General features: G+C 36.3%; 1 protein-coding gene across 1 annotated transcript; it reads left to right on the top strand.

The window, feature by feature from the left end:
- Positions 1 to 125663: 125663 nt before the first annotated feature.
- On the top strand, positions 125664 to 126359 carry LOC108966483 (protein sisterless A). Its single transcript, XM_018929413.1, has one exon. It carries the CDS (start codon positions 125708 to 125710, stop codon positions 126287 to 126289), a length of 582 nt encoding a protein of 193 aa, XP_018784958.1. The 5' UTR covers positions 125664 to 125707; the 3' UTR covers positions 126290 to 126359.
- The last annotated feature ends 17820 nt before the right edge of the window (positions 126360 to 144179 follow it).

Below are 144179 nucleotides of genomic sequence, written 5' to 3'. Positions count from 1 at the left end.
CTAAAATATCGCTATGAAGTCTTACTGTGACACCAGCTCCGTTTCTTAGATGCCAGAGTTCAAGTTTAATTTTTCAAAGTAAGCCACGTACATGCAACAAGGAAGCGTCAGAGCAGATATACTAAATTTTTAGACCCCATATCTAAACAACTGAACCATCCGTCAAATGAAACTATAATCTCTATCTTCCATTTCGTAATTAAAAAACTGGGTGAAGTCCTGAAAATTCTAATTCTCATGTCAAAAATGCTGCTTGAATGCTAAAAAGTAAATACTTTTGCATCGCATTGTGACTTAACACTCCCGAAAACGGGAATACAATTCTCATCAGAACAGGGCAACAGAAGTTTGTTTTGGCGCAGTTTTTTTGGCATAAAATCGGCAAATTGCCAGGGTCCTGAAAAATTATAAAATCTATGAATGGGCCTTACTTTGGGTAATACCATTAAACATTCAAAGTTCAAATCAAAACAAGTTTTAGATCCAATACATTTTATAAAATATAATTATATTCCAGAGACCTCCGTTTACCATTTGCTGAGGCTACATAATGCCAAAATCTACCAATTAGATAACCAACTCGTGTATTTTTCTAAGTATTGTTTACACATCCCCGATTAATTGTTCGATAGCTGACACCTAAGCTACAAAAAATATTGTTATGAGCAAAAAGTAAAAGTTGGACTTACTGGTCAAGTCTTGCAACCTGCCAACTCACAATTTCATCGTAGATTTTGAAGTTTTTAATGTTATACATACTCAGAACGTTTTGACATACGAACACAGTTTGTGTTGTTTATAATTACTTAAAATATTCGCCTCGCCCAAAAATAAAATTAAATCGCGAACATTTTCGCTCGACATTTTTCGCAAATCACATCACATTTTTTTGGAACTTAATTCAATTTTGGCGATGAAGTTCCATCAAGGTCCAGTGTTTATCGATGGTATAGTGAATCCATTCGAGACAGTAGTTCACTCTAAGACGTATTTCCAGAAGGTCGTACAAAGTTCTTGTTCCGGAAACTATTGATGTTGAGCGCTAATCGATATGCAAGATCGTCATGTGGACTATTGTGGGATAGAGATTAAGCGTGAGTAAAGGGATTTAAAAAGTATTTATTCATTAATTATGAAATAACGAAATTCTTTATTTCTTAAGTACCTACTTTCTTTTACTATTTTAGATGTAATGGTCTTCATTACTATTCTAAATTCCGTGTTCGTTAGAAAATCTATAAATAAATCAGAATAAGGCTTGGAAATGTTCAGTTGATCTATGTGAATCACTTTGCCTAAAAGACTATGGGTCTAAAAACTGTTTTAAGCCACCAATTTTTAAGGGGAAATTGAAAAAATATGTATAATCGGTTGTATATAGAAAATCAAAACGTACCAACGAGTTCGAAAAAATGGCTCTAACCCCTTGAATATTCCCTCGACTGTACATATATGAACATACAAGTATATATTGTACACTGAATTTCAAATTTTTTTTTCCCATTTACAAACTCTGATTGAAGCGAGTGCTAGATAGCTAGATTATAAGTATATTATATCCTGCATAAGATATTGGCTTACTCTACCCTACTGTGCTGATTTATTAGAATGAAAAAGGAACTGTATTTCCATCATAAAAACACATTAACTCATACCTCCGCAATCGCAAAATTTCTAATTACATTGGAAATACTACATTTTAAAATATAAACCTAGCTCTTACGTCTAATATAATTATGTGAATATAAGGTATTTTCAATATGCTTTACCATAAACTCGAAAAAAATGTTTTTAATCCTTAACTGCTGTCATCATGGATTAACAGCAAACTGGTATCTGCATGCATATAAAACACTGGAAACTAATATGAAATTTGTTCATATAATAATATATTGTTACAATTAATTTAAAAAAAAAAACGAATAAATATAAAAAAAATTTTGTTAATTTTATTTACAACCTTAACACCGAAAACAAAATTTATTGACCAAATAATAAATATTTTACGTATTTAACGGTTGCCTTTAGAAAGCTGTTCTTACATATATCCTTAGGTGACGTGGGATCTCAATTGGAATATGATGCGTAAAACATGTGTTTTTATTTTTGGTTTTAGCTTGTATTTGGTCTTGTGTTTCGAAAGCATATCCTGATTCAACCGCTTCGTAACATGCACAAAAAATTGCGTTAGCTTTGGCTCCAATGAAATTTTATTACCAAAAAATATGGCAGCTGATAAGATGTGGTCTTCCAATTAGAACAATTTCGTCGGATATTGTATTGTTGCCTTGGACAAGAATTCATGCAAAATTTGTTGACGATAGCTTGTCTAATAAAAAGAGCCTTACAAGAACTTTATTTGGTTCCTTCAGTTTGTATCCCAGCAACATACTATATATGCAATAGTCCTTCGGTATCGGCGGTTAGGAAAAATGAGCAGCCTATTAAAAAGTGAGAGATTGGCTCGCGTATATATGTAACTACATGCAGATGCTTAGGAAGGCAGATGAACGGACAAACAGACATGTCCAAATCGACTCAGCTCGTCAATTTGATCAATTCAATTTATAGTTTATAAAGTCTCCAACATTTAGCTATGGAGGTTACAAACTTCTTGGCAATTTAGGGTTGCGAAAACTATAACGATTTGAAACCTCAAAGTAGAAATATACCGAAAGTACATAGAATAACAGTTTTTCCGGTCAACATATGAGATGACCCGAATGACTGACAATACAATTTTAGCTTGTCGACATACATAGGTGTTCGTTGCCATGAGAATCGGAGGTACTCCTCCCGCTCTTCGTCAGTAAGTCAACTAAAGGATGATTTATTGAATAAATATTTTATTAAATTTTCATTATTACAACTCAATAGAACTCATAAGTTTAATAACATACGCATAGACTTAAGATCTTATTAAGAATAAGTATTATGTAACCTCTCATTTATGAGGGCTTTCATTCGAGCAAAATGTAACATTTACTGCTGAAATGTGGCAATGCATTCAATCCAAATGGCTATTTAAAATGCACAAAATCTGATTATAACACTACATACTTCCTACATAACTATAAATCCGAACATATTGTTAAATATATGCTTTAACTAGTTGGCCACTTAATGCAAACATTTGCACAATATGCAATCTGTAGTTCACTACCAACATTTAAGCAGCACTACGCAACAACAATTAGACACTAAGTTAAATTTGTTGTTGCAGCTGACAAAACTATGGCAATTTATGTGCCACCTGAGAGAATTTATGAAGCTAAGCAAGGTGAGTTATTTTATCGGCTGATACGCATGAGCACAAACAAAACATATATACATACATTTATATAACTAGGTATATCGAGGAATACACGGATGTATAATGTTATACATAAATGAACTTTGTAGCGGAATTCTAGCAAATTAGTAGGAACTAGGAACTTGCAAACGAAGCGGGTACATACCTAATAGGAAATTGTTTTCGGTTTAAGTTTCCAAAAGGTGACTATTTAACAAGTAAAGAAGGGATCTGATGCATTTTTGATGATCTGATGCCCTCGCAATTTAAAATAAGTTTGGAGTTACAACGTATCGTTATCAGAAAAAGATGCCTTTTGAACGCCAGTAAGAAAACTCGCAGATTGACCTTTATATAAGATGATCCATTTCGATGATCCCTACTGTTCTAAAACTTCGAATTTAATGAGGAATGTTTATTATAATTAAAAAAATTAATATTTGACATTAATTTTTGAAAATTATCTTTTTCAAATGTTACGTCTCAGATGGCCCATCTAAAAAGTTCAATTTTCGATTATTTTTAGACTTTACACATTATCTGCGCACCGAAGTATCCTCTCAATACATCTATTGATTGATGCGATGTGTGAGAAGTGGCGCCATCTTGTTGAAACCAATTTTCGTCGAGATCATGAACTTTTTGGGCATCAAATAGACGGTTATCATGGCGTGATAACGTGCGACAATGACCGGTATGTTTTTACCGGCATCATTTTTGAAGAAATATGGACTGATGATTTCACCCGCTTACAATGAACTGGCAGCTTTTGAAGCTCTTCAGGTTGCTATTTGTCCTAAATGTGAGAATTTTTCTAGATTCCATACCCATTGAACTAGTAATGGGCCTCATCACTGAACCAAATTTTTCACTGATGTTTGATTTGTATAATGTAAAGTGCGTGAGTCAAATGGAACTTACTTAAAAGTTTATTATATGGGAAATAGACGTGGCTGTCAACAGATTTCGCCTATTTTAGTTTCGAAAAATTATGTCCAAGCATAGTATCATTATTATACCTGCTCCTATGAAGTTCTTTCCCACCATTTTGGTTTGAAATTGAATGTTCAGTGAATTATAACGCCTTTAGGAGATTTCAACCGTTATATGGGGCGTGGTTATCATCTGATTTTATGTGTTTTCACATTATTTATAGAAGAGCAAGCGACTTATTTTCAGCAAGTTTGACTGCTGTAGCTTCTGCGTTTAGGACGAAATGTGCATTAAACCATTTAAATGTCTTAAATTGAGCGGGGTAGTGGTTCTATTACGCCAATATGCCATACCAACCTCCCTGGGGGACGAAAATAAGAAAGCTGCTTCAAGATATTTTAGATTTTACTCAAGTTTTAGAGAAAGAGCTAGTTTCCTTTTAGTAGCCAAAAACTCTGTTCGCTAAATCCGATTGGATAAAATTTCAGCTGCTTACAAAGCTGACTTAACTATGTCCAGATTACGACATTTTTTATGACCTGCAGAATGTTTAATAAAGTAATTAATACAAAATACGCAATTTATCAAAGTTATGACTGATCTGGAAAGTAAATCGTGGAGGGCTCATCTGTTGATAGTAAAAATTGTATGTAAATTGTATGTACTCTGTGCCTAAAAAATAAGGTGACATTGTATTTATTTTGCAAATTCTTTATTTATTCTTCCAAATCAATTTCATTCCCTTCAAAGTAATCCCCTCTTCGAAACACAAGTTGTAGTCACTTTCCGGGATGGCCTTCATAACGGTGTAAAACGGTGTCCCCGGAACGGGCGCCAGATCAGGTGAATACGGTGGTTGCGGAACGATATGGGTTGAGTTTTTTTCGAAATGATCACGAATTACGAGAGCAGTATGGGATGATGCATTATCATGGTGTAAAAACCAAGAATTGCCTTTCCACAATTCTGGCCTTTTTAGGCGGATAGCGTTACGCAAACGACGCATAACATTCGAATAATATTCCTTGTTGACTGTTTGACCGGTTGAAAGGAATTCATGCACAACACCACGATAATCGAAGAAAACAGGAAACATGACCTTGATTTTTGAGCGACTTTGGCGCAATTTTTTTGGTCTCGGCTCTCGTTTGGCAAGATATTCGCTCGATTGGTCGGTTGTTTCACACACTTCAATGTTTTCGGTACCAGTCGAGATTTGACGCGCTTGAGGCCCAAAACATCATTCAAAATGGTATTGGCTGAGCTTTTTGACATTCCAACTTCATCAGCAAGGTCTCTAATTGTTAATCGACGGTTTTTCAGCATTAAATCTTTGATTTGTTGAACGTGAGCTGCGTCGGTTGAGGTTGATGGTCACCCTGGACGCTCTTTGTCCAGCACTTGTAAACATTTTTTTAGACATAGCCTCATCACCAAAGGCTTTCTGCACCATCCTCAATATAACCGCAGCAGAAATTAATTCCGTAAACAAAATTTAATGCAAATTCTTTACTCAACAAATTTCGACATCGCAAAAATCGAAAAACTCACTTTTAGCAGCTCACAAAACGACACGTATCTCAAACACTAATTAATATTTTGACATGAAATTTGACATAAATGTGACTGACAGTACTACCTACCTAAAAAAATAATTCTCCAAATCCTTCGACGCGCAGTTTAAATTCAAATTTCACCTATTTAGAAGTAAAGGTGAGTATCAAATTAGGCATTTTCGGATAGTTTTAGAATTATAAAAAAATGAGAGTCATTCCATCAGAATGTCAAAGTGTTGGTGTAAAGGTATCCAGGTTTATCGGTCTAATGTCTATTCCAACAAAACCACTTTAGACCGGTGCTATGCTTTTCATATTTTCTTAATGTTATTTATGGCCACACTACAACAAATATGTCTATTATAAATACAAGTGTAAAAAAAAATACACAAAATTAATATACCTAACTGTGTTTCAGCTCTTTACCGATCTAATTCACAAATAAGTGCGTGTTCTCACATCTCCTTTTTACTATATTGAGAGCCTCTTATCAACTTGTCGCATTAAAATTTGCTACAACGCCCTTCTTACTGAATGCAAGGATTTAAGGGTGGTCAGAATAGTTAAGTTACCTACACATTGTTGCAAATAGTCGTGCCACATATAGTACATGCACACAAAAATAAGCAAATATGCAGTTCCGTTATTTGAAAGCTGCTTAGTCCGGCTGTCCTATCAAGCAAAGTTTACTAAAATTTGTCATAAGTAAAATTTTGCTCGGTGAAATAAAAATAAACACACATACATACTACACACATACAAATATTTTTGAAACAAGCTTATGTTATTTTAGAAGAGCTTAAAAATAATTTTACAGTTATTTAAAATAATCGTATGTGTGAATTATCATAAATATTTATGAGTTGCTAAACAGAATGGTTTGAAAAAGGTGTAACAAGTTCTTTTCTTTATGGTTGAGAAATCAATTGTTTTAATTAAAAAGCTTGGAAATAGAGACAACTTATGTTAGAAGAGCCAACATATAACCCCATAGAGCAAGGATAGTAAAGCGCAAAAAAAGACACTTCACACTCTAATATGTCAAGTGTTACGACAAACAAGAGGGTCTTTCAAAAAATTTACAAAATATATTATATAAGGGCTAATAAGTATAAAAGAAATTCCTAATCGATTTTCACTACCTTCCTTTGAGGCGAATTTTCTACCAGCAAAATCCTTCGTCGTTGATTAGAACAGATAGTAACCACTTAGCGCAGGTCCGGTCAAAGAAGTTGATGCATACGAACTTCTCACGTGTCGCTACCGATGGCTATAACCTAATGTTACCCTCATTAAAAATAATTCCTCTCCTATTGGCCAACGCTGATTCCTTCGGTTCAATTGTTGACAGCACATATCCTAATTTAGTTGCGAAGAATTTGCTCCTAGTGAAGCAAGTAAAAGTAGATGATTATCTGCCAATCTCATAAAAATATAGCAAAACCTTCCTGATCCTCAACCTAGCGTGGCCCCTTTTTTGTTTTTTTCCCTCAATAACCAGACGTTTAATGGGTGATCGTTTTTATTACGATTCAACAATATTTAACAGCTGGAAAATCGGTCCAAGACTATTGCAAAAAACAAAAATTTGTTTGACTAACTAGAAAGCTGGTGGTGACGACCCACGCCCGCAGAATTGGGCTGTCAAATCGAGAAGGAATCTGGGGTCCTCACGGTATGGCACACTGGAGGAGGTATCTCTAATGACGCCGCAGACTATTTCTCTTTGACCTAGAAAAAATCAAAACTGGTCTATGCTATGCTTATTGGCGCAGCAGTTTAATCTAACCTAACCCAACTAGAAAGTTTCACATTCACCAAATTTTTACTACCCATCAAAGAATTACAAAATGTCAATTCAATTGTCAAAGTCAATTTCCGGAGTAGTCTTCAATTCGAGTAATGTGAATTAATGTCTACAATTGACTCAAAACGGCTTCCTCGGAGTTTGAGTTAGCTGAATAGTCAGAAATCACACGGAGCTAATCCAAACGACGCTAACGGTAGTCGCCGCACGATATTTATTGAAAATTTGGCGAAACCTCACTAAGAATCTATGCAATATGCCAAGTCACCAAGAGTTGTCGAACTGTATTTACGGCCTCTGTTTACAAATAGTATTTCTTGTTGCCAGTTGAACCGGTCGGAAGAACTCGGACTGCACCACACCTGGATACTCAAAGAGAACTGTCAACATAACCTTGATTTTAGACTTGCTTTCACATCGGTTTTTGTTTCGTCCAATATCCAGAAACTTGGTTTCGCCTTTGCCATAATATTCGTCTGATTGATCATCCGTTTCCATGTGATTCCAAATGATTTTTCAAAATGGTCAAAATAGTTTCACTGATCCTTCCGATATTCGAATGATGAAAGTAAGTAAGTCTGACTGTTAACCGTCGATTCTCAAGCTTTAGTAGTTAATTGTAAACTAGCCCCATCGGATGCCAATAACATAATGCCTTTAGAGCAAACTGTAATTATTAAAACACCCAAATCGATATCTCATTACTATATATAGTCAAACTTCTAGAAATGAAGAAGTCATTCCTACATTTCGTGAAGTGGGATTAGAATTGAAATTAGTAGAAATGACGTCTCTGAGTAGTAAGGAATTTGCAAGGTATCTGCATCGATGGATCGTCGTTCTTAAAAGTTATACAGAATTTCTTATTCTCCTTCTTTCCCAACTATAAACATGGTAAATAATAATAACTTCCAAACTATTGAATTGAATTTTGGGTTTTTTTTTTTTTTAATCGATCATATTCTAAAGTAAGTAAGTGAGCACCCAGATTGGTTTATCGCTCTATATATAACAACGTTTTGAAGCAGAGAGTTGAAATCTCAAGCTTTCCGCTGGGTGATACTTATAAAATGAATTTCCAACGAAATGGAAACTTTCATAGATATTTTTAAATAAAATTGGGAAGACGTATTTTTTTTTTTTTTAAGATTCCCTATATTTTGCTACAAAATCGGTTAAAACCTTGTATAAAACAATAATACCACGTCCTAAAGGCTAGGCACGCACCCAAATTTTTTAATCAATGATAAGTAAATAAACAGAAGTAATGAACCAACTAGAAAATTTCACAAAAGCCTCGGGGATACAACGGTGCATACGGCCGAAAATGAATTAATATTCATTACGCATACGAGGCTTGAGCATAACCAAGAGCATATGTATACCTGTGAGTGTAAGTTGCTAAAATATTACGCAATGTATGTACGGGGTGCTTCCAAGTTAATTACTTCGAGAGCGTTTTAACCGCCCACAAATTTACACATTAACCTCTAGATTTTAAACAGTTTGTAACCTGCTGCTAGTATGCAACCTCCAACCAATATAACAGACGCATGAAAGAATCGGCTGCGGTCATAATTTAATTAAAACACGTTTCGACAGCGATACAGGCAACGGTAAAAGTGCCAACAACGAAAAAGTTCAAACCAGAAAAAGCTTAGTAAATGTTAAAAGAAAAAGTTGTATATTTAATTTCGGTCCCAGCACAAGTACCTCAATTGAATTATGAGCCGAAAAGTACCATCACGTTGAGTACGTATAGCAGAAGGTTACAGCTTCGGCATTCGGGCGCTACATGCACGAGTTTAGTTAATTGCCCTCATTATTCATTCATCTTTCATTATTATCCAATTGACAGGTTAATTAAGAATTCGTTATTACCATGCCACAAAACTAAGCGCCGCCAGCCATCAGTCAGCCGGACACACACAAATGCACCCAGGTACAAGTTGCTTGCAATCAGCCATCAGCGTTGCCTTCTTCAAAACTGTTTCCTTAACCATTTCCTCATTTATGGGCGCATGGTAACGACGTTCGTATGTCCGTCGTTTTGTTAGCAATTGCCATCGTCAATTTTTAGCAACAACACAATTACCTTAGGGGCGGAGTGGGGTACCGGAGGTACGAAGACTGCATATGACTTGTTTTTTTTTTTTCTCATAATTTCGCTTTTAACAACAAAATTATATCAATAATGCTGTGGCTGAAGTTGCTTCAAAATGACTGACAGTTTTTTTTTATAGCTTTTCGATTTTTTAGCAATCCCATGTTTGACTTCTGTTCAGGAACTCTAACTTTTTTTAGTAAAGTAAATTTTGAACTTCAAGTTAAAAAGAAATTTGAAAATACAATAATTCAATTACAATAGCTTATACTGTGATATCAACTGGAGTGTGGAACCATGTGTAAGAAGTTCACGCAAGTGAGGAAAGTTCTCTGAGCGCCATTCACTTGGGTGTGGCCTGAAACGTTCCCTTTATATATCGCTCAAATAGCTAACGACTTCAGGTCTTAGACCAATTCTCCCGGTCGGTCTCTTAATTGAGAAGGCGCTGTCCAGCTGATCGAAGTCCGCCGTCCAAGAAATGCGATGAATGAGACAGCCCAACGATTTTCTACTCGACTTGCACTACTGCTCTCTGAGAGCACTCATCAGCAACTTGATATAAGTAAACTGTGGAACGGCATTTCAAGCTCCTTACGTACAGCTGCAACCGAAACTATTGGTTTTCGGAACATCTCGTACGAAGAGGAGTGTCGTGTTGCAGCGGAAAAAAACAGGCTGCCTACCTCGCAACGTTACGATCGGCCACAACACGTGCGGGATGGGATAGATGCCGAGAGTTGAAGAGAGAAGCAAGACGCATGCGTGAGTATGAAGAGCTTAATAAGCTGGCCGAGGAAATACTTCGCCAGCCTGCTGAATTGCAAAACGGCGAGGCCAATGGATTGTTGGTCGAGCTAATCAAACACAGCGGCGAAGAACTGCTAAGGAGCATGCATCAGTTTCTTTGTAGAACATGATCGAAACCATGCCCAATTTAAGTGTGCTCTGCTCAATCCACAAACAGGGCGACCCCACAATCTGCGCCAACTACCGTGGGATAAGCCTCCTCAACATTGCATATAAGGTTCTATCGAGCATATTGTGTGAAAGCACCGTCAACAAACTGATTGGATCGTATCGGTGTGGTTTAAGGCCTGACAGATCAACAATCGACCAGATATTCACATATGCCACAAGCCTTGGAAAAGATCCGTGGAAAGGGGATCGACACCAGTTTTCGGCAATTTCCAAGCTGCTTTCGACAGCACGGAAAGGAGCTGCCTTTATGCCGCGATTTCTGAATTTGGCATCCCCGCTAAACTAATACGGCTGTGTAAACTGACGTTGAGGAACACCAAAAGCTCCGTCAGGATCGGGAAAGATCTCTCCGGGCCTTTCGATACCAAAAGAGGCTTCGGACAAGGCGACCCTTTATCGTGCGACTTCTTAAATCTACTGCTAAAGAAAATTATTGTAGTTGCGGAGTTTAATCGAACATGTACAATCTCCTATAAGAAGCGCCGTTAGTTCAGCTTTCTCCAGACTGGATAAAGAAGCGAAAACAGGTAATGTATAGTATACAATAGAAGGTATAGAGAGTTTTAGAATTTTTTTTTGGACCAAAAATAATCATTAAGATAGCATAAGTTTTGTAAAGTTTTATTACCAAATCTTCACGTGCGTGAATCATCTATTCTAAACTAAAACTTTTACACTTTAATAAATGGACATAGTAACACACACATTTCCTCATAAAACATACCAACTTTCTCATCGCCTAAAACCCTATCTCTTGATAAATCTTTTAAAATATTATTTAACAATGAAAATATCTTCTTGAATCTTAAAATTAAAAACCAAATATTGCCGTCACCAAATTTGGGAATGGAAAATTGTATAAATAAAGTTATGAACACTTTGTCATGCATCAAACAGGATTTCATATATTTGTACGTGCTAAAGAATTAGGCACGCTTATCGGCAGCCTTACCTAACTTCATTTCCTACTATTTTTCTCACTTTCACTACGTGTTCTGCCTCTGAATTCACATTTATTTACTCTAACAAGTTTCGTGACATAAAAGTTTCACCCTTTACTGGACTCAGGCAATTCGTTAGCACCTTCCATGCACACACTTAGCTACAGAGGAATATGTGTATGAATAACGCTCAAATACTTCAACTTATGTTTACATATGAAATTTATTGCAACAAATTGCCCGATTCTCACTAATTGAGTGGACATGACAAAAATTTTCAATTGCAGAGCTGAATAATTAAGAACATTAGCAATTAATTAAGAAACAACCTTCTCAGATTAATGAGCGGTTACATACCTGGAATTATATATAATTCTATATTATTACATGTTCCTGGGTGCATGTCCGCATTATTACTACTACGGGGAATTTGTTATATAATAGGTACGAATATGTATGTACGCCATTCATTATGCTCTACTCAATCTTTGCAATTTTGTAGAAGTAAGAGGTCAGCACTAATGATTGCAAGAAAATATATGAGAAGTAATAAAATATTTATTGGAAAAAAAAATTATACGATAACTATTTTCAATTCCAGGAAATGATGCTATCACAACTTTGTCACAAACTCATTTGTCTTCAGCAATAAACGAAATTCTCTTCATGCTTTAGAAGTCAATATTGAACGTGCTTATCATGACATACGACGTGATTTAGTGAAAACAACAGTACTCGAAAGTTATGTTCATCGAATTGCAAACGAAGTCGTGGAGGCTACTCTTACGATGTTATATTCAGAACTTAATTGTATCGAACGTATTTCATACTATATGAAAAACATTTTAATTTCCTTAACAAATAATGTATTTTGAAGAGGGTATATTAAATTTGTCACGAAGTTTGTAACAGCCAGAAGGAAGCGTCGGGGACACTTCAAAGTATATATATAAAAATTACCAGTATGCTGAGCTGTGTTTGCCACGTCCGTTTATCTGTCTGTCTGTATATATACGAACTAGTTTTGAAAATTTGCAAACGTCATTTTCTCTTCCAGAAGCTTATTTGTCGGAACTGCCGATATCGAATCACTATAACATAAAGCTCCATACAAACTGAATGATCGGAATTAAGTTCTTGTATGGAAAATAATAAAATAATTCAAAGATAATAATGTAATCTACCAAAAAATTGTTCAGAAGGGATTACTACAGCATATAGCTTCCATACAAACTGAACAAACAACATACTTACTAAAAGAAATGCTCCTGTGTAGAGTAATTAGCTTCGGTGCAGCCGAAGTTATATGTTTTTTTTTTTTTTTTTATCATGACATATCACTCTAATTGGAAATCTTTGTACTTTGTGAACTACTCTGCAGTGAAATTTTATATATCAGTAAACATTTGAGAGATTTAAACAAGGAACTATAGAATAATTGACTAAAATGGAGGAGATCATACTGCAGTCACGCCTAACTCCCACGTTATAAAATATGAATTCTTTCACATTTTCAGATTGGGCATACAAAAGCCTACTTCTCTAAGGTTCTCATCTGAACAGTTCTAAATCTAGGGCAATTTTTCAGCTAAGTTTCTTCAATATATCTCAATTTTTACCACAGTTATCGCTTGTACGGACGGACAGTTAGACAGATTATTGGTCACTCGCATTTCAAATTATCTTGTGCTCCATGTTATGTATATCTCAACATCTAACTTAAATTGTTTTCAATAGATACAAGCAACGATTTGCAGAACCAAACTATCAGATTCTATAGCATATTTTATAACATCCCTAAAGTGAATGAATTTCGCAGAATTGCAATGAGCAGTACTCGAAACAAGTGTAAGCCCCCACAAGGCATCAAGTACGATAGGCTAAAGCACAAAACTATATCGTCTACGGCAAGTTCATATGCACCAAAGAAAGAAAAAAGTCGAGGAGAGCTTTCAAAAAAGAATGTTGTACTAAAACAACATGAAAACCACACAACAACAAAAGCGCTACGCAAAAATAACAAACATTCGCAGGAAATTGAGTCTATATTAGTTGTAGAGTAGTGTTGCCAACCGGAGAAGAAGAAAAAAATCCTTTTCACTGAATACAACAGCCGAAGAGCTAAGGCTGGGCCGAATGAAAACAAACGCTTATAATTGCAACAAAATGAAAATCAAACAGCGCCTAAAGCTGCAACATGTTGTTGCATGTTGAAAAACTTACAGACGTTCCTGTACCAACAACTACATAGTACTGCTAGTGGAAATAACACCCACCGAAGGCAATAATTTTTAGTAGTGAAATGGAAATACAATATTGTGTTTATGGGTTGGTAGCTCACACAAGGGGAAAACTGGAGAAACAAGTGTAATTAAGATTGGAACAAACATTGAAGAATCAACTACTCCTAAACGAGGGGTAAAAAGAACGGACAGCACAATATGTTGAAACAATTGTCAGCACTGGCAGAAGTAATGAAACGTCAAATGTAGGAAATTCATATATGCCTCTATCATAACACCACTGAGGGTATATGGGTTGGAAAAGAGAGCTAGATGTCATAGTTGATTAACTGTTTATGTAACTGTACTTAAGATGAGCCCACTTGCTGACAGCTTGGGTGCATGACTTGACACTTGACATTTTCAAGAATGCATAATAGTCCACTTAAATTTTCAATGAAATGACTAAATTATTACTGTTGCAATACTGAAAATACCGATTTAATATACAATGATTTATTGAGGAAACCGCTATTAGTAGAATGGAAGCGTGTAGATTCTCCCTCATCTTGTCTTGTGTTCTACTGCTAGATAGCTAAGCTTCACGGCAGCTTGGTCAGCGCTGGGTCACCATCGGTATATGCGCTGTCGCAAAATCATTTTGCAACAAGTTCGATTGCAAGAGATGTAGTGATCTTTTTGCCCTCAGTAAAACTAGACTCCATCTCGGTTTGGGGCTTTTAACAGGCCAGTTCTTCTTTTCTTTGTCCTCACAAAGGACTACATAACTTAACCTAACCTAACCTATATTAGGACAACTTTAATGGATTTGCAGACTATGCCATTAAAAATTTTTCCGCCATCCTAAGGTTTCAAAAATTCAAAGTCAAGATGTATATTAATAGCAATTTCGGGTAACCGGATCAATTATATAATCTTTAATAAAAATCATAAGAACATCAGTATCAAAGTCAATCAAGATACACAATTATCTCACTTCAACACCAATAATATCCAGATGACTTTTTTTGTAGAACCAGGGGAGATGTGAAATCAGGTAACGAACTCTGATGGAAAGGAAACTCTTCAGAGATTGAAATATTCGATATTAAAATTAACGATCTCTAAGTGTAGGTTCCAAAAGGAGAGGGAGCTTTCGAAAGAATTTGACCTCAAAAAAGGTTTGTGACTTCAAGACTTACTTGATTTCGAGACTACTTCGAAATATCAGAGGTCCAACGAAAGTATGTAAGAGATTTAGAACCTATGTATCCTCAGCAAATCGAAATTTTCATCCGCAACTGGTTCGGGCTGGAATAACCCGATAGGATATTTTATCCGACACATTTTGAGTGTGTAATCTATTTTTTAAGAAGCTATTTACAGTAGGTACTTGGTCTTTTAACTGCCAATTTCGTAGGTCAATGCTTTTTATCACAAGTTTATAGAATTCCCGAGCAAATATTATCCAGTTAAACTAGAAAACCTCTAAACTAAACTTTGGATTCGCAAATGAGTAGCGTATGCCATTTACCCTTTTCAAATCACACAGAATAGGTTACACCAATTTGACATGACAAGCGCCGCGTCATGTTTTTCTATGTTCCCTCGCGCAGCGACAAGGAAAACTCTGCGGTAACGCATATTCTCCGGCGTGGCGTCACATTTCATTAGCATTGACAAGCGAGCGCAAAACTGCCATGCCATTTGATAAACTCAACCGCTGAAGCGACGCAGCGACAAGACACTTCAGTGGCATGTCAATGTGAGGCGACAATGGAGTCGACTTCCACGAAATACTGAGAAAATATACACACGTGTGCGTTCTCTCAAGTATACGCGAGTACATTTCTATATTTGTATGAATAGAACACGCTAGTTAACGGAATATGTGTAGAACATAGAGAGGATAGTGACGCGCAGGGAAAGTACGAACACACAGTGGAGGAGGGATGATGAAAACATGCAAGTACACAAGTTCCATGTCTAACAATGCATTTTTGCCGCCAGCTAAACTCGATTGTGCTCATTATAGCAAGAAGTGCGTGGAGCTACCCGAATGAGATGGCAGTAGATGAGAGTAAAAGTCAAGTAGGCCTATCACAACATATTGACTATGCAATGCTTGGCAGTGCTATGTTTTTGCTACGCACATACATATGTATGCATGTGATGTTGTCAATCTTCATGGTAGTTTGCCTGGCAGCTGCCTGGTTCCGGTAACACATTTCGTATGTACAACCACAATTTGTGGTCGGTGAATTTGTTGTTGTCGGTGCTGTGTCTCATAAATATACATATGTATGTATACACAGGCGTATCTGTGATAGTGGCTTGTACATCGTTAGCTATGCACATGTATGAGTAATTAAATTTAATAAGCCACATTATGAACATTAACAATGAAAATTACATTTGCTGCCACAACAACAAAACTACATGTTAATAACAGCGTTCACATTACCAATCGACCGCAAAGTTTAAGTCAGTTTATGAGCCGTCACAAAAACACCAAATCTGTTCGGTTACAAGCTGGACATGATTGGCATAATTGTCTAGACAAAAGTGGAATTTTACCGTTAGCCTCTGGTGCCTTTGTCATGCATTCCATTTACAGCGGGGAACTTAAGACCGTAGATATGGTATATGTATTATCATAAAAGTACGCATATGAATCTACAAAAGCATATATATATATGAAAGAGAAAATAATGAAAGCCAATGGACGATGAAAGACGATTTTGCATATCAAATAAACTACAAGTTTCCATACATCTCTTATTAAGAACATACGTAGATCATTTTTTTACAAACCGAAAAAAAACCGAAAAAGAATAAATAAAACAAAACACTTAAGGGTCACACGTGTCTTTTTGGTAGAAAAACTGAACATTAGTGAATCGTTTAGAAATCGAAAAACACCGCCAATATTTTTATGCGTTTAAATTAGATGCTTACCAAATATTTTGCTGAATTTGATTTGAATAAGACTGCTCACTTATGTATATCTACAATTTTATTCGTCGACTCGGCCACTACCCAAGACAATGGAAATTTGCTAAGATAACAGTGATTCCGAAACCTAATAAACCTAACTATTCATATCGTGCAGTTAGTTTACTGGCTGCCATATATAAAATATTTGAAAATATGCTCTTAGAAAATGTTACTTGTTTTAAAGATTAAAATATAAACCAGTCTGGGCTTGGAAGGCGACATGGAATACCTGGGCAATGCCATCGAAGTAATAAAATTATCACTAGTGCTTTCAAATTGGCGAAATACTGTGTAGATCTATTCGGATATTAAATAAGCATTCGATAAGTATGGTCTCCAGAGCTACTTCATAAAACAAACAAATGGCTTCCAGCGGCTGGCTATCAACTTATGAAAACATTTTCAAATTGACTGATTCTATGTCCAAGAAAAATGCGCTTTTTTCCGTGTTACATACCATATTTACAGATGACCTGATTTAGAAATAGTAACTTATGGCGATAATACAGCATTTATTGCCACAAGTTTTAACTATAATGGCACCTGACATTATTTGCAAGAACTACTTATATAGAAGAAGATAAAAGTAAATACATGGAAGTCCGTTCAAATAAGGTTTACATTAAGAACCGAAAAATGTCCCCCGTATCATTAAATGGCTCTACAATATCTGATAGTGAAACTATCAAATACATATGTAGACCTTTATTTGAACAGAAGACTTACTTAGAATAAACACATACAAAGGAAAATGAAAAAGCTCAAATGTTAAACTAAGAAAAATATACTAGCTTTTATAATCGCGATCACAACTTAGTATTTAAAGTAAAGTACGGCTCTAAAAGTGAATCCTTAAACAATTAAGGATGTATAGAATATAGTTATTGTTTTGTTAAAGACGAAATCATAAAAGCCTGTCGAAGATACCAAGATAGACTTTTTAATCACGAAAACTTACTAACTAATAAACTACACAATACTTAAGTACTAACAAACAAATACACCCACTAAACATGTTAGAAGCTAGAAATAACTCAAATTTGGTATCTTCTTAATAGATTTTAAGTACCTTTAAGAATATTTTAAAGAAACTATTCTATTTAAGAATATATTGATTAGTCTCAATGTGGCACAATAAATCCGGATATGATTCTTATATTTGTAAAATTTGCTGATTTTCTACAGAGAGATATTATAAAATACAAAATACAACAAAAATGATGCTTTAACTCAACAAAAATAAGTTGGTTCAGAAGGTTGTGTTTAATTATGAGCTTCCAAAACCGGAAGAAATCATTAACGAGGAGTGCTACCGATAGCGAATAACTCATCAAATCATGAAACGAGCGATAACCGAAAAACGTCTGGTATTCACGAGTAGACAGGAGGTTGTTTTTTGTATCATGCCTTGTTTTGCATAACTAGTCAAAATATTTTGGATGAAAACTTTGTCTCAGGCGTCCTATAGCCCAGACCTTGCGCATTCTGACCTCCATTTGTTCCGATCGATGCAGACCGCCTTCGCTGGATTACGGTTCACATCGGTATCTTGAAACTTGGCTTGATGATTTTTTTTTTTTTTTTGGTTCTTTTTTTTTGAGAAGCAATTCAAATTAGCAGAAATATCAGAGGATATACCTAAAATAATACTTTTTTTTATATTATGTTTTTCTTAACCATTGAATCATGAAAAGACTCTGTGTCTTATAACAGTTGCTAATGGCACATTCTTGTCCCAGAACACTTCTCCTGTCGTGATTATTTTAATAATGTGTTTACCGAGATATTTTAACCTCGTTCTGGAACAAGCTGGGCAATAGGAAGAAAAAGTCTATATGATTCCACTTCTCCTTCTTCCATACAGTTTTGGCAAATTGCAACCGACAAGATGCTATGACATATTATATTTAACCACACCTATTATTGAGCCTATTGGACTGTATTCATTCAGAATAATTGTGCCAAGACAGTACTAAGACTAGCTAATTCAGGTTCCAATCTGGTCCAGAATGATCTCGCAACTGCACACATTCTCAAGTTTGGACTCCATAAACGTTTTCCCAATGTTATTACATTGAGATAGGTGATTGAGGTGCCTTCATCGGCTTTGCAGTTTCCCGCGGTTCCGCAGTGAACAGGCATCTAAACAAGTCGGATAACATAGTACCCTGATGTTTTTCATAAAGAGGTAAAACAATGTTTGACTAGCCTGGAGCGCACTATCAGCGAGGTCAAGGTCACTTTTACTTCAATACTATCGGAGTGATTGCACATCCCTCTGAAGTAAATTGCCCTTCAGATCAGTACAACCACTACTACTTTGAAGGCAGTCTCCTTCACTTAAAAGACACTGCACTGATCTGGTAGCATGAAGATGGAGTTGCTGAAATGCGATCGTGAACTATGGAACTCTTTTTGAAAGTTTTTGAATATTTTTAAAAGCTAAAACGAAAGTTATATTAAAACTAAACGACTTTGATGTCTTCAAGGCGATCAACTGTAAGTCAAATAATCGAGAGTACAAGATGTAGTCATGCAAAATTATTGTAAGTTTTCAAATTTTCACTTGCGGCTGTCGGCTGTCGGCGATTAATGGTTTGAAGCCATTTGTTTTGTTTTGCTTCTAGCTTCAAGTGGAAACTGTGAGAACTGCGGGACAACAATTGTCTGGATTTGTCGGTTCTTGATATTTGACATTCTCGCCAAAATCTTCTTCTCTATGATCACAAAGCGTCGTTAGAGTCCAGTACTAGAGTCTAAAACTGGATGATATCGATACTAACATGCAATTTCCTAAAGCTAGGTGACACTCTAATCCTTACCACAACATCATAAACTAACCCACTTCGCATCCTACCTCTGCTAATATATTCGTGATCTCTTGGAAACACCGAGCATTACTCTCCCACGCTCGATTGAAAATTTCTTACAAGCTAATGATGCCTTCACTACAACACCTGACATATATTACTTATGTTGTTGTTTTTGTCCTTCTGTATGACCAACTTTTGCTTTGCCTTGCATATTAATTGCTATTACTTGCGCCACAGGGGGGACTTTGTTTGTAATATTTTCAAGAATCCTGCTGGCCAATACAACCAAGTGCGTGAATAGCTACGCAATCGAATGCATTTGTGGCATGCAGCTGAGCTATGCATTTGGTTGTTTACATAGAATGCATAAAAGCTTATGTGTTAGTGCCTTAAAGTTCTATATGGAAGTATTTATAAATCAGCAGGCGGTGCATACAGGCGAGGAGATTTCTTTATTGTCCGGAATTTTATAGCCAACACATACTAATGCTAATATGCCACACATACGCACACATCTTTGCCGTATTTGTATACATATATATATATGTGTGTTTGCGATGGTTTTGCGTCCTAACAGCATACAAATCGTTGTTACTTTGAGGGGAAGTTTTGAAATTTATGATCCTTCAATGCAACGAGAGAATTATGGTCAACACAACTGGCATTCAACTCTTTTACCGTTATTTTTTCTTCAACTGCTATCTGCCACCAATCCACCGCCAGTGGGTGGGTGCGCGTCGTGTGTGGCAAGCATTTGACCTTTGTCAGGTAGAAGTCGACTTATTGCCTCGCCGCATGCAATGACAAACTGATTGGAAATCAAGCAATAATTGCCATCGCTGTGATTGTGTGTGACAAATGTGCATGTATGTATGTGTGCATATATATTTATGTGTGTGCATTCTTCCAGCTGCGCAAAGGCTTACAAACGAAATTAAAGTCATAATTCAATGGGCGACAGTCTGTCGACCACTCGCCCGCTTGTAAGCGACACATCGATGCACCTGTGATTGTATGTGTGTATATAGACAATATACGTATATTTATTGGTGTGTGTGTGTGTGTGTGTGTGTAATTGTTCTTGTAATGGTAAATAGTTCCGCATTGAGCGGGAGTGTGTTTAATGGCCATCATCGACGTAAGCCTCACTCTCTCTTTCACTCTTCTTAGATTCCTCACTACGTTGCCTGCAAACCGTTATGCCGCCAGCTGCCAAGCCATATATACATACGTATGCGCGTGTGTTTGTTGTAGGCCAACCGGCACCAGCAATAGGCTAATCTGCCACTCGTACGACATAATGGCGCAACGTTTATGTCCTCACGTGCAGCCAACAAGAGCAGCAACTAGCAAACGTACAACAACAACAACTACGTACAACAAACCTGCTGCTTTCGCAATCAATCCCTTTTGCTCTTGCAATCTTTTTCGCAATACAAGCCTCATCCATTTGTTTCGTTCGACTGTAGGTCCACACACACCTCCTGCTACACACACACGCAGACACACGCAAGCTCGCACCCTACTAAAGCCTCTGCCAAGTCAGCGCTTTGCATTTCGCTTGCCATGTATATTTGTTGTTTGTTATAAATATGTCATCATACTCATCATTAAAACGCCCACTCGTGCGCCACACTTTTATCGGTGAAACGGTCAGCCGTCCGGCATTTCAGTTTTATCTTTATTTTCGTTTTATTTTTGCTCTTCTTTATTGTGCTGATGTTTATGCCGCTTTGTTATCTGTCATCGAGCACACAGCAATGTTTCTTTGATTCCTCGGGGAATTCAATCTTTATGTCAGTCAGTCAGTCTTGTGTGTAGACACATCAAAATTTTGCCCACATTCACACACACATATATGTATGCTGCTTGACAAACATGCAAGTACTTAGGATGATTTTACATAAAACAGACATAAAATACTAAGCATGTCCATAACTCTATGGATAAGGTTCAACTAATGGCATTTTATTGGCTTGCACTCGAAGGACACATTTTCAAAGGATATTCGTAAATAATTTTGCCATTTAGTTTGATATACATATACATAAACATATGCATATGTACGTACATATCTTTAAGATTTTATTTACCTTTGTTAGAATGATCCGATTTGGGTCAACTAAGTTTTATTTGTAAACTGGTTAAAGTTTTAAAAGACTCATAACTTCCCTCTCACAAAAATGCTCCTCATTACCTTACTGGCAAAAAATATGAGACAATACGATTTCAAAAGCTTTTCGTGAGAAAATTTTTCACCAGCAAAACCATTCAATATAAATAGTGGATGCATAAGAACGTTCCAACCAAGTTCCAGTAACTATCTATTCAAATATGTGGTCTAGTGTTGCCCCGATGGAACTCAATCCCTTTTTTTTTTTTTTTTGTTTTTTATTGCCAAAGCTGGTTGTTTCACGGCGATCGCTTATTCTAGAAAATCCAATTGTTGGGAGCGTAGGTCCCAATTTAGATTTTGGTTATGCAATAACTACACATAGCAGATGATTTAGTTTAAATCTAACCAAAAACCATAATTATAGCGGAACCTTTCAGAACGTCAATCATGGCTTGCTTCAGTGCACCAATTTTGTGGTGATTGAGGGGCGATTCGCAAATGGCATCGGTCCATGTGGTTCTTTTGTTAATTCGTGTAGCATCTCTAGATCGTACTTCTTTAGTATGCAGCCTCTTTTAACTGCTTTCAAACAGACTTTTAGGGAATGCTTATCTGTTAAGAAATCGAAATTGTGCTTACAATCACTGTCGAACTATTCACATTTACAGCCGTCTGGCTTGGTGTTTTCGCCCTTATCGAAGATAACCTGTAAAATATGGTCTATTTTTAACAGGGTTTTTCAAAACGACGCTACAAAAGCAGACCGATAGGGACAGCAAATGACGCCTTATTTTTTCCCACTCTTTTGATATGTCTCTTCACTAAGGCTTGCCATCATAGAAAGATATACAATCCAACAACGAGACGAAATTACTAAAAGGAGTAATCGTATTGTCAGATCAACAATTGAATCACGGTGCAAAATGTTACCTTGCCAGTGAAACAAAAAAGTACTCGTAGTGTCGAGAATATTATTGCCCCTAGCGCATCAATTAAGGAAGACTCAAATCAGTGTCTCACACGACGTACTCAAGCGTTGGACATCTCTGTGACGTTGTTGCGACAAACTTTGTGAAATGATCTTGGCCTATATCCTTACAAAATCAAATTGATAATAGAACTGAAGCCGCTTGACCATCAGAATCCTCTCATGTTCGCGAATTCGACTGAGCAACAACTTGAAAATTATCCAAATTTTCATTTATGTATCATCTGCAGCGATGAGACTCGTTTTTGGCTGAATGGCTTTGTAAGAAGCAAAATATGCGTTTTTGGTCAAGCAGCAATCCACACGTATTCCGCGAGCCACTATTGCATCTTGAAAAAATTACGGTTTGGTCCGATTTATCGGCCGGCGACGACATTGGACCGTACTTCTTCCACGATGATCAAGATCGGCACGTGACTATGAATGGGAATCGCTACCACTCAATGATAACCGAATATTTTTGGCCCGAATTAGATGATATGACCTTGGACAATTTGTGGTTCCAACAGGTCGGCGCCACAAGCCACACAGCGAATATAACAATCGATTTATTGAAAACCAAGCTTTGTAAACGTGTTATCATTTATGCCATTAGACTGCGCCACGTGTATGATATATGCCAATAAGCCAGCGACGATTGATGAACTTCGTATAAATATCGAACATGAAATTGCAGCAGCATCAGCCGATTTATGCTTGTAAACCGTCGAAAGTTGGGTTCAGCGTCTGGACTTCTACAAGCGGACCTGTGGTGGCCATACAAAGGAAATCGTGTTCCGTATATATAATGACATCGAATGTACTTTTACATTAATAAAGAATATCATTGATATCCTAAAATATTTTTGTTTTATTTTTAAAAAAATGTGTAGCGCTCTTATTGAAAAATATTTAAAATTTAAACAATACTGAGTTCAGAGTCCTACAAATCTCTGATACGTTTTCCAAAGTAAGTATTCTTATCATTTCAACATCGTGTAGCATAAGCTGCAACTATTCAACGTGAGATACTGCTTACTAAAGCCGCCTGGATAATGGATTTTTTTTGCTAGACTCTAAAATATGGTCAGAAAAATTCCCATACAAAACTACCGAGTAAGAAGCATAAAGAATAAAGAACGCGTCAATAATAAAATATAAATGATTGTAGACCAAAACTCCCTTTTCTCTTCTCACTAAGAATTTCAAAATACATAACTAAAATTTCATAAACTATTTAAGATACAATAATAAAATTCGCTCAAGACAAAGCCCTCAGTTATGCCTAATGACATTGTAAAAAATGCTCGAAATCGAAAGATTACCGCGTCCACTCACCATATAACGATACTGCTAAAAACAAACATTAAAATTAACATCTAATGTAGCACAAAAGGACTTTCCAGAACCCGAGTTCAAAATCATACGATAAACGTGGCAATTCCTACATTTCTGCGAAAATTTACTTCTCAAAATGTACTTGAGCGATTTTGATTTAATTAATTGATTTATATTACATACAATATCTTGACATTCCTATCCAGTTCCAGTGCAAAAATGAGCAAAATCGGAATACACAATTTGAAATTATGTGATTCTTTCACTTGTCAGTGTGATAAAACAGATAATGATAAACGTTAGAAAACTATGCGCGAGCAGAGCCTAAAGAGTCCAAAACGCAACAAAACTATACGAGTCCTCCCGATCCCGAATATGTGAATCAATCACTTTTTCATTGAGAATCAACTTGCCTAACGGATAATATTTATTAATAAGACTTGAATGATTTTAAATAAATATGCAATCTATTCTTTATATATAACACGGTGTGTAAGGGCTTTTAAATGCTATTTTTACAAACCATTCATTTCATTTAAATTTGGCGAGGTATTGGGAAGGAAGATATGCTACTGATAAAAAGGGGATAATTAAAAATGTTTTTTTTATACATAACTCAAAAATAAATCCTTAATTATTGGAACGAAATGAAGGCTTTGTACTACTCGTAGGCTTGTGCTTTCGATAAATATCAGGGTATAGCGATACAAGATATTATATTTTCTGGTAAAGAGGAATACAGAAATTTTGATACCAAATTTTCATATAATACTGGGATTTACCCCATTACAAGTCGCATAATCTTATTAGACATCACGTTCTACAATGTATACTACTTTCATTAATATTGGTTAGATTGAGATTTCTTTCATAAAATTCCACAAAGCTCAAATGAATATTATTTTATTTTAGTGTATCTATATAACGCACAATATAGGCAACATGTATGTGTATGTGTGTGTAAGTGAGTATTTGCATAGAGTATTTACACAAGAAACAGCAATTTGTGATAAAATTACATTTCCTTTGAAATTTCGCTGAAAACAATAAATGTCATAAAATATGATAACTGATGTTTACAATGAAATTGTACAAGCGCACTCGTATAACTGTATATATATGCGGTAGGATTCAACGTCATTATTTTACAGCTGCAATTCAATTGCAATGCGAGCATGCCAACCAGTGCAAATATCCAATTTCGCTTCAACAAAAGTGTCTTGCAAAAATGTCAATGAATTGGAAATAGCATATCAATTTTCGGACAAGCAAGGCAAAAAGTCGCAAATAAATCAAATGCGAATGTTAAAGGACATTAACGCAAATAGAAAATGAAATAAATTCTACCTAACGGTATTATGCAACACAACAAGCACTACATACTGCGCATGCGATAGTGTAACGGTAAATAATGAAAAGAACTTTAAAATTTATAGAATTTTTATTGCAAACGACAGAAATCTCAACCAATAAACACACATTTAGAAGGCATTCATAAACAACGATGAAATTACGACCGAAGCACAAGTGTACGAAGGCGCTGTTGCCACTGTATAGTATGTGCTTGTGTCGGGGTCACAAATCATATCAGGAATGTGGAGGCGAACAAGCAAACGAAGATTTTAATTTATTTGTTTTAATTGTGTAGCTCGGCCTTTGAAATGACAATTAGAGATTTACAGAATCGGGTGGTCTTCAAACCAACAACCGCACGATGAGCTTTTAAGCCATCGGTACTAATGTCGGCATTATGTTGTATAGCCGAGTTGGCAAAAGTCTATATAAGTTGATGTGTACAAAACGAATAAGTATGTCTATACATTTGTACTATGTATGTATATTAGGGTGAGCGAATTCATGTCTTGAATTGTTCCTACACACAGTGACTCAGAGCTTATTTCATGCAGCTGTAAACTTAAGCTTCTGGCTATTGTAGAGAGAAAACTACTTGCGATATCAAAAACATGTAGAATTTAATAAAATTATTTTTATTTTATTTGAACAGTAACTTAATTTTGATCTATTTGAGTGTTTGTGCTATAATTTTAGTAAAAGTACAATGAAAATGAAAAACACACAACTTTTTCGTGCAGTACCATTAACTTAAAAAAAAACGACTTTTACGGAACCGTTAATATTTCGTATTACCTTCTTTTTGTTCAAATGCATTTTTAATACGAGTTTCCATCGAAGTTTAAGGTCTGTCACAAAAGAAACAGAACTTTTTAAATATAACTGTTTCTGGTGGCGTCACCTATTGGTCGGCTTGTTGACATTCGCAAACATTTTAAGACAATTGGATAACTATAATCTATGTTATCGATCAAAAAGTGACAGCAGCTTTTGGTCATCGGTCGTAAAATGCATATAAATGCATATAAAGACAATGCTGATTTGTCTTTACGATTCCGAGGGCATTTTACACCGAGAGTTCTTTCCACCTGGCCAAACGATTAATGCTGTGTCTTACGTTGGTGTTATGACGCGTCTTTTGTCACGCATTCGTCGCGCTCGAGCACAATACCGTGAGGCAGGGTCCTGGCGCCGTGTCATCGGTCGACGCTTGTCACTGTTTTTTTGACAAAAAACTCCATATTAACCATTAATCACTCACCCTACTCACCTGATCTGGCACCCTGTGATCTTACCTATTTGGAAAACTTCATTTTCCCATGAAAGGACACTGGTTTCAGGACATTTCAGCTTTACAAAAGGCGACGACCGATATTCTCAAGAGCATTCCGAAAAATTACCTTAAACACTTATTTGAAATGCTAATTGACCGGGCTAAACGCTGTATCGAAGCACAAGGAAACTACTTTGAATAAAAAATATAACTTTTGAAAAATATAATTTTTTTTTTTTAACAGTCCTGTTTCTGTTCCAACAGACCTTGTATCTAGTTTTTGGTTAGTTTAACGGGGATCCTATGCCATTCTTCGACTAACGCAGTTTTTAGTTCGTTCAGATTACTAATCTGCCTTTTCCGTATCGTCAAGTCCAAAAACGCCCACAAATGTTCAATGACGCAAGGAAAATTTGCTAGGATAATTTTAAAAGGTGAAAAATTCCCATATACATATCTATATAAATAAACCGCCGTAATTGGCGCTCCAAACTTATGAGCTCTTGAGAAAAAAATACTTATGTAAAATTTCACGTAAACGTAGAAGCTATCATAGTTTTCGTATATGCGAACAGTCATGTTGATTATTATATATGTAAATACTTTATAGGGTTTTTAGGTGTTACAAACTTCATGGCAAACACAGGGTATATGTTTAGCAATGCCCTGTTGGGCAATATGACCTAACCAGCCCAGACGCTGTTTCAGTTTATCATTCCATCGACTGCGGTACTCGTCGACGAAAAAGTGGTGTGAGTCGATTCTCTTTTCACAGGTATAGTTCAAGATTTGGCGCATGGTGAATCTGGCTGGTTGTAGATTTTCCAGGCCTAAGGCCACACTGATAAGGTCCAATCAGTTTGTTGACGGTGGGCTTCAGTCTTTCATACACTACTTTCGATAAGACAACATGCGATATTAAAGAGGTTTATCCTACGTTAACTGGCACAAATTATGGAGTCACCCTTTTTGTGGTTTTCTCAGAGCACACATAGGTTCCAATCATCGGTCTTGCTTTCCGACCATATTCTACAAAGAAGCTGATGCACAAGCCTTCACATTTCTTGGCCGCCGTACTCAAATAGCTCGGCCGGTAATGCATCGTACCCCGCCGCTTCGTTATTCTTCATCCAAGTAATTGCTATTCGAACCCTATCATAATTGGGAACATCTATTCCATCGTCGTCGATTGGAAAGTCAGGCTCACCATCTCCTAATCTTTTTCTTTCGCTGCCGCTCAGCAAGATGGAGAAGTGTTCTCTCCATAACTTCAGTATGCTCTGAGCATTGGTCACCAAGTTATCACTTGCGGTCCTACAAAAGCATATGTTCAGGTCTTTAAACCTTCCGTTAGTTACCGCATATTTTCATAGAATGAAATCCATTGAAAGTGAAACATAAAATCAGAAAAACGAACGTAAAAATAATTTTCGAGAAATATGTCGTCGTGAAAAGTAAGGAAAGGGGGGTGGTGAAAATTGTAATAGCTATTATTTTTATTTTGAAAAAAGTTTCTAACATGAAATTTTTTGTAAACATTCCTTCTTATGTTCAAAGACACGTTACTATTTTGATTTAAACTGGACTAGATAGTCAATAGACTTTAGATTTATAAATGTATCTACCTTCTGTTGGCATAAAAATTATATACATTACTCAGAAAATTAAAGGACCCCATCAAAAATAATAATCTTTCATCTCCTTTATTCTCGTCGACACCACTAACGCGGTTTTAGCCGAGTTTGCAACAGCGTACCAGTCGCTCTTCTTATTCACTGTTTGGTGCCACTCTTAGATTCCAATTGTAGCCAGCTCCCTCCACCTGATCTTTTCAATGGAGTGGAGGTTGTACAGCTCATCGTTCCATCGAATTCGGTGTTCGATGTTGCCAATGCGCAATGGACTATATTTCTTCCGCAGAACCCATCTCTCGAAAACTCGTAACGTCGACTGCTCAAACGTAGACAAAGAGGATTTTACTTCTTAATTTCTCACTCACTTCGAAGAAACATCTTTTGGTAGAAATTATTCTGCGTTGGAATTCGATTCTTACATTGTTGTTGTTGTTTTAATAAAAAGTTGAAATAAAAACAACCCAGCTTTGAATCACCCTAATGTATATATATTTGTATCTGCCTGTGTGCTCTTATATTAGTAAACCAGCGGTTTTTCTGGCTCTGAAAAGGTTAAACAATACTTTATACTCGAATTTTATTTGATCATTTTTCTGATATACCGTTGCTTGCAGTTATTCAATACCGCACTGCACCTTGGCATTCTTTATATACAGACACAAAAGTACTTATACACACTTATATACATATTGTTTGGTTGTCACAAACCAACTGCTAAATGCAAATACCATTGAAATGTGATATGTTAGTTTGCTTATTTTGTTGAGATTTTCATAAAATTGTATTGTTTATGAATGCCGTTTGCCACTGAGCTTGCTTGAACACATACCGTTCATATTTACATTGCTGCTATGCGCCTGTAAGGAAATTTCTGTGTATTGGTTGGATATTTTAGCAAATTTTTGTTGTTTGTTTAAATATTTTAAAAAGTTTTATGTGGGAAATTGTATACATACGCACACACTCGCACACAACTATTTTACTTATATACCGCTGGGTTGCTGAACTAGCATTCATTAATTTTTTTTGTAAACTCTGACACAGAGTCTAAAAAAAATCCATTGTAAATTTATTTAAATATTCTACTGTTCTGTAAACTTCATAAATTAATAACTAAAGGCAAAAACTCATATCTCGGGTCCTTCTCGACCGATTTGATCCAAACTAGGTAGGCAAAATTACCCTTAATTCAGCCTACATGATAAAATATTCCAAAATGAGTTGAGGCTGATCGACTTCATAGCATAGGAAAATTAATCATGCTATCCGGTTGTCTCCGTATCGAAAAACCACCAATCAGATCGATCATTGATGCAGTCCACTATTTTTTTGCTGCGAAAGTACGCACCCGCAAGCACAAGGAAAAGTTCGATGTACAGAAGCTGCAATCATAACAAAAAGCCAAATGATTTTTATTCGAGTTTTACTCTCGGTTTCTGAGAGAACTCATCAGCAACTCGGTATAAGTTAACTGTGGGATGGCACTTCAAGCTGGAAATTAAACCATTAGTAGTCGGCTGCTTACATTGACCCCAATAAGCGAGAAGCACTTGCATTGCGGAAAAAATGCGGCAACTAAAACCAGGTTTCAAGACCGAAGCATTCCCCCAGGTGATCTAGTGACTAATGGTCATACTTAAATTATAGAGGGAGCACTTCTCCAGCCTGCTGAGTGGCTGTGTAAACTGACGTTGCGCAATACCAAAAGTTCCAAAATGTTCTGTCAGGTTCGGAAAGGACTTCTCCGAGCCGTTCGATACTAAACGAGGTTTCAAACAAGACGAATCCCAGTCGTGTGATATCTTCGATCTACTCTTGGAGAATACAATTCAGGCTGCCGATCTGAAGAAGGTACAATCTGTACAGCTGTTGCCGTATACCAATGATATTATCACTTTCTTCAACAACCGCGCTGTTAGTTCTACTTCCTCCAGACTGGATAAGGAATCAAAGCAAATGGGTCTGGTAATAAACGAGGGCAAGACGAAATATATCTAATCGTCCAACAAACAGTCGTCGCTCTGGCGACTTGGCTCCCACGTTACTTTTAACAGTCATAACTACGGAGTCGTAGAAAATTTCATCTATGTTGGAATTGAATGGTGTTACGAGTTATCGAGAGAAAATTTCTGCGGAAGATTTATGGTCATTTGCATATTGGCAACAGCGAATATTGCAGTCGATGGAACGATGAGCAGCGAATTAAGAGACAGCGGCTACTCTTCTTTCACTTTCCAGTATACAAATCATGAAACAGTACATCGGTACGAAAAGTGTATATGAAAGCATGCCATTTTATGGACATTAAAATATCCGGCTTTAAAGCATTTCACGTATACGATAACCTAATTGAGACTTCCGTAACACTATATTTTTCCTCAAGACAGTTGGAACTGTGACCCCAAAGCGATATTGGTGTATTTGAACGGCTTATATCGAATATATCCATTTTAAATTCAAGACTAGTTTTCGAGAAATTACTGCCTATAATACAGATTGTTTTTATGAGGTGACTTAACGCAGCGGCTCATGGAGTTTCGCGGGATATATCATATTTAGTAGTCATTATAAACTAGTATAGTAAGCCTTACAACCTATTTCATCGGCGTTGGCCATGATATAGAAACTAGTGAGTCATATCCTACAGAATCACCACCTATCATATTTACCTTTATGCTATGACACTTATAGTTCCCACAATTTTTTTTTTTTTTTTTTTTTTTTTTTTTTTTTTTTTTAATTTTTTTTTTTTTTTTTTTTTTTTTTTTTTTTTTTTTTTTTTTTTTCCTATACTCTGGAAAATGGCTTTAATTCTGCAGGAGTGTACTCAACTGATACAGTATATAATTTTAGAATCCAAATTGTACTTGTTAAATGAGTTGAACAATATCTATGGTATACCTACCATATATCCGTGTTATAGCGAGATATTGAAAACTGATTATGCAGTTTTGGTACCAAATGACTTTTTTTCTCGCTTTTCATCAATAAACAAAAGGTATGCGAAAGTTGAGTTATTCCACTCGGAGTAACAAAATATCACAGATAATATAATATATAATAGCAATCGTTGACTTTTTCATTTGACTTATTTTTATATATATATACATATATACCAACCACTCCAACTTATACTATATTATAATTTCGATTAATCAATTTTTATTAGAAATTCCACAATTTGTACGCAAATGAATGCACTGTTATAATCGTATAACGGCATTGTTTTAGTGACATTCCAATTTTTGTTAATCAACATAAATGAAATATCTGTCAATGGGCGAAGTAAGCGATTTACCGTAACGGTACTCAAAGGCACGCACTCGATTGAGTATTGAGTGCTTAACTACAGTGGTTGCTAGCGAAATAAGGACGTTAGAGGAACATCAAAAATGTTTGCAATGAGAGAAGAGAAATAAAGGTTAATGTGTGAAAAAAATGGATATTGATGCAGTCTAATGTTTGAACTGATTGTATCAAATTTTATATTCATGATATGTCAATTAAGTAAATTCATGACGAATACAAAATGATATATTAATGCTTTTTATTGGGTGTACAATAGTTAAATAAATTTTTAAAATGACACGTAAAAATAAAGGTTTTGTACGATGTCCACGATTGTGGCCGAAATTTTAAAAATTAAAAAAAAATTCCAAGACTTATTAATCTGTACGAAAGTCGCTATCGCGTTATGGATAGTTTTTTTTTTATTTTTGTTTTTTGTGGTTTGAACAAATAATAATAGTATCGAATTCGACCCTTTTTTAGACAGTTTCTCATAGAAAAAATATGAAGATTAAAAAAAAAGCTTCCGTAGCACGGAATAGAATGACATTAAAAATTTGGAACTAAATACTTCAAAACTCGTTCTTTGAGAGTAGAAACCGTTTTGAAAAACCCCATTGTGATAAAAACGTTTTTAAAGAATGGAGTCGCTATGTTCCCCACTCTGTTTTCTTTCTACAAGAAACGCTGTAGCGGCCGTACTAATTTGAATTTCGATTTCAGAGGATGTTTATTACATGCAACAAACGAAAAATGCAACAAAAAATGTATTTTTTTTTTTTTTCGATTATCAGTTCACACTGAGAAGTACTCTTTACACTTTTTTCCACAGCTATTCTTATAAGGCTTTGGGCAAGTTACTAGAAACATAGTCTTCAACTATATTTGTTAAAGTTGGAAAGCTGCTGCTTTATTAAGATTAACTCCTTATATAAAATATAGGTTATCATAAAGCGTTATTAAGGCCACTGCCTATTTGAAAAAGGCTACGAAAACAGTTTCAGACTTTAAGGTTACAATCAAATCTTTTCACATTTTTGAGAGAATAATATTAAGGTTCTTAACGCGGATTTGGTAGGTCACATGTAGGAATATTTCATTGAAATCTCATTTACCATTCAATTTATTAGGTTTTGATGAGATAAGAAGACTTATGTATGTACCAGATTGGTCAATATGTTTTGTCGTTCGATTAGAGAGGCAACTTATTTTCATATGTTCATAAGAATTTGGAAGGTGCAGCACCAACAAAAACTTACGAATGAATGTTATAAGTGTACATTGATTGTTCTCATATGATTAGAATAGTAGAAAGATGGGTTGCTGAATTTAAAGTTGGTCGTACAAATCTTGTAGGAGATCCACGTGCAGAACGTCCAAAAAGCGGATCAACACCAGAAATCATAGCCATAATACAGGATATGGTTTTGGAAGATCGTCAAATCGTCAAAGATCGAACAAAAATACATTCGAATGTGATTTACTCAGCAACTTTATGAGCGTTTGAAAAAGGATAAAGCGAATTTTATAGTCGATTTATTACCATGGATCTATCACCATGAACCTGAATCAAAACAAGAGGCCAAAAAGTGGAAATCAGCCAAGAAGATTATGGCATCAGTTTTTTGGGATGCGGGAGGAGTTTTATTTGTGGATTGCTTGAAAACTTGTAAAAACTTGCAAAACCATTAATGCTGAATATTATTACAACCTTTTGGACGATTTGAAGGAAGAATTTCGTGGAAATATACCTGGTTTGCAGAAGAAAAAAATTTGTATGCGTGGTAAGCGTTTTTCATCAAATGAAGAGATCAAGCGTATTTTGTAGACCTTTCGGACTCTCACTTCAGGGATGGGATTCACAGATTAGATGATCATTGCAGCAAGTGCATTAATGTTCAGGGAGATTATACTGAATAATTAAGTGTATCTTGAATCATAAAATTATGTTTTTCTTACCAAACAACAGAACCTATTGAACTATAAGAGTTTTATTGAGAACGAATTGTGGTATCGCGCAATATTCTTTACTAATCAATTCGTGTAGTCCTGTTCAATTTTGATTTCGAATACTTTTTTGAAAATAGATCTTGTCATATTTCACTGTTGAGCACATTACAAAACTCCATCTAATATTCAGCTCATAACCACCCATTAATTTTTTGTCCACCACTGTATATAACTTCATGCATTTCCACGAGGTTTAATAAGAGACAACAATTATCGATAATCAAATGAAAGATATGCCAACTTGGCACCCGCATAGCGCTCATAGATGCCGAATTTACGAGAATATTTGCAAAAAACAAAACCAAAAAAAAGATATACTAAGAGTAGGCCAATTGTTGTAGTCACACATACGCCATGGCGCACCAGAGAAATTTCTAATCAAATCACAAAAATCACATTCCAATAATAAGCGCACTGATCACGAACGTTATTAGCCAAAAAGAAATGATGGCAGTGATGAGAAATGCGCAGCTAAAATTTTATGAGCAAAATGGAATGGAATGAAAATAATTTCGGGGCCAACAGTTGCGCTTTTGCCAAGCAAATATGTGCATTAGCAGCAAATGGCTTTTTATCAAGAAAAAAGCAGTAGCTTTTAGAAATGCCGAAAAATGAAAAGCTAAGGAATTGTAAAAAGAAATAATGGTTAAAGCAGAAGCATTTAGATGGGATGAATTGTAAATTCGTGAACGAGCAAAAAGCAAAAAATGCAGGCAAAGCAACAACGGAATGAAATGCTCTGAAACTTATTCGAAATCATTAGAAAGAGAGTAGTGGAGGTGTATTTGCACACAAATGTTAGTTAAAAATGTAGCTATATGTGGGTGCAAGCGGCAAGCTGTATGTGTGTGTGACGCAATATATATGGGTATGTGCAAAAAAAATGTAAATTGCAGCACTTAGCCGATTCTTAATTCGAGCATAACATAACTTTATGCACACCAGCAGTCAAATATATATTTTTTTTCTTATAAATATATGTGCAAGTATATATGTGTTTACTACCGTTATAATGCGCTGAAGAGACCGTTTTGCTAATCAAAGCAGCGCTGAGCGCTGAACGCACAAGTGGCAATGTAGAGTGCCGAGCTAAGAGGTCGCTAAAGTGGGCTGAGATGCCACCGAAAACAGGAAAAAATATGCAACAACGAAGGCAGGCTTTGGCAACTTGCAACATTACGCCGCTTTTACGTAGACAACAACAACAACTAAAGCAGCGCTGCGACTAACGCAATCAGGCGGAAAAATGCAAAAATCACGGCCTCTCTGCTGAGCGGCAGCGACAAGCGACAGACAAGGGTGCAATGGATGACAAGCTATCGGCCGATCAGCTGAACGACAGCGCATGAAATGGATATTGAATTACAAATAACCAGCTACATTCGTCTGACAAGCATAGATAGATAGATAGAGAAAGTGAGTAAAAAAAGAAGAAAAGTAGAGAGAAAGTAAGGGAAAGGTAAAAGTGGAAGGTAGGGCCAGAAATCGGATGCAAGTGGTGCTGACTCCCAGAAGCAGCTTTCTATAGACATATGTATATAAAAGGGTGCGCACAAAACCTCGTCTGAAAATATGAAACGGAAATGATGCAGCACTTGTGAGCTGTGTTTCGACAAGCAAGAAAACGTGTCCAGTAAAGGGGTGAAAAATAAAAAAAGGAAGCGAGCACGCTTTTCTGACAGCAGTATCGGCATTTATGTACTTCATTTCTTACAAACTTTATATTTTTATATTTGTCTATTAGGCTCAGCGCCTCTACAGCTGCCACACACAACAAAAACAAAGTCAGTCAGCGTGTGAAGGCCGTGTGGAAATTTCAGCGCCTAGGCGATGATTGCGGCAATTGCTGCGCTAGAAGTGCTGAATAGAATTGAAAACTTCATTGAAAACACTCAACGGGTTGAAGGCAACACTTTGACTATGCAGAAAGGAAAAGTGCAAAAACAAAAACGAACAACAGCAACGCGGAAGAGCAAGTCACTTGTATTGGAAATCAATTGCTCATCAATTTCCGCAAGCAAAAGGAGAAGTAAGCATATACAGAGACATGTGTACATATAATATGTAAACATGTGTAATATGAATGCATGTATGTATATTTGTATATATATGTACCTTCAACTTGTGCACTTCACTAAATTGCTGTATCCATGGCAAACTATTCTTTATTTGTGTTCACTTCTACCGCCATAATCATAATATTGCTGCAATTGCCGCTGCTGCAGCTTCCTGCGCCCGCTGTAGCAACACACACACAAGCAAACAAGGGCACAAAGTGTAATTCGCAAACAGCAGTCAAGTGCGCTGATTGCGCTGATGAGGCCAGCCAACACCAATCGTAGTATCAATAGCAGCAATAACAACAACAACAACAATCATAATAGCAACAACAACAACAACAAAACAGCACAAAACGAGTGGTGTTTGTGCAGCAACATTAGCATCAATATTATTTTTTGAAAGCAGTGAAAACCCTACACAACTGCCAGCTGCATGACAGCAAAAATCAAAATGAGCCGCAGCAAGGTCTCTCTTATACACACACACACACACACACACACATGCATGCAGACATAGGCGCTGGCGCACGTGCTTGTACGTGCATAAGTGGCATTTTTCAGTGGAAATTATAGCTACCGTTATTATATAACGGCAGCTATCATGGTAGGCCAGGGTCGATGCTGGCGCAACTCGATCGCTGCGCGCAAGTATTTTCATTATGGCTTTGCCAATTGTCCGTCAATATGGTAAATTATACATTTGGCGGCTATAAAAAGGGAAAATGTTTGAGTTTTTATCATTAGCGGTTTCTTTGCTTAGTTTCAATCGCATTTTATTTAGTTTTTGGTGACTACTAGGCGATTGATCATCTCAGATAAACGACAAAAAATTTTATTTACGTATACGCACTGGTGTCCCATTTTTAAACGTAATATAATAAACCTTGTAAGATCGTGTCTAAGACTTATTTGCACTTAAAAAATAATTTTGATAACTGTCAATGAGTTATTATAAGAAATAATGTTTAAAGTAATAATTTCTAAAAAACTCATAAAATTGCATTTTTTAACAGAGGTGATCCCAAAATGCGTGGACCCACAATGCAAAACCATCAAAAAAAAAAAAACACAAAATCAAATAAGGAAAGCTAAGTTTCCATTTCATACTCTTGGAACTGAAAATAAATTTGGTTGAAATGGAGTATTTCTCGAGACATGAGCCCTAAATTTTACGTCCATGTCCACAGTCCAAATATAACACCCTTTTGTACCATATCGGATGTAAAATTGTATGCCTTTAGCTCATTAATAGAGTTACGGCAGTTTTAATTGTTTTTTTATAATTCGAAATCATGCATTTCCTCAGAGTGGATGTTTCAATAGCTTAAGCAAAATGTACAATAAATTTATCAGAGGATGGGACCACGCCCACTTAAAAAATATTTCAACCCTGTGTGGCCCTCTCTAACTTAGTTGATTACACTGAATAACAGCTCTGTACTCTATTATGTAGCTTAGTTTTGGCATTTTATATCAAGGAACATACGTACTACGCTTTTACATGATATCTGAATTTTTACTTAAGTTATTGCCATCCGTCTATATAGGTCAGTAAGTTGGTCTGACCTATGCGTTCCTTGGCAAAAATAAGAACAAGTTCGTAGATGGGCATAATCGGACTACTGTGCGCCATGGCTTCGCTCCCTAATAAGTTTAATGTACATATATTATAAACCACTAAAGCTACAACAAACAAACCCGCTTACAACAAATATTATAATAACTTTTACATAGTGTGTGAAAACGGATGAACCAGGATAATAACCTTCCCCATTTATCGTGTAACGGGACTGTTAATAACTACTAAAGGAGCGATAAGTCAAAAACTAAATACGTCAGATGCATTAAATTTTAAGTCGGAGATGGTATGAGAGAGCTTTATGAGAACTGGGGTAAAAATTTGACATAGAACACATATAACGGCACTCGCCGTATCGATTTCAATCAAATTTTAAACTCCATTTGCTTCTTTTATTTTCCAGTACACAAATCAAGATCATCTATATAAAGGAAAAAAAAACTTTGTATAAATAATGCCTATGAGTCATTCCATCCTATGATCAAAAACCGTGCCAATCCAACCAAAATTTTTCAACCCACTAGGTGTCGAAAGTGGACCCCAGTGTTTATGGTTTGGTCGATTTCACCGAAAATATCGGTAACTTAAGCCACTTAAGCATCAAACGTAATAACAACATTGATTGAAGCAATGAACACACGAAGAATGCATGCTAATCATCACTTTAATTTTTTCAAATACACACAAATTGCTGAAAATCTAATGTTTCAGGTTGAGGTGAAAATATTCAGAACGTGTGGAGTCATCGAAACAATCACCCAAGCTGTGAAGACTTCTACAAGATTTCTGCTTACATTCCACTCATTAACATGATCATGCAAGATTCAAAAACGCATTTTTCCGATGAAGTTCTTGAAAAGTCTTATTATAGCAGCTATTACTCAAATTTGACCTAAACTTAAAGTAAAAATATATAACTGTACTCGACGAATGCCCCATTAGGAGTTTTGAAAAAATTTTGCACGAAAATCGAAGCTCAAAGCAAAATCAAAGAAAGATGCAGTCATTTGCAACGAGAACGCAAGTGCGTTCTGCCTTAGAAACCCTCAACACTTGTGATAAAGATATTTATCCAACGATTCATACTGTTTGTCACGTACTGCGCACTTTGTCAACCACATATACTAGATTTGAACGATTAAGACTTGGCTCAAACCAACTATGCTCCAGGAAAGATTGAACGGCTTAGCATTCCTCAACATAAGCTACGACTTTGCTGTGAAGCCAGAAGAAGTAACAAGAGATTTAGAAAAATGAGCAACCATCGTTTTAATTTTATGCTATAAAATATGTATAAAAAAAAAATTATATAGTCTACACTTATACATTTCGCAAATAAAATATAAAATTATATAGATTCCCTTTCACATTGCAGGCAGGATCCGCCTCTGTTCCACATAATAGTATATCTGCGTGTTAAAAATGAATGCGTGTTAGTTCCCAGTACCTAGTACAAAGATTTTCGAACCTCCGAGTAACTTTATACCACATATATCGGCAAATATGTGAGTTATCATAATAAAATTAAGAGACCGGGTTTTTCCTATATCGGTGCATATTTGTGCTTAGATTAATAATACTGCTAATATACTAATACTATATTTACTAATATACTCGCCAGAATTGAGACTTGGTCACTGGAGTCTGGTGCTTCACTTTCTTTAGACAAAACACATATCCTTCATGTAAGCAACGGTATTGCACTTGCCCACAACCAAACTAACATCGAATGTAAAACACAGCTGAAAATACTAGGATTAATTTTTGACTCTAAGTATAACTTTAATGCTCACTGTAAATATGTAAGAAACTCGTTAATGACACGATTAAATATCGTTAAATATCTCTCGTCTAAGCATTCATTTATTCATCCGAACACACTAGTCAATGTTGTCAGAGCTTTGCTAACTTCAAAAATAAATTATGGGCTCCCCATCTATGCCAATTGCTCCAAAAGCAGTATCAACCTTTTAAATGCACCATACCATTGCGCAATATGGCGAAGTCTCCGGGCCTTTCCAATCTCGCCAATAAAAACGATAATGGCTGAATCTGGTTACCAACTATTCAAAATAGAATTATAGATTCTTCGCTCCAAATTCTTGCGAAAACGGCTGAGAACACCAACCCATTACTAAATACAACTATCACCCATGCCACGAAAAAGAAAAATTCCAAGATTACAATCGGCTATTTCGAGATCCTTAAGTTTTGCCGCAGAAAATAATATTTCACGTAACGCAACATGCAAATTCACCTTACGACATCCTCCATGTCTGATCCATGATAAAATCCTACAGAATAAGCTTATGTTTTTGTCCAAGCAAAGCACACCAAACGAAGTCTTTCAACAAACCTTTGCTGAACTGGAATCTAATTATACAAATAATGGCTGGAAGTTATTGTTCACGGATGGCTCCAAGTCCATCGATTCCACATCGTTAGCAGTTGTCACTGCCACAGGAGAAATTATTTGCAATTGGCTTCTCCCCTCAACGAGCTCTGTATTTACCGCTGAAGGATCTGCCATTATTCATGCAGTTAATCACGCAAAAAAGACTAAAGGAAATTTTCTCATCTGTACAGACAGCAATAACGTCTTCTTCCAACCGCAATCCCATAATAGAAGCTATCAGGGACGCGGTCGTTGGTGCCCCTCAGAAAATCCAAGTAATGTGGATCCCTGGCCATGCTGGTATTACAGGCAACCACTTTGCAGACCTCGCTGCGAAAAATGTAGCCTGGATTCCTGCCTTAACATACTATGTCTCAACCAAGCAAGACATTTCTAACCTTATTAAGCACAAAAGGCATCAAAAAAACGCAAGCGAATGGAAAACATTTAWACATCAGTACGCGGTCATAAACCCAGCCAGAAATCGAATAAATCGTCAACAATTTCAACCAGCGCAATGAAGACATATACTCGATTAAGGATTGGAGACACTATCATAACATACGCCTACTTACTATCGGGTAAAAGCCCATCCGTTTGCCCCCTTTGCGATGACACCGCTTCTATCAAACACTTACTCACACTCTGTCCGATGCTTCACTCAACAGCCCACAACTCTGGCAACATTGATCTCATAAATCTACTAAGTGAACCTTCAGAAAAAAATTATTGTATATAGATTCTTAAAAACCAACGATTTGTTAAAACATATTTAAATAACTTACATCTTTACTAACCCTTAGCTAATAGAATTGTTACCTAGTTATAATTACAAGGTGGCTGAAGGCCTCGTAGCCAGTGCTGGGTTTATGTATTTATATAATAAAAATCTTTTTGTTATATGAATTATTATAAATAAATTTAATAAATAAATAATACTGCTCGCCCTAGACCTAATATAACGAACAAGCATGTACCTGCAAATATCACCCCGGCCTTGATGCATCTACAAGAATGGCAACTTTTTTCCCTTTCCTTTATTTTCCTCCACTAATCTTTGATATTTACGATAAATATCTCGTAAATGCCTAACTCAGTCCAATTTCCCCCAAGACTATGAACTTTGCAACATAAAATATGTTTTTTTTTTTTTCAATGAAATATATTTTTATATAGTTAGAAGTGGAATTTCTATCTAATCTATCTAATAATATTAAGCGGAGGCCCTTCCCGTTACAGTTAAGAGCACATACTTACTTAAGTTTCGCTGTCCTTCAACCAATTTTTTATAGCACAAAGCAAATAAAAAAAAATCGCTTTTTTTATCCATTCTTAGATACATGCTTAGATTTAAAGTATATTACGTCGCCATTTAAACAGTTAGAAAAATTATATTGATCCTTATACACCTCCATCACAGTTTTCCAAGTAAGTGCCACCTGATGCCTTGCAACGTTTTCTTATCACCAGCATCACCAAACAGCAAAGTAGACACACAAGCAGCCTAAAGAATGCAGCATAAAAGCAAAATCTCTTGGCTGTCTTTTTCCGATTTTTTTTTTTTTTTTTTTTTTTTTTTTGTTTTTTTGTGCCACGTTTATTATTATTTCCATTATATTCGTTTTTATTGCAGCCGCTGATGATGCCACTGATTATGTTCTTACTTCACATTGATTGTGTTTAGCGCACCTTTTTGCCACACACACACACGCAAACTGACTTCTGCAACGGGATTTTTTGTCTGTGCCACCAATATGTAGTACCGTTATTTGCTGCGCTGCCATTCAAGCGCAAAGCGTGATTTCTCCTATGAGCGCACACACAACGAATTTATTGCCTTTTATCAATGTGCAATGCTTTGGCACACATTTGTCGCCCGTTTATTGCCGCTTCGGTGACTGAGTCAAACGCTTACCTTCATGTATCAACCAAAGAAGGTGTTTGGTCTTGGAGCCAAATATCGAACGTTGACTTGAGCTGTTTGTGCAGTTAACGCAAATTAAATTATTGTCTGCGGGATTAGGCGTGTAATAAAATTTGCATCCATTCAAGCTGCTCCACCGCGCACTCTCCCCTGCAACGCACAGAAACGTGTGCGTAATCGCTCTCGCTATCGCTGGCATATTCATTAGACAGCAGATAACTGTAAATGATAACACGTTCACCTTTTCCGTTCGATTGCTGCATTTCGGCACTTTACCGCTCTCCTGCATATTTCCGCCGAGAATTTGTAACCGAAATACTTATGCCTTGCATACATGTATACAATGTACTACACATATGTATATAATGTACATATATAGTATATATAGTAGTATATCGCCTTGGCACATTCACGCGTCAAAATGTCGTAAAATTTTATTACAAAAGCGACTCAGCGCTATTCGAAGCGATTAAAGATTTAAGCGGTGTTTCTCATTTTATACAACTACGAGGTGTGTCCGAAAAGTATCGCGAATTTATTTATTCATGAATATCTATTTTGTCCCCTTCAAAGTAATCCCCATTAGATATTATACACTTGTGCCAACGATTTTTCCAATCTTCGAAGCACTTTGAAAAATCATTTTTTTTATCTTCTTTAGCTCCTCCTTCGATGCCGTCTTTATGTCGTCAAGAGAAGCGTAACGTCGTCCTTTCATGGGCCTCCAACGATATGTGAGCAGGGGCGTTATCGTGGAGCAAAAGCCAATTTTTGTCACATCTTCTCGGCGTTCTGAGAACATTTTGTACCACCGATAAACGTTGCTTCGGTCTAAGGTACCTTCTCCGTATGCCAAAGTCAACATTCGGAATGCATCCGCGCACTTAATTTCGTTTTTCACACAAAATTTGATACAGGTTCTTTAATCCATTTTTTTTGAATAGGTAAAAATCGAAGACGATCCAAAACACGTGCAAGCAAAGCTGCCGTCAACAATTTAATCTACATTCAAAATGGCTGAGCTTGTCGGATAAATGAGAGACATGAGTAGCAACATAACGCCACAAAAAATTCGAAATTCGCCATACGTTTTGAACACACCTTGTACATACACATACATACTATACATATACATATATAAAAATATAGCTGAAAGGTGATGGCTCTGCAGCAAAAGTTAAACACTAAATAATTATTTGCATGTATGCGATAATGCTTATGTGTGTATGCATGTGTAATGGTTATCAAATATATATGTTTCTATATATATGTATACATTTATTATTACTCATACATTTTAAAAGCGCTAATTTTACTATCGCACAAGCAAATATTTCACCTTTGTCACAGTTTGTGCAATAAAGTTTTATGGTTTGACATTTTATTGCTAAAATACAAAATACTTTCTAATCCGCCTAGTGGTAATAACATTCATATTTCTTGCAAGAATTTTCCACATATTCAATACGCTAAGTATTTCTGTTTAAGAAGTATAGGTATACGAGTATAACGGGTGATTCAAGTATGTAGTTTTTAATAGCCTTCTTTTTTACAGATCACATGTGAATCGTGTCAATGAACATTTCTTATTGGATAATATTTGAACGAATAGACCACGTCTAGCACGCTGCAAAGAATATATAGCAGCCGTCGCTGAGAGTAGACACCAAGACCGTGGAGAGCCGTTTACACTCCGTTTGCTGCAACCCGGACTGAAGTGTGGCACAACCTGACGCATTTTACGTCGAGATCTCAAATTGAAATTGCTTGTGCAACAACTGACCTTCACCTTCACAATCGATATTCGGTGATGGGGTTCATTTCTACCTCAATGAATATGTAAACCAGCACAATTGCGCATTTGGTACGTCGAGCAACCTGAAGAGATTTATGAAGGAGCTGAAATTTTATACAGAAAAAATTAAGATTTGTTACGCTTTTTGGGCCGGTAGAATCATCGGTTCATATTTCTTTGAAAATTATGCCGGGGAGTATGTTACCGTCAATAGCGACCGTTATCGGGCCTGAAATCGAAGCTCGTGATCTCGGCGACATTTGGTTTCAACAAGACGACCCACATATTACATCAATCAATGGATTAGAGCACACTTCAGTGAGCAGATAATTTCACCATTCATGAGCTGGTCGATTGGCCACTAAGATCGTGTAATATCACACCGTTAGACTTCTTCCTGTGAATATGTAAAGTCTAAAATCTATACCGACGATCTCACTTCGATTTAGGCCTTGGAGCAAAATACCACGCCTGCCATTCACCAGTTACCAGTCGCAATGCTCGAACAAGTCATCGAGAGTTGGACTCAACGGATGATCTGTCTGAGACGTAGCCGCCTCCAACATATTAAAGAGATAATCTAAAAAAATACATGCCAAAATATCTCTGCGTTTTTTCTACCAATCACCACAGTCATTCCGATTATATTCCGTGCGGGTTATTGTGTGTTGGAGACCCTAGCAAAAATTCTGTACTTGCAAGAAAGTTTGAGCATATGTGATACACCAAAGACCTAATCAACCATGGCAGTGAATGACATACTGCATATAGTACTCATAGAAATCGGCGAAAGGTATATGGGCGCCTGTGCCAGGCCACAGCGGAATCAAAAAGAACTGTTAAGAAGAGGAGCTTACAAGGAATCTTTGCTACAAGTAAATTAGAAACTGGTCAGACCTTCCTTCTCCTCGAGTGTTCTGCTATTATAAATTTGAGACCCATCGAAAACTTGGGCAATGATGGGCTGTCATCGGTTTTTGTACTGTCGGAAGATAGTTTTAGCCAAAGATCAATTTAAAGAGATCCAGTGAGATATTTACTCTCAGTAATACGAGCTTCTCCTTGGGTATATTAGTCTGGCTCTCAGGTTGAGAATCTTACCGGATGCCAAGTGCAGATGCTCTATGGAAAAATACTTTTCAACACTTCCTTATTTATTGTCCGATGTTTGCGAGATCAAGGCGTACGTAAGCTCACTCTTTCAGATGCCGATTCACATGATTCACCGAGCTAGTGAAAATAGAAGTTAGGCACCAAATTTGTCTCAGTCACAACACGCTTTGTCGACTTGTAAGAGCACATAGAGGTATTTTATTTTTTTGACTTCACAAAGGACTGTACTGCGATCCCTATATCAGCATTTAAACGTAATCCTACAAAATTGTACAAAATCAAAAATAGTTAAACATAACTTGGATCAATATTCTAATCTGAACATGGAAAAAATCAAATTTGCATATTTCCATAGCTCAAATATTCAAAACTATCTCCCCATATAATTTATAAATAAACCCTATTTCCAAAGTTACTATTTATCTCGGCTCAGCCATTGGTCAGTTGCGCTGGAACAATAATGATTAGAAATTATTCATATCCGGCGAGAATCGAGTAGCTGAGGTCGTCGAGAACCTATTCAGATTATAATGAAGCTGTGAAAATATTTAGAGACCCCAACCGGCATCTACTAGTATATAGCGATTCTTCATCTAAACTATTGGCACAGCCATTTCCCTGCTTTGAAATATACCTTAGGGTTCCACACACCGGTTCCTTTGGCATAATTTCAGTATTAAGCACGAAAAAGGAGGAGGAAACATCGCTCATTAACTATATGATGATTTTTGTTCCAAGCTGCTAAAAAATGCAAGGCGAGTGTAGACTTCGGCAACATTAACAATATCATTAAGAACGGCAGTCTGCTGATTGAAACCGAATCACCTGTAGAGTAAACAATGCCTTGAAGTATAAATTTAATGTCCTATGGAATAATAAATCCTCTTTTAAGCGTTGATAAAAAGTAAAATTACAGTACTATATGTGTGTTTTGTTACTACCTCAAGAATCTCCACGAATTGAATTACTGAAGATAAATTTGCAAAGGTACAGTCAAAGGCAGTTCGAATACTCCAATCGAAAGGTATGATTGCTTATGTCAAAAATAAAATCGCAGTTGACAGATCGGATGAGACTGCCATTAAAAATATATAACAGACTTCAGATTTGGTAGTCATATCCTCAATGTAAAAACAATATATAACTTTTTGCTAATTTAAAATAAATTATAAACTTCTAAATAGACGTAATATGTCAAGCACGACCGGATATATGTATGTGTGTGTGCAGCATAGTGCAACTCTTTATTTTTCCAACAATATTGATTTGCACGTTTTGCTTGTCATCGGTATTAAATTATGCCCCAGTTTTGCAATATGATGTAGCTTTTGTGTTTATTCAGCGAAGATTTATTGCCATTCGCCACAAAACGTTATTGTTTCCGGTTTCGATTACACCATAAATTTCCGCAGCCACCAACGGGCACGGGCACCGACAGAATGGACAACAAAGGCTTGAGCAGCAACGGCAAACAAGCAAAATCAAAATAATACGACAACAACAAAATATAAATAAAATCAACTCTGACTGCCCACTTCCACTAAGAGATTTTAGATTATGCTCCTGTTTTGTGTTGCAAGCAACAAATATAATATTGAAGAGCCGCAGCACTCATCCAAATGACATATATCTCGCAAAGTGATTCAACATATTTCTAGTAGCTAGTAGGCCTTGAGTGCCTAAAATATTTCATAGTCAACTGTGAAATGAAATTTAATGCCGCTCACCGTTGAATTGTCACATATTCACGTTACACGGCAGCATGCCCGTCGAACGCTATGGCCCGAGCACATGGCAGCAGCGACGTGCGAAAGTTGTCATGTGGCACAATGGTGTTTTATATTTATTTCAAATTTTCTTCTGAAACGCTTCATATTGTTTGGGAGTTAGGAAAAATATGAACTCCATATAAAAGCAATCGAACTGTTGATTGAATTTACCGCTTGGTATCCCTGTGTATAGAAATGTACTATTTGCGCATATATACAATATGTATTTACACACTTTGAGGCATGTGCGACCATACATATATAAAACGTTGACAATAACTAAATTTTTATCAACACAAATAAATCATTTTAAAACGGAAGTGACTGTGTCATATTTCAAAGAGATGGAGGTTTGAAAGCACCACCCATGTGTACATGTACATGTGTTCATGCGAAGTTATACACGAATACATGTGTATGTATTGTTGTACGATCGAAAACTGTTGTTGGAGGCAACTGTATCGAATTATAATGGAAGAAAACGGGACACACTTCTACACAGGATACACAAGTCCCTCAGTTTGTGAGATATCAAAATTTTGTATATGTTCTGTTCTCTCTAAAAAGCCCCTCATTTTTCGGAACCGCCGAAATCGGATAGCAATAGGATATAGTTGTCATATAAACTGAATAATCAAATTCAAAGATTTGTAGAGAAAATTTTTATATCTATCTGACAAAATATGTGCATGAAATTTGACATGAATTATTTTTCAATTCCACAATCCACAGAATTTTCGAATCCGAGCTTTATAGTATATACCAGTCGAATTCAATATAAAGACTTTGTCTCTATTTCATTCTGTTAACGTAGAATTCATAACAACAACAACATTGGTATGTATTTGTACATTTTTGCATCACATATATCAAGTTGTTAGTGTCTGAGTGTTGTGATTTTGACTTTTATCGTCCACACTATTGCGTGTTTGGTTATATTTTCTTAAATTGATTGGTGATCCTTTGAAACAGTGACTGAGGCATAAAATAACAGGTCAATTGAAAAAAACATGCCTTGGCACATAGATAACGCTTCCTTAATTAAATCCATATGATTTTTAGTTAGCCCTAACCTTCAAAATTTGTATTACCTTGGAAAATGATGGATCTTCAGCAGCGACTATTACAAAGCGTTATTGGAACGTCTGAGAGACAAAAGCGATGACAAATATACTCGTTTGAAGAAAAATAAAGTGCTGTTTCACCCAGACAATAAGTAAGTGAATGCTCTCTGGGAAGAAATTTTCGTCGTCTGAAGAGTTGATCCGTGGCAGATATTTCTTTTTCATTGGGAGCGGTTTCTATGCGGCAGATCCTAAACCCAGCACCCAACCTCACTAGGCGAGTAATATAGAGGTTTATACACATTTATGCCCACTCTCAGCAACATCACTACAACAACAGACGCGAACTCTTAAACCGAGTATGTCGAAGTGACTCCGTTGAAGCTGCGTCCCTTTTAGAAGAGACTCCAGGCTCCAACGGGTTGGCTATCACATCTAACGCAAGGGTTTCTCACGTTTCCAAGGAGCGCGACGAAAACGTAAGAATAAGAGTTGTATATAGCCCTAAGATACAATTTTCAAAACACAAGATTTGACCTTTGCATTCCAATATTAGTTATATCTCTCCTTTCAGAAAATCGAAGGAATCCATTTCCAAAGAAACGTTATATGTATATCATCGTAAATTAGTATGTACGTTATGTCCCACCCAACGGCGTATAAGATGCAGAACATAACTTTGGCCATTATTTGGATTAGTCGCCAATGGCTTTGATGTAGTAAATTAACACTCTCATTTGCCGTTCTCATTCAATGTCACAGTTCACACCAACAATCGTCGTAGCGCGAGTGTTATTTCTGACGTACGTAGAATACAGCCAAAGAAGGCTCTTACTCAAACTGCTCGCTTACTTGGACCGATGAAGAATGTGCTGCTGAAATGAGTTATTTCCTACTTCTGAGTGTTGCGATATATCACGATTGTTGCGGGAGTTGAGTGAAATGTATAGTTGTAATGATTCCATACAAACTTATATGTGGCTAAAACTTACTAATTTGTCTTTTGTAACTAAAAAATAGAATTATTCGCTATAACCCTTTTGATATACCCTCCCCTTCTGGAAGCTCACGCATTCAAACTATTGATAAGGAAAAATATCTGTAGCTTACCCTTGATAGAAAGTTTATGTGCTAGTAATTTTATGATGATTGCCTTATGCTGCACTAAAGAAGCTATAGAGAAATCTTTAAAGATAGGGTTTGGCTTTATGAAACCGTAGTCCAGCCAATAATCTGCGCTACTTGCGCTCAAAGTTAGTAAGTAGTGTCAAACCTCACGTGATTCGGCATCAGGCTAATTTATAATCAGACTCGTTTAGGTGCCTGGCCATAGTGTTATTACGTAGCCGATGAGCTAGCAAGAGGGATACCCTATCCCACTTATATGGTTTTCTTGAAGGCATTTAGGATCAAATTCTATAGAAGTTCTAGGTACCATAATAGATCGGTTATAAGCAGTTCAATTAAGATATACAAGTAATACGTTAAGAGCGAGCTTTTCAACTAACTTAGTATAAAGTCGTCCTGTAGAATTTTTGCGGCATAACATACCTGGAATTATGAAATGTATTTACGATATGTTTTCCAAAAAATAAAAAATGTGTATCTTCACTATAATGCTTTCAAAAGCCCTATTATATAAAGTTCTATCGCAACTTAAGTTTGGTTATTAAACAATCATTTACAGACAAATATATCAAACAAACCTTGGGTGAAATCGAAAGGAAGTTTGATTAAATCATATGAAATAGAAAAATCAAAACATAGTTCAACATTTTACTGAAACCGCAGCTGAAATTTTTGGTTAATTAAAAACAAAAATCAAAAAAGAATTTTTATCACAACTTGATAGGTCGATAATACTACTATTCGCAGTTACATACATTAGAAAGGGTGATTCCTTCTGAGGTTCCCCACCTTTATAAAGAAAAACCGCACAGAAACTTTAAATTTTATGTGGAATGTTTATTATCATTCGAAATAACATAATTCAGCGTTAATTTTTTATTGATTTTCTCTTTCAAATGTTGGCCGCGGCTACGTCTGAGATGGGTTGTTCGTTCAGTTCAATTTTCGATGACTCGTTCGAGCATTTCGACTGGTAAATAGCGGATGACCCGAGTGAAGTATCGTTTCGAAGCCTGAGTTGAAGTGGTATTTTTAATTTTTATTTTAATTTTAGAACTTACATATCCACAAAATAAAAGTCTATCTTTGTGATCAATCTTGATGGCCAATCAACCAGCTCATGAAACGTGAAATTATCTGATCACTGAATGTTCTCTCAATGAATCCGTTGATTGATGCGACGTAGTGCAAGTGGCGCCATCTTGTTGAAACCAAATGTCATGATCATGACCTTCAATTTCAGGCATCAAACAGTCAGTTCTCATGGCGCGATAATGATCATGTTCTCTCCGGCATCATTATTGAAAAGACCGCCCCAAACCATTATCTTTTCGAAGTGAAATTGCAACTTTCGAAAAATGAAAATGCGGCAAATTTGGTTGCTTACATCTCCATTGAGCTAGAAATAGAATTCATCGCTGAACTAAATTTGGCTCGAAAGTGTCAATTCTTCTTGGAACTTTTTAAACAAGCTCAACTTCAGCTCTTTCAAATTATGAATTTTGTCCGCTTTTGATTTAAGATTGCGACGTGAAATGCGCTCAGCTATGGCTGCGATATTTTCTTCACTTCTTGCTGGACGAGTCGAATATTATTCAATAATAAATTTTCGGCCTCAAGATAGGTGATGATGTTGTGAATAGTATGTTCAGAAGTCGATCTTTATGGATTGTGCAGTGAGAATTTCACGGCAGTATTTTCGTGTTATCCTTGCGAAAATGAGCTTCGAATGCAGAGCCAACAGTAAATTTTGTTTTAAAATTGGTAAAACTTATACCATAGCAGAGTGCACGAGTGGTTTCAACGTTTTCAAAGTGGTCGTGAGGACATAAATGACGCTCAACATGTGGGTCAATCAAAATCCTCGATCACCGGAAATTCCATCGAAACCGTGCGTGAATTCATCAGAAATCCGAAAAAGCCGAAATCATCATTGAAAATCTTGGAATTGAACATCTCCAAACCATCGATTTATTGCATTTTGACCGAACATTTGGACTTACGAATGGTGTATGCACGGTTTGTTCCGCACAAATTGACTGACGACCAAAAATTGCTCAGAACCCAACATACGAAGGACAATATTTTGACCAAAGATCACATTTTAACCATTAACCACTCCCCTGGGCACCGTGCGACTTCTTCCTATTCGGAAAAATGCAATTGCCCATGAAAGGGAAGCGTTATGCAGTTTATGCGTAGAGGCCATTCAAAGGCTTACACCGCCATACTGGCGGCCATACCGGCCAACGAGCTAAAACACTCGTTGTACATGCTTTTGGACTTTATTGAAGCAGAAGGAGACTATTTTTAATAGAATAAGTTGATTTTGCCGAAAAAATCATTTGTTAAATTTTTTTTTTTTTTTTAAGTTCTGTTTACTTTGAAATGATCCTTGTATTGTGCCTATCACTCAAAAGTCGATCGGAAGTTAAGTTTAGTGATCATCAAATAATTTCTTTAAGACAATCTGGTCCTTTAAATCTACCTCTTAAATCCCACTGTCAAATAATAAGTTTTTCCGAACAAGAACTTGTTTTGAATCGGTCAGTGATCCGATGTCGGCTGCTCCACGAAATGAATTTTTTTTTTTTTTTGGAAGCGAATCTATGTGCAAAACTTCAGGTCACTACCACCAAAACTGAGTTGGAGTACTAATTTGCGTATACTCCAACAGGCGGAGGTGGCTTAATCGGTTCAGCACCTTACGCGTTTTATTTTTGGGTATTAAAAGCTTCATGGCAAACCTTGTTCGGGTTATCAGTTTTCGACAGACACTCACCTTGTAAACATGTTCGCCTTCTACAAACGAATTAAGCTAGTGATTCGGCCAATCGGAAGTGGAATAAAATATTTTTCTAATAAATATTCTCTATTAGAGTTCTTTGTACAAAAATAATATGCAAAGCCTCCATAGCCTCATGGATTATAGGGATATACGTAACCCTGTTTTCATTACGCACTATGAAGTTAAATCTGGTATTTCCTTAACTAAAAGCGGCCTTAAAATAAAGTTCGGAGCTGTAAAAGTATATAGATGTATATGTATATTGAAACAAAATTCCTTTAAAGGGTGTCTTGTTATTATAAATTGACAAATATTAATTCAATAATTTCAATATATTCGCCTGATCTAACAAAACCCAACAACACCCTGCAAGTGAAGGTGCACAGCATGCCACGGGCACACACTATTCGTGTGCCTGAGATTTTGCGGCAATTTCCTTTAAATATTTGTAAAAGCCAGTCTCCATGCTTAACGGAGGGAACACAATGCTGGCATTCTATAAGCAAATTGTGCAAATATGTGAGTGACGAGCATACATTCCCGAACGCAAAGGCAGCGAAACAACCACAAAATGATACAATTTTATTGGTACACCAAAAAGGACAACCGGCCACGAGCGGAGTGAGGAGACAAATAAAAACTCAAAAAAAAAAAAAAAAAAAATCTAGATATCTGCAAGGGAAGCACACAGTGAAAGTCAAATATGTATTTTCAATGTTCAAATGACCAAAAAGGTAAAATGTTGAATACGAATCGACCGCGCGCCACTTGTATTAAAAATGCCAACAGCAATTTGCAAATAAAACCACGGGGGTAAAAATTTGCCTGGAACGTGTGCACGCTCATATTGGTGTCAACATTTTTGAATGCAACCATTGGCTCGGCAGCTGTCCACTTTCCGCCGCCAGCCTAAGCGTTGGCGGCGCTCTACCGTATGCCCAACCACTTCCAGCACAGACAGAGAGCGGACAATGTTTGGCCGCTTGGATTCCATAGACCAACAGCTGCCCTCACTCCCATATTGCCTTTGAGGCTGAAACTTTTATAGTAAGGATCTTATTTTTTACACAAGCGAATACCGAAAAACGCCTACCGCTCGCTTTTCCTTGCTAACCGCCACCCCACTTCACAAACAGGCGCCCTCAATAGTCCACACACACGTTCACACTAACGTTAGCGACACAGTCTGTCCATCCTTTGTGCTGTTTGATTGCACGTTCACTTTTGTGCGAATTCCTTTGTTTGCCTTTTTTTATTTTTGGAATATTCGTTTGGAAAATTTTACAAATTCAACATGCCCACTTGCCCATATGTTTGTACACACTGTTTTTTCAGTTTTTATTGCATAGTTCCCTTCAAAAACAAAAACAATGCTTCCGCCGTTACGTTGAGCAAATTTCTGCATTGCTTGTATAAAAATGTTGATCTTTTTATTTCCGTTACGTGTTGTTTATCATTGTGGTCGCCGCCTCCAAAGCATCGCCAGCACATTCTCCCTTAACCGGTTTTTCACCTCCCATCCCCGGCATCTTTGTCTTGGTCGTGCATTTAGCCATTCGGTCGTTACAATTGTTGCTGACATCCTTTTTCGTCGTGGACAGGATGGTTTGTTGTCATTATTTCCAATATTTATGTTGCAGGTTTCCATTTTTTACTGCACAATAAATATTGAGCTTTGTATGCGCATCTTTTCTCGTGATCTGGTTCTGTGTGTGCAGATGATGCCTCTCCAACTAAGAAATTAAAATGTCAAATGCCAATAACTCTGTACAACTTTTATCACAATTTTTTAATGGAAACTGCTTTGATTTTTTGTTAATCGTTTGACTTGTCTTCGTGTTCTCAGATATTCGAATAATGTAGAAACACTTGAAAACTTGTCATCCAGGTGCAACTTCGTTAAAATCTCCTATCAATACTACTTACCACTTACTTACTTACGATTCACCATCTCTAGGACACAATTTCTACGAAAACTGGCATAAAGTATGGCTTTCTTATGTCACTTCGATTCTTTATCATTGTTTTTTGGACGATATTTTTTTAGCGTTAATGAGCAAACACGGTATACCTTGGAACATTTAGGAACATCTCGAAGAAGTGACTTTCGCGGATGATATTGCACTCTAACAGTAAAAAATCAGACTTGCAAAGGAATCTATGTATATATGTAGATTTGAGGAGTATGCTGGCAAGATGGGCCTAAAAATTAACGTGGCTAAGACCGTATTCATCTCTAGTAATCTAGCAACAATGACAGTGGATCTGTGTAATTAACTGTATATGATAAAATGATTTCGCGTATATCAGAAATATGTTATCTTAAGAACTTAAATACCGCCACTGGAGATTGCGCACAATACATTGCTAACCCTATAAATAAATCGGGTGGTGCGTTTGTTCACTTTAAGACAATCTGTTCCTTTAAATCTATCTCTTAAATTATATCTAAATATACTCTCGCGGTTACGAAGCCTGCTACTTAACAAAAACGTTAATAGGAAAACTGCTATTTTTGCAAACTCATGTTTATTAAACATATTAGGGAACTAGTGGTATCGTTTCATCTCAAACCAATATCTACTGGAAAAAACCTACAAACTACCCATAGAGCTTACATTAAAAATGTAGCCTGATTTGCCTAGCAAAGGCATACACTACGCAGAAAAGAAGATGAGGATTGCAGAGCTCATTATTTATTACAATTGCAGACGTCCAAAAACATTTTGGCGACGTATAGTAGATGTCGACTTGAAAGACCCTTAATTGGGATAGCCTAATGCAAATCGGACCGACTTTCAATTTGATCCAATAGTTCAATCAAAGTTAAAGCAAATACTTACCATTTTTGTTCATAGAATTTTTCTTTCGAATAAACAAAGTGTAGGCTCATCATATCTCAATTTTTTGCATAATATTTATATGTATTTAAAGACTAGAAAATATGGGTTGGCTAAGCGAGAAATCGTTTTACTTCTCCATACTCCTCACTATGAAAAAAATTCGTTATTTGAAATGAAATGTCAATTTTCGGGCTAAAATATAAGAAGACTTAAAAAAAAAAAAAAAAATGATTTTTTCGGCAAAATCAATTTATTTTATTGAAAATAGTCTCCTTCTACTTCTGCTTCAAAACAGCTTTCTTCACGGTTCAAAAACATGTCGTATGAGTGTTTTAGCTCGTTGGCCGGCTGCCAGTATGCCGTTGAACGTCTTTCAATGATGATTTCGGATAATTTTTGTTGAATTCACGCACAGTTTGGATAGAATTGCCTGTGATCACGGATTTTGATGGGCTCACATGTTGATCGTCATTTATGTCCTCACGACCACTTTGAAAACGTTGAAACCACTCGTGCACGCTGCTACGGGATAGGCAATCATCGCCATAAACTTGTTTCATCAATTGAAACGTTTCGGTAAAAGTTTTACCAATTTTAAAATAAAATCTAATCTTGGCTCCTTGTTCGAAGCTCATTTTCATACCGATAACCCAAACATACTGACACTTAAAACGCAATAACTTCTCTTCCAATCAATGAAATGCCAAGAAATGCTCACTCCACAATCGAGGTGCGGCTAGATTCAAAAAGTTTATTGTTTACTTTGGAACGCTCCTTGTAGTAAGTATGTATATAATTAGAAAATTGCAGTCCAGAATAGAAAGCATATATTTTTTAGTTTAATCTAACCAACTTTCAACGAGCTCATATAATAATTTCAAAGCAGTGTGTGCCCACTTAATGAATATTGTATAATATATTTGCAGGCGAAAAACAAACGCACTAAACTAGACGCACTTGTAGCAAATCCATGTCAATGGCCAAACTACTAATATAAATTCGATTCTCTTTTCATATTCACCGAATTATCCGAAAATTGTTCGAACTTTCTGCACTTCATTGCCTGTTAGAAATACATTATAGTGGATTATCGTCAGCGGAATGACTTTTGGCACCTCCTTCTCCAAGAGGAAACATGTCTCGCATATTTACATACATGGTAGTAATATGAATAACGATTCAAAGTTTGATTAACCCTAAAAACAGCAGAAAGGTTGAACACTAACAGTAAATATTTTTTGATTCAAAGTTAAAATTAATGTAGTATTCAGGAAACAAAAGGGTGCAGCGCACTCCAGAAAAAACATTGCGCATCTTTACTGAAAAAGCCTTTCCTATACCCTTAACCAATCGTACCTAACCTTGAGAGGAGTGTCTTGTGAAAGCTCTAAGTTATTCTGTTAGAGTACGTACAATAGTAATATCGTCTTATATATCGGCCAGAAATGTGTAAGGAAGCAGCGCAGCAGTGGAGGGTGTCATCAGGGACAAGCGACCTCACTTCTACTGGGTGCTAGGCCACAAAGACAAATAATGAGATAATGAATGAGATTGTCAAGAGTGGTGTACGACTGTCATTCAATAACGTGAATGGCATTGGTAAAACCAGGCATTAACTTTCAGCGATTTGGAAAATGGAATGGCAAGAAGGATTGAATGATAAATCGGGATACAAAACTGTAAAACTCATGTGTATAGCGGCAGAAAATACAATGATCACAGTTTAGGTAGCTACACACATCTGCAAGGTGGGGCTGATAGATCAAAATGAGAGCAGTAGGGACCAAAACCTAGTCGTGATCAGCAAAATGTTGTTAGGCAAATATGAAACCAGAAAAAAAAATTCTCAAAAGACTGGGTTTAATTACTTCAAAAATATTTCAGCTTATAACAGATATACTAAATTTTGTGGTTTGAACCGATTTCAATATAACGGGTATTTAAATAAGAGCACTACAAAAGTTTTTTTTTTTTTTTTTTTTTTTTTTTTTTTTTTTTTTTTTTTTTTTTTTGTAATAAAAGAAAAACGGTTTGGGATATCAATGAAATTCTTTATTCATGTGAAAGTACACTTTATGCCATTATGTGAGAAACACTGGCTTGTTGGCATAGATCATAGACCTGACGTAGCCCAACAGGACATAACAGCGTCAAATTGCACAACCAAGGCGGCCAATGGACTGGGCCATTTCGTTAGAAAACACGTTCACCAAACTTGGTTTTCAACCAATCGATTGTGACATTCAGTGTATGACTTTTGGCGCCGTCCTGTTGAAACCACATATTTACCTACTCCATATCATCTAACTGGGATCAAAAATATTCGGTTATCAGCGGTACGCATTCCCATTCACAGTAAGATGCTGGTCGTGATCTTCACGAAAGAATTATAGACCAATGACGCCGCTGGCCAATAAACCGCACCAAACCATAATTTTTCGGGATGCAATGGTGACTCATCTTCCATTTCGTGCGCTTTTTACGTGGCGGGCACCCAACCCAGCGCACAACCCTGTGAAGGGGGTATTTCAGAGGATACGTGGTCAAAGACCCAAGTCGTGAGCTGCTTGAGCAATAAGTAAAAGAATCGTTTCTTCTATTTTTTTTATATTCATAATATAGTGCATTTCAACTTAAAAACTTGAAACAAATTTTTGTGTTTATTCGAAAACTAAGAAAACTCGACAAAAGCGTTCCACTCTCAACAATTTCGTAGAGGAATTTAAATTTTGCGTTCGTCGCTGCAAAGCATTTAAAATAATCGATATTAATTTAACTAAGTGCCGCGTAATCTAGAAAATGAAATTTTATAAACTTTGAATCGAAGCATAACGACTTACTGAAAACTATTGAAATGTGTCCTAACGCTGAGCTGGCGATTCACAATAGACTCGTGCTTAAAAAACTAAGCAAACTACAATGAAGCAGTCAATAACGAGCTGTGCTGCGGTATTGGTGTGTTCATACCCTGTAGGAAACATTTAACTGTACCTGTGTAAAATTGCATGAAGATCGGTTGAGTAGTTGTCGAGAAATCTCGCCAACTGACTTCGAGAAAAGCTAGTTTAGAAATTTAATAAAATAATAAAAAGGATCGAGTTTTTGAAACCCGTAAACCAATGAGCGTTACGGCCTAAAATGTATGCTATGACGAATTTGAGTTAAGATTCATTATTTTTCTTCACTTTTTATAGTTGTGTAGCTAACGGAATACCAAAAACCTGTCAAAATATACCCTTCTTTGTAAGGTCGATGATATCTCCAATTGTACTGACTCAAACCATGCACCATCGTCGATCCAATATTGAAGAATATATTTGATACGGTCAGATTAATTTAGTTCACAAATTAATGGTATAAAACTGGTAGAGGAAATCAGATTATCTAAAGTTTGTCCAAAGAAACTAAACAAAAAAGTTTAGTACTAAAATTGTTAAAACTGGATCTAAGAAATTGTTGAGGCATATGAAAAATTAAGGCATAGACCAGCTTTTGTTTACTTTTTGTATCAGCAGAACATATTTCCAACATTTCACAAAATGCTGATGTGTTCTTGATCGAATAAAACTCTGTGGCTGTTCTTTTCTATAGAACCAACAGCCTGCGTCAATGATATGTTTTTGAGGTTAGGATTTTCATGCATTAGTATTTGACAGATCACGTGGGATATCAGACATGGTGTCAAAGAGAAAGATGCTCAGTATGCTTTGACATTTCATCATGAATAGACTTACTAACGAGCAACGCTTGCAAATCATTGAATTTTATTACCAAAATCAGTGTTCGGTTCGAAATGTGTTTCGCGCTTCAGCGATGAGGCTCATTTCTGGTTGAATGGCTACGTAAATAAGCAAAATTGCCGCATTTGGGGTGAAGAGCAACCAGAAGCCGTTCAAGAACTGCCCATGCATCCCGAAAAATGCACTGTTTGGTGTGGTTTATACGCTGGTGGAATCATTGGACCGTATTTTTTCAAAGATGCCGTTGGACGCAACGTTACGGTGAATGGCGATCGCTATCGTTCGATGCTAACAAACTTTTTGTTGCCAAAAATGGAAGAACTGAACTTGGTTGACATGTGGTTTCAACAAGATGGCGCTACATGCCACACAGCTCGCGATTCTATGGCCATTTTGAGGGAAAACTTCGGAGAACAATTCATCTCAAGAAATGGACCCGTAAGTTGGCCACCAAGATCATGCGATTTAACGCCTTTAGACTATTTTTTGTGGGGCTACGTCAAGTCTAAAGTCTACAGAAATAAGCCAGCAACTATTCCAGCTTTGGAAGACAACATTTCCGAAGAAATTCGGGCTATTCCGGCCGAAATGCTCGAAAAAGTTGCCCAAAATTGGACTTTCCGAATGGACCACCTAAGACGCAGCCGCGGTCAACATTTAAATGAAATTATCTTCAAAAAGTAAATGTCATGAACCAATCTAACGTTTCAAATAAAGAACCGATGAGATTTTGCAAATTTTATGCGTTTTTTTTTTTAAAAAAGTTATCAAGCTCTTAAAAAATCACCCGATACATATGATAATCATATCATTTGAAAGTCTCTGACATAATTATTTTTTTATGGTCTACTGATATCAAGCAAAATCAAGCAAGTTATTCTGGAAACTACTTGTACATATTCAATATCTAAGATATAATAGAAACATGGTACTCTCCATATATTCACCAAGAGTTACGAGAGGTTTCAGCACAAAAGCTAATAACAGCAGGGTGAAGCTTTAGTTAAAGTTGATTTCACTCATAATCTAGGTAACAGATCTGATTATTTCAGGCTACCTTTGCAAAAGATTTGATCGCAATAAATATAGAGAGAAAACACTCAATTTATAAGGTTTGATGTATACCGCCAAAGCGAAGGGTAGAACAGCTTCGGAAACAAGTGAGATGAACTATAGAGGAAAGAGAAAAGTATGAGAATGCTGTAACGAGTCAATTCGCGCTTGAGTAACAACATTTGTCGATTGATTGTATAGTGAAACTAATAAATTATTAACAACACCAAAGACGAAAATTCGATACTATTTTCCTACAAGGTAATGCAGCAAGTACGCCCTTCAAAATCTATGTAGAGATGTGTGCAATTTTATGCAAGCTAGGGGAGGTGTAGTTATAAAGCCACAATAAAATAAAACAATCGAGAGGACAGTGGCAAGGCAATGTCTTTCGTAAAAGTGTCGGCGTAGCAAATGGCAGCCAAGCAGCTTCAAAGCTTCACGGGCGCAGCCAACACCAGTGGCTTTCTACGTCAGCGTCAGTAGTGGCTTTGGCGGCAACGCAAAAGTGTCGTACGTGATTCAATTATAAAATGCGGTTTTCAAATCGTTGAAAAATTTATGTGTTTCATTTTATTTCGCTGCTGCGTTTTGTTTCATTGCCGACTTGTACTCTCTGGTGGCGCAAGCCGCACCAACTACACACGGGAACGTTGGAGAATACCTATGTGTGTATGAATGTATGTATGTATGTATACTATATGTGTGAAGTCTATATACTCGTGTAGGGTATATATGCTACGTACTAAGCACGTGCAATCAGTTGGAAAAGCTAAACTCTTGAATGATATTCAAGCTATGTCCGGACCCTCAACCCCGCGTTTTCGTTATAAATTTTGTAACGGCGCTACAACAACAATGACAACACGGCACAGCAGAATAGTGTATGTAATGCAATAAAATTGGAATAGATGTGGTAAATGTTTGATAAAAATGGCTGCGGGATGGTCCGTAGGCTGCAGGCAGCAGGCGGCAAATCACAAAAGCAGACTCATGCAATGACAGCGCTTCGTGTGGTTTATTTGCGCCGCACGCTCGCTTGAATTTTAATAGACTTTCGAGAATCATAGATATGCATGCATATACCCAACGCACACACACACACACACATACTAATATACATATAACGCCATCGAGGCCAGCGTAATACTTCTTGTGCGCCTTAGTCGGGCACCCGCCAGCGGTATTGAAAACGCCAGCAGACGCTCGGTGAACTGCCAGCAAAGGCAATTAATTTTAAAGCATTTTCAATAATCTTCCAGCCACTTCAGCTTGCACTTGCAAAAAGAAAGAGCTATTAGATTGCTGTTACTCAAGTACCGTTAGCTGCCGCGAAATCACTCATTCACCAACACACTCATAATTGACACTCACTTAAAGCGCGGCTAAACGTAATAACGGCGTAAACAACAATAACAAGTGGTCGTTTTGAATTTTTTTTTTCACGGTGAAACCCTTAAACAGTCGCTTCCTCGTCACGTGGCACTTTAAAACATCCACTCCACCAATTAATACTGGTAACACCTTTTCTGCAGTCAGCTTTAAACAAGAACTATTAGCGGCGCCATTAAGCACTTACGCTCGAGCGTTGACGTTAACTTCTTGGGCGAGCAGACGAAATTCTATTTATCCGGTTGCGTTTGTGTGTGTGCGCATCTTTGTAAGCCGGCGTAGTATTCATGACTTTTTGCGCCTTACCCACGCGACTTGAGCGCCTAATTGAGCACAACAATTGCTCGTCGTTTAGCGGTCATCCACCCATGGTGGCTATAAGTGATACTTGTTCATGCTATTAATTTATAGCTTTAGTAGTTCGCAATTTATAGTTGATTGACCTCAAATGCTATTTCGGTATTCAATTGTGGATACATACACATACATACATATAGTAAATAGAAATCTTATTTAAGGCGAGAATTTGAGTAGATTACAGTGTCATTTGTGTGTATACTACTGTGATCAAATTGAAAGGTGAATTTAATCCATTTCATCTCTTTCAAAGTAACCTCTCCCACTGCAATATACTTATTCCAACGAATTTTCCAGTCATCATAACACGTGGAAAATCCAACGTCGTGATCGTCGGACATCAGAGCCTTCTTCGATTCGGTTTTATCTTCTCAATTGAGTCAAAACGGTGTTCTCGGAGTGGTCATGTAAATTAGCTGAATAGCCAGAAGTTACGCACGGCGAATGCGGTGTTTGCGGCACGATGTTAGTTGAAAATGTGGCGAAATGATCACGAATATCCAATTAAGTATGACATGTTCATAGTAAATATCGAAGAACAAAACAACGCGTATCTCAAATACTAATACATATTTTAACGTGAAACTTAGCATAGATGTAACTACAGTACTACCAACTTACCTACCAAAGTATAAATTCAACTTTCAATTTGATCACAATATTAGTGTAAGGTATGTGCAATAATCTTGAAAGTGATAGGCAGCAGTGAACGTTTACAGAATCTAATTTGGGGATATGTTCCCTTAAAACTAAGTCCCTTTCTTCTTGAATGTATCACTAGTTTAGAAGGCTATAACTTCAAAAAATCAAATACTGATTTTAAACTAGACGCTAGAATTTCGAGTACATTTATGTGTAAATGTATGCCTATATCTGCTTTTGACTCTACTGATCTTGTGGAAAAGGAATTTTAACACAATAATTTAAACTCTTTCTGAAAAGTATACTCAAAATAAATATCATGTTGACTACTTTTCATCGAAGGTTAATACCAAGCTAAGAATATTTATTATCAAGCTAAGAAAACAAATTTAAACAAATATTTCAAAGAATTATATCTAGCACTCGATGGTATGAAGATACTTGTATAGTAATCTATGCTCAAAATCGTTGTCAACAATTTCAACACCAAGAGTTTAATTTTCATGACAAAATTTAAAGTAACGGATTGCGACGAGAATTATAGCAAATATTTTCCATTTACCAATCAATAGTGCATCCAAATTAGTTGCCAATATGGAAAACACAATTTTAAATATACATTTCCCGTGCCAACTCCTTTTTTCGATTTTCATTGTGATATTTTTTATTATTGTTATAGCTTGATCATTTCGGGAAGACTATTCCGAAATAAGTGTGTGATTTCCAGATTCCTTTGATCTTCTTTACCGCTGGTTCGCAGATAATAAGGGTAATATTTGTAGAGATATAAAAAATATGTAGCTCGTTTAGAAAATGAATTAAATATCCAAAACAAATACTTGTAAGGCATAAATGTGCATGAGCTCTTTTGAGACTAAAAAAGGATACCTGAAAACATTAGCTTTCGGTATCTAGGGTATATTTGAACAAAAGTTCACTAGTAAGGGCTATTTGAGGGAGTGACTTAAATAAAAGTGACGTAGCTAATACATTACACTCTAAGGATATCGAAGAAAAGTGTTCGATTGGTAATGATTTTCGAAGCAAACAATTTTCTGTTCACAGTAATGATCGAACGAGGTAACAAAAGACCGAAATAACATCGAATGTTTCTGAGCAGTATTTGGCGCCAACCCGAGATACCAAGTGCAGCTAGGTCGTTCTCCACCTGATCTCTGTTACGGCGGGAGGTCTTCTTCTGCTTTCATTGGCGGGTACTGTATAAAAAACCTTCGAAAACGAATCATTCTCTTTCATGACCCATTGTCGAAAACACTCACAACTGGAGTGCTTGTATCCATTCGGACGTTACCGCTGTCTCATAATTCTCTGAACTATGTCAATATCGGCATATGTATATCTCGTACAGCTTATCGTTTCATCGACTGCGATATTCGTCATTGCCAACATCTCATCAGACGATGCCGTCTCATCAGACGATGCCATTGTCCCTGCCTCGGCAGCATATAGCAGAGCGGGGATGACTCGTAGAGTTTTGTCTTTGCCTATTCAGTCCAAAGTAGCACCTGTTGGCAAGAGTGATTCAGTGTTGAATTTCAAAGCTGATATTGTGATGGTGTTGATGCTGATTCCAAGATCGATGAAATTTTCTGCGACTTCAAAGATATGACGTAGGAACCTAGTCGATGACCGTTTGCTTGATGACAGCAAATATTTTGTCCTTTCCACGTTCCCAACCAGACCCATCCGCTTCGCTTCCTTATTCAGTCTAAAGAAATCACAACTAATAACGGGGTTGTTAAGGCCAATTATAACAATGTCATCGGCGTATTCCACCAGCTCTTTAGCTCTGCAGCTCGAATTATTTTCGTCAGTAATAGGTTGAAGAAGTTACAAGATAAGGATTCTCCCTCTCTGGAACATCGCTTGGTACCGAACTTTTCTGGGGGGTCCTCCTCGATCCTGACGGAGCTTTTGGTGTTGCTCCACGTCAGCTTACACATCAAGCTCAGACATAGAGCCTTAAAGGTAATTTCTTTTCGTGTCGTAAGAATGCGGCTTTAAAATCGACGAAGAGGTCATAGTCGATCTTCCTTTCATGGATATTTTCCTAGAAAGGTGAAAATCTGGTCCATAGTAGATTCTCCAGATCTAAATTTCTGGCCACACTGATAATGTCCAAGCAGTTTATTGTCTGTGGACGTCAGTCTTTCACACTCGATAAGACCTTAAATGCGATTTTTAAGTAAGGGGTCCCTTTTTTCTGGCTTCTTTCATCCGACCATATCTTGTAAAGAAATAGATGCATGAACCTTGTCAGTTCTCCGCTGTCATATTTGAATAGATTGGTCGGTAATCCATTGGTCCTTGCCGCTTTGTTGTTCAATAGGCAGATAACTGTTTCGCTGTCGGTTGTGAAAGCAGCTTCTCGACGCCGTATCGTGCCAGTGTTTGTTGACGAGTGTGTTGTACATAGACGAGCGCGTATTTACCTTACAATAACATATTTTTTCCAGTCGATGTTTGTTCCTCGCAACGTACGCACGTCAAGGACGCTGGATAAATTTCGTCCATCTAGCACAGCAGATCTGTTTCGAACTTTTCGATCTGGAGACAGACAAGTAGCATGATGTATTTTCTTGAAATGTAGCATTGCCATTTAATCCAGAAAAAATTCTTGCGAATACGCTCATATGGTAAGTGCCTTTGAAACTAATTGCCGCATCAACTTCAAATCTGCAGAGAGTATTCTCAAATGCATATATATACATTCGATATTTATTGTTTTTAATTCAAAAGGGGTACAAAAAGAATGAGTTGAAATTTGCTACCCTTAAATAAATTGGTATTAAATGGCCTAAATCTACGTGACTTATAGGGGGTATGGCATTCTAGTGTGATCGGTTTATGTGAGATCATAATGTTCCACATGCCGTATATGTATACATATCGTCTCAAATTAATAAGCTCAAGATAGCTTTAGCTTAAACGGATTTAGGAATATATATTTTAATACTTCCCCGTTGCAGACCTAACCTTCAAATATTTAATGATTGTATTTGCCACGTTTTAGTTGCTTCTTTTCAGCTGTTTATTTTTCCTTGCTATGATCTCGCTCATAAAGCTATCTAATGCAGATCCATGTGTGCCTGTTTAGAGCAAAACATGAAAATTGCATAACCCACACGTTGTAGGGAAATTTATTAGCGCCGTGTGTGCTCACTACATGCAGCTTTGTGACAGCTTCTTACCGTCATTTTTCATATGGCATCCGCGACGCGGTGATGGAAGTGCATATTAGAGGCCGGCGAGGGGCGGCATGCAGCTTGTTGCGCCACTATTATTGGCTGCTACCAGCTACAAGACAAACATCAAGGAAATGACGAAAAACTGCCAGCCAACAACGACAACAACAACAACACAAAACAAGGATAGCAGTCGTTCATGGAAAAATATACGCGGCTAAAGTGACAGCTATGAGAATATAAAGGAAATGCATAAAGTATACAATTTCCGAGTGCCGCTGTTTGCGTGTTGCAATTGCTGCTGCTGTTTTTGTTGTTGTTGCCCCTGCATATTTTTATTAAAATATACTTTTGATGCATTGCTCGGAAGATGCATGCCCGCACCGGGGCCATCACAATATTCGCTAGCGCGTAATAAAGAAAAAGTGCAAGCAAACATGCGTTCACATTATGTATATGTACATACATTCACATATGCACATATGCATATACACATACAAATATGTTTTTAGTTGCAAAGTCACAAATGAGTACCGTACTAGTGCCATGAAATATAATATCCTGAAGATACATAACACATACATGTGCATTTTCGTACGAAATTTCTAACGGTAAATTTACCGTTAAGCTGACAATGTACAAATGCATTTGAATTTGGACTTTTTTATTCACAAACGCATGTTTGTCTGCTTGTAAATATTTGCAAACTGCAATTGCGGCACCTAACTCGAAATTACCTGCTACTTAGATTATATAATATGAAATGTAACAACAATAACAACTCACAAGCAAATATGACAACTTTTGAGGTATTACATTGAAAATGACGCGCATTTACTTATTTCTTTATGAAATGGTTAAGGAAGCCCGCAAATTGGTTCGCATGAAGAAGAGCACGAAAGAGATCTTATTAACAATAGGAAATGGAAAAATGACTACGAACGTTTTCGTTTCTTCTTAAAAAAGTGAATTATGTAAGATTAAGACTAGCTTTGAGCTCGTTCATGTTATGCAATCAAAGTTAGTTAAGGAATGACTATCCTCACTATCGATATCCTCAAGATACATTACCATCATACTCGATTTGAGACATAGACAATTGTGGTAAACTGCTAAGTCCATAAGCTCAAAAGAGAGGACACCCTTGTCTCGATTACATCGGATTGGGAACGAATTGGTTTGCGTTGTTCTCGATCATTCTAGCACTTAAGCTCTGAAAATAAGTTTATGTGGAAAACACCAAGCACTTTCTGCCACATTGTCTTTCAGCCCTTAAAGTGATATGTTCCAGAATACAGCCTCTATTTTCCTAAAATATTCATTCGGACAACAGAACGGCAATACCAGCATTGAGCTCGCTCAAAATAAGTAGAGGGCTGTCTGCTCTCACTATCGATACTACTGCCTTCTTAGATTCGTTTGGACATCTTCTCAAACGCCAAATTGCCAAAATAAAGTAGAAACATTAAAGCACTTTACTTTGTATTGTTCAGCTTTTGCAAGACTGAGGCTTCAACATCTCAGCAGTTACATATTGGCCGAACCTGACGGAAAGCCGAAATTGATATCAGCTGCTTTCATACGCTTTTTCGCTTTTTGAATAGATTTCCGATCAATATTAATTCCATTACGTACATATGTACTTATCGTAGAAAGTATTTATCCTAGACTTATTGTGGAAGAGATACCCATTAGCGTAAAAATCACTTTGGGATTAAATCAACTGTACTTATTGTTTTTAGTTTCTCGATTCGAAATATTTTCACTCCGCAAGCCCGTTCTTCTTTATAAATCCCTGAGGAGGTTAGGAACAGGTATAATAATTTGGATTCAATTCCTATCGATTTCAAAAGTCCTTTATTAGTGGTTGGTGTTCCGCCAACTTCGTATATTCACATGTCCCATGTTTGTTGTGACCGGCCTAGTCTCGCTAAAATCTTTTAAATCTCCAGAATAGATATCACAGTTATTCATTAATTTAATCGGCGTGCATCATAAGGGCGTGCGAGGTTCCTCTCTTCAATGTCATAATGGAGATAAGGTTGATATAACTTAAAAGAGAACATACAGACTGGCAGTAATTGAGGAAACTTATGGAAATGGAAAAGAACCAAAAAATTAATAACACAACGTATTCCGAAAAGGTAATGAGTCAAAAAAGAATAGACTGAGTTCATTAGATTAAATGTTAGAGGATGAAAACCATTGATTTAATATGCTTTCAGCATCTGACGTCAGGTTTTCAACATAATTCCACAAACTAATTTTTTTCTTCCCCTGTTTTGTTTTTATACCACGGCCACCTCAATATTAACGAGTGATCCAAGTAGAATTGCTTCTTTCAATGTTTTTTTTTTTTTTTTTTTTTTTTTCTTTTTTTTTTTTTTTTTTTTTTTTTTTTTTTTTTTTTTTTTTTTCTTTTTTTTAAAGCCATACCTGAGAGTGTACACAAAGACCGCAGCAACTCAGACTAACGTATGAAACGACTTGCCGCATTTTACATGGTAATTGAAAGCGTGCAAGAACTGAAGCCACTCGACTTACCCAAGCGACATACCTGCACTTTATGAGCTCTTGAAAAGTTCCAAGAAGATCCGAAGTTCTCGAACCAAAATTCATTCAGTGATGAGGCCAATTTCTGGCTAAATGCACACCGTTAGACATTTTCCTGCGTCGATATTTAAAGAGCAAAACATCATGCGTGGAATTCGCCAGTTAACAGTCGAAATGCTCGAACGGGTCATCGAAAATTGGACTCAAAGGATGGATCAGCTAAGACGTAGGTGCGGTCAACCTTTGAAAGAGATAATCTTTAAAAAGTAATTGTGAAAGTCATACAATTTTTAAAAATTTAAGCTCTAAAATTTTACACCAACACTTTTTTGATAATAATGTTGCAACTCTGCCCTGGAAGACGAGAGCACAAGTCCAGATCCTCACAGAAAAGCAAAGACGAACTCATCACGTTCTCATTCAGCATGATTTTCAATACTTCAAAAAAAAAAAAATAATAATAATAATAGTCAAAATTACTTTGTGATAGGCTTCTATTCCAATTAATTCAATTCCTTCCGCGTGTAAAACATTAATTAGAATTAATTAATAGAGTAATCACATTCAAAAATTCTTCCGCATAAAAACATGAAAGAAATGCCATCATTGAAAATGGTCTTATTGAATGCATTCAAAAGAAGTATTTCTAAATAAATGCACAATCAGTTTAAATCCATTTTTAATTAAAATGCAAAACAAAGTGATTCGGCAAATCGCAAACTTTCAAACTGTTATACAATCTAAACCAATCTTTAGTATTTATGTAAATACACAGAAGAAGATGCAACGCTTCAACGATGCCGCTCAATGCTCCTTTAATGCAATTTGAACCTCAATAAGAAGGTGGAATGAGGTGCTTAAAGAAAACTTAACATCATCCAAGGATGTTGTTGGATACTCTTAGCCACACCGCCGCTCTTTTTTATTTGGTTCTTAGCTGAGGTGTATAAGAGGCTTACTTTTTAATTGAAAAGACAAATGTTTTATTTTATTTTGAGATTTACTCATTATCAGCCGGAGTAACCGAAAATGGCAATGCAATGCTGTTGAATAAATTTAATTTAAAAATATTGACGATTTGTATTAAATGAATACTGAAAAAAAGTGCAATATCATAACATTTCTAAAATGTTTAAAAGTATCCCGAATGATCTGTGTTTGAATTTTTCTCGGTTCAAATTAGCTTACATTTCTTGAAAAGTCTTTAATATATTTCCCAAGACGGGCATGATGATCAACACGTCAATAAAATAAAGGAATTGATGCCGATTAATAATCAGATATCTTACTGGCATAGTTGAAATATCAGAAGGATCAGTGAAAACTATTCTGAAAGATCATTTGGGCCTAAGAAAAGTGAAAGTCGATTGATTCCAAAATCAATCAATTTTTTTACGAACAGCGTCGTCAGTGAAACAATACCGTACGATTGCCAGGTTATCATGGCATATATTATTACTACCGATGAGTCTTCGATTTGGGCTTACAACTTGGAAGCCAGACGATCAAACGGCAGAATATCGTGGCAAAGGAGAGCCAAAGCCGAAAAAATCACGTCAAAGCAGGTCAAAAATCCAGATTGGGTTGGAAGTTTTCTTCGATTATCAAGGTATGGTGCACTCCGAATTCCACCGTCCAAACTGTTAATAATAAATACTATACTGTGTTATGCGTTGTGTGCCTACAACTCTTGGGATTGGCTCCACGATAATGCACCGCCGCACACTGCATTGATCCTTCCTGAGTTTTTCAAAAATTTTCAGCAACTTCTGGCTATCCAGTAAACTCTAACGACCGCTTCGGGAAACCGCTTTGAGTCCATTGAAGATATTATACATATATTATATGTGCGCGCATTGAAGGCTTTTCCGGAAATTGACTTTAACAACTCTTTTGAGCTTTGAAAAAAACGTTAACATAAGTGTACGAGTATTGTGACCGTGGCGGATCATTTTCATTCAATTTCAGAGGAACGATATAAATTTTGAAGAACAAATCAAGAGTTTTAAAATTATGAACAAAGTCTTACTATTTTTTGCTGTAGGAGTATGTGTCAGGTAAGCGCCAAGCCTACTCCGCAAATTTTTCTAGTCTGCACAGTTGCTGGTGTAAAATAGCGTGTTCGATTCGTGCAACAATAACGCTTAGCCAATCGAGACAACTATTGAAGTAAATTTACCTTAGTATGAAGAATTTAATTTTATAAATAAACATTATTATACCAGAAAATTATGATAATATATAATACCCATTGAGGAAATTGATATTATATATTTTTTACACATACAGCAAATGCTACATGAGCTGTACGTATATTTCTCTGTAAATAGAATAGAAAATCAAAATCAAAATTCATATTCTTAAGACAAAGTTTTACTTTGTATTATCCGCAACTGATATCAGGATATTTTCAAAACTTAACTTTCTTCCTTCCTCCTTCAATGATGCTACTAATATTTAGTAACATTTTCTTTCAGCGGGAAATTAAACGCTAAAAGCTTAAGTTTTTATTTTAATTATTAAACCGCCGTGACATCGCTAACTTTAGATAACAGATCATATATCCGATACTATTCGGCAAATTTGCGTCATATTTGGTACCCAATTCAGTCATACTTCTATCCCTATATTATAAAAGTACTTAATTAGTAATAATTTTGTCCATGTCAACCATAGAAATTAATACGAACATATGGATATTGGATATTACCTAAAAAATTTTCCTTTTCTTCCTAAGTACAATAGTTTCTCCTATAGAATAAAACAGCAAACGCGGTTCCAAAATTCAGTCATAGGTCGCTTTAAAAATAAGCTCCTACGAATTAAATATCTACGAACCAAAACTACTGGATGCGATTAAGGGATATTAAACTACCAAAATACTATAAAAGATTCAAACGATATATGCATGTGCCTCCTTGTGTTAAAGAATAAGAGCTAAGGCGCACAATAAAACAGTGACATCGAAAAATGCAGTTGAAGAGACTGTTACTCGACTTTAACCCTTTCATAATACAAAATTCTGTTCATAAGGTCTCTAAAGAAAATACAATGGGGGTTCCGAAAAAAACTGAAGGAATCAGTGAATTGGAAGGTATTTGTGAAGAGCTACAAAATAAGCTATGATATTTTTGATTAACAAACGATATATTGCTTTTTATTGTTGTTAGGTTCTTAAAATATTATCTGTATATTTCTTGGATAATCATGAAAAAGAGAAAACGTTTCCTTTGGAAGGGTTCAACTTTGATCAATCAGTTTGTATGGTAGCTGTATATTGAAGTGTACAAACTTTCAGCACGATATCTAAAGAACTAAGCGACTAGTGCGCGTACATCCAGGCAGATGGACAAGGATACTGCAGCGGCTCGATTTTCAGGAAGCCGAAAAAATTAATTAAAAAATTGGTTTTAGACCTACAGTCTCGTAGGCAAAGTGGTTCAGAACATTCCGTAGAACATTTTCAACATACGTGATTTTACAGAAAAAAAATCGACCTGCTCTAATGACACCTTCTGCAATACTGAACATAACGACCGTGGACATCGCCGGAGTGGCTATTAGACTCAGGAAAACTGGGTTACTAAAGGAGCGTGTATCTGAACACTCAGATATTCTCACAAGCTTTGACTGCATACCGGATCATCTCGATCATGGAGTTGCTCCGGCGGCTCATTCTCTGCCCATATTCCGACGAAGGAGTTATGGGTGGGAAGAGACCGTTGGAGGAGAGGGGCAGTAAGCTTCTTTGCGGATGGATCGAAGCTTGTGGGGAAGGTTCTGGAGGGGTTTACTGTCGGGAGCTCTCCATCAAATCCAGTTTTAGACTTCCCGACTATGGCAGTATCTTCCAGGCTGATATTGCAGCCATCAAGGGAGCAGCAGATTTGTTGCCCCGGAGAGTGTCCACCTTCAGAGAAGTTACCATTCACTCAGATAGCAGAGCGGCGATACTAGCCTTTCAGTCATTCACAGTGCGTTCAGGGTTGGTCGAAGAGTGTCTGGCGTTACTGTCTCTGGCGGCGAGAGTATTTATTATAAGACTTGTATGGGTGCCGAAGCACAGCGGCATCGCAGGTAACTGCAAAGCTGATGAGCTAGCAAGAAAAGATACGCTAGAATCGTTATCGATAGAATGGGAACGGGTCGGTGCTCCTGCATCCTCTTGTGTTCTACTACTGTATAGCTGGACCTCGCGGATGCTAGGTCAACGCTGGGCCAGCATTGGTACTTAAGCTGTCGCAAAAGTCTTCTGTCCCAAAATAGATCGCAGGAGATCTAGCGATCTCTTTGTCCTCAGTAAAGCTAGCCTCTAATTAGTGGTGGGACTCTTGACGGGGCACTACCCTATTGGCCTACATGCTGTAAGACTGGGAATCTTACCGGAAGCCGTATGCAGTAGCAGCTTGGAAGTAGATGCGGTAGAAACTAACCAAAACTTCCTTCTTGACTGTACCTCGTTTGGGAGATCAAGACTTAGACACTTAGGAGCACATACCTTCAGACATCCCACCAAACTGGCAGGTGTAGAAATTAAGCGCCTTTGCAAATTTTTTTGTGGCTACTAAGCGTTTTGCCGATCTGTTAGTCCGAACACGGGAGTTCTATTTTCAATGGTTTCACAAAGGACTACATCTAGTAGTCCACGTGCGATCTCTGATCAGCCACCTAACCTAATGACACACCGACTCAGCTCGGCAAACTGATCATATAGGTCTCCGACGTTTCCTTCTGATTTATGCAGGGTATAAAAGTAAATAATGAACATTTTAGAATACCAAATGGAACGACGTCTTTAAATTTGATCACCAACATTCAGAATATATTTTTGATTAACAAAAGAAAACTTAGCATCAGAATAAGAAATATTATATCGAAGTTATGGCAAGTGATGAGACATCAAAAAATATAAAATTTCAGTGAATAGAGTTCACTTAATCTGCCTAAAAGCGTACCACCTTAATACTCACATACTCCCCCACACACGAAGCCAGCATATCCACAGCTGATTGTAAATGACTGTGTCGTATAGCGCAGCATCCTTGTGTCGAGTGCAGTTGAAAAACTGAATTAGTTACTCGGTTTGTTGCACGATGAACGCCACACACTCCACTCTACATGGCAGACTAGTAGACTGAACTCGACAGACCTGTGGCCTGCGGCGGTACATGGACCGGCATTAGCCACTCGCCATCACCACTACTACTACTACTGCTACCTCAGCGATGGTCAGCGCATGTGCCCGTGTGTGTGTGCGTGTGTGAACTTAAACACACATGCACTCAAATACAGTTCACCACTTTCAGCAGCTTACCACTTTACTGTTCATTATTGTTAATGGTATTGTAGCCAATAGCTGTGCTGGTGTTGTTGTATTTGTAATATACTTTGACCCGCTGGCTTTTGTGCACTCCGGTTGTTGTTAAATTTGCCTGCAACATTTTTGGCGTTAATGATGAAGTGGCAGTGACCGCTCGTTGCCATACTTGCCACATGCCACAGCAATGCGGTGCAGCAAGCTAGTGTTGCCACAAAGGCAAAAACAATAAAGCATACTATTGCCTAATATTTCACATACAACACATGAAAATGCCCTCACACACGCACACATATGTGCATATATGTGTGTATGTATGTGTTTCTGATAAATAAGTTGTGTAGTACCAGCTCACTCGTGTGCTTTATAATGCTGATTTTCTCACTTCACTTACACTTTTCTATTTATTCACATTTATATGGGTGTGTGTGTGCAAGTGCACAAACACCAACATTTATGCGCCCGAAATTATTTATTTTAACTGTTGTGAATATTTCATTTCGCCCATCAAGTATTGTGAATTGTAAATTTATTTGTATGCTCATGTGTGTGAATGTGTGTGCTTGTAACACCTACGCACATGCCAAGTTCCAAATTCTATCGTATTGCTTTGTGACCAGCTCAAGGGGCAGCAAGCTCAGCATGAGTTGCATGCCACAAGGCCTTTCAACTGCACGCTTTGTTTTCTCTATTTCCATTATGTTTTTTGTTCAGTTGTTTCAAGTGTATGAATGTATGTAGACAAATTTTGTTTTAGGTGCATGGATTGCATTTGCAGCTTAGACCATCGTCTCGCTATATCTTCCAAATGAAAAGTTTACTCGAAAGCCTCGCCATAGGTGCACTAAGCAGAAATAAAACAGAAAAAAAACACTCTTTAAAATAATTTTTAAATAAGCCTGTTGCCATTCTTTTTCTTTATTGGCGTAGACACCGGACTCAGCTGAAATGAATGACTATGCACTGCACTTTTGTACTAATTCTATGTATGTAATCAATGTCAAAAGTCTCAATTAAAAGTCTCAAAATTACGGGAGACTCATTCGTTCTAACAAGATATCTTTGCCTTCTAAATTCTCACTCTAAATTGGAGAGATAGAGCAGATTAAGATATACAGCAGATAGCTTTAGAAAGTGTTTTAGTTCTAGATTGAAAATTCTGATAACGAAGAACGTCCTTGATCCAGGAGATGAGTAAAGACAATGATTGCGATAAAATACTTTATATATAGCAAAACACTGTCGGAGTGTTGGTGCGGAGACTGCTGCTGACTGAAACACTAGTGTCAAGAGTGTCTTTCAGACCGGTGCAGCATTTCTCAATCAGAGATGGCTACATTATGATAGCACCAGATCGCCTTCATCGAAAGAAACCTTCTTCATATGTAAGTATAGATGCCGATAACAAGACCGCGATAACTATGAATGAATGATAAACCAAGTATGACCGTCCTGGAATAGCAAAATTGCTGCGAATTGAAAATGTGATGAGCGAACTATGAAATGTACTACTACGTCAGGTTAGAAACGAGACGAAATTTGACTGTTTCAAGTCAAATGTCGTCATACCTTGGTCGATCGTCAGAAATAAATTGAAAATCGTCAGCAAACTTTAAACACTCTTGTTTAATTTATAGAGGTTTTAGCGAATCCATTCGATTGAAAATTTGACTGTCCTGATTTTCCAAGACTAAAATTGAATCATTTACATCTTACAGCTATAGTCTGTCAGGCGGAACTCTTTGTAATCGAAATTAACCTCCTAAGCAGTTATGTGGTTAGTTTAAGAAATTTTTTAGAAACTTTTTATCCATTTGCTGGAGTTTTTGCTGTATGATACCAAGTACTTTCTTCTACATCTACTTTACTGGAGTAAACCGTTCACGTTGCTCTACCCGAGTTAACAAATGCGCGCTAGTCGTTTCTTCTTTTCACTATCTGGCATCAATTCGATATAAGAAGTGCAGCAAGGTCCCTCTCCACCTGATCTCTCCAATGGACTGGAGATTTTCCTCTGCATCGAAAACCTTCAAAGCTGAAGCTTTCTCTTCCAACCGGGCGACATGAACTGGGCAGCATAGCTGCTATCTCCTGATTCGATTTCCGTGAAACTTTTCTCTCGAGCACTCTAAAGACCGATTCATCAGATGATTTCATTGTCCATGCCTCCGCACGATATAGGAGGACACGACTGATGAAGAACTTTGTAGAATTTGGTCTTTGTTCATTGGGAGAGAACTTTGCTTTTCAAAGTTATGACTGTCAACAATGACGTTCGAGCCAAATCACGCTGCCATTAGACTTCTGCGATCTCTTAATCCGAATATGTTAGAGTGGCTCCGATGAAGCTCATTATCTTTTAGTCAGGACCCCAGGCGCTGAGGCCAACTGCATATACACCATTAAAAACATTCTTAAAACAAATTCCCAAAAATTTTACGTCAAACTTCATAACTGAAGACAATACTTAGAAAAATTCGCTCCAGAAAATTTGTCATTTAATCAACCAAGCAAATTAAGATTTGGCTTTTTCTAGAAGCGAGATTTGTTTGGCGAAGCAGAGGATTAGCGCCGCCAATCAGCTACCTCACATGATGGCCTTCGCGGCGCATATCTGCCAAGCCGGTAAGGATGGCTTAATAAGTATTTTGCTTTGTTTAGTGATTCCGTTTACGGCAAACTCAAAGTTCATGTTTAGAGTGCGCATACATCCGCTGGCCAACTGCATTTTTAATTTCGAACGCCAGCTTTCGTCGCGCCCCCGCTCCACAGAGGCGACGCTGCGCGTGAATAAATGAGAACGCAAAAGCGTAAAATAAGTTGCTGCCGAGCCAGAGGCTGGGGGAGAGACGAGGTGCACGTTCATATTTAAGCACGTTGAGGTTGTTTTGCATATTAGCCTAATTTCGAGTGGCGCGCGCTTGAGCCGCCGACAAAAACTAAATCACCAGAAATCAGTTATAAATTTCCAGCACCAAAAACAACAACCACTATAACGGTGCATCAACGGCATTTCGTAAAGTCTCGGTGGTAGTCGGTGTATGTGTGACTGAGCGTATGTGTGCGTTTGCGACAGTGAGTTGGAGTGCCGCTCAGGGGCAGCAATAAAGCTGGAAAAGCAGACATTACACTGCAAGTGCATATGCATAATTCTCTTTGCCACGCATCAAAAACATGCAACACACCCGCACACATATACACACTTGCATGGTATGTGTGTGTGTTGGCTATTTGTAACTTATTTGTGTGCGTCAGTTTGCCTTGGTGCGTCTGTGTGCGCACTCATGCGCGTCTTTAATTATTCAAATAAAATTGCGCTCGAAAGCAAGTAGGCACTCAGTGGTGTTGCCGGCCGCTGATTGGTTGTTTCGTTGATGATATACGACATCGAGTTGGTGGTCGAATGGCAGCAGCGGCGGCGGTGACTGGTATGAGCAACTAGTTACTAGCACTTTAGTACTTACAACATTTACGACGGACCTGTATTTATAGTTGCACAACATTTCAATTCCAATTGCTGATTGCTCTCACAGCAGATCCAAGTGCATGTGCATGGGTGTATGTGTGCACTTTTATGGCAGAACATCATGTTCGGTTATATGGCCGTAGAAATTTTGAAATTTTGTATGCAAAGTGCAGTGGAATACAAACAAAAAACAAACTCATTGCTCGTTCAAAATTCATAGACGGCAATGCATGACAAGCGCTCAAACGCACTTACACACATACTATCAAATGTACACACTATTAAGTGTTTTAGTGAACGGCGCACAGTGTAACCGCTTGCAAAGTTTGTGGAACTGTAAGATTGGAACCTAAAGTGTATTTCTTATGCAATGACTTCTTTACAAAATAAGTAACGTTCCAACGCTTCCAATTTAGGGCATTTATTATAAGGTGGAAGAATCTGGTCCTCAGAACGTTAATTACTGAGATCTTATAAAGTAGGATTCAACGACAACGCGATGTCCTCAGAGTGGATTGCTGTCACTATTGGTGTGAATCCTAGTGACAGCTCAGCTTCTTGATTTGCTAGATTCTAATACCAAGGCTATACGTATGAATGACAAAATCTTGCAAGAGGAAAGTTTCAGAGATATTATAAGACATCATGTCCAGAAAGCTCACTCTAACAAAAAGTTGCTGCGGAAATATTGCTTAACATTAATTCATACATAACTGTCATCATTCTGTTCACAAGAAGCAGATCTCTTCCATTCCTGAGAGTATTCAAGCACATTGGTGTAGAAACGGCTTGGGATGACGAAATAAAATATCCATGATTGGTACTAGATTCAAAGCTTATGTTGAAAAAGTTGTGGGCTCCACTATTGAGAAAGCATCCAAGGCGTTTATGGCGCGTAAAAGCGTTATGGTGGTAGAACTTGGCACTGCAATCTTCTTGGATCAAGAGTCTGAAAATGAGCTGATGAAAATAAAGAGACTGGCAGACATATTTATCAGTGCTGCTTCTGGGCCTCACTCTGTCCCACATTGTTGTGGAAATGACAGCAAAGAAGTCATCTTGATGTCATCAAGACTGGGTAAAATTACCATGTTCTCATTCAGAAACAGAGTGTTATGGAGGAGAGTATACCGATGACATTCTTTCCCAGAGACGACTGAAGAGACTTTATCCGCGAGAAGTAACTTCGTAAGTATATCATGAAATGGTATACTGAAAGCAAGAAAACGACGAATAAAGTTGGGTTGAAAAGTGGAACCACGCACCAAACTGTCAGTGCCCATGATCAAGTTTTCAAACATTTTTGAAGCCGAAGTCTAAGCCCTTAGCAGACATTAATTTAGAGAAAAAACTATTAACGGGAACGTATGGTCATTCTCAGTAATAAGCAATCGCGTCCATTGAAATCAAATCAAATAAAATAAATAAAGGAAAAGGATCCCATGGGGAGAGCATAAATAGAATTAAGCGTGTCGGTCGTCTGGCAAATGAAGCTGCGACAACCAGAGGGCAAGGACTGGAACAGTCACACGCTATATGGTCCACACATTACTAGATAAACTACGGAAATAGTAAGGGTTGCCGCTGGGAAGAAAACGGTTCAAAAAACTAATCATAATCTCTGGAAACAACCTCCAGCGAGATTGTATACATCTGCACAGATTGCGTTACTGTTCCTCGGATCTCTGTTGCTCTTGGTGACCAAACATAACGAACAAAAGTAGAGAAGTCAGACTTTCGGGCAAATTAATCCGGTGAGAGGAACATCATAATTATTAAACCAGGAATTTTACTACGTCTCTTTGATCCAACAAATTTAAATAAAGTGTTGTGATAACAGAAGATGGCATACCACCGGCCACATTGCATTTATCTAAGATTAAAAAATATCAAGTTTGCAAAAATCTAAACTTACTGAAATTGTACATTTACTTAGTATAAGAATTGATTTAAGCACTGTGGACCCACCAAGTGTCAAAAAGCATCTCGAATCCAACGCAAAACAACTTAGACTTTATATTTTCAGTCTGACTATTTTTGTTGGATATCTGAAAGCGGAACAATCAAAAACCCTAGTTTCCTCGTTGAACGCCAGCGCTGAAAGCACTTCGATCCTATTACCCTTAAGAATTACTATTTAATAAACCGAGATTGTCTATCACTACTTGATTAAAAAGCAGACTTGGACCAAAATCAGATAAAACTAAACGTGGTAGAGCATATAGTTCGGGGGAAATTCAAAAAAATTGGTCTTATTTAAGCTTACAAGACAACAATTGAACTCTTATTCCTTTGGAGGAGTGTTTTCTTAACCTTATTTACGACGAAATATAGTCGCGAGATTTTTGACAAATACGATCGGACTCAGTTGATAAACATTTTCAAAATCTGCACTAACTTTCAATACACTTTTAAAACGTATTTACAATTATATATTCTCAAAACGTACCACTGTGTGTCGTGATGAATGCTCGCTTGAACAAGCCGAAATGCTGCAGGGAGTGTGCGATTGTTTGTATTTGTATTGATGCTGCCGCCTTTGTTGCTCTTGTTATTGGCGCTTTGGCACGAATATGTAATTATGGCGCAACCGACTTATGACAGCCACATGAATCTAATGAAACATTACTGCCTTCACACACACCTAAACATTGAAATATAGACATGTACGGACATATATGCACCCACATATGTATGTATGAGAACACACGCTTTTGGCTTAGCCACCGCTAAATCTCCACAAATAACTCATCTTGCCTTTATACATAATCGCTTAAAGCACAACAACACTTTCCCTCTTCCTACCACATGTCAGTGCCAATGCCAAAGCTTAATCATACGAAGCAGCCGCAATCGTAATTAAAAAGGATAACCACAACCGAAGAGCCAGTACGAAAAGTAATCGGTTTTCAAAAGATGTTAAAGTAGCCGTTGTAGAATTGAGGTCGGTAAAGGTTAGTTCTAAATAATAGATTTAAGGTATTGGTATGGGAACTTATGCCTATTTTCATGACTTCTTTGGAGGGTGATTTTTTATAGAAAAATAAAAATGAGTTCTCTTCGAATTTCTGTCTGAAATTTTCACAGTATATTCTCAAGACATCCTACTTACAAATTGCACAAAAATTTTGAGTTTTTGAACTCAACTTACCAGACTAAGTACTACATTAAGAGAGAATTCAAAAGCACTTGGCATATCTTGGAAAGAGTCGTAAGATTGCTCGAAGTTAAACAAAGGTTTAAGAGTAGCTTTTAAGAAGGTGCATGGTGCACATCAGAACAAACCGTATATTGAATTAAGTGGGATATCCAAACGGGTCGCCTAATAAAAATTTTGGATTTCAGGAAAATGGAGATAACAATCCGTTGATATTGAACCGAAACAGTAAAACGTGGTAAGAAAACTTCAATTGAAGAACTTCTCTAGTATGCTAGAATATTCAAAAACGTGTAAAGTTAAAAAAAAACTCAAACTTTTAAGTGTGAGAAAAAAATTATAAAAGTTCACTTTACCGAACTATCTAGGTTCTAAAGAAACTAATTTAAACAAAAAATCTCTTTTTAAGGGAACCTGGTCCTACCCGGATATTTCGGTTAATATTTGTATCGCCATCAAGCACAAGTACCCTACTAGATATATAACGATGATATGTCTGTGCATTCGCATCTTGATTGGCTTCGTTTGATGAGCAATGTGAGCCGACCACCAGTGCCTTTGGTCACTGCTCCTGCTTTGGCCATTGCCGTTGCACATTTCGCTTGAAAATAATTTGCTATTGTTGCTATGAAATCAGACTGCGGTTGGAGGCATATTGTATTTGCCGTACTTTCATTTAATATAATAAGCAAGAAACTTGCGCTTACACTTTGTAGATCGCTCAATTGCAGGCATTGAAATCAAGCAAATGAAGATTGCTCGTGTCTCTGGATAAGGTGTTGTTTAAAGCTTATAGAAGCTTATAGCATTAGGGGATCATACCAGAAATATGTTATTGCTCCGGAAATGTGCTTAACTGAGTGCAATAAAAGTGTAAATAATATGGATTTGAAACCATAAAGGAAGGGCTAAGTGCGGGTGGAACCGAACATTTTATAGTCCTTTAAATTTGCAAGAATCAAAGCCAGGGAAATACCTTAAAGTGTAAGACGTCAAGCAGAGACGTACATATACATTTTATATAACCCGTAAGCTGGCCATTTAGGTTTATGTAGTAGATTTGAGTTAGGTCTCATTAGGTTTCATTAAAGTACGTCACATACAATGAAGGATTATAACGGATCATGAGAGCTATGCCAAGTTTCCGTCCAATTTTTTTCCTTTTAAGCACAAACGCTGTACAAATAAACAGATGTATGCGGAAAACCGGATGTTCGAAAACTTTTATATTAGGTATAAGAGGGCTCAGTGAAATGTTTACCCGATTAACCACATTTTTCATACACATATTTTCGGTCAAAGGTCAACTAAGATATTGGGGTCCACATACTAGTACTCTTAAAGCTCTATAAGTGCAAAGTTTTATCGTGTTATATTAATTGCTTCCGGACATCAATTTTACACCCGCAAATTGAAAGAATCAAATGTATAATTGTGTTATATTGGGAGTAGTCATGGTTGTGTCCACTTTACTAAAAGTTTGTTGACTATTTTCCAGATAGAAATTTGCTTCAATATTCCGGCGAGTTTTCCTCTCTCAGTTACTAGCCAGACAGATTGTAATTGTTTTAAAATGAAACACAGTTTTTTAACAAAATGTTATAATATTTTTCTACGGATTAAATGACAAAGCCAATATACCAAAATGATCAAATATCTTGAAACCTTGGTGGTGGAATCGAAGCTCGAGCCCTTATATACAAGTATATATATATAGTAATATCTGCAAGAGAGCTGTTATAGCGGAGTGCGGTAACGTGTCCCGAAGGGTTAAATGGGCACCGCTGTGTGTGGCGTTTTTTGGTGGTTAAAAAGCTACTTAAAGAATTTAAAGAACTAGACTGTCAGCTGACGACATTGTTCTTATAATTAAATTAGTACCTAAACCTAGTATCGAACTGGGCGAATAGAAGAGGCCTAGCCGCCAACTGAAGCACAACTGAAATTATTTAATTTACTAGGCGTTATAATATTCCTAACGTATTTCTCCCCTCTTTCGGAGGTTCACGTCTTGAACTTGTTTACAGGGGAAATACCCAGGGTTCATCCTTCATAGAAAACTTTCATGGAGACCAAATATTTAGGAAAGAGTAAGGAAAACATGGGGACTCTCACCAAATGTTGTGTTTGCACTCTATGAAAGCGTAGTATTTATCTGATGGAGGGCGCTCGAAAAGTCTACACCTGCTAAAAGCTTGAGTATGTTCAAAGAGCGGCTCTCATCAGCATTTCCGCTGCACTGCGAACTTCAACACCCAATAAGCTTGCAGTTAATGCAATTTTAACCATACCACACGTAGACATTTACGGCAGGTCTTTTGCTGCGAAGTGTGCGAACAATGTCACGTCGGGATTCTCTCCGCCTTCAATTGCATTTCTGAAAACTTGGATCACTTAGTCGCAGAGGCCACTCGGGGCGGCTTTTTTTTCTGTCAACATACCAACGAGAGGGATGGGGATATCGAGCGAAGGTCGGTGGAAAAGATTTCTGTAAGAAAATCTCCGTGAATGTTTCCTTTAAGCTGTGTGTTGTTCAAGCAGAGATGCACTGCTACAACGTACAGCATCTTTCAGGGAAATGACCAATCACTCTGACGATAGAGCGGAAATACTTGCACTGAACTCACTAACTGCACGTTTAAAGGTAGTGAAAAAGTGCCCTCCTCAGTAGAAATAGCATTAAGCTACTTCATCGCCAAGCTCGTGCATCATGTAGGAGTTTTTACTACACACTGTTCAATAGGGTTTCATGTGGTAAGGCTTAAAATCTTGTCGGATACTAGTTGTTATAGTTGAATGTAAGAAGGTGGGGCGAAAACATTCACGCAGAACACAAAGCCGAAAATGATATTCTTCATCTTCTTGATGGGAGTAGTCACCGCTTACGCGATTATAGACAAGTTAACAATTGCTTTCTTTTCGCTACGTGGCGTCAATTAGATATTAAAAGTGAAGCCAGGTCCTTCTCCACTTGGTCCTTCCAACGGAGTGGAGGTCTTCCTCTGCTTCCCCCGGCGGAAACAGCGTCGAATACTTTCAGAGCTGCAGTGTCTTCGTCCATCCGGACAACATGACCTAGCCAGCGTAGCCACTGTCTTTTAATTCGCTGAACCATGTCAACGTCGTATATCTCGTACAGCTCATCCTTCCATCGAATGCGATATTCGCAGTAGAGAACGCGCAAAGGATCATAAATCTTTCGCAGAACTTTTCTCTCGAAAACTCGCAACGTCGACTCATCAGTTGTTGTCATTGTCCAAGCCTCTGCAGCATATAGCAGGATGGGAATTATGTGTGACTTATAGAGTTTGGTTTTTGTTTGCCGAGGGAGGTCTTTGCTGGTGGTGAAAGACATATTTGATTCAATATAGCCACATTTTTTCCCGCGAGTATGTCTTGCTCTTGAAGTTAATCAACTCTGATAAAGATCGGTGAGCACAACCATGGTGAATACGGAAATAATTCTAAGCAATTTTCACATAATCGGCTTAATAATTATTATTCTACGCCTAATCAAACTAATATTGCGGGTTTATTTATGTTTTACCCTTTAGTATCCTTTTTCGATTGTCCACTAGGTTGAAGCTCTTCCCTCATATGGCCTATACGAGACTTCTTCGATTTTTTTATTTGTAGTACTTTTGAACACATACAGTCTTTCTGTAACACATCCTTCAGTCTGCACGGTCTACCTTGAGCCTAACTCGACAGTTAATTGAAGAAAGTTTCGAGATTTCTTTTTTAGACTTCTGATGTCTTATTCAGTACATTAGCATTTCTGAGAGTAAATGTGCTATAACTCAAACATATCATATTTATCTAACTACATAATAAACGAAACGATTAAATCATTGGTAACACCGCAAAGTTTTCATTAGAGCTTTCCATACGAGTTTATAAAATAACTTGTAGAAATATTGATTATTAATTATTCAACACAAAAAAATTATCCGCGCAACAATGTTCTTCAACTCAACCGACCGCGAATACACCAAAATTATCAATTAATTGAAAAGCAAAAATAATTAAAGTAAAGTAAACAAAGATAAGCTTAAAATGCCAAAAAGCGCCGATGGCTAAGGATATCAGATATTTTTAGCTTACAACAAAAACAAACAAAGCTTGATACGCGCAATAAATTTACATAACGCAAGCATAAATACATCTATATATCTAGTCCTGTATATAAATATATATTCTACAATATAGTTAAGATGGCAAAGTCTAGGTTTTGATGAACCTCACAACGCTTGGACAGTTCGCTGCGCAAAGAGTTAGGCCAGTTTTGGCTTTTGGCTTGACTATGGCAAACCATAAACTAACTAATTACATAGTTACCGTTAAGCATGCGTTTGCATGTTTATATGTGTGTGTGCTCAACAGCTAGCGGCAGCATTTGAGTAGCTCTCAAACTCCAAAATCCGTGAGCAGAGCGAAACGAATGTGCGGGTGCAAATGGCAGCGCGCCAAGTAAGTGGGAGGGCGGGTCCAGCTTCATCACCAAACGACGGCTAGTCTTTTGGCAGCCAACCATTTGGTTATGCCCACCACTCAGCTGTCTTTTCGGTATGCTGCTGCTTATTATTTACATTTGAGAGTGGTGCTATTAGTCCCCCTTCCAACTTGTTTGAATTGTTTGCATTTACTGTTAGCTGAAAATATGCCACTCGCCTTTAGGCTATGCATTTTAATCAATTTATTTAATTTGCAAACATTTTTGTTATGATTAATGTGGTGCGTAATTTTGACTTTTACTGTCTAGTAGTCAAAGCAAAAACAACAACAAGCGTATGAAAACCCGGTTGAGGACAACGAAATGTCAAAACAGTATTTCGTAGTTAAGCGCAGGAGCATTTAAGTTAGATTACAGTCGATTTGTGGGCAGCTAATTACAATGTGAACTCAAGCTGAGAGTAGAAATAAGTCTGCGCCAATCGACAAATACAATTTGTGTGCACGAGTGTAATTATTAACAGAATAATAAATTTCAGAAATAACATTTGTGATGAAAACCATAAATGTTTTAGCTTTTATTTATCTATGAAGATGAGCAGAGGGTTAGTGCGTACTAATATAGTGTAGTGGAACAATTTTTATAACATTTTTCACATAAACTCAAATTTTATTAAAAACACTTAAACAAATTTGCGGTCGGTGTTAAGCTTTGTAAACTGTGGTATGCTTTGATAAAAATATAATTGCTTGGATGCAAAAATGTACATTATAACCTTTATGAGTTTAGCTAAACTCAGTTTATAATTTTTATAATTTCTTGGGCCCGCCTTGAAAGAGAGTTATGAATAAAGAGTGGTCTTAGTTTCAAGCATATTTTTTACAATATACAACAACTTTATAAGAAAAAACGAGGACGACGAATTTCTAGTAGATAAATTTTCACATTCAAATTTTTTTATTATATTTAGTTATTACAATTGCATATTCCTTTTTTTTTTTTTTTTTTTTTTTTTTTTTTTTTTTTTTTTTTTTTTTTTTTTTTTTTTTTTTTTTTTTTTTTTTTTTGGAAACTCTGTTATTAATTGTGTACGCATAATTGATATTGGGTGCCTTCAGTTTACATAATATGTGAAAGCTTTAAAAAGGTGGCAACTCTGCATCGCGATGATGAGACGAGCTGAAAATTCTCCCTGAAGTAACTTCACTGAGAAGTGAAATTTCGAACGGGCTCTTATTAATTCAACAACTATAAGATGATCGAATTACTTAAGGGGAGATACATCCAGAATTTTTTGAAATTAAAAATTTTTTCGCGCTAATCAATTGAAAAACTATTCAAAAATATAATACGAAGTTTCATTGGTAAACTCCGAATATTTTCGAAGAAATAGCCTTTTAGCTTTTCCGATAAAAATGGCATTTTGGCAGGGGTTAAACAATTTTGATGTCGAAAAACAGGGGTAAATTTTGTAGTTCCCATAATAAAAGTGGAAAAAATTTCCTTTTTCGACGGTACTAGGGATATCCAAATCCCTATCTTTTTTAATGCCGTTTTTGTTTGCTTCAGTATGGCCTTCTGGCATCAAGTTATTTTCGAAGAGACTAACTAAATAAATAAACAAATGGAATTATAATCCCGCCCACTCCTCATATTCGGCTAAAACTATTAAAAACGGAATAAATCACTAAAATGCACCAGAGAATGCACTCCTGTGATGACTCAAAAAGTTTATAGCAAAAGGGGTCAAAAATGGATGATAAATATGGCGTTGAAAAGCCATATGTCAAGACCTGCTCGACCAATGACGACCAATTTTTTTATATTATATAAAGGTTTTCCTATGCAAATACAAAAAAAATCGGACTTCAATCACGTCCACTTTTATCGCAATAAAACTTTTTTTTGATTTAAAGCAAAAAGTAAAAATTGTTTTTGAGCGGACTCTAACTTCTTCGAATGGACTTGCCAACAAAACCCGTTGATACAAAAAACTGATTAACAATAATTCGCTGAGTATTTGTTATCAAAATGTTAAAGTTCTTAATAAAAAACCTACAGATCTCTATTTAAATAGCTTTAATTTTAATTTTGAAATCAATGCTTTCAGAAAAACTTGGCAAAAGCCCCAAATTTTTGATATTGAGATATTCAATAGCGAATTTGAAATCTTTGGATATGACCGGCTGAGCAGAATAGCATGTGGTTTTCTGTTTGCTGTTCATTATTCAATTCCATCTGAAGAAGTCGATGTTCTGCATGTAAGCTTCATAGAATTATAGTGCATTCAAATTTGCGCTAATAGTGGCCATATCTACTTAACTTTGTCTCAATCGTGTTGGTACTCAAAAAAAAGTGCTAATTTATGGTTTTCGAGACAGCCATGTAAATTAAAAAAATTAAAATCTCGAGCTTTAAAACATAAAAAAAAATTGGTTTAGTTGTAGACTATTCAAAATATTCTAAATTGCATCAACAATTTGCTGAAGTTAAGAAAATATGTTATAAAAATTCAAGAATTCAATAATTTCTTCGAACTTGCGGTCGACTTTATACCCGATGTATCGGCAAATGTGTGACTTATTTCAGTCAGCTTTCCCTAGACCTCATATATGTACAAAGCTACGAATTTTATGTATTACCCTCTCCCTATTACTGCAGGAGTATGAAATGTTAGGTTGCGCCCGAACTTAGAGCTTCCTTATTTATTTTATTAAATTAATACTTAGAATAGAAATAAAATCTTAGGTAGGTGGCAGCTCTTTATAATAAATTTCACAAAAATAAAATTTAAAAAAAGATTCATAAATGTAAAACTCTTTTATTAACTCATGCATGTTATTTATTTAAAATTCACTTTTTTGCTTTAAAAGTTTGGCACCCCATACGAATCAGTTAGCAAACCTAAGTCCTTAAAAGTTTTATTTACATACGTATAACTGTAAATTTTTTGACTTGCTGTTTTTGTTCTAAATATTTTATATTTAAATTCCCGTGTCAGTTCCATATAATCTTTTTTAACTAAGGAGGAAATTTTGTGTTATATTAAGGGTGGTCAAGGCATCATTATTTACCAAAAATACAAAAATTGTTGCAATTGATGGAACGGAACCCAAAGTTATAATCAAAATCACGTCAAATACCCCACAAGACTCTTAACATATCTGCCGCAGATTTTTTCTTCGGATTTTTTGAGTAGTGTGATAAACCAGCTCTGATGCACATATTGTCATAATTTACTTTACAAACTTTTTATTGAAAACCCTTCAAAATTTAAGCTTCAACTCAGGCACTATTCTGCACAAATATGAAGCTATTCAACATAGCTCCTAAATGTAGGCAATATTTGTATTAATTATTTGATTTGCGAGCTTTTTGCATCTACAACAGACTGAAAGGCAAATCAAGTATATTTGAGCTTAAAGTTCACTAAATCCAATGCAAAAGACCTAGCGAAAAGCGCAGAAAAATTAAGCGAATCACCTTATCACTCATTATGTACCCTCATGTACCTAATAGTCACCACCATTACTACTCCGAAAACAAAGCCGGTCAGATCATCAATCACTTGCTAAGCGTTAAATATTGACAATTACAAGTGCAGCGACAAGCGCTCAACTATTAACAATTTTACACATAAATACTTCGTCCGGCCAGAAGTTAACAACTACATGCCCTCACACATATGTATTTAGGTGGCTTGTTGTTGGTGTTGTGCAGCATTTGCCGCCTTTCTGATCAGCACCATCAAAACGCTTGACACTTGCTGATTGGCATTACTGGCGCGCGCGTGTGCCAAATAAACGAATAATAGCAACAAAAACAACAATAAAACTGTCCAAGATATCAATATCGCAGCATAATGCTAACAAGAGAACGAGAGCGTGGCTGAAATTGATTGATTGCTGCTTTAGCCGGAAGGTAGCATCCACGTTCTTGACCAATTAATGTAATGACAGCGGCGGTTACGTATACGCCATGGCGTGTGATAAGAAACACGTGTTTTTTTCGATATTACTGTTGCTCTATTAAAGTGTGACTACATTGAAATTTAATAATAAATAATAATAATCCTGCGTATTTTTTTTCTAATTCTTTTAATATGAGTCAAATGCTACCATGAGAGAAAGAAAAACTGAGTTTTCAGTTAAAAAAATTTCGAACAATACCAAAGAAGCTTAAACTTCTTAGCCACTACATCTTTTTCACACAAATTAATCGAAAATTGATGATTCAGGAATCAGTTTAAGTGACCGTTACTTAATATTTTAGCGATTTAATCCACATTACATTAATGCTTTATTTTATCAAGGCCATCCGTGGTTTTGTGAATATCAAGGCGATAAAGGAGTTCTAATAAGACAACAGCTAAAAATGTAACGGCGTTAGAAATATGATTGCAATAATTATTATCCACTGTACTATATTTTGAATCTTTATAGCCTATATTTACCGAAGTCTGGGATTTGCAATTACAATAGACTACATGAGAGACCAGTCTCTGTTATTAATATTTTCTGTTTTAATCTTCTGTGTGCAAAACAGGTAAAAGAGGTGGGTGAGGTATCCGGTAATATATAATGGAACTGGGATGACAATAAAAGTATTTAATAACTTACACTTTAATTGTATTTCCGAAAGCCTCCATTTGAGTAATAGCAGCAAAAAGGAATTTTTTGAAAAACGAAGAAAATTTCTGAAACCAGAAATTAATGTTCATAAAATTATACAAGATGCATTCCAAAGTAAGCCTTTTTGAACCTTGCGCCATGTCATGACATTTCATTAATTGGAAGTGAAGTTATTGCGTTTGTGTCAGTATGTAGCAGAGTGCACGAGTGGTTTCTATGTTTTCAGAGTGGTTGTGAGGACATAAATCACCGAAAAATCCATCGAAATGGAATTGAACATCTCCAAAACATCGATTTATCGCATTTTGACCGAACATTTTGGCTTCGAAAGGTGCGGCCACGGTTTTAGTTCACACAAATTAACTGACGACCAAAAATTATTCTCACTGATCGACGCCAAAAATCACATTTTAACCATTCACCACTCCCCGTATTCACCTGATATGGCGCCGTGCAGCATCTTTCTTTTCGGAAAGATGCATTTGCTCATGAAACGAAAGTGTTATGCAGACGTAGAGGTACCGGTATGATGGCGGTCATACCTGCCAACGGGATTAAACACTTGTTCGTCATGCTTTTGGACCGTGCAAAAAACTGTATTGAAGCAGAAGGAGACTATTTTGAATAAAATTAATTGATTTTGCTGAAAAAACAATTACCCTAAACAGGGTATATTAAGTCTGTCACGAAGTTGGTAAGATCCTAGCAGGGAGCATCAGCGGCCTTATAAAGTATGTATATAGATAAATGATCAATATATACGAACTAGTTCCTCAGATTTAAGATATCGTTTTGAAATTTTGCAAACGTCATTTTCACTTCAAGAAGCTGCTCCTTTGTTGGAACTGCCGATATCGGACCACTATAACATATAGGCGCCATACAAACTGAACAATTAGAATCAAGTTTATGCATGGAAAGCTTTTGCATTTGAGATGGTATCTTCACAAAATTTTACGTGGATTACTGGTTAAGGTAATAATATAATCTTCGCAAAAATTGTTCACATCGGATTACCATAGCACATATATTCCAGACTGAACACATAGTTACTGAAATAATTGCACCTGTGAAGGGTATATTAGCTTCGATGTTAACATTTTTTATTGTTTTTTTAAGTCCTGTTTACTTTGGAACGCAGCTGGAAGTTTCTTGAACCACTACCCTACAAACTATTCTAATCACTTTGCATACCGGCATACCGATAGTGAAGAAGCTGAGATTTTAGCCAGCTGAGATTATCCGAGTAACCTTTGACGATCGTTACCCTTGTACTCTAAATACAACACAACCACGATTGTAATCAAAGCAAATAAGTACGACAGTACTAAGTAATGTGTTACGTGATACCATATAGTATAAAGTTTTTGGCCCATTGGTAAAGAATTATAATGCACCATATATAATGCATTATGAATGACCAGAATAACACAGATGTAAACGGTGGGAAAATACCACTTGATATCTCCTGAACAATGTTCAAAACAAGTCACATACAGTTTTTGATAAATTGATTTTATCGAAATTACCCATGTATCAGCTTAAAGACGAATATTCTTAGACTAATGCAACTTCGATGTGAAAAATTTTATAGCAGACGGTGCATCCTATAAACGAGCACTCAATTCCTTAATGCAAAAGTTGCTAATATCTACTCTGATCTTTAATTAGTGATGTTCTGAGAGTGACAATTTATTTCCAAGCCAAGCTAAGAACTCCAATCAATTCATCATATTTTCGTAATTCCTGTGCGATTACGCTTTGCATAGTATAACAGATTAAATAGATTACCCACCTACAACAGATCTTATAGAGATTTTGCGTCTGCATCTCATAGAATTATGAGCGTTTTTCTGATTTTGCATCTTTCCTCTTTAAAAATATATTTTAAAAAAGCTGTCCCGTTATTCGACATCGCTGACAATATCCAGTATAACTTGACCTATGTTAGGTATAAGCAGCTACTCAAACAACAACAACAACTTATCACAAGTCGCACAAAGGCTGGATGATTTCAACGTTGAAGTGAACAAAAACGGGTAATATATTCAACCATGAGTAGTATAAAATTCGTGGTGAAAAACCGAAGATAAACCGATCCTCTTCTCCTCCACACTTGATATCGGTTTAAGATATGTATCTCTCTAGTTCGAAAATCAAAATGACGCTATTATGTTAATCAAGATAGCAAGCAAGTCCCTCAGAAGTTTACCTCACCCAAGAATCTAATATCTACCTGTATCATAATCATCCCTCGGCCAAAATACCAATACATCTGTGGGTGATATATAATATAACTCGCTTAAGAATAAAGTCCAACCATAACGAACGAAATTATTAAAGAGAAAACAAGGTAATCCCAGACCTGAAAATCACTTGAGCAAACGTTAAAAAAAAACACGCAGAAAGAAGAAATTCTTTGGGCGATTCTATCAAAACTTGAAAATACGATGTGATAGCTGGACGCATATAGTTAATATGTTAAAAAAAAATAATAAGAATTTCTTCACAATTTTAAAATTCTTATTTTATTCTAGTAAATCTATGTCATACCCTCAAACATCTCTAGCCATGTTTTTCTCAATCCTCTAAACAACTGTTAAGGCCAATGTCCGGAGTAGTCTTCAATGAACGTTTCGAATTACGTTTAATGTCTTCAATTGACTCAAAACGGTTTCCATGGAGCTGTCGTTTGAGTTTGCTAAATTGCAAGAAGCCACACGGAGCTAAATCAGGCGAATATGGTGATTGCAGCACGATATTGGTTGAAAATTTGGCGAAAAACTAACGAAGGATCAAAGTTACATACTGGTGCAATGCCGTGGTGCAAAAACCAAGACTCGACCGAATGATCACCTAACTGCTGGTCGTAAACATAGATCCAAAACTCACCCTCAGTAAAAATACTTTCCATGATAACCTGCTATTTGGAAAGTACTGTTTCACAATTTTTTTCGAAAAAATTTATTGATTTTGGTTTTCTTGGGTCCAATCGTCTGTCAAAATGGTTTCCACTGACCTTTTCGATATACCAACAATGCCAGCAAGATCTTTGACTGTGAATCTTCGAATTAGCTGTTGGCCCTCAGTTTATTTTGATGGCCGTTCTGGACGTCGTCAACGCGTGCGCGAACCTCTTTGAGTAATTTGTACCAATGAAAAACACTTGCTCGCTACAAACAATGATCACCGAAAGCCTTTTTAAACATTTTGAACATTTCGTGACCACAAATTTGATGCCGCACACAAGATTTAGTGGAACTGCTTTGTTGAATAATTTCAGTCAGCGTGAAAATAACTTTGTTGTTGTTGATGTTGAATTTTTAATCGAAAGTAGCGAATATATTTAACAGAGACATCTATAATGATAACGACTGCCGCGCCATATTTTATCCGACGAATTTAGCTTTTAGAGCGCCAATAAAGAATCTGCGTCTATACATATCATACAGTTAGTAATAATATTTACCTTATTTGTGGCTAACATCAATCGAAATTGGGTTCAAAGTAAACAAAGTATCGCATCAGAACACTAAATATTGACGTTGCCAATTTAGCGAAAAAAATAAAAGCTAACCTTAAAACAATTTGATTTCTCTGCTTCTGCTTGTATGACTTTATTTATTTTGAATGCACTTTATGCACACACACATATGCACATTAAATTGACATGTTCAAAGCGTCAATAAAAGCAGGGAAAACATTTTTTATGATATAACTTGCAATAAATAAAAATTCATTGCGCGTAGCGAGATTGTGAGTGATGGAAAATTTTTTAATTTACACGCGCATATGCACCGTGAGTGCGTGTTAGTCTGTGTGTGGAGCGATGATGAACGCTCCACTGAATAGAAGCTGCAATATAAATGGTTATGGCTTTTTATTTCTACAATTTTTAAATAACTTTATATTTTATGTGGATTTTGTGTGTTTTCTTAGTTTTTTTTTTTTTTTTTTTTTTTTTTTTTTTTTTTTTTTTTTTTTTTTTTTTTTGTCGAGGCCAATTTCGATGGCACTACTATCAGTGCTGTACAAGCTTATAATATATTTTGATGTTTCAGAAATAGTATTGAAATAAATCAATCATAGGCTAGTTGGTTGCGTATACACGTATTTGAATGTGTTTGTGTGCATGTGTGTGTGTGTAGATTTTATGAAATATATGAAAATATTAAATATTGCGGCGTCATATACTCAACTATGAAAAATTGGTATTCTGTTGATGCGGATTTATGGGATGACCCAATTAGTGTTTCCTAAATATTTTTTCAACTCAAAGTAATAACTCTTGAAAATGAATTATAAAGATATTAATAAAATGGAGATTTTGCTATATTACTTCAGCCACTGTTAATTTATAAAAAAAAACGTTAAGTGTGATGAAATTTAGCATAGAAATCTCACTTTACTAGTTCTTAAAGGACCATAAATTTATACTGAATTCGTAAAACAATCCATGAGAAAAGATTAGTGAGAGAATAAAATATAAAAGAAACTAGACTAAAAAGAAATAAGAACAAGTTTCAACTTCAGTTTTTAAGTGACTACAATTACTAGTTAGTACTTACTTTCATTTAACTACTTCCATAGAAGCTTTGATTCCATTTCTATTTATTTAAGGGGCTGCCTCAACTTGATCATATAATACATTGAGTATCTGAATTTATGTGAGGAACGAAGTCAGATTTGAAAATAAGTAAAATTTATCTTTAGAATTAGTTTAAAGCATAAGGAGAAGGTTGGTGGAAAAGTTCATGAGCTTCCGAAGAGGTGAGTATTAACTGCGGTTACAAAACGGAATACTAGACCTAAGGCCACTGACTGAGCGTGGCACCGCTCACACTAAAGCATTATTACAGTTAGAATTCTCAGAAAATGCACCTAGCCCTTTAGGTTACCTTTTGTGAATACATAGTATTTATTTTACGTAAAAAAATCATACTACTATACATAGAAATACTTAAAGATTTAATGGAAACGAAAACCAGTACAGAACTGATGATAAGGACATCAGCCTGAGTCCACTTATTAATTCTGGCATTTGATTGTAATTTAAATACATAAAAAACATGTATGGCAAGTTCGAAAATATTTATATATTTTTTTTCTTGGCATAAAAGCATGCTTTCATTACAAAACTCCAGGCCATATGCATCGGGGTCCACATATTTGGTGTCTGGTTGCCATAAAAGTTACACTCTGATTTCGACAATTTTTGGGCGTTTGATGAACAACTTGAGATCCTCTTTTCTGCTAAGTTTCTTTCTAATAATTTGATTGATATTTGGTTTGTATACTGTAAAGAGCAAGTGTGGTTTAAATTTCAACGGTTTGGAAGATATGCACTTTATCGGTGTGGGACCACGCCCACTTATAAAAAAAAATCCCACAGATGTGCCTCGCTACGCTGATATCTTGTATAAAACTATAGTTCTGTATTTAAATTAGTAATTTGTCATACGACTTTTAGCACATGCAATAACAATCTTTCCTTGGGTTCCAAAGAACATGTGAATGCAGTTTCAACAGGCAGGCAGACTGGTACTCGGAATTCAACTCGTCTCGTCATGATATCTCGATCATTTATATATACATTAATTTTATATAACTTCATATATATCTCGATTATATGAACAAACTATAAAATGTTGCGAATGTTTAAAAATGCATCTTTTGAAATAAATTTGTACCTACGAATGTGAAGGCTGATTCATTGCGAGAATCCCTACTTTTTCAAAGGAAAAAATATAGAAAAAAAAATAGTTCAACTTTAATAGTGAATGTCAATCATTCGAAGGAGCATTCTTTGGCATTTATTTTTTGAAGATTATCTCTTTCAAATGTTGTCCGCGTCTACGTCTCAGATAGTCCACTCATTGAGTCAAATTCTCATTGACTCCTTCAAGCATTTCAACTGGTAACTTGCATGCGCTGAAATTACACGTATGATTTTTTGCCCCAAGGCCTAAATCGAAGACGGATGACTCTCATAGACTTTAAAACTTTACATATATCCACTGGAAAAAGTTTATTGGTGTACTATTACACGATCTTGGTGGCCCATCGGCTGGCGCAAAATGTGAAATTATCTGCTCACAGAAGTGTTCTCTCAATAAATTATCATCATTATCATTATTATTATTGATTAATGGATGTAAAACCAAATGTCACGGAAATCACGATAATGGTCGCCTTTGTTGGCTACGTTCTTACTGCCATCATTTTTGAAGAAATATGCACCAATGATTCCACCGGCTCACAAATCACACGAAACCGTTGTTTTTTCTGGATGAAGTGGCACCTCATGGATATCATCAGGTTGCTCTTCGTCCGAAATGAGCCAATTTTGCTTATTTACATACTTATTGAGCCAAAAATTGGTCTCATCGCTAACCGCCATCCGCGAAGACTTCGGATGTTCTTGGAATATTTCAAGAGATCACAGAATGAAATGATTTCACTTGAGAAGGCAGATCGGCTTTAATTTTTTCCAAAGCTGTATTTTGTACACTTTCAATTAATGATCTCAACGTAAAATGTGGCCAGTCGTTCCATACGTCAGTGCGAGTTGCTGCGAACGGTGGTGAATCAATGCTTCACTGTCTTCGTGTATACTCTGCACGTGCTGGACATGGTCCATTCGATCAAATATAATCCAATAATGAATGCTGGGTCTCAAGATGGCGCAGCGAAAAATATGAAGTACCTACCAGGATACGCCTTAAACCATGTTTGAAGAAATATTTTTTTTTTTTTTTTTTTTTTTTTTTTTTTTTGAAAACTAAACAAATGTTTTTTTAAAACTAATCTTATCGACTGAACTAACACTGTGAATGTCAATCTGTATTTTATAGCTAACCATCAATAAATCCTGTACCAATATGCAATTCGAATATTTTCAAATTTTTAAAAAATTACTAAATTTACTATTTCTACTGTTCATTGTAATTTTTGAAATACTTTATTGGCATTTAGCTCAGATATTACATACCTATTCCATATCATATTATTAGTATGCAAAAATTTCATTAACTCCCTCAATGACAGGAAAATGTGTGATTTCAACTCAACATTTTTAGCAAAAAAAAATTATGGAATATTTTTGTAGAAAGAGGAAAAAATAAACTAAGGATAGAACGAAAATGCAACAAGAAATAAAAATTTCGAGTTTTAATCATGAATTCCCAATAAAGCTGTGAAGCACAGAAATAGGATTAGAAGCACGCTTTGCAGGAGAAACAGAAAAATTTTACAAACAGGTTTCGCATAACAACAAGAAAAAAACAAAAAAAAAAAACAAAATTTTGAAAAATTCTGCAAAAATGTGTTGAATGCCAAAGTAGCATCATACGTAAGGCTTATGTGCAATGTTTGATTGATACAGGGTATAACAACACGAACGGAAGCGCTGAGTGCCATAAAGCAGTTCGAATAGTGTACGAATATTAAGAAGCAATGTTTTATAACAACAACAAAAGCAGCAAGAGCTGTAATATTCAGCTACACAAAATATAAGCTCAACTATGGCTGTCAGCTGTTTGCCGTATTAGTTTTTCACCCCCATACGCTTTTAAAAAATTCACGAAATATTGAACGCTTCACTCCTCTTGGTTCACTCAAGAGATAAATGCATTTATCGCAGTACATAGACGCTTACATATACGTATATGTACCCCAAGAAGCTTATAAATATGTTTGTATGTAGGTGTTTACCTTTCTATTAGTGGCCAAATTCGAAATGTTTCCTCACTCTAAAAAGAATTGTATTAGGAATTTCATCTGCGCTCGGAAGGTAATGGTATTAAGAGAACGAAAATCATACTCAATGATTTCGATTTTCAAAGTACAAAAAAATACATACACATATTGCAGGTACCTAACTGTACAAAAGGATTTATAGCAAATCACTTTACAGCAACGATTTGATGAAGTGATGGTGTGGGAAAGAGTCGCAGGAGAATAGGCAAAGTGAGCTTATGCAAAGATAGGTGCAAACTTAAAGAGAAAATTAAAGAGGAAGTTATCTGTAAGGGGCTCGCCGTACAGCTTAGATTGTAGCTATCGGACCCCTACAGTGTTTTTTAGGCAAGGAGTGTCTATCCTCACTAGAAATAGCATCAAGTCACTTCATCATAAGACTTGAAAAACTACTACTACTCTCGCATGACGTGGCTAGATGAACAACTCTTGCTCCGCTCACATCGAATTGGGAACAAGTTAGATCTCCGCTGCCATCTTTCTTTCTAGTACTGAATAAATGAAGCTCGCGTGCACCTAGTGGGCGGAAATCTATGAACCGCTTATTTGCGACTGCAAGATCTTTCTGGTTTAGAGTAAAACGCAAAAGATCTATTGAGCACCGCGTCCTTAGCAAAGTTCACCTTTTTGCAATAGTAGGAACTCTTACTAGAATACTTACCATTGTTTATATAGAAGTTTGAGGTACTACAACGGACTGGTGTTCTAAACTGACCAAGTGGGCCTAAGCTCATCTAAACCTTTCTCCAATTTAATACTCAAGTTTTAGTTTCTACCCAGTTTACCAATAAAAGTGTGTATAAAAGGCAATTCTTAACTCTTCCGTACTAACCGTAGAAGACGTAGTTCTGCCGAAAATCGAAATACATTATTTTATAGCCCTTATTTCAACCATATCGGATAATTTTTTTTTTTTTTTTTTACTTACATTTTTTGTTATTTGTTTCGGTTTCATAGGGTTTTTTCCCAGTGATTTTATGTTTTTGCCTTCAAATATTATTAACCTTGGTGTATATAGGCCCGAAGTTGAATTAGAAGGGTCGCCATTTTACTACTATTACTACTTCCATATGATGAGTTGAGTCAAGTCGTTAGCGTCAAGTCTGCTTTTAAATAGCAAAAAAGTTGTGTAAGTGAAAGTGGGTGTGCAATAACTAATATATATATAATAAATTTTTAATGATTCACTTTTTTAAATAACTTCATGAGGTATGATATTTTTCTCCGATTACTACAATTATGTTTCTCTGACTACTTTATTCATTCATTTATGTCTATATCATCGCAAATATTTCCACGCTAATTGCTGAGAAAAACGAAACCTCATACAGCATACAGAGAATCGAAGCATAAAAAGCCGAAAGCTGCAAATATTGCCAGCTGTTGTATCAGCGTCTCATAACGCACTAGTACGACAGTGCGTATACGTAACATACAACTTTAACAACGCCGACAACAACAACAACAGATTCGATTTCGCCGCACAAATAGCAGGTGGACGCCTCGTTTGCGCTCATTTGCGGTGCGGTAACGTGAAGTCTCTGCTTGACTCTCGCATACGGGAACACAAACACACACAACCACATGTAGCTGCAAGCATATCCGCGTGTGTGTTTGTGAATGCACTTGTGTGTGTAAAATTCATTTGTTTGCGTTACAAGTTTCATTTGATTGTCTGCGGCTGACTGCTGCCTGCCTTCTGTTGCTGCTTTGCCTTTTACCACACACACACACACACTCACATACACTCTCACACAGTTGCATCCGCAAACCTCACGGTGTCTGTTGTCTTTTCGTTGGCTTGATTGGATTTTTCAATGCAAATGCAGAAACCAATTTTTGAAGTTTATTTTTCGTTGAAGTTTCAGCTGTCTAGCAACACAGCAACAACAAAAATAACACCGAAGCAATTCTACCCTTCTAGAGTGAACCTAGTGTCCAGCAGCAAATTTGTGAGGCACACTTCGTCGACTTATCGTGTTGCTGTTAAATGACAGATTTTAACTCGACTTTGTTATTGTTGTTGCCACACAGTTGTGTGTTGGCAATTTGTGGCTGCCTGCCTTTATTGGTATTGTTGTTTTTTAAATATGCTCCTTTTAGTTGTTTGTTGTTTCGCTGGTTTGCTTGTCTTTGTCGGCCCTTTTTTCACAACGCAAAAGCACACACACATATACATATATGTCTATGCATTTGAGTATTAGCAAACTTACAAGCACATACTCCTCGTCCTTGTCCACATGAGTTTACCGGCTCTTTCTGTCGCTAGCCGACATGCGGTTGCAAAAAATAGCTTGATTTTACCACAAAATCGAATTTTCACTTTCGAACAATTGACGTCCGTAACACCTCATAGAGTCGGCCAGTCACCGAGACATTTCCGTTTAATATTTCTTTCGGCTCTGTCTTTTTCGTTTTGTTGCTTTTAAATTTTACTTGATTTCAATTCACTCCTTTCACGCCTTTAACTTTGCTCTCCTGTCTCTCTTTTGCACTCTTTTTTGCGCTGTCAATGCAAATAAAAAGTTTGCCGGGTTTGTATTTGTTTTTGATGCGGTCAGTTGAATTAGGCAACCGAAACAGAAGGAAGCGTTGCATCAAACAACGGCTATAAGGTACACCAACGAAGACTCTGGACATTAACATACATGCATACGCACATTTATGTTGCTATCTGTTTAGTTATAACGAATTGCGACATGCAATTAAAATCTCCAATACGAGGTTTGATTTTTGCATTTACTGCATGCTTTGTATTAGAACGAATATCAGAAATACCTGAGATTTCCTGATGTGAGAAAAATCTTTTAAGCTGTAAACGCTTCGCTATTTCTTTACTTTTATACTTTTCTTCGGTTTCCCAAAAGGGTTCGATCACGCTAAGGGCTGGTCCTGAAAGACAGTTTAAAAGATAATTAAATCTTTAGCATTGTTGTGCCATCAACCACCATATTACAAAAGGTGCAGACGTTTCAATTCCGCATATTTGTTGTTAAATTTAGGCAATTTGTGTGAAGGCAAGCGATTGCGGTCAAAAATGATAACTGCCAGTTTGAATTACCGAGAGCAAATTCAATTGTTCCTCATTAGCCATGTTAGGCATATCGATGAGGAATTGAGGAATGTGTTGCAGTTGTTGTAGATTAGGGTGGGTCGATTCCGGACTTTTTCGATTTGGGATTTCTAATAGTGCGGAAAAGTTGCCTTAGTACTTCCTGATTCCAATGCAACTTTTTGTTTTGAGATCGGATTGCATCTTCAACCCCATCCTGGTAAGTAGGTAACTGGGACTCAGAGAGATTGTACGGATATATGCCAAACATACGACATTTCTGTCTAAATTTAAATTGAGATACAGACATTTTGAGTTCTGTGTTCTGTTGAGAGAATTTAAGTGATAGCACTCGGCGAAATCAACGACAAGAGCGAAGTAACTCGATGAAAAAATATTTGTGTGGAGACCTATCCGAACGTGTCCYTTKKCGTAGGTGAATGAATGTGAGTGATAGCACTCGGCGAAATCAACGTCAAGAAGTGTGGCCGCAAGCCGATTTTCACCTTGCGCTGTGGCATTTTCGCTCGTATCTCGGGAACGGTTCATCCTACGGCCAAGATATACCATTTCGGTAGAAAATGACTTGACAACTAACTTTTGTTTTATAAATTTTGCCATGAGATGCGTATTTCAGGCGCTAGGTATACAATTTTACGACTTTAGGCGAATTTTCGAAATTTCCAGGCCGGAGTTGGGGTTGAAGATGTAATCCGATCTCAAAACAAAAGTTGCATTGGAATCAGGAAGTACTAAGGCAACTTTTCCGCACTATAAGAAATCTCAAATCGAAAAAAGTCCGGAATCGACCCACCCTATTATAGATGTAGCAACACCATATCTGCATAAGCGGTGCTCTCAAAGAGGTTAATAACCTAAATCATGGTCACGGTCAACCGATTTTGCTCAGTGTGAAGCTTCGACCAAACACAAATCTTGCTTTGTATGAGATATTGGCTAAATACTCGTTCGCTGTATTATTGAAAATAGTTAGAGTGGAGACGGGAGATAATATTACAATCATATCGCTACGCTTTAAGAGCGTTCAACCGTATACAAGGCTCACTTCGTTCCGATAGAGAAACGCCCCTTTAACGTTTGTTAGGTATTTGAGCCAAAATTTTTTTACTTTTTCCATTGCGTGTCTTCAGGCGAGAATAACTTTAACGCTTTAACAACAACTGTATAGCTAAACTATCAACTGATGCATACTTCTACTGGTAGCTACATCATTTAATAAAAGAACCATTTGAAGATTATGATTCTCAACCGTTTTTTTGCAGTGTGACTTCTTTTAAAACTTTCCTTCTAATTAATTTTCATTAGTCATAAAATACCTAACTTTCAAAAACAAATATATCAATAAATAAAGAGAAATCCTTGTTGCTTCACCACTGCAGCTCAAAAGAGAGATCAAACTTCTTAAATACTCATAAATGCCAATCAAAAATCTTAACAATTTTTATTTAAATTTATTTTTATTCCATTTCATAATTTCCATCTCGACATTATTCATACTCAATGAAATTTTGAAACACCGACACTTTTTAATCCTCGCATACAACTGGCTGACGCATGTGTGTCTATACAGACAAATACATACATATTTCTGAAAGTGCACTCAAGATAGATTTCAATAAGCCGAATTTAAAACGTTTTAAATCACCATAACGTTGACATTTCGTTTTAGATCAAAGAGCAGATTAATCTGAACTCAAACAAAGCCTTAAACTTTAACCTTTTCAACCGAACAACAAATACACAAGAGCAACCGTAGATGTGTGTGGCTGTGTGGTTGATTGTATGTGTGAATTCTTTTAAATACAAGGAATTACATGCGCATATGAATAGCAGAACATTGAGCTTAATTAAAAGTGGAAAATATGAAATTTTTAAGACAAACTAAGAACTCAGCAGAAATTGCTACAAATGCACACATGCATGTGTGCGTGTGTGTTTGTGTACTTTTGCATATGTAAATCCTTTAAATATTCATTAAAACCCGGTAAATATTGCAAGTTGCAACTGTGTGGCTGGAAATTGCTTTATTTTGCAACAGAGAGCTAAATGGAGCGTTTTTTCTCGTTTTTGTTGTTAGTTTATTTGAAAAATTATAGGCTAAGATTTTAAAAACTTGTAAAATATTGCTTAACAATAAATTACTTGAAATATTTTGCCAATTCGAGCAGCAAGCATTTATCAAAAATATTTTCCATTCCACATTATTACACACACACACTTAAACGCACTTAAGAGTTATCAAATATAAGAATTACAAGTAAGGAAGAGCTAATGGCGGATGCAACCGAATATTTAATACTCTTGCAACTTTCAGGAATTAAAGCGAGCGAAATTTTTTCAGGCGCTGGCAAATTTTTTTTATTTTTTGCAAACTGTTGCCAAAGAATTGAACATTCATTATTCGAAGAGTGGTCGCTAACTTAGACATATAGTACAGTATTGACCCGATTTTATTTATATTTGTCAATACCACAAACTATTAACAATCCAAATACTAAAAAATATGGAATATATATATAAAGTCAACCGGAAGTTCGAAAATCCTGACCCGATTCCAGCCATTTTAGATACACAAACAAACAATAATCAGCAAGAATTTTATCTACTTTTCAATTATACACCTCACGCATTGACCTGTATTTTCGACCAAAAGTCAACTATAGATATTGCGGTTCATATACTTGGTACCTAGCGGCTTTTAAAGTTTTGGTACGATTTAGGCACTTTTTATTTTTCGGGATTAGAAAACAAAAACCAATATTAATCATCGAAAATTACTTAATTATTTTTCAAAATATTCTCCATTAAGAGCTATATACTTTTTCGTTTGAAGTGATTTTCGAAGCCCTTTGTTTGTGGTGTCTCCAAAACATGACTTTTGCACCCACCAATCGCCTTTTTAGGTGTTGAAAAACGTTGAGGGGAACGTTCGTACGGGAATAAACAGAACTCATTCGGTGCCAAGTCAAAACTTTGCGGTGGATTATTCATAACGTCGATGCTTGAAGTACTCAAATATGCAGTTGTTTCAGTTAGTATGTGAGATCTCGTGGTAAAGAGTGATCCATCTTCAGTGGTTGGTTTTCCTGATTTCTTGAAAGGCAACTGGGAAACAAATACTTCCGACTTCCGTTCAGTTTTTTGGTTCGTTTTTTTTTTTTTTTTTTTTTTTTTTTTTTTTTTTTTTTTTTTTTTTTTTTTTTTTTTTTTTTTTTTTGTAATTTGACAACAATTTGCTTGAAAGTGTTTTTTGCGCCAACAACTTTTGTTAGATTCGGCTTATCTTGATACATTTATACAGTCAATTGCTGTTTACTTTCGGCTACTTTTCTTATTAATTCATAACTCATTCTCTGCCACACTGTTACAAAAATGTTTCGAAGCATTATTATTGAATTTTATTAACAGTTCTCTCAACCACTCAACACGTGCATTTTATGAGCAATCAAGAAATGTGATGCCACGTGAATCATTTTTTTTTTTCCACAATCAAATGCTCACGCAATATCAATTACAATATATGCTAGTCCCACTAATACCTATATTTGTCTGAATCTGACGTTAGGTCAAATGGCGATCTTGAAATACCAGTCTTCAACACTGCTCCTTGATGGAGCTTCCTCACTAAAAGTTGGATCAAGTTCATCGATGCACTGTTGCCGAGTTGTTTCATGTTAAAAGTTCCAAAAAATAAACGCTCATCGTTTGCGTGTTAATCTATCGAGGAGCTCCGTTATATGTGATTTGACTTAAATTTGGGCGATGCCAAGTCCATCATTGGCCTTTGAAATCACGATCATTCATATACATATAACCATATATCCATCTGGATTAGTAAAAAAAAAAAAACTTACATACTCAGTAGCCACATGTTGCAAGAGTATAAAAAGAAAAGAAAACGAAAGCTTCAGCTGCACCGACATACCGAATATACCCTTCACGCTGACATTTTTCATCGAAAAAAGGGTACAGAAAGATCTTGATCTAGGGATTGATCGGTCAGTTTGTATGGCAATTATATGTGAATTTTTAATTTATACTTCGCGTGTTTTTCGGTAAGTTGGTAGTACTGTTATTGACATCTATGCTAAATTTCTCTTAAAAATATTCCTTAGTATTTGAGATACGCGTCGTTTTGTGAGACTTTAAAAGTGAATTCTACGATTTTTGATATATCTGCATTTATTGAACAGAGGAAGACGATAATGCACCATCTCACACTGCAGTGATTGTTCGTGATCATTTCGCCACATTTTCAACTAATATCTTGTGGCTATTCAGCAAATTTACATGACCACTCCGAGGACACGGTTTTGACTCAATTGGGAATATAAAACTGAATCGAAGAAGGCTCTGATGTCCGACGATCACGACGTTGGATTTTCCAAGTGCTATGATGACTGAAAAATTCGTTGGCATAAGTGTATTGCACCTTGAGGGGATTACTTTGAAAGAGATGAAATGGACAAAATTCACCTTTCAATTTGATCACAGTAGTATATGTATAAAAATGCATAAACACACGTGTTACAAACTTTTTGGCAAACTTATTATAACCTGTTCAGGGTATAAAAAATTTCATGCAAGTTTAAAGAAGAAATACATGCCATACATACATATCTTTAACTTCGAAATACAATATTCACATTCATGCAAAAATTATTAAAAACCGTAAGAAACTGAAATAAATAATTTCAATTTATTTCCAGTAAAGATTTTTGTTAGAATATTTTCCATGCGAAATTTTTTAAATTTTTTCGACAAATCATCTAAGCAATCAATTCGAACCACAAATATATTGTTCTCATCGTGGAATTTATTAGTCTCGCAAATTAATTTATAAGAAATGAAAACTTGTAAAAACTTCAAATTAATTTTATAATAAAATTTGCGGTTGAGAGTTAAAAGCACTCTGACACACTTTATTGGAAGAACCGCATTGCCTACAAAGTCGAGTCTTCATAAGTACTATGTATAAAGCAAGAAAGCTGGATATATGTACTAAAAAACTGCCTACTTTCTGAGAATATACAAAGCTGTTTATGTATGGTTTCCCAAAATTAACGCTAGATTTTAATTTCCCGCCATTTCCAATATGTAGCTTCATGTTGAAAACCCTAAAAAATCAACTTCTTAGCAAAAATTAACAATATTTCAAAAATAATGAAAGGTTGGGAGCCAGTTCCATTATTAAAATGAGGCTTCTTGAGCAGTTCCTGTTTCTGGTGCTTGATATCGTGACATGATAATCCAGTTCTTTTCGCCGAAATTGGATGATATTATTGTGAGCAATATGTGGTTTCAACAGGACGATGCCACATGTCATACAGCCCATGAAACACTTCAATTACTACTTGAAACATATCCGAGACAAGCATTCTCTCGCTTTGGCAATCAAAATTGGCCCCCTAGATCGTGTGATTTAACACCATCAGACCTCTTTTTATGAGATTAAATTAAGCCACAGATCTTTTGCAATACAACCAAGCGGAGATTCAAAGTTTCATCAATGAAATTCATCCATATCTACATAGAATCGCCTTGGAAACAAATGCGTATGTGTATGGAATGTCGTGGAGGCCATTTGCCCGATGTGTTATTCCATAAATATCCTTATACTAAGAACGTTATGATTTAATATGAAATTACAATTGAAATACTACGAATTGTGTTTTATTTAATTACAGTCTTGATTATTTCAACGTTGAAAATCTTTAAGAATCAAGCCAAGTTAAGCAGATGAAAATCAATATCAGCTGACAGTGAATGAATGACGATTATCTGTTAGTTTCTTATGATCTATCGCGAAAGGGGGGTGAAAGTCAACCTGCTGATTGAATTAGATAGCTGCGTCACAATCAGTTGGGTTCCATTACACAGTTTCGGCGCTTGAAGATTGCGAAACATAATAATGACAGATCAACTTTTAGACACAAATGAAGCGACGGCATACCAAGCCTCTCCAAAGAATGCAGAAATTCCACTTGATAATTCACGGTGTCGTCTTCATTGTCAAGATGATAGGAATTTGCCCATTTCCAAGCCTTAGCGAATACGAGGTTAAATGTCTTCGACAATGTAATTTTTGTTCGTGTTCCATAATTGACGCAGATTTGAAGGCTCCATCGTTTGATTCCAGCGATTACCAGTTACCGGTAATTGTAATTGCTGGCATGCTTCTCAAAAAGTTGCACACACCGTACTATTCACAGTACGCAATGACTCAAATGAAATTGAACCGCGTACATTAATCAATAGCAACCGAAGGTAGAAGCAATCATCGTTTTTCGGGTGGATTGTGTAAATTCATCCTAATACATTAGTTGGCAATACACGTGAATGTCCATCTACTGGTTGGCCTTGTTTTCTGTGTACACATTTCTTCGACGATGCATGCCATGTATAATATCAAGGCATTTCCGAAGAAAGTAATTTTCTCGCAAACGGATCACTGACGCAAGTCGAAAAAATACTCGTCAATGCCAATTTTGTTGTTGGTGGTGTTTCCGTTGGCTCTACTCTATTCTCTGGGTTGAAATACACACTTTAACCTTCTCCGAATAAACCGCGAGATGACCAACAGTCGGAAAATTTCATGAATTGCAAAAGTAAATACCGACTTTGATAATATCTCGTTCAAGGTCAATAATCGCCATGTTGCTTTCCTTGGTGATGTACTTGCAAACGTTTTTGATCGCTTTCACCAAACAACAATACGCAACATTGATTGATATGAAGTGGTATTGTGGTGTCCGCAAGGTCCATGAACCATATTGATTTTCATCACTTCGTATAATGCTGGATCTTTCTCTCGATGAGGAATTTTCGCAAAAATTATATCATAAATTTCATCTGGGGTAACCACCATCCACCATCCAAAGAAGAATGTGTGCGTGCGGCAAACCTCTCTTTTGCCACTCAACGGAGTACATCTAGCATCTAACAGCACTACATATGTATACGTTGCTTCCCGATAAAGAGCATCGAACATCGTAGCTGTTGTTGTACACATAATATCGTATTGATCGCTTGCTAATTGACAGCGATCAATAATTCCACACGTATGTCATCGCATCCCGGGAGTACTCATGTAGTTCATACATATGTCTTGGGCTGCCATACGTTGCTGGCAAACAGAACGCCGACTGATATTAGCGCGATCTCTTCGTGGCTTCATAGCAAATTTCAATCTGTAATTGATTAGTTTGTGTGAAACATACATAAAGATTTCACTGAATAATTTTCAATAATTTACCCTTTGAATAGACGGAATAAAAAAGCAAGCGACCGAAATTGAACGATTCAAATATTTTACAAATAAAAAAAAAACGAAAAAGAAATGTGTGTGGAAAAAAATTTACTTTTGGAATTGTCCAATTTGGAAAATACATAGTAGCCGATTCTCAGACCTACTGAATACGCATTTAAAATTTGGTAAAAATCGGAGGAGTACGGTAACTAACATTGTGACATGGAAATTTTATATATGAGATATAGTATATATATATATACATATGTATGTATGTATATTAGGATGACTCAAAAAAAATATTTTTCCTTTGGTACTCTGAAAAATGGGCTCCTAGACACCTCTAAGAAAGCCTCTCCAAGAATTAGTTCTTAATTGTAACGGGAAGGTCCTCCTACTTACAGTTTTATAATTTTTCTTATTATCAGATAGAAAAGTTTATATCTCGCTTCCAACCATTTCAAAAAATATTTTGTTCCTTAGATTTTGTAAGAAATTGAATGCTCTACAAAACCGAGCTTGATTATTTTTCGGAAAAAATTTTACTTCTTATGAATTTTATAACTCAATGAAAAAAAATCTGCTCTATAAAAATGGTCTCATATGATTTTTCGATTAAGTTAAGCGTTTACGAGATATTCGTCGTCAAACATCGATGCATTTTAGGGTGGATCAAGAAAAAATATTTTTTTCGTTTGGTACTCTGAAAAATAGGCCTAGGAACCTAGGAACGTCTAAGAAAAACTCTCCAAAAACCTATGAGTTTCATTCATAATGATTTTTTTTTCCATTGAGTTATAAAATTCATATGAAATAAAAAATGTTCGGAAAAATAATCAATCTCATAATGGTTCAATAATTTTTTTTTAAATCGACTCAGCCCTCTACTTTCCGGACAAATCCTGTGGTTATTGAATCTGTCCGATTCCGACAAATGATCTATAGAACATCATGGTGCACATACATATTAAATTTTATTCGGATATCGCAAAAACTGACGAAGAAGTTTTTATAATCCCTAAAAACAAACTTCCCCTTAAATAACACTGACTCAAAGCCCGTTTCAGACCCATAATTTCTTAGGCAAAGTTATTCAGAATCATCCGTGACATATTTCTCACATACGCATTTTTTCCGCTTTTTGGGGCTCCCTGTAAATACATCCGCTCTAACATATATTGACATGTTTATAATTGCCTATTTCAGGGCAAACCTGAGACTTTGTATTGTCACACAAGTACTTTTAAGCCTCAAATAAATGAATTTCGTACACAAAAGAACAAAGGTTAATTAATACTTACATATGTTTACAAACGTATATGTACGTATACTCTAAAAATATATATACATATTTGCATACATACCAAATAGCACACAAGCAGTAACTCAGTTCAATTATTTAGCCCAGGAATACCTACAGCAGCCCGTCTGTATCTCAAATGTTTGACTATCTGAGGATTATGCATGCATTGTTTTATCAGCCATAAGCCAGCAATGAATGTGTGTGTATGAATGTGATTATCTATATCTGTAACTAGGCAATAATACAATAACAATTAAATGAAAAGTAATGTAATGAGTATGGGAGAGTCTGAAGCAAAGCAGAACAAAGCAAATGAAGCATCTCCAGTAGTTGTAACAAAGCCCACATGCTTGCACGAGCACATACATACATATGCATATACATTTTCTTATGCATACATATATTAATTTATATATAAATATAAAAGCATGGAAATCATAAATTGGCTTACAAATGTTCTATCAATGCTCTTTGCGTGCTCCAGATCTGCTTAAGAAAGCAAAATGAGAAAAACGCTACGTTTTTTGGTAATATCTATGAATGGGTTATTTAACTGTATATGTGTGTATGTGCAGCAAACTTCATCTTTAGCAGTCGGCCCAAAAGTCTTGAAGGGCTCAAATGCCAGTGTTGGCGCTGGCAATCCCAAGTGCATGTTAACACGCTTGTAAGCATGCTCTGTGGCACTCATCTCTCTGCTGCTCCACTAATTTTCCAACTCCAACATAAACTCAGTGCTTAATTGTTCACCCCATTTTACCTACAAACATCTTAGCTATTTTTGTTGTCTTTTGTTTATTCACAATTTGTTGTGCAATTTTCTTTTATTATTTCTCGTTGCTTCTCTGGAACGTATTATTCCCTGTTGCTGGCTGCTGGTTGCTGGCTACTCACTTCCGCTCGACTTTCGAAATTTGTGTGCTTTCTTAAAAGTTTTCTTCCCTCTGCGCAGCAGAATTTGTGTTTTCGTTTCATTTGTTTTTGTTTTCTTGCTGTGTTGTTGTTATTTCCTTTTTTTTTTTTCTTGTTGTCTTTTCACTTGAGCTTGTAATTATCTGCACGTTATTTGTGGGTCAATAAGGTTTGATAGTTTGATCAATTTTTGTTGTTGCCCTTTTTTGCTTTAGTTGTTATTATTGTCGTATTGCATGCTGCCATACAATTGCGCTGGCCACTTGTCCACAATGCCCTGATCTGCCCTTTGCTGTCCGAAAAGTACCAAAGCGTTTGACCTCCTTTGACCGGGCGTCGTAACCGAAGTAATACAGAAGATTTATGTATTTTTTGTTTTTTGTTGCAATTCACATATTTTGTATGCATGCATGCGCGCTAACACCTACATTCTTAGAACCAATATGAATATCACGTGTGTGTTATTCATTCTGAAAAGAATTGGTTAGAGATCATTAGCTTGCTATTTGCAAGTAGATTAGGTTAGGTTAATCAATTAGTCCATAAGCCACGCATAACCCAGTTTGATCCTTTGCCTTACCAAGTATAGTTTAGTTGCTTAGTCCAAGAGGAGTAATCATCCTTTAGGATGTCCATACTTGACGCCGATATCACCATAGATTCTTCCTCCAGTTTATCAGACTGTGGGAACCCCAGATGCTTACAGCGTAGCCTTGCCAATGCGGGACAAATGCACAAGATACGCATTGTTTCCTTGGTGTCCTGCTCTAGACATTTCTTGCAGTCTTCTCGCATCCCCATTCTGTCATCCCCATTCTGCGGATATGCATCGCAACCAGTGAGTACCCAGTAGTATACCCATCATGTTCCTACAGTCTCTTAAGAATTTTGTATAGCTCCGATTTACCGTTTTGCACATGACTTTTGCAGCTCTACACTTTCCATTAGGTTTTGATTTTTTTTTACCATTTTTTACGCTTTATCTAATAAGATCTAACATCATATAATTAATTACTTTTCTTCCTTGTGCTTATGAGTAAGACTTCCGTTTTCTGCACAGCCAGCTATAAACTCATCCTAAAAAACCATTGACGCAGACCATTTATGCTATCAGTGCATTTCAGCCGGAAGTTATCCAGATGTTTAGCTTTCTGTATTGTATCTCTGATAATCCGCCGGCTTTTGGATCGCTAACTCAAAACGGTTTCTTACCATGCTTTCGTACACTTTACCAATCGTATCGACTAAGAGTCGATAAGATGAAGATCCTTCAATTGACCTTTTTCAATATTTCATTTTCCGTGACTAATTTGGGTAATTTCGTTTCGCTTAGCAAAGAGGAAAGGGTTACGTTACACCATTAGACCATAGGCGACTACTTGCTGAGTGGTAGAGCTTCATCAGCGTAACGATTTCTTTGTTCGTTTTAATTCGGAGGGAAGACCTTTCGATCGGTCTCCTATATTTATAGTATATGCCATATGATCCAGTTGGCAACACCTAAAACAACGAATAATAGGTGAAAATTCCCGGAAGCGACCTTACCAATCTTTACTTTACCCAATTTGAGTACTGTTTCTGCATGTAGGCATATCAGTGCTGTTCAGGTGCCGCTTGCGGTTTTTCGCATATTTTTAACGTTGTCTTTTCCAACGTTGTCGATCCCATACTCTTGTAGTAAGGTGTCGCAAATTTCTGCGGGGGTGGTTATTCTGTTCCGGTCCTTGCACATAATAGCAACCGTATATGTTTTTGGCAGTATTACAGCCATCTCTTCAATAACTTCCTCTAGGGCGATCTAGGATATGTCGCCTCTCTTTAGGGCTTAGTTTTCTAACTCTTTTGGCAGGTCTACTTTGAATTTTTTCCTGATAAACTAACTTACGTTTGAGTCCAATTCCTTAAGGGCACTATGGCATTTAATTTTGTTAAGGATATTCGCATAATACGCTCTGTACTTTTTTGTTAAATAATAGCATGTTGTTCGATCTAATTATCTTTTCGACATGCTTGCTATTTTTTAGCGTGTCCACCCATTTCCAGTACTATCTTTCTGAATAAACTTTGTGACCTCCATATGTAATGACTACGATTTATTGTTCCTGTTTTCGACTTTTTCGTTGGTGGTAAGTAACCTGAAATTTCATTTAGAGTCTTTCGAGTATTTTGGTCTCTGTGAATAAGAGATACTTGCGACGCTTCCACTAACATAACTTTTTTTAAACGGATTTTTCGAATTTACCGCCTTGTCATATAATATTGTTCACGCATAGCTTGATTTATATGTCTCTGACCGGACATCATATTTTCGAGATCCCTAACTTTTGTACCCAGTTTACAAAATATATCGGCAGTTTCTCTGTTCTTCACTTGCAGTGATTTTCCGCCTTTGTCCGCATTTTCTAACTCCTCCGACAAGGATTCTCTGCTGTGCACCCCAAACTATTTTCGAAGGCCATACGTCTGCCCGAAAATATTGGGGACGCCTGTCACTCGTTTGGCCATAAACCTTAGTTGCCTTTGCGATGGTTGGAAATGCCATAAGCAAAAGCAAAACGAAGAAACAGAAACGAAACAAGTAAGGAAGGACTAAGTTCGGGTGTCACCGAACATTTTATACTCTCGCATGATAAACTGATAATCGAGATTTCATTATCCGTCATTTACATATTTTTTTATTTTGCTGTAAATTAATTAGATTACATGAATTTGTGCACTTTGAGTATTGAATTGTATTTTCATTTTAATTGATATTGATTGAAAAGTTATAGTCCGATGACGACAATTTTTCCAGAAGGGATACCTCAGCTCAAATACGGTGTTTGTGTTGAGTTTTATTCCGCTATCATCATTGGTTCCTAATGTATCTATTATGCAGAGAAGACATCAGATGGAATTCAAAATAGCGTTATATGGGAAGAAGGTGTGGTTGTGAACCGATTTCACCCATATTTCGTACATGTGCAGGGTGCTCTGTGACTCTTTTAGTTTTAGGAATTACAAACAACCGTTACGTGAACAAAACTATAATACTCTCCTTAGCAACTTTGTTGTGAGAGTATAAAAATGGAGTCAAATTGAAAAAATTAATTTAAATTAAATAATAAATTTTGTAAAATAAACCACATATTTTTTATACTCTCTAGATTTAGTGTCCATATGTGTGTTCATAGTGTGTAAATTGTGGAACTACAAGGAAGCACGTCTACTTCACTAAGACCTCAAAACATATATATATATATAGGTATGTATATATCGGTTATGTATAATTATGTATGTTATTCAACCTGTACCGAAAATTCGATCGACAGCAATTTTTTCGTTCCAATTTCTTTTACTCACAATTTTTAACAGATATTTCTTTTCACTGTCAAATATCGCAATTAACTAGAAGCAACAGGTTACATTTACTAACACGTTTCAGCGAAAATATGAGATCGTTCATATTATATACATATACAAATACAACAAAGGTGCAACCAAATTAGTACTAATAAGAACACAATAAAATCTAGTGGAATAAGGCAACAGAAAAGTATTTTGAGGATTCTTGTAAAGCAAGCAATGTGCTGACATACATACATATGTACGATATGTAATATGTACAGACATACCTAAAGAGTGCCAAACTATGGGAGAGTGTACATATGTATATATGACAAAGTGGTGTGTGTATGTGTCTATGTCATTTGTACAGTTTGACGAATTGACATGCGATACGAATCCCCAGTTGAAAGCACATACATACATACATACATATATATATATATACACGTACGCATACACACGTACACATATACACACAGTTGTATTTGGCTTACAAGCATTTGAACATTTGCCGTTATGGTAGTCAGCGCTGCGGCATTACTTACTTGCAGTGGCTTCTACTGCTCAATGCGAGCAACAGCAATGACGGCAGTAACGGTGTTTGTGCAGTTATTGCACTCTCAATTGCAGCAATCGAAATGCTGTCGTCGCAATTTTTGCGCTTTGCATTTTGCCGTTTGCCATTTGCCTTGCGTCGCTTGTCGTGTTATTTTGCTATTTTGCGTATTTGCCACCAACACACCCCCTACGCTCTTCTGCCACCCCCTCTGGCATCTTGCTTCTTGTTATGTTTTTACGCTGTCGGTTGCGTACACCGCCCGAGGCGGGTATTGCTGCTACTGAAGGGTTGCCCTATGGCAAAGCCACCGTTCCCAGCGGTGCATTTGTGAGTGCTTAAATTTCCGTTTTGGTAACACTTCCGCTCGTAGCCCTGCACCCGCACCGTATAATACGCTCCCTAACGTTCGCTACTCAATGATTTTTGTCTCTGTCGCTGTCGTTTTATTTGTCGCATACTTTAAATCCGCACAGCGTTTCTCCAGCGATTTTATGTTCTACAATACACAGATGACAATGTATCCGTTGCTTTCATTTCGTTTCGTTTTTTTTTTTTTTTTTTTTAAGAGAAGTTAGCAGGAAGTAATTTTTGACAAAGTTTAGACAAAACGCCATTTAGACTACAAAGAGCGTGGCGTTGAGGGTATTGTTGAATATATTGTAAGGAGTGAACAGAGAGATAACAAGCAAGGCGTTTTAATTTAATGAAATTTAGTTTGAGTTAGGTTATACCAAGCTGCTTAGATTGCTGCCTATTGCAACATTTTAATCAAATAAATTGTTGTACAACAACAGCTAGACAACTTTCGCTATACGTTATAAGAATTTAATTAGTCTGAGAGTGTTTTCCAACCTCATCAGTAGCATCAACTTACCTTATTACCCGACTTGCAAAGCCGATGACACCAGAATGGCATGGATACGGTCACTATCCTCTTGGACTTTAGCATTAGATCTATGGACCTCCTGTGACCTTGGAGAGCATTTGAAATCAACTAAACTCTTGTATGGCTGCGGAACTTTTCTGTCCTCTGAACATTTGCACTAAGCTAAGTGCATCGCTCCACCATGGTTAATGTTTCGACTTTACACTGTCTAATAGGGTTATATACAAATGCGTTCCAAAGTAAGCAGGACTTTTGGAATCTAGCGCCCCCCTGGTGGCGCCATCTATATGTCGACTGCACCAGTTAGAATTTGCTATCTTTATCGATTGTCCACTAAGAATTTCAAGACATTTCATTGATTGGAAGTGAAGTTATTGCGTTTTATGTGTCAGTATGTTTGTGTTATCGGTACGAAAATGAGCTTTGAATAAAGGGGCAACATTACATTTTGTTTAAAAATTGATAAAACATTTACCAAAACTTTACAATTGATGAAAAAAACTTTATGGCGATGATTGCCTATACCGTAGCAGAGCGCACGAGCGGCTTCCACGTTTCCAAAGCGGTCGTGAGGACATAAATGACGATCAACACCGGAAATTCCAAAATGACATTGCTTAAGTCAAAGACATAATACTAACCTAAGGTTAGGTTTATTTCATCTGGTTGGTCAATAAACCACGCATAGGCAATTTTTGGTTCCCTGCAATACTGAATGAAGTTCAGTAGCTATTTCCATGAGGAGTAGTCATCCTTTTGAATGTATGCGCTTAACATACATTTTAACAGACTCTGCGGTTTCACTATCGATACCTCCTCTAGTGTATCATACTGAAGGAAGATGAAATTTCTTACTTCTGCCAACACTTTCTATTGCTGGCCTGCTGCTCAAGCCACTTCTGGCCGATATGCGATACGACGTTACTGCCTTGATTGCTGCTTGGCTATCTAGATAAATGTTGACTCTGGAATTTCCTGCAGATGCATAAGAAGGCAGCTTGGCGGATTTCGCAATAGCAAAGACCTCAGCTCGAAAAATACTGCAGTGATCTAGTAGCTTAAAACGCTTTCTTATAATCTAGACAGTATATTCCCGCTGGAATTGGTGTTCGTTCAGTTTCGAGCCAACCATATAAATGTTTAGAGTTTTGCGCGCAGCTCAAATACCTTTACGCCAGCCATATTTTCATCTCACTTGAAAGTGCGTTCATGAAGTCGCGTTTTTCCTAACCGCCATTGTCCACCAAGCTATGCCGGAAAGTTATATGTATATATAAATTCTCCTGCAGCCAGTAGCCGCCGCGCCGATTTTGCTACGCACTTTTGAGCAAAAAGATCAAAAGGTGAAAGGTTTAGCATCAGTTCAAGATTCGCCGTTAGAGTTTCTCATAAGGCTTCCGTTGTGCAAAGCAAATAAAAAACAAATACTTTGCGAGAACACTCATATACTTGGAAATCTTTTCCCCTTTTAAAACACCATGCATTTGTTTTTGTTTGGAGCCTTGAAAGCAGACTCGACAGCACATAATGTTTTCAGCAAAATTTGTACCGAGGGAACCAATGGAAACCAATCCGAATATAAAATCTTGACCCCACACTCCAATATATTTAGGTAATATTCCACCGGGAACACAGTTAACAAAATGAAGTACATTCCAAAAAGGTGGAGGTGACTTAGCATTAGACAAGATTGGTTACTTATGTGAATTTGTGCTTCCAAAAATTAGACTTGAAACTAATTCTTCTTTGGAAACAACTAACTGAAATAATTTAATACGCTTTGGAGCATAATCTATAATCCTACGCTAAAATGGCTCACAGCGAATTCAGTAAAATTTAAAGTTTTCTGATTCAGCTTTTTTTATGTACTGCCATTTGCTAAATTGATGAGCAGTTGCGTTTTCATATTCATAAACTCACGATTTGCCACCAGGAGCGATGCCTTTGATGAATGTAGGGTGATGATTCTTTCTTTTTACAACTCCATGCCGTTTTTATAAGAAATAAAGAGATTCAGGTCTTTTGGTAAAACTTTCATTCTCAAAACCTTAACCAACTGCTGTTCAGCCAATCTTTAATAAATATTGAGATCCTCCGCTACCTCTTTGATGCCAAAACGATGATTTTCGAGTACTGTTTCTTTAATTTTTTCGATGAAATCTATTATCGGAAGTAACAGCTATAGATGAACAGCTCGCATGAGGCAAGTTTTCGCTGACTTCACGACCTTCACTAAATGCTCTGTGCCAATCAAATACTTGTGTTGATATAGCAGACACTTCTGCACAATTTTTAAAGATTCCGTACGCAGTTTATTTAGTCTAGTCTAGTCGGGCCAAAAAAGTCAACATGAAGGAAAATTAATGAGGCATTGCACTGCGACCTATGGTCTCCTGTGTAAGCTATTCAAGATTTAAGAAAATGTAATCATAGTTTCAAATCACTCACAAAATTGTTGCATGTGTATTTCTATATAACAACAACACCATTCATTAGTAAAATCCTTTCCCATAATATACATTTAACTTACTTCCATCAAAGAAATTCCCTAATGAAAATGATTGCATGAAATATTATGAAGTAAAGATGCCACAAAAGAACATTCAATATTTATTTACATAATTCCTGTCTCAGTTGTAATTAAGTAATGCAAAACTGGGAAAATAACCTCAAGCTATTGAACATCAATAACAGCAACAAACACAATACAAAAGAAGGCTGAAAAAGATATATATTTATCAAACGCAAAGATAAAAATATATTATAAGGTACAGGTGTCTGTGTAAGGCGCTGATAGGGTGTTGGGCGAAGCGATGATATCAAAAAAAAAGCAAGTGTTAAATAATTAAATAACATTTAAGCAATTACTCATTAATTATATGGACATATCGCTGAGCAAAAATCGCCAAAGGTGTTTACCAAGGAAACCAATTAGATGAAAGAGAAAAGTATATGAAGAGTAAAACGATATGAGTTAAGCGCAAGTGAGTGGAAAGGCAGTTGGTTGAGTGGCGCTAAGATGAGAGTAGATAACACAGCAAAAATAAGTGGCATAAAAATATGTATTTTGAGGTTGCCAGTAAAAACAAAATCATTATTAAAAATTTGTTGAAAAATAACGCTGCGGTAGGCAGTCGTGAAAAAAGATATATATATTAAAATATAAATATTAATATCCGCAACTAATCAACTAAGCAACTTTTAAAAATATTTATATATAGTAGTGGCTTTCAAATTCCTAGAAATACAGTAAGAATTTCAATTTCGTAAGTGCATGTTCAGACGAAGACTGTTTTTGCCGCCCAAAGCGATTTCCATACCGAAGGGGAGGACGAGGAACGACGAAGGGACTGTGCCGCTCGTACTCTAATCGCACACAAAAAAATTCAATATTCTGTTGTATACTTCAGAAAAGAAAAGTGGCAATGTTGCGCCTGCCGACTCCCAGCCATTTTTCGTTTAATTATTATTTTTTTTTTTCTATATATGGTATTAAATTATAAAATTGGCAACTTCTCTATAACGGCACTTTGCTAAAGTGAATAAAGTGAACTAGGAAGATTTTTCAGTAGTACATTGGGAGAGTAAAAGCTATGAATTGTGATATATCCCGTTGTCGTCTACTATCCAATCGGTTATATGCCGTTTTAAACATGAAGGTTGTATAGAACAAAAGCAAATCTTGGCAACCCTCAATTCTCACGAATGGAGTTCGACGCACAAAAAATCACAACAAAGCTTCATCAATTAAGCAAAAAAAAGTTAATGCTGGATTTAAGTCTCGCACGACTCATCGAAAACCATTCGTTAACATAATAAACGGTAGAAAGCGCGTTGCCTTCGCTCAGGAATACCTGTGTTTTGACGAAAGATGATATTCTCTGATCGATTTAAATACATCATTTCTGAATCTGACATTTTTGAAATGAAAGTATGTAGGAAATCGGAAGAAATATGCAACTCCAAAAAAGGAGTATAAGGTTCTATGAATGCTGCTGGTATTGGCAACCTCGAAATAATAAAAGAAGTTTGGACCACCTTGTATGCGAGTACATATATATTTTAGAGCGAAATCTGAAGCCAAGCATAGAAAAACTCGGCGTATCTGAAGTATTTTATTTGTAGCAAGACAAATACCCTACGCATATGGGACATAATACAAGGATGTATTTGACGGCCATTTTCCGCCAGTAGCTGGAGATGCCACCCCAAAGTCCTGATCTTAATCCAATTGAGCATATTTGATACTTCCTCGAATAACGGATCAGGACTCTGCATAGGGGTTTTCGCCTCAAAGTAGTTCTTCATGAGGAATAAATAAAAATTGATACAAGATATACCCAAAAATGTGTGGAATTGATGCCAGAACGCCTTTAGGCTGTCATTAAAAACAATCCGACGCAATTAGATATATTTACTTATTAATTTATAATTAATTGCATATAAATTTACTAAGACTTTATTATAATTAGATTATATAACAGCGTACCACTTCATAGTAGCAAAGAAATATCAATATTAAAAACTTCAAGAATTTTATTTGATTACTGAATTGATCGTAATAAAAAATTTTAGCTCACCATTCTGCTTATGCTCATAACGTATACTCATACTTCTATACACCATATGATCTTTACACCTTTGTGAACTCATTTAGCCACTTAATTCATATTCGTGGAAAGATTCATAAAAAATCAACGAGTTAATAATCAGTTCATCTAATAGCCACTTTCCGAGCATTACCACTAAAAGCGAGCGCTTTTACTTTTATTGCGCACTCCAAACGCCTCCACACTTGTGGTCAAAGCGATGCTTGGCGCGTGTGTGTTTCTCCACAGTTAGCCAGCAACGTCTGTTAATGCAGCTAGTTTGCAAAACAAATAAATAAATCAGAGCATGTGTTAATTATCCTCGAACCACAGTCGATTAATTCCCAAGGCAACTGAATTGTTTTCTTTCGCCAGACGCGCCAGTTCACACAGCGTTTGAGCTTACACTTTCTGCATTGCTCTTCGCCGCTGCTAAATCAAAGTACGCTTCACCTACCTCATTTCTGTTTCAACCCGATTACAGCTTTTTATTACCACTTTTACCGTTTGCCATGCAACAATTGTTATTGACCGCAAGCTATCGATGAAGCTTTTATTTTCGTTTTCTGTTTTTTTTTTTTTCTTCACTTTGCTTTTATTTTTTCATATAATTTGCCTGCTAAGTGGCTTTATTCTGCATTTGTAGGCATAAGGAAGGAAAAAAACGATTTCTGATTATTTTAGTAGGCCGAATTGGAGGTAAATTGATAATATTAGTATTGGTACTTACGGTAGTAGAATCGATTGAAAATCGATTACATATGATTTGTGCAAGGAAAACAGCTGTTTAAAAAATTTTGAACTTCGGCACATGTCAGAGAACATTATGAATATTTCTAACGGCATTTTAAAATATAACTTCCATAAAACTCGAAAAGAAAAGTTGTTTCAAAAATAATAGAAGAACAGAATAGAACTGATTATTACAAAAGTTCAATGCAGAAAGTTTTTAAAAACAATTGTCATAATAATTGACTGATAAATTTCCAATTCCCCAAATCAATAGTTCGGAATTTACTTTTTTTAATAGAATTTTATCCTAATTTAATTTTAACTCTTTATTCACGATTGGTCTTTTTCTTTCTTGGTGCTCTAACCATCTAATCGAATTGTGTAGACTCAGTATATCCCTCTGTATTTTATTTGCAGACTGAACTCCTTGCAAATATAAACCGAAGCCAAGAACCTGATCTTTTGAATCAGCTACTCGGTTATGGTTAACAAGATGGACGATTCTTATTTTAAAACAAGTAAGGAAGGGGTAAGTTCGGGTGTCACCGAACATTTTATACTCTCGCATGATAAAGTGATAATCGAGATTTCATTATCTGTCATTTACATATTTTTTTATTTTGCTGTAAATTAATTAGATTAGATCAATTTGTGTACTTTGAGTATTGAATTGTATTTTCATTTATTTTAATGGTATTGAAAAGTTATACTCCGATCACGACAATTTTTCCATTTGTGTAAAGTTTTATTCCGCTGGTTCCTAATGTATATATTATACAGAGGAGGCATCAGATGGAATTCAAAATAGCGTTATATTGGAAGAAGGCGTGGTTGTGAACCGATTTCACCCATATTTCGTACATGTCATCAGGGTGTTAAGAAAATATTGCATACCGAATTTCATTGAAATCGGTTGAGTACTTCCTGAGATATGGTTTTTGGTCCATAAGTGGTCGACGCCACGCCCATTTTCAATTTTTAGAAAAAGCCTGGATGCAGCTTCCTTCTGACATTTCTTCCGTAAAATTTAGTGTTTCTGACGTTTTTTGTTAGTCGGTTAACGCACTTTTAGTGATTTTCAACATAACCTTTGTATGGGAGGTGGGCGTGGGCGTTTTCACACAAACTAGAGTTTAATAATACTCATATTATGGTGTTTAACCTTAAAATCTCCTCACAAACATGGTTTTTAGCATTCATTAATTATTTACTTAACACCTTCTATATAGATTTTAAGACTGTCGCTTTACCACACGAACTCGAGTTTATTGATACTACGGTGTTTACCGGTTAACTCGCCAATTATCATAATAATTACTGGACAACTCGCCAAACAAAATTTTAAAATTTTGCAACATTCAGTTTTCTACATAAACTCGAGTTTATTAATATTTTAGTGTTAATCCTTAAACTCACATCACAAACACGAAGTTTAGCTCCGTAAAATTATTACCTTAACTCCATAAACTAATTTTTTTTAATATTTTGTAATTCAATTTGCAACATAAACTCGAGTTTATAAACATTTAGTGTATATCATTAAACACTACACAAATATGGGCACTATTAGTAAAAAATCGAGCACTATTTGTCGAAGTCTTTCCCATGAAAGGTCTTCATAATCTACAAGAAATAGAAAGGTAACCACAATGAATTTTGAGCAAAATAAGTAAATAAATAAATGCGAAGAAACAGCTTCCCCCACCGAAATGTAGAACGCACAAAAACAATAGCACACTTAAATTTAATCGCATTAGCCGGTCATAAATAGTAAATCATAAAGTAGAAAAGTGTTTCTAGCAACTAATTAAGAGACTCAGAAAAAATACCCAATTAAATTTTCAATAGCAGAAATTCTTTATGATTTTAATTTTTCGCATCACCAACACAACCGAACCGCCACTTGTGCGTGCGGGCCTTGAAGGTGCGCGAAATTTCCTTGATATAGTACATGCATACATACAATGTATATGTATGTACCGCTTGCAACCGAAAAACGGTAAAATACTCGAATGGGTTAAACGAAAAATACTTGCTAATTGCAAACTTGGTTTTATGCATCGCTGCTGCGGCGACCGCGTGTGGCACAAAGGTGCGGCTAGTGCGGCAGGTAGCTGCTGAAGACGGTAAAGCAGGTGTGAGCGGTGTGGCACACAGGTAGCGAGTGAAGCGGCTTGTTGAGGCACATGAAAATCATAACAGAAAGTTGGCTTCATTTAAATACAAACCCACACACAGACGCAGAATGGACTCTTATGTAAACACTCTGCACTTTGTGCGCGGTCATAACGCGCTAACCGAGGTTCTTCTGGTCGCTGCGCTGCGCTGATCGCTCGAGCATGCGAAATGTTTCAATGAAAACACAAACGTTCGCAAGGAAAACAAGTGAGAAATCCGGCTAAGGAAAACAAACGACGGCTGCAACAGCTAAAAAGTAAATTTTTAGACTTTGTTTTTCTTATTCTTATGTATTTTGCTTTCGTGTGGCCGCTATTTACGGTAGAAGGCGTTAAGATAGCAGAAGATAGCTGAAAATTTTAATATTCCTCTCGACTTTCATCCTTTGTTATTTTGCTGCGTTAAACTCTGTTTATTTTCGTTTGCCATATTTTTACTTCATGAGCAAGAAATCTGAGATATTTTATTGTGGAATCATACACAAATTGAACACATGCATCTGTAGAATGTTTTCGGGATTTCATTTTTTTATCGGCTATGAATCCGCTGAACTTAATTAATAGAATTTTTTCCAATTTTTAAATTTGAAGACAAATATATTTATTTTAGAGTCTAACTTCGAAACACAGAGAAATATTGTTTTTTTTTTTTTTCTGATAACTCATTCTCTGCTGTTGTTATAACGAGTATCTAATCCCCATTAGGATGGTAAATATTAGATAAGTTGACAACGAGGTCATTAAACGGCAGGCCCAGAAAACGCGCTGTTTCGACAGGGTCGGACCATAGGGGCAGGAATGTCCGATGTGTAGGGTAGTGTGATGCGGGGACTCTTTGCACGGTGGACATATGTATGTATGATATGGTAGGATCTATTCTAGATAAGTAGGAGCTTAACCTGTTACAGTATCCAGAACAAAGCTGCACAAGGATCACCAATGAAAAGGTTTATTTGACCTGTTTTACAACTTTTTCGCACAGGAATTGATTGATCAATTAACAGACCTTCGTTCGATTAAAGCGCTAGTTTTGATCAATTTGCCGTACAAAATGAACTTTTTTTCTGCATAAATTCTTAAACGAATTTAAACTATAATGCAATCGGTGGGTTGTTGTCTAAACCGTAAATTTGGCTGTGTTTAACTCTGCCGGTTGTTGTCCAGGCTGTAAATTTGGTTGTGTGCATTGATAAACACCATAAAATCAGATAATGAGTTTTAATCATTAGAAAAAATACAAGATAACAGCTTATCGTTAACTGAGTAGCCGGCTGTGCGAAACTCAAAAACTGGTTTCTCAATTATAATTTTAATTTAATGAATTAATTTGGCTATGCGAAAAGGCTAATGCAATGTTAATAATTAATACTAAATTACATCTAATAATTTCTCGCCTCTGATCTATCTGCAAATTATATAGAGCAGAGGTTTTCTAAATGCCCAGTTACGGAACTAAATTCACCAGCTGATGTTTATAAAATCTAAAATCATCAGTTTATATATATTTAACTGAACCGCATGTATGTCTACCGAACTGTACATTTACATTCCACACTGACGCAGAAAAATATCGGAGCCTTACAAGTTCTGGTTATTGTCTTAACTCTTTACGAGCTCAAGAAAGGTTCATAGATTTAGCGTTCAACGGAATTTCGATTGGTTAGCGATCTAATGTAATCTAAGCAAGATAAAGATATTCTTTCTAGTAAACTCGGTTCTGCAGATTCCACAGTGACAAGGTGCAAGTAAAATAATAAGTAGTAAAGAGGTCACAAAATCATTCGCTGATGAGCTACGTACATAGTAGTGATCAAATAGGACAGCTTAGGCCTTGTTGAATCTCGCGTTAATGTAAAGTATTTTGATATCAAAATTATTAAATTAATTCAAGTGCTGGACTATTTAGAACCGTTTACTTTACAATGCATTCAGAAATAATATTTTAAACTTAAACTTCTACGTTCCACTGCACACTTATGTTATATGGTATACATATTCACCCAGACGAATGCACTTATTCCATTACTATCGTTTTTTTTTCATATTTTAGTATCATGCCTTGGATATTGGAGTGAATTTTTAAATTGACAGACATAGAACATATTAAAGTAAGTAAAATTTTTTTCAAATTGTTTGTCAAAAATCGTCCTCCCAGTTTCTTTCATTTAATGAATGTTTTCTATGACTACTGTATATTTCCTTAAGGTTTCAGAACTTTATGACAAAATTTAAGAGGCTTTCACAACGTCGCAATCCATATGTAATCTGTACAAAATCCTTTATTGAAGTCTTGAGTAGGATCGCCACCTTTGCAATATTTATTATCAATCAAATTTTAGACGTTAAGTTAGGTTAGGTGATCAGACTAATATTTCCAAAGTCAGCAATGATCCTACAACCAGAAATTCGAAATTTTCGATGACTCGAAGCAGCATTTCGGCTATGGAGCGCAAAATATTGTCTTCGAGCTTGGCTGGTTTGTTTGCGTATGCCTTTTCTTTAACATACGCCCAGAGAAAGTATTGTAGAGGCATTAAACCTTGGTGGCCATTTGAATAGGCCATTTCTCGAATAAACAAATCACCATGCACGGAATTGTTTTTGAAGTAGAAATCATCGAATTTCGATAAGGACAAGTCGGTTAACATCTAGTTTAATGCTCGCCATTAACAGTAATATGATTTCCTGCCTCATTTCGAAAGAAATAAAACCCGATCCGCCATATCTTTCAGTTTAAAAACAAGCAAAATCGGACTACAACCAAACCTACTTCCCAAATAAATTCCATCTGTTTTCTTTTTTTTTTTTTTTTTTTTTTTTTTTTTTTTCCATTTTTTTCTTTTTTTTTTTTTTTTTTTTGTTTGTTCATTTTCCAGTATGCAAATGAAGCACTAAGGAGTAAATCGGGATAACTGGAAGAAATGCCGAATCAATATGTCATTATGACATAGAGTGGAATGTGTACACATGTTTTGAAGAGAATTTAAACAAACAAAACTTCTACACTCACACATAAATAGCAAATGAAATAACTAAAATCATGAAATGAGCATTCGAAAACACGCATTGTCCCTCATTGACCTTGCAGCATGAAGTAAACAAATATGAAGACATCCACAAGGTAATCCTTAATAAACACACACACACAAAAACAATTTTCAAATTGAGGCAACAACAATTTGTTAAACTTTCGCACACAAGCATTCTTAAGGCCAATAAATACGAGAAAGTTATATTTGCATGCAGCTGAGATACTCTGTTTCAGGAGAATTAAACTCTCATTACTTCGTACTTATCAACCTCCAACTTATTTCTTTATGTTTAGCCTAGTAAATAATTTAACAAATATGTATCTATTTGGTCCTTTCTTAAATCTCTATAATTTTGAGTACATAATATTTAGCACCAAAAAAGAATACATATCTATTAGTAGTATTTTCCTAAATGCCAAATTTCCACCAAACCGGTGGAAAACCTCAAATGTAATACCGACGGACTGCATCGTTTCCTTCCACTTATGACGTTTACTATATTAAGTTAAAGAAAATCTCACCACTGTCCATGTGTCTGTACATAAGCGAACAGGTCCCTCAGTTTGTTAAGATAACGTTCTGAGTATGATCACAAAATTTTTCTATGCAAGTTTATTAAAATAACAAATAACAAGATATGATTGAAAAACGCATAGTTATGTTAATGGGCGCTGGACCGATTTCTATTATTCTTGACATTAAGCAACATTGGGATCAAGAAAACAAGTTCACTTAATTTTACTAAAAGACTCACATATTGACTGCTAAGTAAGCGGAACCGGGAAGTCGATAATCACAATATTACGTAAATAGGAGCTGAAGCAAAAGCTAAGACTACTGAACCAATTTCTGATGATGACTAATGTAAAAGTCCATATTTTAATCCGGAAAAATTTTTATTTAATAAAATATCTTAAAGAATGGGCGATATTTTACTCATGCATACAGTGTTCCAGTGTTCCTCAGTTCCATTTATTAGGTATTAAAGGTCAAAAAAAAATTTGTCCAATTTGGATCCTTTTGGCGGAGTCAAAGTTTCTTTCTAGGAGGCTTTCCTTCCAATATATTACTATGAGCAAATTATAGTAACACTTTGTTAATCATTTAAAAATTAAAAATTTTTTTTTTGTAAATCTATGTCGACCACCACAAAGTAATCCCCTTGACCCCAATACAACTCGAAGTGCTAGACGCCTCGATAATCGAAGAAAACTGTCAATATAATATTGTTTCAGACCTGTCCTGACTTGATTTTTTCGGCTCGCCTTTGCCACGATATTCGGCTGACTCATAATCTGTTGCCGGGTCGTAAGTATAGACCCAGGACTCATCGCCAGTAATAATACGTTTCATGACATCCTGAAAGTGGGAAAGCATTGTCTCACATGCGTTTACGCAACGCTGTTTTTCGAAAAAATTGAGTGGTTTTGAAGCCAATCATGCTTTTACTTTTCTAAGCTTAAATTTACGACATTTTTTCTTAGAGTCTTACTCGAAAACTCCCCGTAAATTCGCCACTGATTTGTAATACAATTGAACAAATCAGATATTTTTATCAAAACAAGCTACTGCAGACAACACCTCTGCAGCTTTCCTTCTTGTTTTGAAAAGTGAGATGTTTGTATGTTTTTTCTTTTAAAATTTGGTAAACAAACATATTTTATTTCTTTATATTTGGTAAATAAGTGTAAGCATCTCTGTAAGGCATCCTACAATAATAACACAATCACATTCACACTTATATATATCTAAAGATATATATAGGAAAAGTACAAACAATCAAAAGATGAATAGAACAAACACAGCATGACACCTGCACGCGCATAAAAACAACCTTTTGACACAAACAAACAAGATACATGAAAACCATCATGGGATCATCTTAGCAAACACAGCACGACATTTTCACACATAAAAACAACAACTGCCACCAACAACGTTAGTTAAAAAAGTATAAATAGATAGAAAAGTCAGCCAGCATTATCAGTGTGTATAAAGCAACGAAGAAACATCAACTTAAGTAAAATATTTCAAAAACTCATACACATCAACAGAGAAAAATGTCTGAAACCAAAACGGATAAAGTTGTCAGATCACTCGCCATGAGGAGCAAACTCACAAATTTCCCCTTGATCTTCGAAACACCCGATAAACTGCGAACGATGTCTCAAAATGAAAAATTTGTACGAAAGATTGCTTTTGACAATTGTATCGCAGCCGAAATGCGACGCCAAAAGAGTAAATTCTTCCAAGAGCAGCAAAAGTACATAGCCCAGCAACTAGAGGAGAATCCTGTGGAGATCGGTGGTCGCACACACTCGCCGACCAGCAGCCTTGAAGGGAAGCCTACCAAATCTGCGCATGCGGAGACGGAGACGGCTGACAAAGCCACAGCAGTACTAAGGGAGCAACGTGCCGCTTCTTGTCGGAAATCACGCATGAATAATAAGCTGAAAAAGGAAGCACTAAAGCATCGCAATGATTTTATAACTGCGAAATTGGCGGTTACACAGCACACACTCGCAAGTGTAACGTCGAAATTGCAAAAGGCGCAACTGTACCTGCTACGACGTGGCATTGATGAAGCGCAAATACAAAATATTCGCAGCATTTATGGCGTGGGTAATATTACACTAGATTGAGAAATGGAAAATAAATCAAATGACCGAAAATCAACGAATCAGTAATAACCTAAATCGGTGCGAAACGTTTCTGGACGTTAGTTTTAGTTTACTTTTTTCACTCATATATTATATACATATTTTGTAATTATTATTTTTAAACTTGTACTTTATGTTATGTATTTTAATTTCAAGATTTCATACATTTAAGAAAATGTAGCTTAATAAATTTAGAATTTATAACTCGACTTGATTTTCATTTGAAATACATACATCATTTAGAAAACCCGTTCTTCTAAGCGGTATTTACTCAAAATACCTAAGCGATGGTAAGGAAATAGCTCATAAAAGCTTTTCTTCTGAACATACAAATAGTAGGGACATACTCTGGATATAGAAGTGATAAATTATTTTACTTCTTGAAATTGATTAATCGGTCCTTATATATATTTTAGTGATATATATTTCGGAAGAACATCAATATCGATAAGCCATATTTGTAAACTCCGGAAGTGTCTATTCTGTTTAGATATATGTTATGTGAATATGCTGCTCCACAAATTTTACTCATTGAAATATTTCTATAACACATCCATGCGGTTTTCCAAGGCATTGCGTAATTTGATTGTTCCAATATTCAAAATCCAATCCTTACAGTGAGAAAGTTAACATAATGTATGCGAGCTTAAAACTAATTAGTGCAAATGTTCATTGTTGTTGTCATTACTATTTAAGAGAAAGAGAGAATTTAGTTTAAGAGAGATGCTAATTGATCATTGATAGTGATAATTGAAGTATGGAAATTATGAAATGAGAAAACAAGATACGAGAGGATAAGTAAGACACGTAAAGAAAGAATGAAGAGAGAAGTTTGTTGTAGGTAGTGAGAGTATTGGAGATCACATCTTTATGACCAAAAATTGCCCAAATCCAACTAAAACTGTTCTATCTTTTGATCGAAAATATCAGCGAAGCTATTATTATATATGCCCAAAAAATAAGGTGACATTGTATTTATTTTGAAAATTCTTTATTTATTCTTCCAAATCAATTTCATCCCCTTCAAAGTAATCCCTAATAGATGTAGTACATTATGCCAACGGATTTTCCAATCTTCGAAACACTGGTTGTAGTTACTTTTCGGGATGGCCTTCAGTTACATTTTCGCTGCGGCTTGAATCTCCTCTATCGTATAAAAACGGAGTCCTCGGAGCGGTCTTTTGAGCTTGGTGAACAGCCAGAAGGTGCACGGCACCAGATCAGGTGAATATGGTGATCGCGGAACGATATAGGAAGTCGTGAGCTGCTTGAGCCATATATAAAAGAATCGTTTCTGGCCACTCCCAAGAGAATGGCGATCAGAAAACTTTCCTCACTTGTGTGAACTTCTACACATGACTCCATCCTCCTATGATTTTGTATTATATATCATAAATGCTATAAGGCTACAAAAGGAGCTACAAAAGTATTCAGCAACGAAAACCAAAACAAGGATAAACAAGTAAGGAAGGGATAAGTTCGGGTATCACCCGAATAATCGTGATGTGATAATCGAGATTTCAGGCGTGGTTGTGAACAGATTTCACCCGTATTTGGTACATGTCACTAGGGTGTTAAGAAAATATTATATACCGATTTTCATTAGAACCGGTGGAGTACTTCCTGAGCTATGGTTTTTGGTCCATAAGTGGGCGACGCGACGCCCATTTTCAATTTAAAAAAAATGCCTGGATGCAGCTTCCTTCTGACATTTTTTCCGTAAAATTTAGTGCTTCTGACGTTTTTGTTAGTCGGTTAACGCACTTTTAGTGATTTTCAACATAACCTTTATATGGGAGGTGGGCGTGGTTATTATCCGATTTCTTCCATTTTTGAACTGTATATGGGAATGCCTAAAATAAACGACTATATACAGTTTGGTTGACATAGCTATAGTAGTTTTCGAGATATGTACAAAAACCTTAGTAGGGGGCGGGGCCACGCCCACTTTTCCAAAAAAATTACGTCCAAAAATGCCCCTCTATAATGCGATCCTTTGTGCCAAATTCTATTTTAATATCTTTATTTATGGCTTAGTTATGACATTTTATAGGTTTTCGGTTTCCGCCATTTTGTGGGCGTGGCAGTGGGCCGATTTTGCCCATCTTCGAACATAACCTTCTTATGGAGCCAAGAAATACGTGTACCAAGTGTCATCATGATATCTCAATTTTTACTCAAGTTACAGCTTGCGCGAGCGGACGGACGGACAGACGAACGGACGAACAGACAGACATCTGGATTTCAACTCTACTCGTCACCCTGATCACTTTGGTATATGTATCTGACTCTTTTAGTTTTAGGACTTACAAACAACCGTTATGTGAACAAAACTATAATACTCTAATTAGCAACTTTGTTGCGAGAGTATAAAAAGTGAGGGACTACTTAGTGCGTATATATACACACAGACAGGCAGACGGACATTGCTAAATCGACTCAGCTCCGCATACTGATCATTTATATATATACTTTATAGAGTCTTCCGCGCTTCCTTCTGGATGTTACAAACTTTGTGGCCGGTGTTGGTATGCAGCAGCGCAAGTAATGACGTAGCAGCGATGTTAGACGTTAGACTTAGAGGCAGCGATGTTAGTTGGCGGTGTTTTAGTTGACGTTTGCAACGATGAATGCTTCGGCACGGAAACGGACTGTGTAACTTCCACAAGGATTTCACAATGTCACTGTATTTGTATTATAATTAAAGTATTTGCGCCTCTATCATTTATTTATTTATTTTTACTTTTACCGGCCAAATTATTTACCATTATGATGACCGTTTACACTGTAATTTAAGGGATTTAACGGTTGTATGGATCACATAAAGCCAAGAAATATGAAGTTACATATGAATGTATATATAAATGCTCAAGATAACGAGGCGAGTTTAACTCCGCGATTTTAGTTTAGAAGAAATTAGTCGAATGGTTCATGAGATATAAGATTTGGTCGGTGCCACTTCCAATGTCCTGTGTTGTCTAATGCTTTTGGCGTATTTATTCAATGAGTTATCGCACTTTCAGTATCTTTCAATAGAACTGTTATATGGCGGCTGAGTAGAGTTATTGGCTATAGCGGTTTGAATGTTAGGTACATTAAGCCATTTTTAGGACGAGGACAGGACTTTAAAAAATGTCAGTCAACACATGTTCCTTTTTACCGCGACTGCCAGTACCAAAATATATATGCATCTTTATAGGTTTTCATTTAGTGGTATTTTGTGGGTATGACAGTGGTCCGATTACGTCCCATTATTGCACTATAAGTGCTATCTCAAGTTACAGACGGACTGAAAAAAGTTGTAAACATACAGATAAAGTTAATAAAGTCGTTTAAAAAGAGGATCGCGGTAATTCTATGGCTTGTTTTCAAATTTTTGGACTTAAATAGTACAAAAGACGTTAAAAGTAAAGACCGTTGTATTTTTCAACTATAAAATATAATGATCACTTGCTAGTGGATTGCCACCACAAATATATTTAGGGCATTACTGAATATTACATATTTGTTCGATATGTCCACAAATGATATAAATGTATTAGAAACACTGAATACTTTGGAGAAGTAAGCTAAGGTTTCAATTCAATGACTTCATTAATACCATTTTAAGTCATTTTAAACACATTAGTTAAAATAAATTTTTAAGAGAAGTTCAAAGTTAAAATATGCTCAAAAAGTTTTACAACTAATATATTCGTAATCCAAATTATTCCGTCTGAAAAGGTTCGTTTTGAACCTGATTTCAAAAAATCACTAAAAAAGCGAATCGAGATGGTCATTGGGGGATACTGCATACATTTATATGGAACACCTATGCGAAGAAATGAATATCTATAATTATTATTAGTCTGTATTAGGGTTCTGTAACTTATGTCGTATATATAAAATGTTTCATTGCTAGAAAATGTACTACTGTCTGAGACAAACTCTCAAATGACACCTTTGTTGTGAATTAGCTCTAGGTTGCATATGAAATTAAGTTTATCAGGCCGAACTACTTTGATACCCAGTTGATTTCAAATGTTGATGCGTTGCTACATGCGCCATCGCTTTGGCTTATCACTTGTGCCATTTGCCCGACATTGCTTTAGTTGTGTGGCCGTTTTGTTGTTGCACGTTTTAGGAACCCCATGAGGTTTGTTGAAAAATTGGCTAAAAGGTCCCAAAGCAAATGCAACTAACTACAACAATAGCAAAAGTGTAGAAAATCTAGCCCCACCAAAGACAAGGCAACGCAGCGGAATTGAAAGCAAGCAAGTATCTTCATGTGTTAAACACAATGCTCGCGACAGACTGCAAACGGCATCTGTCAAATATTAAAATACACACATTTTTATGGACGGACCTATTTTGACAGCTGCACGACTACACGACTGCTGGCCGACAGTTGTCGTTCTCGCTAACTTCAATTTAATCCTATATTTGCCAACGAGGGTATGACGACAGTAGAGTTGACAGTAGAATGGAAGATAGAGAGATGAGATAGAGTGGTGATGCCACTAATATGTAAAATGTAAAATGATTCACAGCTCTAACAAACCTGACGTTATTTTACAAATAAAAGCATAAAATAGCTCTATTGCATCATTTATAATAACAATTGATAATTTAAAACAAATAAATTTACCTATTTACTTATTTTTTGCTTAAAAATTTCACTTTAAACAAAATATTAAAATTTCATTGAATTGCAAGGTATTATTATGGCCACAACGAAATTGTGTACATGCAAAATGGACAACTGCGTTGTTTTGTGTACAAGCCGGCCATTGTTATGTTGCTGCCCTCTCACAAACGTCCATGTAGTAGGATACACAACACCATTTTCAGTTCACTGTCGCGCTGCTGCAGTCTGTCGTGAGCATTGTGTTCCGCACATCACTGTTAAGCGGCAGCGGCAAAGACAAGCAAGTGCGCGTCAACAGAAAAAGATCACAGCTGCGTTAGACAGGGGCAACAACGCATTCAAGGCATTGCTATACATGTATGTATGTATGTTTGTGTGTGTGAGTTGAGTGCGTTTCTCGGTATACGCACCAAAGCGCACTGGCCCCAGTGGTCTCATAAAATAAAAGTCTAAATAAACTTTATGCAACAGTGTCAGTTTGTTTAAGCCAAAAGAAAACAATTTCGTGGTCGCAGCCACAACAACCCTGAAGATTTTGAATACTTTTTCATATTTTTATTATCTAACTGCTTTCGGCCACCCCTTTGGCCGCGTTCGCACAGCAGCTTCGCTGGTGGTTGGTGGATACAAAAGTTTTGCATAGAAATTGTTTTCTTTTCGTGTGTTGGTTTGTGTATGTGCGTTTGTGTTTTTAACTTTTAAAAAGCAGAACTTTGTTTTTATTAAACACCATTAGCTTCCAGCTGCGATTTGCTACCTTTTTCTACACAACACCCCCTCTCCCCTAAAGGACACGCACACGTGTAAGAAGTTAATTTGTGCCACCAAGCAGGCTGTCATGTGTTTGTGTGCGTATATGTGTGTGTGGTGTGCTCCTTCGTTAATAGTTAATAAAGAATTTAACCGAAAAATGTACGCAGCGGGAATAAGAAAAATTATTTGGCGCAAGTTGCAAGTTCTGCAAGAAATATTAAGTTCATAAAAAGCGTGGCAGAGCTTTTGGAAATAGCGGTAAATTAATTGCAGCAAATTGGCCTGCGTGAAAATTCAAAACTACATGCTTTTCAAACTCCCCCAAAAATACACTAAAACTTCGAAGGAAAAATTCTCATAAAACACTGACAAATCAATTTATGCGCAATTTTTATGAAACCCAAAATATTTTCTAGCATTAAAAATTAATTCAGTTTAGCCTTGAAACTGTTGCGCTCGTATAATTTAATTTGTTTTTACTAAACTCACAGTGAGCGCCTTAAAATATGCAACATTTTTGTTTTGTTTGCACGAAATACCAGCTGTTCATGAAAATAAATATTTTCACAAACACACATGCATATGTATGCATTTTTTACATATATTTGCGACTTCGCCAGCTCGCATACATTAAGGCGCGTTTGCCGTGCTCGGGCTCGAAAAGAACTACATGAATTGTGGTTAATTTCCGTAAAGTACGCAATATTTCTCCTTTACTGTTGGCAGGCAAATATTTCTCAACAACGCCGAATGCAGCGAAGAGCAAACAATTGCAGTGTAAATGCTTGCCACAGTAGGGAAATACATAATTTATGTGTATACACGATTACTTATACATTCTTACATATTTTTATTTGCTTTTATATGTGTGTGGCAACCCTATAAAGAAAAATTTTGACGGTTTTTGAGAGCTGCATTGTCAGATGTAATAGGAACATGTTGTCAAAAGGCATTATAATTTATGCTGCCTACAGCTTTAAGCTTTTCAAATAAATATGTGTATTTATAAGCATATGGCAACTCTGTAAAAAAAATTCACTTCATTCAAGCGTTATAGTGGCAGCTTAAAAACTTTTTAAGTAATCATGTGCAAGTATATGGCAACTCTGTCAGAAAAATATGGACTTGACTTTCATAAGCATTATTATTTGTACCAATACTAGAGCTTAAAGCTTTTTATGGCAACTATGTAAAAATATTTTTACTTAATTTAAAGACTGATTGTGAGCTATAGAAAAAAGTATAGATAAAACCTTACTATTTACAATGGCTAGAGCTTAAAGCTTTTTAAGCAATCAGGTATGCGTATAAGCATATGACAACTCTGCAAAAAATTGTGACTTGTTTTAATCGCAGGACTTTCATAAAATTAAACTAAAAATTTTCAGAAAATATTATTATGCATACTAGAGCTAACGCTTAAAGCTTTTTAAGGATATTGTGTCTAAGAATTAGTCTATGACAACTCTGTAAAAAACTGCTGACTTGATTTAAAGGCTGATCATGCGCCGTAGAAAAATGTCTAGACGAAATGTTACTATTTTCACTGGCTAGAGCTTAAAGCTTTGTAAAGAAATGGCAACTCTGTAAAAATATTTTTACTTAATTTAAGGACTGATCATGGGCTATAGAAAAAAGTCTAAAAAAACGTTACTATTTACACTGACTAAAGCTTAAAGCTTTTAAAGTAATCAAGTATATATACGAATATGGCAGCTCTCTAGAAAATATTGACTTATTTTTTGAGCTAGACTTTCATAACATTAAGTGATTGGTTTCAGAAGACATTACTATTCAAACTAGGGCTAGAGCTCAAAACTTTTTAAAAATATTAAGTGCAAGAATTAGTCTATGGCAGCTCTCTAATAAAAACTTTTGACATGATTTAAGTGCTGATAAGAAATAGTATACAAGAAATGTCTTTGTATTTAATATGAGATATTAACAATTTGATAATAATTTAAATTCTTTACTCTTAAGATACAGAAATTTCGAAACGCCCACAAAAGCTTTTGAGCCCAAAATTGCTTAACTAAAACTTTTGAACTCACTATTCTCTTCATGCAGTAATGACTCCGAAATAAAGGTCATCTCTTTAACTTTTAGGAGATCAGGGATCAACATTATATAATAGTACTGTAAAAAATGCTCCATTTTCCCAAGAAGGATGGCGTATTGAAATACATAAAATATTATGTATGCTTATACACGTATGTGAATGCACACGCACACATTCTTTGAGTATACAAGAGGGCAAATATAAAAGTACAACAACAAATTTCTTTTCAACCGATTTCCTTTAATTTCTTACATTCCTCCTTCCCTCCACTACCATTTTCCGCACAAACTTGGCTCATACGCAGTTGCCATACTACGATTGCAATATTTTATTATACTCATAAGCACACACATACAGAGACACCAGCTCACTTACACGCACGAGCATAAGTACAACTCACTGTTGATTTGGTTCGTTTTATTGCCACTGCGACACTCTGAAAATGCTCATCAATATAAATCAAGCGTCTGCAATGAATTGACTCGTTGCTGCATTCATTTCCGTTAACGCCGATAAATATGCAACAAAGAAATATTTAAGCATTTCATTGAAAGCAGTGTTGTATGTGTACATAAGTACAGTTGAGCGCGTAGCAAATGCGTGGCAAAGGCGAAAAGTTAAGTGCGTTCTTTAAGAACGGTCTGAGTGCTGTAGAGCCTTAAAATGGTACTTCATACGAAGTTTTTGCAGCCGTTTTTGCGTTCAGCTATCTTGCTGAGGCGGCAAAAGGCTTGCAATGCACGGTGTTATTCCCGCTTTATAGGCATTATTTATTATACTAATGTTAAATTTAAGAAAATAATTAAAAATTTTTTACTTCCAAGGAGCATTATGTTATCAATAATATGTAAATTCTCTCTCAACTCGCCTTAAGCTACTGTTCCATATTGTTATAACAAAGGTGGATTATGAACTACCTGAGTGGTCAGAACTGTTTCGAGGTAAAAACTCTAAACTGAGGAGAATTGAACAGAGTCTCCTCTCCCCGTTGCTGTTTAACTTCTACATCTCGAAACTCCTTCAAAATTATATCACCTCGTACTCTGAAAATTGTTCAATAGTGATGTCAGACAATGGAATCGATGACACGTGCTCACAAGTAAACGGCTATCACACCGACCTTTTTCGCTACACGGGAACAAACACTCTCCCCAATTAAATCCACAGCGACCACATTCACTAACTATACAAAGAAGTACACACTTAACCTTAATATTGCAGCCGATAGCAATAAAATTCTGCTTGTCAATAACCTTAAGATTTTCGGTGGGACATTCGACAGAATGTGCTACTTCACTCCTCACCGCGATTATTGCCAAAGAACAGAGCCACAACAAAATCCGCAAGTCACTAGCCATTTCCTTCATTCAGATCATTTTACCTTGGGTATTGAAAAACGAGGATGGTTCCTGATGCCAGTAAATTACATTGCAACAAATCAGAAGATCAGAAATCAGAAAGAGATAATCTTCAAAAAATAAATGCCAACGAATAACCTTTCTAATAATGATAAACATTTCCCATTAAATTTGAAGTTTCTCTTTTTTTTTTTTTTTTAACGTAATGAATCTAGTGAACCTTCAAATGGGTCGCCAACTTATCGCAGCTACGGCAATATGAAAGTAACTAATGTTAAAACAAAAGCGGTACCTTCAAAAAAAAAAAAAATTACCCCTAACAGCACAGTTGAAAAATGCCTGTTAACTAGTGTAATTAAAGTTTATATTTCTATCTAATTTGCAAAAGTTGTCTTATTAAAAAAAACAGAGCTACAAACTTGACGATTTCCGGTTTCAACTTTGTTTCATTTTTCTCTTTTACCATACAAGTTAGATTATTCTTCATCTTTTCTTACCGCATCCTTTGTTTGATTCCATTTTCATATATTTTATACATAATTCGTTATCTCCCCTCTTTTGTCCAGCCAATTTTCTAGAAAAATTTTCATTGCTTTCAAGGAATCAAAAATTGCTTGCCACAGGCAAGTCTTTCTTCACTTCGCTCGCTTTTCTGCGCCACTTCCGGCTAAGAACGTTAATTTGGTGAAACGTTTATAAACGCTGAAACACAGTGAGGAATGCAAAGACATTTCAGCTAATCCTTTGAAATCTTAACTCGATTTGCGAATAGTTTTCAAAACACTTGCAACGGAAATCATTGCTTTGTGCCGGGCAATCGACGACATATCCTGAGCTTCAACGCTTGCGGCCAAAAGCTCAATGCCAATTTATTAGTCGAAAGCAAACGATGCGCCCAAGGATAACCTCGAACAAACGCAGCGCAACAGCGCCACCGCAAGCGTTTAGTGCGCGCGATTGCAACAAAAAAAAATTCGCAAAAAACACAAAAGCAAAATAGTGTGTTATAATGATAACTGTTAAACGCTGGCAACGCTACACAAAGGGAAATTAAAATAATTGCATAAAATAAATTGCCAACATATTGTTGTTGTCAATAATAAATCACGTGCTTATCGCTGACCAGCGACGGGACACAACAGCAGCAATAACAACAACAACAGCAGGGACAACAGCTAAAGTGGCCACAACAGCTAATAGATACACGCCCGTTGAACGCCATTTCTTAAAACGACAGTGCCATTGTTGTTGTTGCCGGGAGCAAATTTGCTATAACTATTGTTGGTGGCTGTTGGCTTGTGTTGTACGGTCATCGGCAGGGATTTGTAGCCGTTTGGTTTATTATGCGCGCGATTAAATTCATTAAAGGAAAGCAAACAGCTCGATCCAAGCCGGCCAGCGCAAAAAGCAAATACTCATTACAATATCAACAGCTATAACAACAACAACACGCACAACAACAGCAAAGTATAAAAAGAAGCAGCACAGTGATTACAATGGTGCGACGAATTGAAGTGACAACGAAATAACTGTGCAAATGCATGTTGTCGTTGTTGTTTCACTTTTGGTTCTTTGGCCACAATAGCGCTGTTATTTTCATATCTTGCCTACACCATTTTTGCTTTGTGACGCTTGTATATTTATTTTGATAATTTCCTTTTTTCTTCGGTACTCTCTGCTGTCTTCCCTTCATCCTTGGTATATCCGGCTTGGTGTCGGCGCGCATTGTTCGAGTATCTTAAGCCTGCTAATTGTTTAAGCTTAAGAAATTTATGCACTAGGCTTTGCCGCTAACTGGGCTGGCATAAGAAAGTATTATCCCTAAGACCCTTGTATGCAATGGGTATTAAGTTCGCACCAACAGCCGAATGGAATTATCGCTATCAACAAGTATAAGTAGCAAGAAATCTCTCATACACAGGGAATTAAGCTTATTTGAGGCATATCAGTGTTATTCTGCAAACATAAGTACACATATATGTATATACAATAGATCTGTAGATACGCTTTAGGCCTACCAACCGAATGCCAACGCCAGGATATTCACTCTTAATAATTATCCTAATAAAATAATTATGCAAAGGCTTAGCTACTTACTCATTCGGTGCTAACTTCTTATGGCGAGATTTTTCTTTATAAAGCTTTCTTTCGTTTCGCATAAAGCGGATATTTGCTTATTTTGCGCCCTCTTTTTTATATCTACTCGTTTTCACAATAATAACTAACAACATATTTATTCAATTATTCCTTGACCAGTGACTTAAGCTACTTGGCTGAATGTTGCATTGTTCGGGAAGTGCTTGCAACTAAGAGATAAGCCTTATGAAAGTTTTTTACTTTCATGAAAAAGGCAGAAAAATTATTATTTTACTTCGAATAATTCTCGTCGCAACAAAAGAAAACAAATTTTACACGTTTAGCAAGCTTAAATTACTAATCCAATTAATTGAAACAGTTGTTAAGCCAGACAACTCTCAAAAATACGCGCTTCATTAGGGGGGGGAAGCTGGTTTAGAGGTTTCAAAAAATCGTCTGTTTTGAGGATTTTTTTTGGGGAAAGAAAGAAATCACTGATTAAAGCAAAATGTCTAGGGTTTATAGTTATCTATTTAAGCATTATTCACAATTTTCTTTGGATACGAAGTTTTTGATACTCCTTTGGGAAGCAATTGCCCGATGCATTTCGCATGTTCATTTGTAGAACGGCGAGCAGGATGCAGGTCGCAATTTCTATCGGAAAGAGAAAACTCAATTACAATCTTAGTTTCCAATAATTTATCTTCTAGTTAAACTAAAAAAAAATCGTAAAAAAGTGTAAAATTTTAGAAATTTTTTAAAAATTGAAAAAAGGGGGTTTTGACCAAAAAAATTAGACTTTATGTTGTTTTAAAATATTGTTTAAAAATATGTTCAAACTTGACTTTTCTTAGTTTTTTTTTTAGCTTAACTAGACGACAATTTAATGCCAAAGATAGTAAACTTTGCCCCGATTCCATGCGACGTTCAGTTTTTTTTTTCTTTCTGCCCACCATATAAGAAAAATCGTAAGAATTAAAAACCGAGAAATCGCGCGTCAAATTTTTCGCTTTTTGCCCAATCGCTCATATATCTGCCAGACGCTCGGTCACTATTTTCCTTCTACATTCGAAAATATTTCAAATTCTCATCTAAAACTTTGAAAATATATTCTTAAATTATTTCTAAAGAGTTATAACTAAAAAAAATCGATTTTGTGAAGCTTCTAAATCAGGCTCCCCCTAAGTACGCGTATACATTTACTATGATATTTATAATGATACTCATAAATAGTCTTTTGTTGGAAGCAAATACGAGACCTACGTTACGCTGAGGTGATTTGAGGACTTATCAGTTCTGGTGAAATTTCCAACTTGTTTACCAAATCCTTCAAATTACACTGCGGAACATTTTTGGGATTATTGTCTGGGGGTGACAAATTCCAAGTCAGGATGATGGTACTAGGTCAGTATAGTAAAACCCTCAAAGGGTTTGGCGTTCGTATGTGTCAGTTTTTTTTTTTTTATGACGGTCAGACCAAGGACTTCTCAGGCCATTTAGCACTCATATGCCGATTTGAGTATTTATTTATATGAATTATATATCCAAAACAAAGTGCAAGCAAATTGCGTTCACAATTCCAATTTCATGTCCGATAACATTTTTTCTTAGTCGTCGCGCATAAACGAGTAAACGTCGTGCTTCTGCGGGAAAGATTGTGAAATAATTTCGCTATTTTTTCGCGTTCCAATTTTTTCGCTATGCCACTCGCAGGCAAAGCGCGAAAAAATACAAATATTCAATGGTGGCAATAAAATCGCTCGAAGGCCAATACGATAAATGCTTTGAATACGAAAAATCCCACTTCAAAAGCACTACTGCCGCAGCAACAACAACAGCAAGAAAGGCAATGTGAGTGAAAAGCAATTTAAATAAATTGAGGAAAAACAAATGAAACTAATGAAATTCACACAACAATTAATTATCGTTTGACGATGACATTGCGAATCCATATAGTATATGCGTGTGAATGTTTGAATTCCGCTATAATTATATTTAAATCGAAAGAGTTTAAGTACTGTCAGCGAAAATTTTGAACTTGAATTGTTTTTAATCCTTGAATAATAAACTAAAATTTCGTGAAGCAATCTTGTCAAATAAAAGAGCTTTCCATACAAGAACTAGATATGGCCAGGTCAGTTTGTATGACAGCTATGCTGTAGTGGTGCAATAAAGTTTGTTTCAATTTTCCACAAAACTATTCATATTTCAACCATATTCTTCTTCTTCTTTAATGACGTAGACACCGCTTACGCAGTTATAGACGAGGACAACAGTGCGCCAATCGTTTCTTCTTTTAGCAGTTTGGCGCTAATTGGAAATTTCAAGTGTGGCCCAGTCCTTCTTCACCTGCTCTTTCTGTACTGCATCGGATACTCTTAGAGCTGGAGTGTTTTCAGCTTTCACACAGCGTAGACGCTTTCTCTTAATTTAAGAGTCGCCTTTTCCGAAACCTCCTTTGGTATCGAACGTCCTGAGAGATCTTTTTGTATTGTTCAACGTCAGTTTACTCAGCCGTACCATGCAGATATAGTGGCATAAAGGCAGCTCCGTCGTGCTATCAAACGCAGCTTTAAAATAGCCGAAGTGATGATGTGTGGCGATCCTCTTTTGACTGATTGGTGCATAATGAATATCTGGTCAGTTGTTAATTTTTTCAGACATGATAAGGTTCAATCATTTTTCGACGGTGGGTTTTATTCAATCAGATCAAGTTCATTAGATACATTGATCCAAATGTAGTCTGAGTTGAAATCAACACTCAAAAATATCATAACAAAGGATGTTTTTAAGGATGTAAAGCAGCAAGTTTGATATAATTGATTCAAAAGATGTTTTTTAGATCCAAAAATTTTGTATAGTGCAACATTTCAAAGAAATTACAGGCAGTCAAAGTAGTAATATCATCCTGAATCATATGAACATTTCGTAGGATTGTAACGAATTTTGGGTTTTTCAATTTTGACTCATTTTTGTTTAATTGTTTTACAGTTTCGACGTCATATTTATAAAGTCTTGTCTAATGAATAATTATAATGCGTTTGTTGAATGTGGAGTTCTCAGCTACCTTGTCAACATCTCGTTTGAGACCCATGTTCGTAATTTTTCCAAAATATTCAGGAATTTTGGTACTAGTATAGCAGGGATATACTTTATACTCAATATAATAAAAAATCTGTTTTGAGCCAATTCATGAGATGTAGAGATTCAAGCACTGTTTCTTTAACTTTGAATATAGTGTTACAAAGTCCTCCACGACTGCATTCGACCATGTTAATTCTTAGAGTCGATCCATGGAACCAAAGTTCTTATTTTGCACTTCAAATAAATTCAGAAAGAAAAAATTCACGAAAAGTTCTTTATGGAGTTCTTATGTTTTGATAACCTTATCAAAAATATATATGCAATCTCTATATTTATTTATAAGCTTTTATGTACAGTTAATTCGAGTTCGACTATTAGTTTTACAATAAATCAAAGTTTCTGAACACATTTTCTTATATGGTCTCAAATGCAAAGAAAAGAGCCACTTCACATACCACATAGTACGTCACAAAAGGCAACTACTTTTAATGCCAATGCAGAGCTGTTGTAATTCCTTTGAACAAGCCGCACTTTTCTACATTTTTTTCGTGGAAAATTGTAATAAAATAAAAAAGGCTTGCTTCGGCTGCACAGTAGTTATAAAACCCTTCAGAAGTAAGGTAAGGTTACGTTAGGTTAATCTGGTAGAGCAATAAACCACGCTTAAACAAGCTAGAGTTCAGTTACTATGTGCAAGAGGAGTAGTCATCCTTTAGGCGTTGATGGCGCTTGACGTGAATTTCAGCAAACTCTGCTTTCTCACTATCATACCGTGGGGAGCCCAGCGTAGTCTTGCCAATGTGGGATAAGTACACAGGAGATGCTCCATTGTTTCCCTGGGGGCTTGCTTTAGGTATAATATTTCCTGCAGTCTTCTCGATCTGGCAGCCTCATCCTGCTTGCGTGTTTATATTCCCATCATTTTCCTACAGTCTCTTCTATCGAGTGCCAATAGAAATTTGCTGTACTTCTGATCTACCGTTCTGTACATGATTTTTGCAGTTTTTCACCTAGGTAACTCATTTCATCGGATTTTGATTTTCTTTACCATGCTTGCGTCGAGATGGTCGTATAGACAATATATCGGTTTCCCAATGTTGATCACGTTTTTGGATGTTGTCCGTAGACCATTATCAGCAATCTCGTCCACTATTTCATTGCTCGCGATGCCTTTGTGACTTGTCTACACTTTCTATTGCTTCTCAAGACAGTTCTGACAGATATACGATACGACGTTACTGCCTTGATGGCTGCTTGGCTGTCTACGTGCATGTTGACTCTGGAATTACCTGCACTTGCATTAAACGGCAGCTCCGCGGCTTTCGAAGTCGCAAAGACCTCAGCTTGAAACGTAACGGGGTTTAAAACTTCGTACTTATTTTAATATAAATTTCACTGCTCTTTTTGCGTTACATACATTTCGCTATGGTGTCACCTGTCATTGTGGTTGCTCTGCTTGAATTGTTCGCACTTAAAATATGGCAATTGCTGGCTTGTTAATTTTATTACTTTTCCTGCTCATTGCTGTTATTGTTGTTGTGCCGTGCACGTATAGCTTCGAGGAATCGGCTTTTTTGCTACGCGCTCACAAATCTTTTAATGTTCACGATGCGTAACTTGCCGTACACCAGCTGTTTTTTCGCATTGCCATTTAAAGCGTTAATTTTTTATGCCACGTGTATGCACAAACCCTTTCAAAAATACACATGCGACACATTATTTTAAGCATTTTTGGTCCACGCCGTGCGATAGCAGACGTGCAAAGCGCAATTTTTATGAAATAATGAAAGTTCCCGAATTTCATCAAAAAGAATATTTTTTCTATCGACAGCAATAACTTAATCGCACCGTCAACACCGGTGATTGAATGCAGCCTTGCAATTACGTATTGTGGTGTTGGTAGTGAAATTTATTTTTCACAAAATTCATTGAAATATCGCGCAGCATGTAGATTGCATATCAATTTGTTTGATTTCTGGGTGTGTGTGTGAACTGGTTATATTTTACGATCTCTATTTTTTATGGCAATCTTTTCCAATATATCTGTGTATGTATGGGTACATATTTTTTGGTTATTAATCCATTTGAACTACAGCAATTAAAATTGAGTTTATCAAAACTTGTCTATCAGGACATGACAGATTGGCGTTTTGTTTGACTGTTGTCATATCAGTGGCAAATTTAGTCGTATATCGAACTCACATACACACGTATGGCTTGTATTTAAATTTAACAAAATTCGGTCAAAAGGATTTTAGAAATTGTAATATACAAATTCAGGCCTTTGATTACCATTCTACGGAACTAACCAACGTTATTTTTTAAGCCATCTGGGTTTATAATACAGAGTATGTGAATAACAAGATTTTGTTAACAGATAAATGTACTTTAATTGAAAGAGTGCACTAAAATCTAATATTGTATTATTCTCCCTTTTAAATAATAAATGTCTTAACAGTAATTTCCATTTCATTTACATTTTTCCTTAAGAAATATTCAGTACACGTATGTATGTACATTCCTGTAAAGTTAGACGAACTCTACTCAAACTCTAAGCAAGCAATTAATTTATCTTCAAACGCTTTTTTCTTAAATTTTTTTTTTTTTCAAAACTACATTTTTCGAAAGTGCTTAATTGATTACTAGGAAGCTTGGCTTCTTTCTATACATAGCTCTTTATACAATGTCTAAATTGTTTTTGATCTGATCAAAAATTGAGTTTTTTCTTTTTCATAATTAATTATTTTTTTAACATGGATCATTGTGCGGACAATATCTTCTTGAAATATTTTTTTAGGTTTCATCAAGGAAAAATAAAGATTTTTTAGCGCCATGGCATTAAGGAAAAGATTCCAATCAGTATTTTGTCAATAATGTTGATAAACTTAGTTTGTAACAGCCGCTAAAGTTATACTATATAGGTTTGTATAAGCAGTGTTACTTTCGTTCGCTAAAACTTCGATGCTTGTTTACGAATTCTTGGTTCAAAGAAGAGCTTTGTTTCTGTTCTCTCACGTATAAAAATAGGAAAAAAGCTGCTGTCATATGAAAAAAAAACAGCTATTAAAACTCATATGTACTCACTCAAGCACTCGAAGTGTAACCAATTAAAAAAGCCATAAATGCGGTTTGGAAAATTATTTTTATTTATTTTAAAGTAAAAAAACTCACTTTTCCTCGATATGACCACCTTTTGCCTTAGCTATGGCATTGAGGCGGTCAAAAACGAATCGCAAGCTGCCCGAATGTGAATTGCCGGTATTTCGATCGAGATTGCTGTAGAGAGAATAATCCATTGGATTCGCATCTGCTGAATTCGAGAGTCATTGTGTGGTCGTAATGAAGTTCGAAATGTTCTTTTTCACGGATTCTTGGTTCACTCGCGCTTTGTGAGACGGTGCTGAGTCTTGTTCAAGCGTCCATGGTTTGAGACTGAAATGTTTGTTTGCCCACAGCTTCAAAGCAGCCTCCAGAATACTTTTCCGATAATATGTTGCATTTACTTTGACGCCAGGCTCGATGAAATCATTATTTGTGGCAGGTGCTGCCTCCTGGTGGCCAACCGATGATTTAGAATCCTGTATGAAGGAAAAGGAAATATGTAGTTTTTAAGAGTTTAGGAATTGTTCAATTGGAAAAAATTTTTCGTCATAAAACACAATGTTCAGAATTTGACAAACGCCATGGAGTTTTGAATGCTACCAATATCATTTTAACGAGTGATGGTACGATAAATGAAAATTTTATTCACAATAAGGTGTTTGAGCTCACGAACAATTGCTGGCTGTGATTTTCCAGCTAAATAATAAATCTTGTGGTATTTTTATTGATTTTTCAATTGTTCATAAAATTTTTTTTGATGACTCATGCCCCCAATCTTGACCGATACTACGGCTGTTACTATGCCGTTCTCTT

This window comes from Bactrocera latifrons, unplaced genomic scaffold, assembly GCF_001853355.1.
Source record: "Bactrocera latifrons isolate USDA-ARS-PBARC rearing strain unplaced genomic scaffold, ASM185335v1 scaffold_161, whole genome shotgun sequence".
Classification (NCBI taxonomy): domain Eukaryota; kingdom Metazoa; phylum Arthropoda; class Insecta; order Diptera; family Tephritidae; genus Bactrocera; species Bactrocera latifrons.
The sequence above is the reverse complement of the archived record's forward strand: the minus strand, read 5'-3'. Positions and strand labels throughout refer to the sequence as shown.

Coding starts and splice junctions, on each gene's coding strand:
- LOC108966483 (XM_018929413.1), top strand. CDS start 125,708: ATGTCTGAAACCAAAACGGATAAAGTTGTCAGATCACTCGCCATGAGG.